Source organism: Lepidochelys kempii, chromosome 1, assembly GCF_965140265.1.
Source record: "Lepidochelys kempii isolate rLepKem1 chromosome 1, rLepKem1.hap2, whole genome shotgun sequence".
NCBI classification, from domain to species: Eukaryota; Metazoa; Chordata; order Testudines; family Cheloniidae; genus Lepidochelys; species Lepidochelys kempii.
The window spans coordinates 233,666,997-233,779,075 of NC_133256.1; the positions used below are offsets into that span (position 1 = coordinate 233,666,997).

The 112,079-nt window shown below is 40.6% G+C and overlaps 3 protein-coding genes and 1 long non-coding RNA gene across 9 annotated transcripts; 2 read left to right on the forward strand and 2 right to left on the reverse strand.

Annotated features, from left to right (window-relative positions):
• Positions 1-860: 860 nt before the first annotated feature.
• GOLT1B (golgi transport 1B) lies at positions 861-15,735 on the reverse strand. The gene is made up of 5 exons (XM_073318483.1): positions 15,553-15,735; positions 11,050-11,141; positions 8,400-8,578; positions 5,231-5,312; positions 861-3,546 (listed from the first exon to the last, which is right to left on the reverse strand). The coding sequence occupies exons 1-5, from the start codon at positions 15,575-15,577 to the stop codon at positions 3,508-3,510; spliced, it is 417 nt and encodes a 138-aa protein (XP_073174584.1). The 5' UTR covers positions 15,578-15,735; the 3' UTR covers positions 861-3,507.
• RECQL (RecQ like helicase) lies at positions 15,074-51,787 on the forward strand. 2 transcript variants are annotated; one of them, XM_073318422.1, is made up of 15 exons: positions 15,074-15,237; positions 19,620-19,698; positions 21,150-21,347; positions 22,430-22,609; positions 23,387-23,493; positions 24,465-24,663; positions 25,670-25,836; positions 27,208-27,289; positions 30,315-30,463; positions 30,557-30,674; positions 35,491-35,629; positions 36,407-36,501; positions 40,186-40,405; positions 41,883-42,012; positions 43,391-51,787. In XM_073318422.1, exons 2-15 carry the CDS (start codon positions 19,680-19,682, stop codon positions 43,559-43,561), a joined length of 1,974 nt encoding a protein of 657 aa, XP_073174523.1. In that variant the 5' UTR covers positions 15,074-15,237; positions 19,620-19,679; the 3' UTR covers positions 43,562-51,787. The 2 variants fall into 2 exon arrangements, with proteins under 2 accessions (XP_073174523.1, XP_073174513.1); XM_073318412.1 differs by lacking the exon at positions 15,074-15,237 and adding an exon at positions 15,941-16,008.
• PYROXD1 (pyridine nucleotide-disulphide oxidoreductase domain 1) lies at positions 50,135-83,787 on the reverse strand. 5 transcript variants are annotated; one of them, XM_073318446.1, is made up of 13 exons: positions 83,615-83,699; positions 76,318-79,918; positions 74,022-74,102; positions 71,857-71,976; positions 69,142-69,270; positions 67,871-67,944; positions 65,997-66,157; positions 64,951-65,051; positions 60,283-60,421; positions 56,620-56,732; positions 52,589-52,711; positions 52,184-52,321; positions 50,135-51,208 (listed from the first exon to the last, which is right to left on the reverse strand). In XM_073318446.1, exons 2-13 carry the CDS (start codon positions 76,387-76,389, stop codon positions 50,960-50,962), a joined length of 1,500 nt encoding a protein of 499 aa, XP_073174547.1. In that variant the 5' UTR covers positions 76,390-79,918; positions 83,615-83,699; the 3' UTR covers positions 50,135-50,959. The 5 variants fall into 5 exon arrangements, with proteins under 5 accessions (XP_073174547.1, XP_073174538.1, XP_073174571.1 ...); XM_073318437.1 differs by lacking the exon at positions 76,318-79,918 and having other exon boundaries at positions 83,615-83,787; XM_073318470.1 differs by lacking the exon at positions 76,318-79,918 and having other exon boundaries at positions 74,022-74,092; positions 83,615-83,695.
• On the forward strand, positions 83,510-89,241 carry LOC140900747 (uncharacterized). Its single transcript, XR_012155714.1, has 3 exons — positions 83,510-83,718; positions 85,028-85,160; positions 88,687-89,241. It is a non-coding gene; the product is annotated as an uncharacterized lncRNA (long non-coding RNA).
• The last annotated feature ends 22,838 nt before the right edge of the window (positions 89,242-112,079 follow it).

The window sequence follows — 112,079 nt, forward strand, 5'->3', positions numbered from 1 at the left end:
TACAAGCTCAGAAATTGTCAGTTCTTGGGCAGGAACTAACGGTATGTTTACACAGCAACAAAAAACTTATGTCTGGCTCTTGCCAGCCAACTCAGGCCTACGGAACTCAGGCCTTGCAGGGTGGGAGGGTCCCAGAGTTGGGCTCCAGCCCAAGCCTGAAAGTCTACTCAGCAATGACATAGGCCCCTGCAGCCCAAGCCGGCTGGCATGGGCCACCCAGGGGTTTTTCTTTGCTGTGTAAACATACCCTAAACAGACAAGGCTGGAAGAGAAAACAAAGATGGGAAGTGAGATGTCTAGGGCTACCCAGTAGGTCAGTGACAGAGCAAGGAATGGAATATAGGCCTCGAGTCTCAGTTGAGTACCTTAACCCCTGGACCACACTGCTTCTTTGATTGCTGCTTATAAAAATTGTGTAAATAATTTATAATTTTATAAAAATTATAAAAATTAGGTTAAATACTAAGATGATATTTACAGTAGCAATGGGGATGCCTACCTAATAAATGCTTGTCTGACAGATTTAATACAAAAAAAAAGAGACAAGGTGGGTGAAGTAATATCTTTCCAGTCACACAGAGCTTTGTGTAGCTCAAAAGCTTGTCTCTTTCACCAACAGATGTTGGTCCAATAAAAGATATTGCCTCGCCCATATTGTCTCTCCAATATCCTGGGACCAACACGGGCTACAACAATGTTCCAAAGATCCAATACAAGCCACTCATACCAGACTCCATATGCTCCACTATGCAATCCAACATCACAGATAATAACTGCACTGTCTCTCTTCCTGCAAGCAAAATGGTATAGAATATTTTCTTCCAAGATGTGGCGGTTAAAAAATAAGACTACATGAACAATTAATAGAAAAAAGTACTCATTTATTCAAGGTATGACAAGTGTATTTACAGTATTCATCTGCTCAGGACAGATCTGTTAGTGAGCCTTAACGCAGCAATTATAAATTACATTTAAAAGAGGAAATGCTCCAAATATGTTTCTGTTACAGAAGATACATTTTTGCAATGACAGAAACACTTAAGGCTAAGGAGTAGTTTTGACTTCTTCCCCACCACTTACAGGTACTTGGCAAAACTGATGTTTGTCTTTGAGACTATGTTACCTTGAGGGATACAGACTGCAAAATGCTACACACAATGTTGTCCCCTCTCAGTTGAGTAGTACATTTGTCAATCTCATTCCTGACAAAAAATGAGCACCACTTATGCTGACACTTGACGTAAAACAGTGAATTCAAGTAGAAGTGAGGTGAATTGCAGACCTCTGTATTTCACCGAAGGGCTGAGAGATCATGGAACAGCAAGACATTGTCACATCTTAAAGATTCTGTCCCAAAGTTCTTGTGGAAGAAGGTACTTGGCATAAATTTATCAAGCAATTTGCTTCCAAAAAGGGCTACAAAACACAGTCATGTGGTACAATCCAGCGTTTGCACTTTAGATTACCTATTAGAAAACAAGAGTAAAGACCGCAGCATTTTCCCACATCTATTGTAAATGAAGTACATTGTCTGATTTTAAAAAAAATGTTTTTGATACCCATGATGCAGACTAGTATTTCAAGCCCATTTGGTTGTTCAGAAAGTAAATTATTTAACTAGTGTTAGAAAGCTGTTGCTTGAAACAGAACAGATAACAGGGGCAATTAAAATTGATTCTTCTCTTGAGGTAGGAGCCACAAGTCATATTTAGTCCTGTTTAAAACCCAACCCACAACCAGGTTCTTTCATTATTAAAATTAAAAAGCCATAATACGCACTGACTAAACTTAAAAGATGTACTGGGCTACCAGGTTATCGCCCTATTCATTTTGTTCCCAAAGTGTTTTGCATTTTACCTTCCACCATCTTGTTCCCCAGAAGAAAACAAAGTAAATGGGGAAATTTAGAAAATAGTCCATGGTGATTTATACGTCTGCAACTGGAAAACCCACCACATATACAAAGATGTTTTTAAACTACTTCCAAAAATGTATACTTTGTATGTGATGGCTTGTCCCACCTTAAAAACATTATAAAAAATTAGTTTGGTATTTTCTAACTTTGCAAAAGAATCACTTATTAGATTGATGAGACTATAGCTACTTGAGTCAAAAAATTCTGAGAAACTGCTAAAGTCAATGTTTGGACAGATACAAGTTACTTGCTGATGACTTTCAGTGAAAAATACTATGAATCTAGATTTATTGGAATGCATGTTATACATCCCAACAAAATTAGAAAAATCACTACTCGCACTTTAAATGCAATCTTCATTTACCTCAATTCAAGCCAAAGAAAATTATAGTCCAGATCAGATACATGCTCTATAGTTGCCTAATTGCTTTCCTGATTGATGGGATAAATAATTTAAAAATGATGGAAATCAAGCAGCAACTAAGTCATATAGACAGACACTCGGACTGGCATTTGTTTTTCAGTTAATTTGTTAAATTCAATTTTCCAGAAACTCTCACACACAGAGTTTAAAGTTTTCATTTTATTACTGTAAAAATATGATTTGTAACTTGTAGTCCTATGGCAAAAAGAAGCCTGGGCTTCCAACTATTTGAAAACATGTTTCATATTTAAATAGGGTATATTTCACAGGGTTTGTGTGAAACCAAATGCATTATTTCATGAACTAAACAGGATATGCAAAAGTTTATTCAATAATAAAGAGCTACATCCTCATCTTGATGTGCACACAACATGAGTCAAGGAGGAAAAAAAATCCAAAGGCGTGTAAGTCAGTTTCAAGAGTTCCCAGCTAAACTGTACAACTTCTGAACCAATTGCAACTTTTAGACCGAAGTTAGTAAAGATTGACCTTTTGCATATTCCAAAACTGAAGGCAAATCCAATCAACTTACATTTGGCTATGAAACACGAAGAGGACAATGAAGTTTTATTTTAGCCACATATTTACAAAAATGTTTACAGTAGAAGTGTAGAGGGGTTTCCTTTGTTGTTACAGATACTTAAAAATGACTGTCCATCTTAACTTTTATGCAAGAAAGACATCTTTTGTTAAACAGGTAATATTTTTTGCCTGCTCCCCCACCCTTTTTTTTTTTGGGATGTGGCAGGTGGTGGGTTGGGTAGGTAGAAGAAGAACACCTTAAAAATAAAGACCTGTTTACTTTACCAAACCTTCAAAATAAGGAGGTAAAGTACAGGCACCATTAGTTCCATGAGGGTTCATTATGTTTAGAATATTTTCCAAAAGCATCAAAAACAGTCTTGAACAGTTGTGGCATGGGTTATCCCATGACTTTCACCTCTTCGGTTTACTTCCCAAATTCTTGGAGTAGCTTGTCTCAGAAGCATGCTTGCTGAGCTTCTTGTCTAATGATGTATTTTGTAGACTATACATTTTAAATTAAACTTTTATGTAAAGAACATTACAAGCTTTTCCTTTGTACACAATTTAATCTTTGTGCTGATATTCTTCAAAAGCTTTATAAATAATACAATAAATTTAGAACCAGCCTTCTGCCCACTTGTCATTATACCATGTTGTTGCTTTCTCCAGCTTTATCTACAAGCTGTGGGAGAGAAGAGACAAAAAAATCATTCTTTAAGTTACCTGCACATGTTTATGCATGTACATTCAAAGTGCTCTCTCAGAACTATAAATTAGTACTTGTGCGCATTTAGTAGGTGACTGAAAATGATTATAGTCAAATAGTACTCACCAAGGTCTCATGAGAGATTTATAAATTTGTAGACATTAAAAATATCTTACAGTGCAATTTGTGTTTCTGCATGATATGTTTTTCATGGATATTAACAGTGCAACATGAAGATGCAACAGAATGAAAACATAAATTAGAAAAATGCAGGTAACACTGCTAGCTTAATGGCCAAAATAAAATAACAATTAACTAAAAGAAAGAAATATCAGCCACTCATGCATTAACAGACCAAATAAGATATTTCAACTGACCATTACTGTGGATTCTCTTCTGAGCCTACGTAGGCTTTGAATAAAACATTAACAATTATCTTTTTAAACAGGATTTAATCCAATTAAGATCAATTTATATATATAGGTAAGATCAATTGCTGAGTGGAACATTCAATTGATCATGGATTACAAGCCAGACCTTGGCCTGGAACTGTTAGACTACAACATTCAAACAGATGAATTTGAACTTTAAAATGAATCAATCTTTGCAAACTGGACTTTGTATGTCTTAGTTGTACAGCTTCTGAATTTTACAATGTATGTATTAAACAGTAGCTTTCAAGACTAAGGTTAAAACACTTACAATTACAAATTTCCAAATATAAAGAGACGTATGCACAGTACAAATCCTAGGTTACCCTCTCTCGCGTGCTATTTGCCTCTCTTCTATTCCCTGGCTATTTCGTTAAAAGAATGACAAATGACATTTGAAAAAAAACAATCTTAGTAAATGGCAAAACTTATCCCAAGCATAGTGGACCTGAATAAGTATTAATTAAATGATTATGTATCACATGAAAGTTTATGGATCCAACAACGTTTTCACTTTACCATATAGTAAAAAATAATATATCTAGTCTATTTCCTTATTATACATGCATTAGCATAGACAAGGCTCTACTTCCAGCCATCAACATGCTACATCACGATTGTTCTTCTGGCATTATGAATTAACCCAATGAATTATACCCACAGATCTCATTCAAAAAATTCATTTACTAATATGGTACCAAAGGACGTACACAAAGGATGCTGGTGCCTAGAGACAGCAACTAGGCATATTTATGACCCATCTTGAAGGTCTATGCTAGACTGAAAGAGAGCAATTTGAAATTACTCTGAGGCTTTTTTATGTTTAACTTACGCAAAATAAAGTAGATCAAACAAAAACCTAAGTCAGAATTAACACCGCCCCAACGTTATTTTTGACCCACTGGTGTACCCGAATAACGGAGTCTCAGATCATTGGCATTTGTAACATGCATATGTAATTCAAAACTTGAGTATAATGATGCAGGGATAATCAGCTATAAGTCTCTTTACTTTTGAGGCTTCAGTGGAAATTCATTTTATTTTAATCTCTTCTTTAGGATTGAATATGACTTGTATGGTGCAAGAACTGTACAAAAAGCATACACAGTAACCATTTATTGGTCTACGACTACATGCATAGTATTTCTGCATTATTATTTGCTAAATGTTCAACCACCATGGATTGAACAAAAAGATTCAAACTTAATGTTAAGTAGATGAATACTTACCGAGCTTATACCAGGTAAATTCAAGAGATATCCAAGGACTGGCACTCTTCTAATAAAACCAACCACCACAGGAAAGAAACCCCTTTAAACAAAAAGATTCTGAAGTTACATAGGTTCAACATGATGTGATATTATTCTCACATATTAGATTGGACGAAAAAATGAGTTATTTGAAATGAGATTGCATTAAAAAAATTACTTGTAGCTTGTTAGTAGAAAATATGGGATCTCCTAATTCAGGAGGGGAGGGAGAGAAAGTAGTGGCAGGAAAAAATACAATATTCAAAAGCCCCTCCCCCTTAAACGTTTTGAAAATCTCACCCAATAGAGGTAGGATTTTATAAAGTACCTAAGTGAGTTAGGAGCATGTTGAGGTCACTAGGGCCTGCAATCCTAACAATGGGAGTACTTTTGAAAATCCCACCAATATTTAGTACATTTCACCAGTTACTTTTATGCCCAAATATAGGATTAAATTATTTCAGAAGCTGACACTATGGTACATTATGACAGATGCATGGGCTGATTCGATGTTTTAATGGAAAAGAAATTCTCTCACAATGTTTAAAGTTTTGAGAAACTTACCGACTAACCTGGGACTCATTGCAGATTACCAAATTTAACAAGCAAATAATTACAAAAACAAAGGCTGTACCATTAAAATACCATCTGTTCACTTATTTTGACAAACGTGTTTAACCTGTTTGATAGTTTATAGTATATCATTAATGTAGTGCAAATGCATTTTATAAAGTAATGAAGGCCTCAGTACAGCAGCTATTTATTAGACATTTTCTGAGAAGTAGGAGTACAGCTGTTTGAATAAATTATGCGATATACAGATTAGCTATGTGAGAACTTGTGAGATTCTACTGTAATTCCAAGGGGGACTACTAAAGCAAATTTGAAAAAGAAAGTTTACGTAAAAAGCTATGCATTTGACCAGTTATTTCCTGTGTTTCTTTTGCCATTTCAGACTGATGCGTGGGAGAGAGCTTATTCTTCCTATTTGATTCTGCAGCAGACACACCTATTTTTTGATACGGTACCCTGTTACGGAAGTCAGAGTGATATAACAAATGCAGCACCATAGTGGAGATGGGGTAAGAAATAGCACCATTTGTTTTAGAACAAATTTTAGATTTACCAAGTGTCAAGAAAAGAGTTAAATTAAAGTTTAGTGCCTTTACGCTCCAAAGTCTTTTAGGTTTGAAAGTAAGACTATGAGAGCTATTTAATGTCCCCTAGTTAATAAATAATCTAATTGTTCTCCTTTAAAAGATTGTGGTAGGACTCTGTGTAGCATTAATTTTAGCCACTTCATTATTTTGGAGATTGTTCTTTCATATATATTAAACTACTGTCGCACAGCAAGCACTGTTGAGACATGATGTACCACCACAGACAACATTTCAGATTTTTTTTTTTTTACAATGTCCTTTGCTGCTTTTAAAGCTTTCAAATGTTACCAAAGCAATTTTTCTAGCTTCAAAGTGGCTGATCAGAGATGCAAATAGCACATTAAAATAAACCATTTTAATACACTCAGTGAAATAATTCATATTATGATTAAGGCTACGATTTAGTCATGGTATTTTTAGTAAAACTCAAGGACAGGTCATGGGCAATAAACTGCCGAGGGCTGCGGCTGCTCCAGCCGGGGACTGCTGCCACTCCGGCCGGCTGGTTGGGAAGCGCTGCTGGGGCCAGCAGACCATGGCTGCACCGGCCAGCCAGGGACCACTGCCAGGGCCACAGAATCTGTGACAGACATGGTACCCTAATTATGATTCCCTAAAGATGCGATGAGGTACATATGCTTTTACAACTTTAAAACAAAATTTAAGAGTCAATTTACAAGTGACTAAAGCAAAACTGCCTCTTTGTTAACGTACTAATTACTGAAGGAAGTCTTAGACCAATGCATAACCATTTGCAAAACATGTAATACTTCGCAAGTTAAGGATGAAATAACTTGGGCCAACAAAAATGGGGAAGATCTAAGGATGGGACTTTTTAAAAGCATTCTGCTTTTGGCATAGCTCTCCTCCCACTGAAGTCAACAATAAAAATTCTATTGATTTTAGGAGGAGCAAAGGCAGGTCAATGTTGAGTGCTTTTGAAATTCCCAACCTAAGTGTTTAAATATAGGACTATAAATCCAACTTTAGTGAGTTAAAGATATTATGAGCCAAGTCACATTTCCTTTGACTTCCACAGCAACTGCATTAATTTTCACCTGCCACTGCAGCACCATAGTAAAAGCTTTAGTGACTACTATACTGCAATCATGAGACACATGACAATTTCAGTTAAATAGTTTTGATTTAATCAGAAGTTCAGGGTTAAATTCAAAAGGTCTATAGTGTCATCTATATGACATTTTCCTCTTTCCCTCCAAAAGATGGGGATTTCAGCAAGTCAGAAGTGATATGAAGAAAAATGATGAATGGCTTCTTATGGGAACGCTAGGCACAAGTACGAAACTTACTATAATTACATAATGATTTTTCAGATTTATATAACTCACTTTTGTTAACCATATAACAAAATGCTGCTCCATTTTAGTGATTATGCTAGGCATAAGCAGTATGAGACATAAGGTGACTGGGTAATGAAAACAAGTCTGTTTTAGTTTCTGTTTCTCATACACTAGCACAATACCAAGGTTGCAAACACTAGAAGGAAACGTTTAAATAAAATAAGTGCCCCCCCTAAAAAAAAAGAATATTGTGGTTTCTTTGGATTTAAACTCAGTTTTTACTGGGGGTGATGTTTAAATTAGACAAAGTCCACATTGTAGGCCCAAAGGATACTCCTTTAAAAAAAAAAATCCTTGCTTGGTGGAGGGGGCGGGGGGAAGAAGAGAGGGAGAGAGAAGAGTGTGAAATTGCCATGCGCAATTTTTCACACAAAAGAAACAGTGTAACAAATATCAAACAGATTTAGGCAATGTTGATTTTAAAGGTATCAAACTAGTACACATCCAGTTCCAGGTTGTTACAAATACAAATTAAGAATTTGTACAAATTATAAAAAGTGTCTTTAAAGATGAAATTGCAGTTTAGCAACTGTTGTGGAATCAGCAAATGCCGCCAAATTAGGAAAAACATTTCCTCCTAATAACAAAAAGATACCAATGAAGAACCCCATTTTAAAAAAGTCTTACCTGAATAAAAGGAAAAATCCATAAATTTCAAGGATCATTCCTATCAAGGGCCAACCAATGAGAACTATAAGCACGCCACCCAGGAAAAAGCCTGTTGCTTTCATTTTATGTTTTTGGAAGAAGAATCTAAATGTTCTTTCTAAACCAATAACAAAAGCCAAGCCAGCCACAAATAAAACCTGAAAGAGACAAGAGACAAATCCAACAATGAATGAGAGAATATATTCCAAATGGATTTAGGGTTTTATAAATATTTCAGAACCATTCTACAAAGCAGGAAATGTTATGATGTGGAAGTATTTACTTCAATCCCATTTCCTTCACCGTTTGTAAATTTGATACACAAAGCATCTACATTACAAATACAACCATGTCAGGAGTCTCTATGACAACAGTTATCTCCAAAAATTAAGGCATGTATTTTGTAATGTAGACGTGACCCTAATCATGTCCCTGACCAATGCTGAAGCCTTGGACTGTCTAGCACTTTTAGTGTACACAAGCCTTAGTAAGTGGCAGATCATATTTTGCTCTACTAACCTTGGCAGTGTTTCTTTAAGTCACTGACTCACCTTCCATAACTTGTATTTAGCTGTTGTGGGTCAACATAATGCATATGCATGATGTTTATAGATATTTAAGCACATTCATTATAATATAATGGGAAGAACTGAAGATAAAGTATCAGCCTTGATGCTCGTTGTTTTTCACTACAATCTCAGCTTTGATATTAGTTTATCAATCTATCACTATTATAGAATAAATGCTACTCACCTTGTTTGACCAAGCAGTTCCATTGACAATAGTTGACACTCAGCTATCAGTGTCTAATTATCTTTCTCTAATCACAACTGCCACCTGCCAGTCTGAGAACTAACCCTACTAGCTAGAGTGAAACCTACTTGTGCTGCAAAACTCTCAAAGCCACACCAGCTACATTTTAAAGGAATAACACACATGTACTATGGCACTTTTACTCTTCTCATATTGCTCTCTTGTTGCATCTTTTTCTCTTCCCGGTATCACTCATAATATCCTTACAGGAAAGGAAAAAATTGATCTTTTCTTGTGTTGTCTTCAGTACTGTTTGCTCTTTACTTTCTCTCTCTCTCTCTCTCTCTCTCCCACTTTATATCACTTTCCCTACACTGAGTTATTTACCTCCTACCCTATATTTTTGGTTTTTCCTTTTGTATTCCAAATATTTATTTTATGTATGTTTTGCAATATACAAATTCTCTTTCTTGATACCGTAGGGGTAGGGGCTTCTGCGATTATACCCACCTCCAAGTATATATTTTGGGACTTTCATTCAGTGAACAGCTTCCACATTTGCCCTGCTGTTGCTAGCTTCCACAAGCAGTAGCAACAGAGTGAAGAATTGTTCTGAATAGCAACAATTGAAAAACGACAATTCTCTAGTTAGTTTTCATCTCCTGCAGATGGACAAAGCTGTGAACAGCAGAAGCACTGGAAGTGTCATATTTAGAAAGGCAACATCACATCAGTTTATATTCAGTTAATGTGGGAAAGTTATCTACTGCAGAAGCAAGACATTTAATTTTTTAAGTGAAAAATAAAAACTGCAGAATATGAAGGCACTGACTAGTAAAAGTTCCTACTCACCACAGACAAGAGGTGAGTTTTTCAATTTATTATTAGCAATTTTCACTTAATTATACTTCTCTATCTCCAAAAAGTGTTAAGAGGCTAAATTTGTTAGTGTTTACAGAATATTAGGGTTCTTAGATGGAAATAAATATGCAAATTCTATTAAGTTATCTTACATACAGGACCGTAAAAAAGGTGTCAGAGGGTACATCTACACAGCATAGAAAATCCTGTGGCTGACCTGTGTCAGCAGACTCAGGCTCACAGGGCTCAGGATGCAGGGCTGTTTCATTGCTGTGTAGACTTCCTGGCTCGGGCTGCAGCCTGAGCTCTGGGACCCTCCCACCTCACAAGGTCCTATATATGCTCCAGTCCCAGCCTGGAAACCTACACAGCAATGAAACAGCCCCACAGGCCAGCCACGGGTTTTCTTTGCTGTGTAGACCTACACATGACAGTCAATCCGAGTAATCTAATCTATAGAATCTGTGAAACAAGCGGCAGCATGAGTCAGTCACAGTGAAGAAACTTAAGTCTGACTCAGTGGTACCATCTTTAGAGTGATGGGGGGATTGGTTTAACTTTCAGTGTCAGTGGAAGTTGAGCACTTAAGGCATTGAACATAATCTCTCTCTTATACCAGATTCTGCTTTAGTATAGCAGATTTAGATTATATCTCAGGGAAAAAAATTTTAACTGTAAGAACAGTAGGACAATAGAACAGACTCCCTTGGGAGGTCATGGAAGCTCCTTCAAAGGTTTTCAAAGGGAGGTTTTCAAAAGGAGGCTGGATAGCCATTTGTCTTGGATGATTTAGACACAACAAATTCTGCATCTTGGCAGGGATTAGACGAGATGACCCTTGCCCCTTCTAAACCTAGGGTTCTATGAGTCTATTTTCCAAGGCTCAGTTTCCATTTGATTAAAAAAAAATCTCAAAGGGGAACATTTAATACAAATGCATCATGTACTTAAAATACTCTATCCTTCCATGTCGAAACTATGTGTATAAACTAAAATGTGAACAGCAAACACTTACATTTCCAATAGCCAAAAGTGCTTTGTCAAAAAAGAGAATCATTCCAAAGAAAAGGAAAAACACACCAAAGCCCGTTAATCCCATTCCAATCTCTGCAATACAAAAAAATATTTAAAAAAGGTTAGTAAAAGAATATCACCGATGCATACAAATAAGAAAATTTATTTCACAAATTAAGAGTTGACATGAATAGGTTGCAAAAATTAATGTAAAATGTGGAAATATTTAGTTCCTCTTGATGTGGGGGGAAGTTAGGTAGAATTCGTTATGGCCATATTTAAATTGTTACAAGCATGGAAAATAAAGTAGGTCCTGCTTCAAGAAGTTTTCAGATAACAATTCATTTTAAAGCTTCCAATTTGTCATAAATATTGTGATTTTAACTAAGACTTCTTTGATGATGTGATTTATAAGAAGTGTATGAAGTGTACTGTATATTGTGCAATACGTCACTAAATTTGAAGTTACATATTGAAATAAAGTTCAGCATATACACACAATTGTGCATGTGTATATCGGAATTCTGTAGATGAAAACAAACACAGCTTTATCATTGATTTTGAGTGACCTGTTAGTAAATCAAAGTTTTTAAAATTATAGTTCTTTAGACATATGTTAGATTACACTGCAAGGTAAGTTTCAGTAGGGATGCCTGAAGATCAAACCTACAAGATTCTTCTCTGCATCAGTGATCAAGATCAAAACACAAATGGCTGCAAGTTTAGGCCTTTGGCCTCATTTAGATTGAGGTTTCTGTGAAGTTCTCCTACAGCTGCTTGAATAGCAGCAAAGCTCAACAGTCCGAGCACTAGTGTAAACTGGGTGACAATGTTTTAATCACAATTAGACACCTGCAGCTGGCCTGTGCCAGCTGACTCATTTGGGCTAAGGGGCTGTTTAATTGCAGCTTATATATTCTAGCACTTCCACTTACTAGCAATAGTAGAAGATTTCACAATGCCTCTGTGTAGCTATATCTACTCTGATAGCTTTTAACTTCCTTTCTTTTGTGAGCTCGTCTCTCAATATTGTTTAACACCATTTGATATCCAAATTATATTCTGTGGACTGACTTGTAACAGCACATATTTTTAAAATTTGCTTCAATTTTCATTTTGATTACGAACAGATTTCAGATCTACCAGTAATTAAATTTGCACTACTATTACAAGGACAAAATTATTACTTTAGATGTTCTGTTAAAAGATACTGTAAAAATCTACACCCTAATCTGATGTTCAAAATATATACACCCATATTTCACTATAAACTTAAACATATCAAAATCAATTAATGACTGAGGACTGTAATTGGAATCTGCCCTCTTCCCCAACTCCAGTCACACTAGCAAAGAGAAACATCATGGATGTCCTTATCAATTTGAATTCTGTAAAAGAGATGAAGCATGAACCGCTACCAGGAAGCAGGTCTTGAAAGATGTACCAGACACCTGCTAGACATCGGCCTGTGACTAGTATATTTAGACCTATGAGAGATGAATTCCTGAACATACTGCACAAGATGCAGTGACAATACCTTGGTGAGAGGACCAGACCAACCCGCAACGGCCATTGCAATTACTATCATTTTTTGTTTTTTAAGTAGATCAGAAGCAGGAAGTCTTCCTAACAATCAGTGGGACTACTGGACGATCTCGGTGCTAAAGGAGCAGTCAAGGAAGACAAGGCCCTTGTGGTGAAGTTAAATGAATTCTTTGCATCCGTTTTCACTGCAAAGGATGTGAGGAAGTATTCTCACACCTGAGCTATTCTTTTTAGGTGACAAATCTGAGGAACTGTCCCAAATTGAGGTTATCAACAAAGTTGGTTTTTGAACAAATTGATAAATTAAACCGTAATAATTTGCCAGGATGAGATGATATTCACCCAAGAGTTGTGCAATTTCATATCTGAGCGCCTTCAGAACTACTAACTACATAGTTAGTACTATGTAGTTAGTAGTTAGAACTACTATGTAACCTATGGCTTAAATCAACCTCTGTGCCAAATGACTAGAGGACAGCCGGAAGGCCAATTTAAAAAAAGTCTCCAGAGGCAATCCAGGCAATTACAGGCCAGTAAGACTGTTATTTTAATATCGGGCAAATTGTTTGAAACTACAGCAAAGAACAGAATTATCAGATACATAGGTGAACGTGATATGTTCGGGAAGAGTCAACACAGTTTTTGTAAAGGAAAATGAGGCCTCAGCAATTTTTGAAGATGTTAAAAATCATGTGAACAAGGGTGATCGAGAAGATATAGTGTCAAAGGCTTTCTGAAAGTCCAAGTCCAAGGTCCCTCACCAAAGGCTCTTAACCAAAGTAGACAGTCATGGGATAAGAGGGGAAGCCTTGTCATGGATCAATAACTGGTTAAAAGATAGGAAATAAAGGGTAGGAATAAATGGTAAATTTTCACAGTGGAGATCGGTAAATGGCAGGTTCCCCAAGGATCTGTACTGGGACCAGTGCTATTCAACATATTCATAAATGATCTGGAAAAAGGAATAAGCATTGAGGTGGCAAAGTTTACAGATGAGACAAAATTAGTTATGATAGTTAAGTCCAAAGCAAAGAGTTACAAAGGGATCTCACAAAACTGGGTGACTGGGTAACAAAATGGCAGAAGAAATTCAGTGTTGATAAGTGAAAAGTAATGCACATTGGAAAAGGTAATCCCAACGATACATACAAAATGATGGGGTCTGCATTAGCTTCCTTGAGTCATAGTAGATCTTGGAATCATTGTGAATAGTTCTGTGAAAACATCTGCTCAGTGTGTAGCAGCAGTCAAAAAAGATAATGCTAGGAACCATTAGGAAAGGGATAGATAATAAAATTGAAAATATCATAATGTGCCTATATAAATCCATAGTACGCCCACAACTTGAATACTGAGTGCAGTTCTGGTTGCCCCATCTCTAAAAAGATATATTAGAACTGGAAAAAGTACAGAGGGCAACAGAAATTATTAGGGGTATGAAAGAGCTTCCATATGAGAAGAGATTGAAAAGATTGGGACTGTTCAGCTTTGAAAAAAAATGACTATGGTGGATATGTCAGAGGTCTATAAAATCATGAATGATGTAGAGAGTGTGAATAAAGAAGTGTTATTTACCCCTTCGCATAACACAAGAACCAGGGGTCACTCAATGAAATTAATAGGCAGCAGATTTAAACAAACTTAAGGATGTACTTCTTCACACAATGCTTAGTCAACATGTGGAACTCGTTGCGAGAGGATATCGTGAAGGAAAAAACTAACTGGGCTAAAAAAAGAATAAGAAATTCATGGAAAATTTAATTAGCAGTAATTTAGTAATCAGCAGTTATTAGCAGCAATGGTCAGGGATGCAATCTCATGCTCTGGGTACCCCAAGCCTCTGAGTGCCAGATGTTGGGACTGGACAGAGGATGGATCACTTGATGACTGCCTTGTTCTGTTCATTCCCATTGAAGCATCTGTCATCGGCCACAGTTAGATTACAGGATACTGGGCTAGATGGGCCATTGATCTGACCCACTATGGCCGTTTTTATGTTCTTATGCAAATGTACGTTGTGCTTTACACTCACTTTAAAGGCTTTTTACGTTGCCAAAGCAGTGTAAAGAGCCTTAATGTAAAGAAAATCTGGCCCTCTGACTTCTGGTCTTAATAGATTCTGGTTTTGTTACCAAGATTGCTTCATGACATGCAGTTTGTTGGCTGATCAGATGTGTGCTACTTGTATAATTTTACTTGGGATGTTTGCAGCTCACTTCAGAAGTCGGAACCCCGTGCAATTTTTATTTCATTGCTTATAAACCTACCAGTTTTATTAAAGGATGTACCAGCAATTAGATACACTGCCTCAAAATTCAATCCTCCAAATTAACTGGGAATGGCTCCCACGTTTCATCACATGCAGGGTGGGGGAGTATGGCTGAGGCAACTTTTCCTTTTCGAACGAGAGGGGAACTAAGGCAGGGCTGGCTCGTCGAAAGGAGACGTTTGAAAACACACTGTAAACAGTGACACACAGAGCTCCCTGGACCCCTCGCTCCCAGGGCTGCTCGGACTTCAGTCCGTGTTTGGCGCATGAAGCTCGCCCAAGGGATCCCGGGTTTTGGAGAGGCCTCCCGGCGCACGTGTCCAGCGGGAGGGGAGGGTGACCAGACGAAGACGAACGGAAACGACCCTGGAGCCGGTAAGGCCCTTCCCCCCTCCCCCATCATCTCTTCAACTGCGCGCAGGAAGCGGCACGGGAGCGCGGCACAGACCCCGGCCCCAGGAACAAAGGAGCAGCGGCCAAGCGCGCTCGGTCTCGCCCCCGAACGCGACGCCACCGCCCGGGCAAGCGGCGTCCAGATCGTGCCGCTCAACAGCCGCCCCCCCCCACCCCGGGAGCTCCCTGCCAGAGTCCCCCTCCCCCCCCCCCGACGCCAGCACCCCCCAGCAACCAACCGCCCCTCAGGAGCCCCCGCGCGGAGCCCCGCAGCCGCCGGGCCGGGCCGACGCTTACTCTGGGTGTCGGTGAGGGAGATCATGGTGGCGGCGAGGCCGGCGGCGGCGGCAGCAGCAGGGAACGGAGCGGGGGGAGGTGGCTGGAAGCAGCGGCAGAAGCGGCCGCCACGTCTTCCGGAAACACGCAGCCCCCCGCACCGCTCTTACCCGGCACCGCCCATTGGCGGAAGGCGGGCCAATCCACGCCCGCTTTATTCGCTTCCCGCCCACCACCCGTCGCAAGTACGGCGGCTCAGCCGGACCAATCCTAGCGGAGCGCGCTCTGTGATTGGTCGGGAGGGGCCGGAGCCGGCTGCGGAAGTTGCGGCGGGCTGGGAAAGGGAGGGAAAGAGCGCGCGCGCGGGAAACGGAGGCGCCGCTGGTGAGAGCGAGAGGCGAGTGCGGCGGCGGCGGCGGCGGCAGGAGCGGGGTGGGGGCTTAGGACGGGCGGGCTGAGCCTGGCGCGTGGGAAGAGGTGAGTTCACGTCGGGCTGGGCTGGGCTGGGCTGGGCTGGGAGGGGCAGGGGCATCACCATCACCCTTCCCCCCCTTCCTGTCCCTTCCCACGTGCATCCCGCCGGGAGGGAGCAGGGTAAAGGGAGGGGTAGAGATGGAGGGGTATCCCGAGGGGAAGGGACAGGGGGAGCCCACGTGGAGAGGGGCCGCGGTGTAGGGGGAGAGAAGGGGCAGGGCGAGGTATCCAGTGTGGGGCAAGAGCTCTTCAGTGACTGACTAAAACAGAAGCTGAGGAAATTCCCTCTCCGCGCCCCCTCCCCAAGCGCAGAGGTGTAGGGCTAGGAGGAATCATTGTGCTCCTCTAGTCTGACCTGATTAACACAGGCCCTGACTTTCAGCTTTCCCCAGGGGTTTTCCAACCCTGCTCCGCCCAGAGGCCCTGCCCCCACTTCCCCAAGGCTCCACCCCACCCTGCTTCTTCCTGCCTCCACCCCACCCCCGAGGCCCCCCCCCGCTCTCCCCCCCCCCCCCCCCGTCAGTGCCTCCTGACCATTGGCAGACAGCTGATCGTGGGAGGTGCTGGCGGGGCGGGGGGGGGGGGGGAGTGGAGAAGAGGAGCTGATCCGTGGGGCCTGCGAAACAGCTAATTGGTGGGTGGGTGCTACTATTTTTTTTTTCACTGTGGGTGCTCCAGCCTTTCGGTGCCTCTACTGTGTAACACAGGACCATAGGACTTCCCTGGATTAATACCTGTTTTCTGTGGTGTTCTTTAAAGTGGTGTGAATGTCCCATATGCAAAAACACCCCCACCACTTCATTGCTAAATAACAATTCACTACCTCCAGCTTCAGTAAATTCTCTGCTGGGTTGGATAGGCATTGTCCACCTCGTCCTCACCTTCCCCTTTTTGTGGCTTGGCGTATGCTCTGTCTGCTGTTGGCTTTAGCCGTCCCTCTCCTAAGGAAATTCACCAATGAATCACTACATGATCATTCTGGTACAGTTTGCCAGATGCACTTTTTTCCATATAAACATCTTGTACTCAGCTGAATCATCTTCTGCCTGTACTTAGCCTATTTGAGATGTTCAGCTGCCTCTCTCTATGGGATGGAGCATGTGCTTGAGCACTTTCCTTCTCTTTTAAAAAAAAAATCTTTATGCTTGGACATGGTAATTAAATCTCTTGACATGATGATATTCCTGCACTTGCCGTATTCCTCTTATTTGCTGTTGACTGATACTTATATTGGGTTACTTGTAAGTACAGTAGAACCTCAGAGTTATGAATACCTCAGGAATGGAGAAAGAAAAGGAGTACTTGTGGCACCTTAGAGACTAACCAATTTATTTGAGCGTAAGCTCAATAAATTGGTTAGGCTTCTACACTTTCCACAGTATGCTTCCGATGAAGTGATCTGTAGCTCACGAAAGTTTATGCTCAAATAAATTGGTTAGCCTCTAAGGTGCCACAAGTACTCCTTTTCTTTTTCCGAATACAGGCTAACACGGCTGTTACTCTGAAACCTGTCAGGAATGGAGGTTGTTCGTAACTCTGAAATGTTCACAGCTCTAAGCAAAATGTCATAGCTGTTCTTTTAAAAGTTTACAACTGAACAGTGACTTAATACAGCTTTGAAACTTTATTAGAAAAAAAATGCTACTTTCCTTTTATTTTAGTAGTTTACTTTTAACACTGTACTGTATTGGCTTCTCTTTTTGTCTCTGCTGCCGCCTGATTATGTACTTCCAGTTCCAAATGAGGTGTATGGTTGACTGGTCAGTTCATAACTCTGGTGTTTGTAACTCTGATGTTCTTCTGTATGCTTTTTAACTTTGGCAAGCTTGAGATTTTTTTGTTGTGTGTTTTAATGAGATCCTGAACATCTCATCTCCCTTTTTTGTTGTTGAATTATCTAACACAGTTTGATAAGCCAGAGCTTGCTTGTGAAGCTAACACTGCTTTAGTTTATCTAATTTTAAGCTTTTTGCAGTGTTTTACTAACATCATGGTTCTTTTTAAAGTTTGACTCTTCTGAGGTTTTATTTTGGAAACTGATTGACAAGTGAGATGCAGAGCTTGTCACCTGTAGGCTGCTAGCTTGAATCCATGCATGGTTGGTAAGTGAAACAGGCCACCGACCAATCTTCAGAAAGTGACTGATGTGAAATGAGTCAGTAGCCTTTGTTCAGTTCCTTAGTGTCTGCATTAGAGAAAAAGCAACTACTAATCGGTGCACATTTTGGCAGTGTCAGCAGAGAGAGGCCAAGGACTGAATCATTATAAGCACTGAACTTTCTCTCATAGAGGGGATTCTCAGTTTAACATTGGCAGAGCATTTGTAGGGATGCTTGCATTGCCACTGCTCATTCTATTCCTGTACTTTGGATAAATTGGGTACTACAGTCTACATTGCTGCCAATCTGGCTAAATTCACTTGCATAAAAAATTAAGGGAGGTTATCCCATTGATGATGTCAATTTCAGATTCAGGATCAGATATAGTGGATTCTGAACAGTGCCACTGTCCTATGTAGTAGATAGCTGAATCTTGCCAAATACTTTCTGAAATGAGTAATCTACGCAATAATCTGATTCTGTCCAAGGCAGAGCTCCTTTCAGTTATTCTGACTCCATCTTCTGACAAAACAAAGTATTTTAGCTGAATCTATTATTTGTTCCATGCATTGGTCATGTTTTTATCTTATGATCAGTTTTTAGGAAGCGACAATAGAAGTTGGCTGGGGGATTTTTCCTTTTTCTCTTCCCAAATAAGTGTTCCTGCTGAGGTAACAGGGGATGTCTTATTTTTATGTTTTGTTTAATTTTGTATTACTTTCTTACTGTAATACAGTGAAGATCATACTGTAATAGAAAGAATATCATTTGCAAATATTTATTAACTTAATATATTGAAGAGTTTTTTTGCTGCTGTTCTAACTCTTATGGGATTTTGTTTGTTATTCTATAAGTCCCATTATGGTGGTTCAGTGCTGTTTAGCAGGTCACTGTAATTAATTCTGATATTTTTATAGTTGCATTTATGAAAAGTCATCTCTCTGTTTTGTTGCACTAAAGCATGTGGACTGTTTTTATAGCATGCTCCAATTCCTATTAATGGGGATAACAGACTTCCACTGACTTCTGTAGGACTTGTTTCAGGACCCAGATTGGCAGAATACTTACCTTGAAAGTCTGGCAGTGTGCTAGCGATCATTGTCATTGACTTCTCCCTGTGAATTAATTTATTCAGTTAACATCAGTGTGTTTTTGTTGAAGGAAATGTGTGATGCCCTCTAGCGGGGATTGTGAATATTGACAAGATCTGAGGAATTACTACAAAACTGAATTGATATTTAGCAAACAGAGTGGAATTACAGGCAAATAATTTGATGTAATATATTATGTCCAGTTAATGAGCTTGACTGTTTTGTTCATAATACCATGGAGATTATGGACGGTCTCTTGGTCGTTTCCCTGCCAGAGGAGGATTGCTCTATATGATGTATTTGTATAATGCTTTGTCCTGTGTAGCTTGAAGATATATCAGCTGATGGAATTTCCCCCATTTCTTTACTACTGTCTAATGGATTTATAGAGATTTTTAAATAAAATATTTTAATTTTTTTCTAGAGAGAAGTGCTTGCTTAAGCAACATTTATTAATAAAGGACGGGTCCTTTCAACTTTGAAGATGACGACAACTGTTTCAGGTAAACCAAAATTAGGATGGTAACTATTCATTCCACCACTGTTTAACTAGTTTCATCAGAGTTGTTAGAAAACTCTGTTTTCATTGCTTGTTACTTCAACTGTATGTGTTTTCTTCAGGTTGAAAATTATTTTAATTGCTATAATTTTTTAAATCACGTTTTCCTTCATATTTCATTTTGGACATTTTTTCATTTCTGTAGCTATACACACAAGTTTGTAAAAACTTTCCTGGTTTCTAACAATTTCAAAGTGGTTTTAATTTTTTTTTTTTTTTAAAGGCATCTTTCACAGGCCACTAGTCTGTAACATGGACTCGTTCCTTTGGGTATTTTGAAAGGAAAACTTCCATGTTTTGTTCTGTTTGCAGAAAATCTGCAACAAGGATTTTTGGCACACAGACTTGCTGTAGCTGCAGTGCATGAGAACTATTGTGGTTGCTGTTTTTGGATCAAAGCATAACGTTTTTGGAAAAATATGTTTGTCTAGTTTTATCTGATGGGACTGTAAACTGTCTCAGAAACATTGCTACATTCATCTAAATAATGCATGATCTAATTTTACTCCATTAAATGGCAAATGCAATGAAGCCACATACTGAAACACTTGACTTCAATTCACTCTAGTGTGCTTAGACACAGAGAAGCAAATTTATATATTAGGCTGTACTCCTGAAAAGCTATAACTTCTGTGCTGTGCTCGCAAACCTACATAGAATTCATGCTCTGCAGATCTTCTGCTTCTAGACCTAAGGAGGGACATATCAGGACACAGGGTAGGGTTGGGAGCGCGGTTTATACCTTTTAGCATGTCCCCTATCTTCCCCGCTTCCATCCTCAGTTCACCCTCCTCTGTTGGAATTAATGTTGTTTCTGATATGAAGACTTTTCACTGTGCAGCTGGACAGAGCTTGTGCACCCAATTTAGAGCCAGCTGGAATATTTGTGGTACCATTCATCCCTGTGTACTAAAAGTGGTCAAGGCCAAATTTGACTATAGGATCACAAGATGAAAAAGATCTTATTATATCACACTGGTCCCGTCAGTCCTTGGAATATATGAATCAGAGTCCATTCCTGTGCCAGGGTGAATATAATCTCTCAGAAGTTACACTATGGCATGATTTTTCTGCAACAAACAAGGTAATCATCCATCATGACAGTGTGGCAGACTTCTCCTAAGCTGCAGAAAAGAAGAGTACAGTTGTGGTTTATTAATATATTTATATGGCATTTTACATCTTCAGAGTGCCTTATGAATATTAAATATTTTAAGCTCAGCAACAGGCCTGTCAGGTAGCTAAGAGAGTACTCTGTCCATTTTTCCAGACACTCTTGATTGTAGATTGGATTGCTGTCAACCACTGGATGCAAAATATCTAATGTGATTTGAAGTTGTAATTAGCAAAATATACAAGTTAGAATGTTATATTTTTCTACCTCTCTCACTTCAGTGCTAAAGGAGGAGCTGGTTTCCACTGATAGTGAGCTGCAGGCAGTAGAGATCCAGATTCAGGAACTTCTGGAAAGACAACAGGAGCTTATTCATAAGAAGACGGTGTTAAAGAATAAAATAAAACAATTTTCAGAAGATTCAGAGGCTGGCGAAAGTGAAGAAACAGAAACCTCAGCTGAGGCATGGAACAAACAAGGTTTACAAAATCAAATTCAATTCTTATCGTCTTTACCATTTAATGTGAAGAAAGTACCAAGACTTATCAATGTCGATGAGATAATGAAAGTTAGAATTTGGTATTTTGGCCCTTCTGTGTTTCACGGAGTTGCTTTTTTGATTTCCATGTGGATAATTTTATTATTTCCTTTTGCCAAGAAGTTTTTGTTGTTGTCTTGGTTGGTTGGTTTGCCTTACATTTTAATTAAATAGAGTGAAGCTTATATTTGCTTGCTCAGATATTCCTGCATATTGAAGTGGGCTCTGCTGGGCAGATTCTTCTAATAACTGATTATCATCAGTTTTCTCTTTTGCTTATTATGAATCATAATTTGGGAACTTGAAGTTACTAAATAGAATCGAAAGTTAGAAATTTTTTTGTGGGGCAGGGGTATCTGTTAAGTATACTGGGACAAATTCTGCCCCTAGGTTTACCACATAATCCACTGTAATGTTTGAGTTTGTATGGTATAATTGGGGCAATTTTGGTCAGGTAAATAGACTCTGGCTCTGTTGGCCGTAAAAGGAAAAAAAATATTCCTCATTGTATATTTTCCCTGGATTTGCTTGTTTCTCTGCCTTCTACTTTGAGGAACACTGGTTTAAGAGCACCCTGAAAAATAACTAAAGGATCAAGTACAGTTGTAGGGTCTAATCCTGTAAACACTGAGTACCAGGCATAATGCTTTTTTCCATTTATGTTCATTGGACTAATATTATGAATTAAGGATTAGCATTTTAGAGTACTTTGTGGTGTACCTGCTTTCTCTGAGCATTAATACACATTACAGGGTGACTAAATCCCTTGGTGACATATTGTGTTTATATTTTCAAAGGATCTGCAACATGTTTTCATGCAAGTCATAGACTTATGCACGCTATTCCTCAGTTTATATGTGCAGAACTTATGGGTACTGTTTTTCGTCTTGTGAAAATTTGGCCTGATGTGACACCACATTACTTTCAGTAAAAATTGCTTCTATATTTTAATTGGCTCTCCTTTTTATGTTTTAGATGTTCTAGCTTATAAAACATATTTTTACTGCTTGCTCCCTTTTACAGACTTCCCGTGGTATGAGAAGATCAAAACTACATTTCGTAATAGCTTTAAACTGCAGAAGTTTAGGTCTCTGCAGCTTGAAACAATAAATGCTACAATGGCAGGAAAGGATATATTTCTTGTCATGCCTACTGGAGGTGGAAAGAGTTTGTGCTATCAGTTACCTGCAGTATGTTCTGAAGGTATATGAGAATAAATGTCATGTACCAGTAAATGGATTTATCTTTTTTGTATGGTTGATTGTAGAGATGTAATGCTATATTTACTGTAAATAAAATTGTCTAATGCTAAGTATCCTTTGGAATAAGGAACATAACTCCCAATAATGGGAAGAAAGAGCAACAATTTTGAGACAAAAACTTATCTTAAAAATACATTTCTGTTTGTTTTCTGTATTTCACTTTAAAGGGACGCTGTTGGCTTAAAAACATAGGCACAGATCTTGCAAACACTTGTTCTAAAAAAATTTCTTTGTCTAGGTTCCTAACAACATCTTTAGCTAATTAAAAGTGAGATTTTAAAAATCCAATTTTTTTCTCATTAAAATTGATCTTTTACTTCTTGAATTTCAATTTGTACAATGTAAATCATTGAAGCCAGTTTAGCTTTTGTTTTTAAGTCAGTTTCACTTTCTTAGTGCTAAAGTGCTTTGATTTCAGATGTTGCAGAGGATTGTGTTTTAACAACTGCTTTATTGGGATATTTATTTATTTTTTTTAATTGTGAAACCATTTTTATTGGCCTTGGATTTTAAAAAAAGCTAATTTTTACAAAAGGAGCCAACTTGTTGCTTAGCATTTAGTCCCCTTTACGTGGCTACTGTATACCCGACCTGCTTTGGTTAGATATATTAGTTCTTATGTGGTGCTTTTGTTTGTTGCAATTGAGTTATTTGTTTCAGTTCAGTCCCCAATGAGAAATCATATGAGATAAGTAAGATGAATGATGATTTGTTTCAGGTTTCACACTTGTGATCTGTCCTTTGATCTCACTTATGGAAGATCAGCTAATGGTTTTAGAACAGCTGAGAATTTCTGCAACTTTATTAAATGCTTCAAGCAGTAAGGTATGTTTAACTGTCATGTGACATAGTTACCTTTATTCACATTATTTATGAACATGTATGGATATTCTTATTGACTAGCTCAGCTTTGCATGATTGTAATGAAAATTTATAAGCCAAGGGACATCTTCCTGTCAATCCTTACCATGATATTAATCTAAATCGAATATATTGCATTCCTGTTTAAAACCAATAAAACAAGCAAAAACCTTGCGTGAAGTGAATAGAATTTTGTGGGACTGCATTAGTGACACAAAAATATTTTGCAGTTATGCACATTTTTTTATGCTAAAGTGATTTTCTTTGGCCATACCTCTCAAATTTCTCGATCTTTTTAAAAGAAGATGGCCATTACTATGTTACTTAGTAATATGTTTAGTAATGCAGACTCATATACATGGAATCAAATCTCTTGTTTCTGGGTTTGAGCTGACTGCCACAAAGAGCAGAAAGGATTCCTTTGACAAGCTGCATTTTGTGTGTGGGTGTGTAGTTTTTGCTAACTACCATTAGATAGTAGCCACTTTTAGAGGCAGGGTACTGGACCTAATGGATTAATACCTTGATGTGGCCTAACACATTTCAAAAATGGATGTCTCCAAAAATCCAGTAATAAAGTTTACAGTCTGGGATATTTGTTTTTCTTAAGGAATTTTTTCTCAAAACATAGCAGCAGAGATGTGGTTGACACCTGATATTTTACAAAGAAAATAAAACCCCTAAATAATACAGTACAAATATTCAGAGTATATTTGCTTCCTTTTTCTAAAATAATGCTAATATTTATTTGTTTTTAAAATATAATCACTTTGTATGTAACTACATAGATATAGATAGATCACCTGCACGGTCTTTTATGCTAGGTGTAGCAGTGTGTTTAGTGCATTGAATCACCGTTTATTCTAGAACTAAGGAACAGGAGCATGATGATCTGATTTGTCCATTTCCAACTTCCTTCTTTGTTTTTTTAACAGGAGCATGTAAAGTGGGTTCACACCGAAATGCTGGATAAGAATTCGCAGCTAAAACTCATTTATGTTACTCCAGAGAAGATTGCAAAAAGCAAAATGTTTATGTCAAAACTGGAGAAAGCTTATCAAGCAGGGAGACTCGCTCATATTGCTGTGGACGAGGTTCATTGTTGTAGTCAATGGGGACATGACTTCAGACCTGGTATGCCCATCCAGAAATATATATTCAAAGTTATTCAAGCATAAATAAATGATGAGTTAGGCCTGAAATGAGGGGAAATGTTTTCCTTTTGATAGTGAAGTGTATGCACAATACACAACACAGAAAATACTTGTACGTTGGCTCAAAGATTTTTAACCTCATTCGTTCGGTACCATTCATAAATAATTTATGACCTTGTCTAAAGGCCCAAGTTCATTTAAGTCAGGGAAATCTAACTGTGGGTTACATTGGCAATTTTCCAAGGGACTGAGAGTTGCACCTCATTTGTATAAAGTGGAACGGATTGTGTCTGTCATCTCTAATATGGATGTGCTGCCTGTGGAAAATACAAGTCTGTGCAACTCTCTTCATGGTGCTTAATACCTCCATATTGAAGGTGAAAATACCATTGCTACATGGTGGAATTCCGTGGAATGCACTTTAGTCACCTCTAGTGTAATTTACAAGAAGAAAAATTGGGCAGCATTTTGGTCTCCTGTCTGGTCAGCTGCATAAAACTAGTATTTATCAGGTGCTGTTTCTCCACGTATGAAAGAACTTGTGATTCAGGGTACAGATGACTACAGTATCATCTACTAAACTTCTTCCTGATTTTTCTTTTAAATTTCTTACTAAAGAAAGTATTGCTTACAAATGAGACATAATGGCCTTGTTATCTCTTTTTGCTAATGACCGCAATTGTTTGTTAGAATTGACACAAATCAAAATATAAATTATGTATGTGTTAGGGTTTTTTAATGTTAGTTTTGTTTTCTAATTCTCTTAACTTAGATACATTTGAATTAACAGTACATTCTGAATTTAGGTAAAAATCTGTTACAAGGCAAATCATTCCACTAGGTCAATATGGCATTGCCTGCTGATCACTTCATTTGGATTTGTAAATTAGTTCTGTCATTACTTGTTAACTTGCTGCAGATTTGATGTATTAATATATCACGGGTGGTGTAAGAAACAAAATCTTTTTTCCGTTATTCTTATTTAGACTACAAGTCACTTGGTATCTTAAAACGACAATTTCCCAATGCTCCATTGATTGGGTTGACTGCAACTGCAACAAGTCATGTTCTGAAGGATGCTCAGAAAATTTTGTGTGTTCAGAAATGCATTACCTTTACGGCATCTTTCAACCGGCCCAATCTTTACTATGAGGTATTTATTGATTTGATTTGTAGTAGTGCCTATGAGCCCCTGTTATGGACCACGACACCATTGTGCTAGGTGCTGGACAAACACAGAACAATCAGTATGTTACGCCTTCTGGAAGACCAAATTTCATTCTATAATTCTAGGGCAGAGTGAGGGCATCAGAGACAGTTATATGACTTTCAGTCAGAGTCTGGCCCCTAACTGCCCTGGGTGCCTTTGAGAATATTTTGCTCTCTGAGGTGGTGGTTTATTTGCCGGAAGATAGTGTTCTAATAGTTAGTTTATCTTGAGGAAAAATAATAGCTAATTTTGTTCTGGGTCTTTTGGAAATGTTTAATTCCCACAGGATTCTTCCAAACTAAATCTTTGGCCGATTCATTTCTCTTGAATATTTTTCTGTCTGAGGAAATGAGGACAAAGAAATGAAAGGCAAAGAAGTGGAGGTGGAGGTGGGGCGGGTGAAAACCCAACAAAACAGGAGAGAATTCAGGAGTATGACAAAAATAACCCTAAATACTAAGTTTCAGAGTAGCAGCCGTGTTAGTCTGTATTCGCAAAAAGAAAAGGAGTACTTGTGGCACCTTAGAGACTAACAAATTTGTTAGTCTCTAAGGTGCCACAAGTACTCCTTTTCTTTTTGCGAATACAGACTAAGAGATTATTTAAACAATGAGATTAGATTGTTTTTTGTTTGTTTGTTTTCCCCCTGTTATCCAAGTATTTGTGTTCTTGGTCTGTTTTGCTTATGACTTAGATGGTCTTTTTTTTTTTTTTTTTTTTTTTTAAAGTTTACTTCAAACTAATTTTTGCCAACTTGGTTCTAAACAGTAGCTGGGAACCAGGAGCTGTGTACTGGTACTGAACTCAAGGCTTTTGTGATTAATAATATTGGAGGCTATCCTTTCCTATTTTAATGAGCTAGCTTCTGAGCTGGCCTTGGTGCTTCACCATGACATCTTGTTAACAAAATTTGTATCTTCCTGCCTTTAGTAGAATTTGGGCTGCTCCATACATTGTGAGAGTGGGGTTTGGCAGACTAGAATGTTCATAGTTGAATGGCAGGTGGCAAGCACTGGCTGCTACAGCCAGTATCTTAGTTTAGAAAACTGGTGCAATTGTCTGGAAAAGTTGGGAACTTCTGTGGTTCTTTTCACATTCTTCACTGGGAAGCTTCTGAGTGAGCTTTTTAGTTGTAATGGATCTTTAAACTGTAGAATAAATTTAAATTAGTCAAAGGGAGGAATAGATGAGTTTACTGTATTAGGAGGAGTACAATAATAGGAGTATAACAAATTGGCTGAGTGGCCATTTAAGAGTTCTTTGGTAATATATGCAATGTGGTGGGGGTGTGTTATGTTTTTTTTTTTTTTCCAGGTTCGTCAAAAACCTTCAAACAGTGAGGACTTCATTGAGGACATTGTTAAGATCATCAATGGAAGATACAAAGGGCTCTCAGGTAAACAATATAAAAACTAATGCTTTTAAACTTTTTATTTAAGGCAAAGTTACAATAAAACTAACCTAATAAATGGTATATCACTTGTTCAGGATCAGGTTAATATTCAAAGAACCTGGCTAAAGGTTGCTGCCTGGGAACCCTCCTCCTCTGAATAGGCTAAACACGGTGACCAAATTTCTAAATCGCTGTCCTCCTCTTGGTGCATTTCTTGTGTACGTATTTGGTGAGAAAGCTTTCCCAGTACAAAGACAAGGCATATTTCACTAAGCCACAGTTCTTGGGGGCGGGAGGGAGAATCCTACACATTTTCAATAATGTGCAATACATAGTCTAGCTGCTAACAGTCAAAAATGAATTAATCTGTCATTCTGTGTAAAACGTAGATCCTTTACTGGAGCATTAAATAAGTTAGGTCGGGATCTCTTGGAAGCTGGCATTTTTTCATAAGATGATTCTCTTTAAGAATTTCCTGTGAAAACAATCTAATTCCTGGACACATCCACCATGTGTGCAAGTATGTTCCGATTTTCCCTTCAACCTCTCCAACAGAGCACCTCAAAAAATATGATGGATGTTAATTGGAGTGAAATGCCATCTATACAGTAATTTTTATAAATTGAAGATGTATATCCCCTTCCCCATATAGAAACCCACTCCTACAGATCAATTTCTTTGTCCAAATCCCTCTCCCATCTTTTCATTGGCTGTATTTTTTTAATCAACATCTTTTGAATCAAAAATGTATATATTTTAGAAATTAAACATTTCATTCCTCGGTCAACTTCTCAAATTTGGTTAAAGGTCTCGATAAAGCCACCTTGTATTCAGATTTCACAATAAAATGTTTGACTTGTAAATTTTGAAAATATGGGATTTTTATATTTAATGTATTAAATACCTCTCTCGGTATAATTTCAAATCAGGACCCAGGAGCAGCTGTCTAAATTGAGTAATTTCAGCTCTTACCCACAACTAATAATCACTCTGATATTTCCTAGGGATAAATTCCTGATTATATTAAAAAAAAAAAAAAAAAAAAAGTGTAGCTAGGAGAGAGGGCCCCGGCAATAGGAATTTAGAAAATTTGTCCAAAGCTGCTAAAATGGTCTGGATAAATGGATGACTTTCCATTTATGGTAACCTGAATTTCTCTTTAGTCCAACAATTAGTATACAGTCCAATGAAACCTGTACAAGAGATCTTTTTAGGCAACCTTCTATTTTATGGAACTGCTCCAAAGTATCCCTGAAATGTATTGAGAACTCATCACAATCAGAAGACCCCGTTCCATTAAGCATCCAATTTTAAAAGCAAAACAAAAGTAACAAGATATGTACTTCCAACATTGTATTGTCCCTTACTATTTGTCTTGTCTATTTAGATTGTAATCTCTTTGGAATAGGGCCTGTGCCTTCCTGTGTGTGTTCAGTGCCTAACACAGTGGGGCCTTGATCCTGATTAGGTCTTTGGGCACTGCTCCAATACATATAATAATAAAACTTTTGAAGTTCCCTTGAGTGGTAGCTTAAAATACATTGAGCTGTATTATGAAAGCAATTTAAAGGTGCTGCGAAATACCCTGTTAGAACTAAAACGCTTTGGAAAATGGAGAGACAAGGTGGGTGCAGTAATATTTCTTACTGGATCAACTTCTTATGGTTGGTGAGAGAGGCAAGCTTTCGAGTTTACACAGAGCTCTTCTTCAGGTCTGGGAAAGGTACTAAGAATGTCACAGCTAAATACAAGATTGAATAAATAGTTTAGCGTAAGCACATATTCCAAGAGACCATTCAAGGTGAAATGGCCCGTTAACACATCCGTAGTCATAGGACAAAAAAAGGGTTTGGGGATTACAGATTATTGTAATAAATCCAGTGTCTTTAGATAGAGCATGAAGGCCAGAGGAGGGGCTTCAGGAAAGATTTCTTTCAGGATGGGGATCCTGAACCCCTTCTTTGCCTTCATATGACACACCAGCCTCTCCAAGCTACTCAGAGGCAAGCTCCCCACAGACCAGGATACACAGTCTCAAAGTGGCACCAGACTCTGCCAGAACAACAGATGCAAACCTGTAGACCTATCTTCACTGCTACAATGATCAACACACCTTTCAAGATCCAAGGGCCTTACAACATGTGGTGTAGCTCATGCAGGGCACTAAATGCCCCAATAACAACTATGTGGGCGAAACCAGACAATTGTTACACACTCGAATGAACTCGCACAGTAAAATGATAGGATGTTTTTATCACCTGTGGGTGGATACTTTTCACAAAGTGATCACTGTACATCTGGCCATCAGTCCTCAGCCTCAAAAGAAACCTGCACAAGGCTTTCAAAAGATGAGCAGGGGAGCTTAAATTCATAACTTCGCTAGCCACTAAAAACCATAAAGACAGACACTGGATTTATGGCTTATTACAACAATCTGTAAGCCACTAACCCCCCTTTTTGTCCTGTGACTACAGAGGAGTTAACAGTCACTTCACCTTGAATGGCCCCTTAGAGTATGTGCTAAATACTTTTGCTAGACAATCTGTTCGATCTTGTATTTAGCTGTGATGCTCTTCCCTGGATTGCTAAGTAATGCTGGGCAGTTAATTCCCCTCTCTGTGCCTTAGTTTCTCTATTTGTAAAATGGGCTAATGACACTGTCCTTGTTTGTAAAACACCTTGCGGTCTACTGATAAAGTGCTATATAAGACCATGGTGGTATTGTAATGTTGTTTGTTATTATAAATACCATTACTATTTAAGCAGAGAGTCCAAAATTGGAATTGATGCGGAGACTGAACTGCTTTTTCTGCTTTTGCATGACCAAGCATATTAGTGAGTCAGTGGTTGGGAAATTTTGCACTCTTTCCTCATGTCTTATCAGTCATTTGGACAGACAGGGGATGTTATCTTCAAGCCTATTAATCCTGCACCTTGCACGAACATGAAGCACATATTCCACTTACATTTTTTTTAAACAGTTCATTGCCATAAAAAAAGTGGGGTTTTTGTTTTTTCTTTGGTACAGGAATTATCTACTGTTTTTCACAGAAGGACTCAGAGCAAGTTACCATTAGTTTGCGGAAACTGGGAATTAAGGCAGATGCTTACCATGCAAATCTGGAGCCCAAAGATAAGACCAAAGTTCACAAGGGATGGGCAGCCAATGAAATCCAGGTTAGGTATACAATTACTTCTATAGAATTATCAGACTTAAATAACTATATAAATCTGTATCCTGATGGTTTAATGGTTGTACTCCTGTTTCAGGTGGTAGTGGCAACAGTTGCATTTGGCATGGGAATTGATAAGCCAGATGTGAGGTTTGTAATTCATCATTCAATGAGCAAATCCATGGAGAACTACTATCAAGAGAGTGGACGTGCAGGTATTGTGAACAAGTTGGCTCCTACTGATAAAGGGAATAGACTTCCATAAACCAGTAATATTGTGTTTGTTGTTTTCCTATTGTAATAGAGTTCACAGAGGGCCAGGTGGCCCAGTGGTTAATGCACCCGGTTTCTAGTCCCGTGGTTCCCAGTGGGAAAGGCATTCAATCCGGTTCCTAACCCTTGTATGTAGCTTATCTTAACATCCTTACGCTCTCCTTTCTAGAGTGTTTAGGGAATAGACCCTCCTTGTACACTGGAAAGGGCTGGGGTGGAAATGAAGCTTATGCCCCTCCTGCAACAAGGGCAGTTGTTAGGGGAGGCCAGGTCCTCCCCCAGCATCTCCAAGTCTAATATAAGTAAAAGAAAAGACAACTAAACCTTCAGCCCCAACGGGTCTCAGCAGGCAGTCTTCTTCCTCACATGGAGGCTTCTTCGGCATCCTTATTCAGGAGCCTGCAGAGTAAGTCTGTCTTCCTCCCCATTCTGAGCTGAGTTGCTCCCTTTTAAGCTTCCTTTCCAGTTAAAGTGTGCTTTGTAGGTCTGGAGAGGTGGGGCTACCTGAGTGCAGTATTGTCCCTTCACCCCTTCAGGCTCAGCGTGGGGTTTGTACATCCCATCACAGATTTGTCATTGCAGTATGTTGACACAGAGCATTAAACAGTAATAAGTCACCAGGACCAGATGGTATTTACCCAAGAGTTCTGAAGGAACTCAAATATAAAATTGCAGAACTAACAGCTGTGGTATGTAACCTACTACTTAAATTAGCTGATGTACTAGATGACTGGGGGATAGCTAATGTGACAACAATTTAAAAAAAAAAAAAGGCTCCAGAGGCCGTCCCAGTAAGCCTAATTTCAGTACCAGGTAAATTGGTTGAAACTGTAGTGGAGCACAGAATTATCAGACATATAAATGAACGTGATTATTGGGAACGAGTCAACATGGCTTTTGTAAAAGAAAATCATGCTTCACCAATCTACTAGAATTCTTTTGGGGGGGGGTCAACAAAAGGGTGATCCAGTGGATATAGTATACTTGGACTTTCAGAAAGCCTTTGACAAGTCTCTCACCAAAAGCTATTAAGCAGAGTAAACAGCCCTGGGGCAAGAGAGAAGGTCCCCTCCTGGTTCAGTAACTGGTTAAAAGACAGGAAACAAGGAATAAATGTTCAGTTTTCAGAATGGAGAGAGCTAAATATGGGGTCCTACCAGGACCTGTACTGCGACCAGTGCTGTTCAGCATATTCATAAATTATCTGGGAAAGGGGATAAACAGTGGGGTGGCAAAGTTTGCAGAAGATGCAAAATTACACAAGGTAGTTAAGTCCAAAGCTGACTGCAAAGAGTTACAAAGGGATCTCACAAAACTGCGTGAATGGGCAACAAAATGGCCGATGAAATTCATTGTTGATAAATGCTCATTGGAGAAAACAATCCCAACTAAATGTACAAAATGATCGGGTCCAAATTAGTTGTTACCACTCAAGAAAGAGATCGTAAAGTTATCATGGCTAGTTCTCTGAAGACACCTGGTCAGTGTGCAGCAGCAGTCAAAAAAGGTAACAATGTTAGGAACCATTAGGAAAAGAATAAATAATAAAAGAGAAAATATCATAATGCCACTATTTAAATCCATGGGATGCCCACAGTTCTGGTCACCCTATCTGGAAAAAAAAAGATATATAATAGAAATGGAAAAAGTACAGAGAAGGGCAACAAAAATGATGAGGGGTATGGAACAGCTTCCCTATGAGGAGAGATTAAAAAGACTGGAACTATTCATCTTGGAAAGAGGTGACTAAGGGGTGGGGGTATGATAGAGGTCTATAAAATCATGAATGGTGGGGAGAAAGTGAATAGGGCAGTGTTATTTACCCCTTTATATAATACAAGAACCAGGAGTCACCCAATGAAATTAATATGCAGCAGGTTTAAAACAAACAAAAGGAAGTACTACTTCACACACTGTGTGGAACTCATTTCCAGGAGATGTCATGAAGGCAAAAATTATAACTGAGTTAAAAAAAGAATTAGATAAATTCATGGAGGGTGGGTCTATCCGTGACTATTAGTCAAGATGGTCAGGGATGCAACCCCATGCTCCAGGTGTCCCTAAGCCGCTGAGCGCCAGTTGCTGGGACTGGTGGACAGTGGATGAATCACTTGATTGCCTTGTTCTGCTCATTCCATTTGAAGCGCTTGGCCTTGGAAGACAGGATATTGGGCTAGGTGGAGCATTGGCCTCACCCAGTATGACCATTCGTATGCTAATATATGTTGTGCTTTAGGCCTGGCTCTCATTTACACTTAAGGCCCCTTTACACCATTCTGGCAATTAAAGAGGTCTTAAAGTGGGCATAAATTACATTTACACTCACTGTAAGGGCTATTTACACTGCCAGAGTGGTGTAAAAGAGCCTTAATATAAATGAAAATCTGGCCTTCTGCCTTTTGTTTTTTAGCAGATTCTTGTTTTGTGACACCCATTGTTACCAAAATTACTTCATGACATGCAAATTGTTGGCTGATCAGATGTGTGCTATTTGTATAACTACTTGGGATGTTTGACACATGACTGTATCGTGCTTTTCATCCCAAACTCTCTCTCAAGTGATCTCTGAGCTCTATACGAGATTCATTTCTTTCACCATGAAAATGCAGCCACCTATTGGGTATAGAGCATCAGCTATTGACCAGTGCACACCAACACTACACATCTGAGGGCTAAAAGGGAGTAATACCATCCTAGCTAATTGAAATTAGAGGGAGAATTTTGATTGGTTCAAATTTGGTCAGTACACTAGAGTTAAAAGAATGTTTACATGACCATAAATAATGAAGACCTCTGTTTTGTTTCATCTGAAAAATGACATCTTCCACAGAAATACCCCTTAGCACCTGCTGTAGTGTTGGTTAGATATTGATTCAGAGGGAATAGTGACATAGAAGAGGGAGAATGCAACAGCATAAACTGAGGAAAAACTCAGTGATACTCAATAATTGGAAGGCTGGACAGTTGCTGATTTTCCTTTGGCTCGGTAGTAACACACAAACTCAGGGACAGGATTTGAAGTTACGTGGAAGGCTTCTGAAGACCTCATGAAGCAATTGACTGAGATTTGAACACTGCCTTTTCTTCATATGTATGTTAGGTATCAGCTTCAGTACTGGCATAAAAAAGGCACAACTTCTACTGAAATCAATGGGAGTTTGCATCTGCTTATACTAGTACCGAACTGTTCGCAGGTCATGTCAGGGATGATGGCGTGAATGAATTAAAGCTGATGAGGTAGGGACCACCAGTTAATGGCTCTAACTGCTGCCCCTGGATGTTTAGTGTAAACTCCCATTACACTGGTGCTGCTTACACCTACTTAAACTTTGTTTTATGAAAGTTTATGCCATTGCTTATGTAACTACTGTCAAAGTTTGACTCAGACTCACAATTTATCAGACCACTCTGTTTTATTAGCAAAGCTGCTCTGCTAATACATTCAGAAGTGAGCCCACCGAGTGGGGCTTGTGTCTCTTAATTTATAAGGTTTTTGGAGAACAAGTTACAGAGAAGTTACAGACAAAAGAAGAAAAAAGATTTTAGTCACCACCCTTCGAGATCCCTGAGACCAGTCACGTATCTTCAATTACCTGCCACCCTTAACAATCTCCTTTAACAGCTTCCAGTTAACTTGACTAATTGCCCTTCACACCTTCCATTCTGATGCCTGCTTCTTAGACATGCTGGCTCTATCTTAATTGCTTCTCCATTCAAAAGCTAACTGTCCCTACATGTGCTCCCTCAGATACTTTGTAACATGTTTTGGCATGCCCTCTCATATACAATGTATCCAGCATGTCCCCTTATACAACGCTATACTTATACAATGTTATACTTCCACACTACTGATTTGACTCGCTCTTCCATGTGGGGTGTATTTACTCCATCTGCATATGGCTGAGGTTTTGGCCTATAGTCTTTGAACATGAAACCTTCCTCTTTTTCCCTGCATCCAAATGAAATGATTCTTTATGCCTAACTGTGATAAAATTTCATAAGTGTTCAGGCTTTGCCAAGGTTATGGGAATGGGAGACCAGTGCATGCGAACACCCAACAGTACGTAGTCCTACCAAAATCAAAAGGAAAAATTGTCACTCATCCTAGCTAGATAAAGCAGTATTGTTGTTAAATAGAATGCTTCGTTAGAGTATTTCCACAATGTGATAGCAGCACTTGAGGGTTTGATCCTCGATAGATCAGGAGGTGTAGTGGCCGTTAAAAAGCTGCCTTTGTACTAAATTATTTTTTGTTGGCCCTCTTGGAGGCCTATTAAAATGGCTGAAATTGTGTAGCCAACAAATATTTGATATAAAAATTCATTTGAATTGGATTAATGTCAATGCATGTTTTTCAGGAGGGATTTTTCATAAGCACCAGTGCTTGCCTATCTCTGCTTCCATTGACTTCTGATGTATACATTAAGACTGTACTGGAGACTAATTCCTTGTTACAGACTTTGAGAGCATACTTTTCAGGGTGTGTATATATACATAACTCCTTACATAGTATCTGCGTACATTTCACAATGATGATGATGACCAGTGTGACACTGGCTTTCATTTTGAGATCTCACTGTACATCCTTTGAACCAGAATATACATACAGAATCCAGAGATTCCTGTAAATCCTCTGCACTCCCTTGCCAGTTGGCATGAAGTGGTTCTTGGGTCACATTTTGCATATTCATAAAACATTTCTTCTTTGTTCCTAAACTTGTGAAAAGTCTAAATGGTGTTGTTTCAAATGCATTGTAGGTCGAGATGACCAGAAAGCTGACTGCATTTTATATTATGGTTTTGGAGATATATTCAGAATCAGCAGCATGGTAGTGATGGAGACTGTGGGGCAACAGAAACTATATGATATGGTATCCTATTGCCACAACATGAACAAGTAAGTTATTCTGGCTTTCTGATGTTTTTTTATTTTTTAAATAACTTTTCTTCCATGTTTATAGATATTAATAGGGAACAGTCACATATGCCAGGATTTGTGTATCTGAAGCTCATCACATTTGATATAGCATATGAAATAAGAGTGTTTAACTTACCACTCACTCTCTCTCGCTGTTTTAAAAATGTGCATGGTAGAAGTAGTTTGTATTACAGCTGTAAAAGAAATCAGCCAAAAGCATGTAGGTTTCAAGCCCCTTTCAGTGTATGTGCTGGAATATTTTGCTTTGAGATATCAGTACATAATAGTCGGATTGGATCAGAGTCCTGTTTAATCTGATATGCTTCAGAAGAAGGTGGAACTCCTGCCCTTGACAATGTTCTTGCCAGTTTAGTGAATACTGTACAACAGGGGTAGGGGAAAATCTTGGCCTAATCTCACAATCCAATTGATATTCTGAAGCATTAGTATCAATAGTCCTTGTCATTTTCATCCTACTTACTGGAATTGCAGATGCTGTTGATTATCATGTAACTAATCTTTTCTATTTAAATAAGCTGTTCACTCAACAATAGTCGTAGCAGTGAATGCCACAGTAAAACAGTATTTCCTTCTTGAGTGACCGCTTTTTCTTTTTTTGAGACAAGATAGGATCACTTAAGTGGCTTTCTCTGCACCATTCATTTGATGTAATATATATATGCACCTGTATTTTACAATCTTACTTTTGCCTCATCTCTAAAATAAATATATATATGTATATCTCTATACTCTCAGGTGTCGCCGCGTATTGATTGCTCAGCATTTTGATGAAGTGTGGGATTCTGCAAACTGCAACAAAATGTGTGATAACTGCTGTAGAGAGAAGCTTTGTAAGTAAACTGATGTTTAATTTGAAAGCAGACAGTAGGGTTACTATATGCTTCAAAGAAATGTCCAGTCTAGACAAGATGTTTAAAGCCTTCTAAAAGGGAATTCAACTAATCGGTCAATCATGTAGGCAGGGTAGTAGCCGTGCCTATTTTTTAAGGTTGCTCAACATTTCCCGTTGCAAGACCCTGTTTTCATTTGCTTATAAATTTGCATAACTTTAACCATTGGGCTGAAATTTTCTATGCTGCTGGGTATCTTCCTTGGGCTGAATTCTTAAATTTCAGCCAAAACAGTCCAGCTGTTTTCAAGAACTAGACTAAGGGAAAACATGTTGTTTTGCCCAGGTTAAAAATATATTCTGATGTCCTTTTCTTTGAGAAGCTCTAGTGCCCTAATGCTTTGCAACAGGCACTTGAAATTTGGCCAGGGTGGCTTTTGTGTCAGATGTGCCTTTTTGCTGTCCCTGTGCAAATCTGCCCAAATTTGCCTATCTCTTTGGAAAAAAATTATGTTCACACATGCTCAGTAGAGACTATTTAGAATTCAGCAGCTAAAATCTCTAAAGAAGATTCCATTCACACTAGGCATGCTCCAGCCCCCATGTGTGATCAAACTGCACATGTGCCATCACCAGAGAGCAGCGAGCATGCTCTGGACTGGGGTTAAGCCTGGGTTGTGGATGATCAGAAAAACTTTCCCTGTAATTGCTGCTCTGGACTGGGGTTAGGGCAGGCTCTGGAACAGAGAGCAGGGAGGCTGTGAGCTGTGCTCTTAATGATTCTCTGCTGGTGCCCAGGCTGTATGGAGGAGAAATGTGCCTGATTTAAATGCAGAGGGGACTAGATGGAGATTGGGGGTGAGGAGGAGGTGTTGATTGGGACATGGAGCCTGGTGGGGATGGGGGAAGAGAGAAACTGGGAGTTGAGATGTTTGGGACTGACTGGGAAAGGAGACAGAGCTGGGATGGTGGGGAGGCAAGTCTAAGGAGTGCAGCCTGGGACTGTGGTGGGCAAGGAGAATGGGATTAGAATGAAGAGCCAGGGATGGGAAAGAAACAGGACTGGGATAGGGATGGTTTGGAGGGGACAGGACAAGAAAGAGGAATAGGCAGAAGGGCCTGTGCCCACTAGAGCACGCTATTTTTCAGAGCCTGAAATGGAACCAAACATTCCAGTATCTCACCATTCCTCTGCTGTCAACAATTAAACACTGGCAAAGTGTGTGTGTTATTCCCCCCTCTAGTGCTGGTCCACACAGAGGATGACAGCCTACAATTGCTCTGTTACTTTTGCACTGAATGAGGCAGGGGTCCTGTGGGAAAAGTAGTGTGTGATCATGTTTTTAAAGACTGATCACATAAGGGCTACAGGCTTGTCATGGTGATGTAAAAACTAATGGATACTGTGGTTTCTCTGACTAACCTGTGGAAAGGTTCTTGGTGGGTCATCTCACTGGCCTGGTCTTGGGAGAGGAGAGGGGTTGGAGAGCAAGCCCACCTTGCACTCACCCTGCAGTGGCAGTTCTTATCCTATGGGGCTGGGCGTTGTTGCCTGGCACACAGGATTGCAGCGCCACTCATGTTTGGTTCTGTCGCCCCTCTGTCATGAGTGGGGGTGGGATGGCCGAGCCAAATCTGAGTGAGTGGTGTTACAACCAGGTGCACAGGGTTGCAGCACCATTCACTCGAATTTGACCCAGTCACGACAGAGGGCCGGCCAAACCTGAGCAGTGCTGTGATCTCAAGTGCCAGGTCACGACACCCGGGGTAGTGAGCTGAACCGAGCCCTGCAAGACACAGGAGCTGCTGCTACCTGTGCTGGAGGTGAGTGTGGGGCAGGCTCAAGACCCACTTCCTAGGATCCCCCTCTGACGAGCCCAGGATTAGCATTGCAGTGCCAGAATAGAGGGTGCTGCTGCAAGCAGTTGGTGCCCCTTTGGTGGGGTGAGGGGGCAATGGAGGAGGAGGACACTGGGATGCTATAATTTTGAAGCGGGATAGTTGAGTTTAATTTGTCAGGGCATTTTTTTAATCAAAAATCACGGAGCAGTCACTAAATCTGTGACTTTTATGAAAGTAACTGTGACAACTCTGATCTGTGATTTTTAAAAAAGTGCCAGGACAAATCTGCAGCCCTAATCCATCATACATGTACACAAGGGGGCAGAACAAAGGTTACAGGCAACCTTAATTCTGGCATTTTGTAACTTTTGAGTGCTTTTTCTTTGCACTCAAAGAAATATTATATTAAGAATAGAAAAAGTACTCAAGAAGGAGGGAATGTAAACACAGCAGTCCTACCATTTACATAGCACCTGTCGTCCAAAGATTTCAGAGCGATCCAAACATCTCAATAGCCCTGTGTAGTGTCAGCTTGGAGTAAATCCTGATTCTCCAGTCCCCAGCTCTGATCACTAGATTACATTCCTTCCCTGTGCGCTCGTGTGCGCCGCTCTCTTTTATTTTTCTTCAAATGATAGGCTGGGAGAGACACGTATGAAGATGTTGGAATGACTTTTTTGGCATAAAATTTTTGGAATTTGCTTGTATACAATACTTTTTATTTTTGTAAGGAAGTATTTGATAATAATTAGAGATGAGGCTTGAACAGTGAAGTTCAGATCTGGAACTGAACGTAAGCCTAGTTTGGATATTCAGATCCTGGGTTTTTGTTTGGACCTGTATCTAATAAGAACTGGTCAGTGAAAAATATTTGAAGGATGACCTGTCTGATTGCTATTTTATTCTCAATCTCCTGTCATAGTCATGTCTGTGGGGAACCTTACCTTAGTAGCATTAGGTCGGGGTCTAGGCAACTTTCTGTGAAAGACACTCCTTTCAGTGACCCACACTGGATGCTGTTACAGTCTGTCTCATAGCCATTTCTATCCTTTTTTCCATTGGAATAAATTAGTTTGAGGCTTGTCTGTTTTTTAAAAAAAATGCGTATTCTGTCTCTAGTCTGTAAACTCCTAAGACATTTCTTGCCTCAATTTATATGCAGTAAAGCTCTGTGTAACTTTACTTTGCTCTGCTCTGTAAATGTTTCAGAAAAAATACCACCGGGGAGAGAGAGAACCCAGTTGCAAATAATATATTACCTAGTTTGTGAGTCAGCAAAACGCCACAATTAACAAAAACACTGAAGTCACATCACATGTCCAAATGAGATTTAAATTGCTTCCTACCTAAATTAGGAGACTTATTCATGACAAGCTACTATGAAATCCATTTTAAAAAAACTAGCTGGATGCATCAGCTTTATTATTTGAAATGTCAGCGTTGTTCCTATTCCCATTAGAAGGTAGCTGGGAAAGGTCTAGAATTCTAGGTAGAATTTGAATTCTAAAAGCTGCAGTAGTAGATCAGCATTTCAGATGACTGACAAAATAACCAGCCTGAGCCTGCAAAGACTTGAACACATGCGTAACTTTATGCTGGGAGTAGTGCCACTGAAATGGACTATTCAGTGTGTAAAGTTCAGCATGTATGAAAGTCTTTGCAGGATTGGAGATTAAATTATTAAGTACAAGCATAATGTGACTTGAACAATACCTGATAATCACAAACATCCGAGTTCACAATATTCCAGCCGTATAGAATTGATTTATATTTTATTGAAAAGAAACATCTCTGGCACAGTAGGCTTTGTTCTGAAGTAATAAACCTCTTCTTTCCCTTGTAGCATTTGAGAGAATGGATGTAACGGGATACTGCAGGGATCTAATCAAAATACTAGAGCAAGCGGATAACATGAGTGAAAAACTCACTCCACTGAAATTAATTGATGCCTGGCTGGGCAAAGGTGTGTCAAAGTTAAGAGTGGCTGATGTTGTTCCTCCAACGCTCCCTCGTGATGAACTGGAGAGGATTATTGCCCATTTCATTCTGCAGCAGTATCTGAAGTATGTGTGACCATTCATTCTTTCCTTTGAAATCTTCTAATTACAGTAAAAGTTGTGTTATCCGGCACTTTACCAACCAGAAAGCTCTAGAAACCAGCATTTTTGATATCTCCCAATACAAATCCTCAGTAGGGTTGCCAGGTGTCCAGTTGTCCCGCTGCTTCATGCGCTGCCCCCTCCCCAAGTGCTGGCTCTGCAGCTCCCATTGGCTGGGAACCGCGGCCAATGGGAGCTCTGGGGGAGGTGCCTGCGGGCAGAGGCAGTGTGCAGAGCTGCCTGGCTGCACCCCCACCTAAGATCTGAGGGACATGTTGCTATTTGTGGGGAGCTACCCAAGGTGAGCACTGCCCAGATCTGGCACCCTGAAATCCCTCCTGCACCCGAACCCCCTGCCTGACCACCCCGTCCCACACCCAAACTCTCTCCCTCCATTGGTAAGTATAACTCTTAGTTAACTTGAATTTTTGACTAACCAGCTCCCCCATGCCTCCAGCATGCTGGATACCAAAGCTTTTACTGACCTGTTTTCTCTGCAACAGTGCTGTTTTGGTATAATATCACAAAAGTGGATGTTTTAGCAATTCCTTCATTTCAGAAGCTTCTAACCTGACTATAAAAAGTTTGCACAGAATATTATTTTTCTGTTTACTCTGTTTTCTGTTTAAGACAGAAAAGTTGAAAACTTAAAAAAAGACATTTGTGGCTTAAAGTAATACTTTTGCTTTTGTAGTTTGAAAAAGCTGCTGCTGCTGCTTTTTTGGGGGGTGGGGGTGGGGGGTAAATGCTAAATTTGTTAATGATAGTCCCCAATCCTGGAACAAGTGCCACTGAGGCAAACTAACTGTTGCACTTGTGCAGCACCACATTGACTGCATTGAGATGAGATGGGCAAAGAAGATTGCTTGTGTAGAACCTATTGCACCATTAGGGGTTTACTGTGGCATGTGAGACTTAAGAAAACACAACGAAAATGACACCGATTTCATTTTGTAACCTGTGATTCCATGGATGTGTGCTGCTTTCTTTTCAACATCAGGACCTCTGAATATATGGGACTCTGACATCCCGTGATCCTAACTTTCCATCATGAACAAAAAATGACAAAGGATTTACACACTTGACCTTTTATGAGCCTGATAGGACAGGAAGGTTGACTGAGTCAAAATGTTGTTGTTTTTTTTCCCCTCGCTTAGTGTCCAGATGTCATATTATTTGTACTCCACTAGACCAATGAGAAGTGCCAAAAAGTCAGCAAAATAAAGTTGGCACTTTATACCTTAATTCAAGAGACAATCCTGCCAACTGCCATTTTAATTCAGTGATTATTTGCTTGCATAGGTGCAACAGGATCAAGGAATTAGTGGGGCATCTATTCATAACAGTTCCTAAATGTCTCCACATTTCCCCCTCATATCTATTCTGCTCACACTACTCCTGTTCCCAGTTTTTTCCTCTGACTGTGGCTTAACTTTTGCAGGGAAGACTTCAGTTTCACAGCATTTGCTACAATATCCTACTTGAAAATTGGACCCAAAGCTGATCTGCTAAAAAATGAGGCATATGTTATCACCATGCCCGGGAGATCAAACAAAAAAAGCGTTGACAAGGTATTTGTGTGTGTGCGTGTAATATATATACTGACTACTTATATGATTATTTTTCCATTAGTATTTACCACAGCTGGTTAGTGCCTGTTTACTATGTGTAAAATTAAGAATGTTTTTTCCTCAGTGTATTTCCCCCCTACCTCATTAAATATGTTTCTTTTGATCCTTTTTGCAATAGTGTCTTTCCAATTCTACATTTTAAGATGCAAAATGTAGGAGGGTGAGGAGGAGGGGGGAAAGTTCAGTACTGATTTTAAAAAAAAAGTTCAGAAGTGTTGTGTTCTCTTTACATTTCACCTGAACGGATTTGCTCATTCTCACTGTGTGTAATACAATGGAATTAACATGAGTGATGAATGCATTTAGAATCATATTTCAGCAAGAATAGAATTCCAGGTAATATAAATATTAAACCACAAGACTTACAATTGTCATTGTGAACCGTCTTACAGCTCTCATAAGTTTACAGATTCCACATTTAGGCATTATAGCGATGTTGATTTATATTTGAAACCCTTTTGACAATAAGTTGAAAGCTGTGTAGCTATAGCAACATATTCTTTCCAGTTATACCTATGCAAATCATTAGCAATGCTATCAATTTTAGTTGAGGTAATAGGAATTAACATCTTGTTATGTAACAAGAATGTGGACCAGTGTTTAGACTTATTTAAAATAATTGTTGCTGTAGTCACTATTAAATATGACTGAATCAGTCTGTAAATGTTATTTCAACTTGCCTCTCTATCCCCAATTAAAATATAGATTAACAAGAATGGCACTTACATAGAATTAGGGACCACTTACATTCTATAGCTATTTGGACATAAAGTTAAAATAGGTACAGATCCTGCCACATTTTGCTCATGTAAGAACTGTGCCACGTGAGCAAGAGTTTACAGAATCAGACCCTTGATCAGCTCTAATGAGGGTGCAATTGGTTGCTCAACAGCCATGTTGGCTTTATCGTTAGCAGGAACTGATCATTTGAATGGATGAAATAACTCTGACTAGACTGAAAATCTCAAGTATCTTACATACAGCAGCTTAATATGATGTAGCAACAACATATTCTATGTATTTACTGCCTTTAAAGGGGTATTTCAGGTTCAGCTGAATCATTCTTCTGAATGTAGCAGGTACTGTGGGCATAATACACTGTTAATGCTGCCCTGTGCACGTTATCTTTTGAAGAAATTTGGACATGCCACAGGAACATCTCACAGATGCTGTTGTAAAAGAGTAGAACAATGGCCACAAAAAGAACTCCTCTCTGCATCACCCTTAATAAAGCTTGATCGTTATAGTACGTCCTCAGTATGTACTGAGGAAGGAGAAAGAGAGTCTGTCTTAATTGAGCTGTGTTTATGATCCACAGGTCAAATCTCCTCAGTCTTCTAATTCTGGAGGGACTGGTGGAAACGTACGAGAAGACATTTCTGAGACTATCCAGAACTCTGCTGCAAAGAAGACAAAAGCACAGAAACGGCGCCATTGTGAGAACAACCCTAAAACAAAGAAGCTTAAGCTTGAGGATGATGATGACTAGCTGGTAGTCCTGGACTGAATTTTACAATGAAAAGTATATCTAGGATCCTACCATTTCCGCTTCTCTGTGAGAACTCGGTGCAGAAGTATAATTTGTATTTTATTAATTGCTTCTTTTAAATGCAAAGGATTTGTGTGTTCCTCAGAAAGGTTGGGCAAAAAACAAATATATGCAATTTCTGAACATACAAGCAGGCAAAAATCTGGCGTTAAGTAGACCATGGATAAACAAAGGGTTATCAAAATAATCAGCCCATATCTGATGATATGGGTCTGATGTCTCATGCAGATCATTTCAATATATATTGCTTTTTTCAAACCCTCTTTATTTTACAAAGCATACAATGTCATAGTAAAATATACTGTAGTAATGCACTTAAACTCATATAAACGTAAAGCATCCTCATTATACCCTCTAGCTACACTGCTCCTAATGATAGGAAAAGCAAATTAAACCGTATATATTCACATATGCAAAACAACAAATATATTTATCACATTATCTCTTAAATTTCTCCTGCTTGTTGTTCAGATGGAAAAATTACCCTTTCAAGATCTGTTTAAATGTTAGAAAAGGGTATGTTGGCTTAACAGTTGTATTTTCTAAAGCATGTGAAAAAATTAGGTGCCCAACTCCTACTGAAAGTCAATGGGAGTTGGGCACCTAATTCCCTTGTGGGCTTTTCAAAAGCACCTTATTTAAAACAAAATTAAAACCCCACTTCCTTGCCCTTGAGCAGGTTTCTTTCGTTTAGTTCATGTTGTATTATTCGGTGAATGTACAAACAACAATTTCACTAATGCATTTGACCAAGAAAATAACAAGTCATTACCTTTAAACACAAATTATAGAACTAGTTCAACATACCTCAGCTTGGACCTCATCCTGCTCCCATTGAAGTCAATGGGAAACTTGCCATTCACTGATGAATAATTAGGCCTAAAGTCTCACAGGAACACACATACTTCTGCTCCAATCTGTGCGGTGTTAGGATGTGGGCAGTATTCTCTGATGATCTGTTGACGCATCAGTACTTCATGGAGTAGATATGGAAATGTGTTTTCCGGTACTCACACTGTTAAAGTGTTTTAGGCCTAGAATATGGCCTACCTTAAATTTATCTACTGCAGCATCGCCTCTCAACCCTAATTTTTTAGCTTAACCACTTTGTCTCTGAGAAACATACATATATATTCATTTATGCACACCTGTTATTTTTGTAGATGGCAAAGAGAGCACAAGCCACGGAACAATCCCTATTGTAAAATGCTGCTGCTACTTACTTACAACAGCTTAGATAATGATAGCAAACAAGGCAGCTTTTGTTGGCTCATGTGTCAGAAATTAGGAAGTAAATCAATGTTTTTAGCAGACAGAAAAGAACAAAATTTACTAACAAAGACCTTGGATAAGATCCTCAGGTGGGGCAAGTTGGCATAGTCCCACATGTCAAGGGAATAATCAGTGCGGATTTACACTAGCTGAGGATCTGGTCCCTCAAATTCAAGTTTCTACAGGAGAACATAAAATCACTTTTGAACTGATTGGAAACGTTATTTTAGGAGAAGTTTGAGATGGCACACTGTAGCTGAACGTTATCATTTTTGTTTGCAGTGACACCCTGGGAGCTTGAAACTGACATGTTCCTTTGACTAACTTTATTTTATCTTTAAATATGCATCCAAAGGGTTGATGATGTAAGGTTACCAACAACCCTACAATAACAATCGGGATTATCAGGCAAGCTGTGTGCATTAGTCAATCTGAGAAAGGATTGTTACACATTAAGACCATTCTATCTGTCATTCCTAAATCCTGAATATACAGTGGCCTTGTTTATATTCAGTAGCACTGTGCAAGTAAAAGCATGTTGTTTGATGGCAGGATGCCATGTGGCCACTGCAGGTTTTGTAAAGTGGCTTGTTGGGGTTCATCCTTGCCCATACTCCCTAAGGCAAAATGCATGCATGTGCTTTAAAGTGTATATATCTTTTACATATGTATATTAGAGGTAGACCCAAGCCCCTAGAACTTCGGTGAAGTTCTGATCTGGATCTGAAATTTGACACAAGCCCATGCCTAAAATTTTTCTTATCCCATATAAACAAATTTACATTTTACTAGCTGAATTTTGTCCTGGTGGGCAATCTGCATATCAGCTACTTAAAATGATGCTGTTGACATGAAAAAAGGCAGATCACTGAAATTTAGTAGACAAAACTTGCACAAATAGATTAATCCCTTTAATGGGGTGGTGTAAGGAAACCTCAGGACTGCATTGTTGTGCTGGCTTACGTTTCTGGGATTGGTTGTCCATAGCAGGTTCATCTTAATGTGCTAATTGTTCTTTGTGGCGCCGAACTAGTTAATCAAAACTGTAATAATTACTGAGACAAAGAAATGATGCTGAAAAATGATCTGTTAGATCATAGGGAATGTTGGTGGTAGGACAACTGGTCTTGATAAATATTCTGAAAGCGCAGAGAATTTAGCACATACAGCTAAAGTTTGTAGCTTTGGTATTAGCTTTTGACTATGATGCCATGTACACTGGCCCTGGAATAGAATTTGGAATGTGAGTTTAAATATTGTTCCAAACAAAACTAATTTTGAATAGTCTTTGGCCTGTTTTGCTGGAAATGCATTCAAAAACAGTTTCCAAATTCTGTTCCCAGTTAAGCATTGACAGGGCCTGAGGCTGAAGGGGTGGGAGATTTCATCGTAGAAGGGAATATGAGTAGAAAACTGAGTTTGAGAGAGACCCATTTACCATTACTCTTGCTTTTTGCTATAAATCCATCCTGGTGTTTTTTTCCCACATATAAGCTTGCAGAAAGTCTAGTGTTGAATTTTTTTAGTATTGTACATTAACAAATCACAGTGGATCAGAATTCAAGTAACTATGGAGTAGGTGCCCAATTCTACATCGCATATGGCTTAAGACCTAATAGCAGTACTCGTCCACCTTTCTTTTGTTATAACTGCAGGATGACAACTGCCAGGCTTTTATGCTGGCAAGCTCAAATGTCAAACAATTTTTAATTTCAAAGATACGAATACAAATGTTATGGTTTTTATTAAATGTAGACAAATGTATGTAAGTGGCCTGTAGGCACCTGGTTGCACACTGACATTCTTACCTGCACATGTGCACTTACACCGGAAATATTTTCATAGAAGTGATTGTACTGACTTTTTGCACTGTGTTACAGAACTGGGCATTGTATTTCTATGGAAGCTCACTATTTTGCTTCAAAATGTTGTATCTTGAAACAATTGCTGTACTTTGTTTTATTTTGTGTTTCTGGATAGTGTATTTTAACTATATGTGCTTGATATAGAAAAACCACGGCTATGATAGTGGAAAACGAGAGTAAATCTGAGTTCTGGCAACAGAAAGCTCTAGACCTTCTTCAATTTTAGATGAGTCTTGTTCCCTTCCCCTCTCCCCGGCATCTGCCTCATTCTGTTTAACATGTAGGAGTCTCACAAAATGCTTTCTTTAAATTGGCTAAGCAGGAAACTACCATTCCCATCAGTTCCCTTCCCCCTGACCATCTATGATGAATGTCATCCCATTCCCCTGGTCCATAGTGGGAGGAAGCAGCAACTCTATGGAAGAACCTGACCCAGCAAATCTTGCTTTGGAGGAGTGGTGGCTGCATGGTAAATTTGGAGTAGCAGGCAAGTTGAATGCAGGGGAGTCATAGGTAGAGCTCATACTGTGCATGAACAGGTTGTGAGTAGTAGATGTTGCAACCTGTGGGCAAGCACCAGAGACTGGGCAGGAAGCAACTGCAGAGGAGCCTCAAGAATACTAACCTATCCTGGCCTTAAAACCTGAAGGCTCCTATTTGCCTCTAGCTGAGATTGGATTGGAGAGGCACCCAGATACCAGACTTGAGGAACCCTAGCACCCACAGCCCTCCCCTCACCAAGCCCAACTAGGAACCACTATTGTTCCACCTTAAAATGCAACTGTCTAAGCCACTGTTGCTAGAGTATTTCCCCTTTTGGCCAGCCCTAGTAAAATGTCCCTTCCTTTAGCCATGTGTATGAAGAGTAGCTGGGACCCATTTGGTCTAAGTGCCTAGAATTTGAAGTGCCTTCAGTGCTTGCCACAGGTGTGGTACACATGGTGTGCTACTAGGTACCTTAGAAGTTTGGTGTACCACAGCATGAGCAGCTGTCATAGTTATGCTATTTCAGATGCTATGTCAGATATCCTGGCGTGCAGCTACTTTTTAAACACACCAACTGTTAGTTTGGCCTGGATGGCTTTAAAAATGGATATTGAGCTGTTGAGAAATTTTGGTACATTTTGTAAAATTTATCAAATTAGTATTTAGCAAAGTCTTTTGGCCAACTTCATGAAAATTAATTTCATCAGCAAAATCTCAAAGAAATCGTTTAGCCATTTTTTATCCTAGGGGAAAAAAAACAGCTAATATTGTTAGTGTTTGGCTAAATTCTGCAAGTTTTACTAGGGGAAAATTCTGGACATTAATGCATTTTGCCAGGTGAGGTTGGTAGGATTGGGCCTGTGCTGGAATATCAGACCCTCTTTCATGCTACAGCATTGTTCTCCACACGCTTCCACTTGTAAGATTCTGTGGTACGGTTAGTGAGAAGTACATTTTGGTCACTTTTTCAAAGCTAGCTGTTGCAGTGATGTCTGTTCGTAGAACCTGAAATGATAGCTCAGAGGTGTGACCTGCCTCATTTTAATGGATGCTAATCACATGCTTAATGATAATACTTTAAATGTTTACATTTAACTGTGAAGATCTTTATAATATAGTTTTTCCTCTTACCACTGAATGATCAATCGATTGGGAACAGCAGCTTTAGCCATACTAAATGAGTGGGTGGGAGAGAGTACCACCACTTTCTTCCCCAAAGGTGAAGAGCTCTAGCAGGTCTGAACTCCCAAAGAACCTAGCAGGTCCCACAAACCTCAACCAGGGGAAGCGAACCCTGCGAAGCCCAAGAGAACTGATGGACTTGGTATATTCAACCCCCACAAAAGGACTTAACTATATTCTGAACTGCTGTTAATGGTACTTGTGTAGGCAGAGCTTAGAATATCACTACCTTCTCCTGCCATACATACTTTTACCCCTGGGCCTCATCCTTCAAACACTGAAGTCACTGCTTTTTGGTCATGGACTTCTTTGAAGTGTGGCGTTCACATTTTTTAAAATAATTGCTGCACCGAAACAGCAGGCATGTAACACATCATACCAGAATGCTGGAGCAGGGTTTGGGGCATTACATGATGACTATGAAAAAAGGCTGCTTTCCAAAGTGTGGCTTTGATCACCTTAACTCTCCTTTGCTCCCTTACCAAACCTTCATATAGATCTATATTAACAGTCCATACCAACAAAGAAAATCTTCTCTTTTCTTCTGCAGTACAACCTCCCCTCCCCTTCACCAAAGAAATTTTTTTTATAGCTGAATTTAATAAGCAAGTGCCTGCACATCCTTAAATGTAGATGTAATAGGTGCAGACATGATGCTCTGGTAAATCACCTACATAAATATGCATTTGTCAAGATTTTCAAAAAACCCAGGTACCTACAATAAAGCTATATTTAGGCACCTGTTAAGTTAGTTCTCAAGTTTTCAAAATTCTTACATGCTGTGTTTATCTAACAGCTTTTCCAGGTGGCTAAAACATTTATCTGCTGCTGATTTGGCTGGGGCCAGGGCAGGTGGTCACACCTGATATGTTTGTAGGCTAGTGCTTCATGATAAATAAACCAAGTTCCTCACAGAAAAGGTAAAGTTTCATCCTTATCTCTTACAGTCATACTTCCCTGCCCCCCTTCTCTGAACAGCAGGTGTCAGTGATGGAGCATCTGTAAAAATGCTGAACTTCCTTGTTTCAATATTTTTGGCTCTGCGCCCTAGTATAGTTTTGACAATAAATGGAAAATTAGACTGTTACATGTAAGACACTTTTTTTCAGCAATATCCACAGCTACCAAAATAGTTTTGTAGTGCATAAAAACTACTTGTTTTGATTCATCTTTATTGTTTCTTGTAGTAATTTCAATGTGTGTTAAGACTAAAGCTTAAAATTTCATACAGGATTAAACACCATTTACTGAAAGCTTCCCTTTAAGTGGAATTAATTCACTCCTGCTTATTTATGAACAGCAATGAATACTACATAATTAGGCTAAAAGGATTTTCTGGAAGAAGTTTCAATGAAAATGGCCAGCCTGATTACTGTTAGTGTAATTTTAAAAAGAAAAAATATTGCTTTGGAAATTAATACTGGGCTCTTTTATGTTAAAATATCCCATTGCTGTAGCTTGCACTGTAGAATACAGAGAAGATATTTAGGAATGGCTTTAAAGTTCTTGGCTCCTTTGAGCACTTATTTTCAAGGGTTAACAGATCCTGAAAGCTAGCTGCAGGAAATGCTTGAGATTTGAATTGGTTTGTACTGTCACCATTTATAACATGCCACTTGTATAACTTCCACTATACTAGGTGCTTAGATTATTATTGTAAATTTATTTTAGTGGCAGAAATAAAAGCGTAATTATTTTGCAGCTCAAAATTAAATATTCAATGGGCACTTGCCACAATACAAGTTTTAGGCTTTAATACCTCCACAAACTCCTCCCTGGAAACAGAGTTCAAATAAGTCTGAGGGAGCAAAAAAGTCTTAGCAAAAACAAGCCCGTTTTAAAAGTGTCTTTTAAAGTGTATGCATTTGGACACAAGGGGCCACAAAGAACTTAGTGCATGCCCTGGACTTCCCCTTTGGGAATGGGCTGATGAAAATCTGTATAATGCCCAAACTGACATGATGTGGCAGTTTCCAAGAGTAAGGCTCCTCCAGGGGATCCTGTTAATGCAAGTCTTCCTGCAGGTGATACTGAAAATGCAGTGTGACTGCTACCCCTTTCTTTAAGTGCCTTTGTGCTCTACCAGCCCCAAATTGCTAGGCAGCACTTCTAGGACAAGCCAGTGCAGTACTCCCAACATGCTCGGTTAAGAATGACAAGGAAAGACAAGCCAGTTGTCAAACAATATAGAATTCTAATCTGGTTGCCACAGTTCAAGGTTTTCAAGTACTATATTACTAAAATGTGAAAAATTCCTGTTTTAAAAAAGGAACAATAACTCCCAATCTGATTTATCGTAGACTTATGTACACTTCATCCTGATATGCTGAAGAATTTTTTTTTTGTGCTGCTCCATTTCAGCATGTATCTCCCATCACCCAACTGCCTGGCAGCACCAGCACTATATCTTCACTCCAGAATTGTAATTACAGCTGGTTACTTGATTTCTGTAAACTCTGAGTAAACTGTTATATAAACCACAGCACTGAAAGTTCAAACTCTAAATAAAATCATGGAAAGCAATGTTTTTGTTTCAGTCAAAATAATCCTCTATGTCAACATTTGGATTTAGGAGATCTTCCCCATATGCTGAAAGATCCATCTGATTTAAAATCAAGTTTTCAAAGGTTTCTTCTAAATCAGTTTCACCAATCAATACAGCTCCCATCATTCGTCCATTCTGCATCACCACTTTGATGTATTCTTGCCCTTTGGTACACCTCAACATTAGTTCACAATCTAAATCCAAACCCTGAGCATTGTACTTTCCCAAAAGCACCACCTAGAGATGGGGAGAAAAATTAAGATATTACAAGAGGAACACAATGATTCAGAATCTTCTCTTTGCTGCAAACTTCAAAAGAGTTTATGTTAATGGGAAATTCTACTCTCAGATGTGTGCAAACTCCTCTCACTGGCTTACAGACAGCAAGATCTGGAGCAGAGAAATGGGTGTCAAGAGACCTGGGTTCTATTCCTCACTCTGACACCACATCACTATATCACCTTGGGGCAGTCTGCTATCGCCCTGTGATTTAATTTCCTTCTCCATAAGAGCAATAAATTACTTAACTTTAAAAAGCACTTTAAGATTTGACCACAGTGGGAACTGCAGTGTGTATATTTTATAGTAGAATGATTTCACAGAAGTTACAAAATGGGGGATTATGAACCAGATGACAAAATAAGATATATTTAATCATCTTTGGAAAACTGAATTTGCATCTCTTTTCGATCTCAGATTAAACAAGTTTGGTGATCTAAATCTCATCTCCGTGGATATTTTTCCACAACACACAGACTATCGTTTTGACACATAGCGACAATCTACTTTAAAAAGTTGCCATTGGAACACAACTGATTTCAAGAGTTGGGGTTAGGCGTAATCATCCATTGAGATGCAAAGCATTTAATGAACCAACCACCATGTTGAGTGGGCAGTGAATATAACCACAGAATGCACTATAAGGATATAGCTAGAAATGTGTGTCAAAGATGGAGGATAAGTTCACTGACATAAGCTGAGTTGTGTTTGTAGGCCCTCTATTCAGTTCTAGTGTTTAGCCTTCAAGGTTAGCATCAATACAAAAACAATGAATGAAACATTAACAGAATGTTTTATGCAGTATACAATCAGTGTCTGTGAATATTAGCCAACTAAGAAATCGTTTGAGTGGCAAGATGGTTTGATCAAGTCAACAGATGCCAATACCAACTAATCAGTGCTTTTAAACTGTGTCAGAATTAGTTTACTTACCTTATAATTGAAAAATTTTGTAACATGAGCAAAGAGTTCAAAACTGAAGTCCATGTCAATAGATTCCCCCAAAGAATCTGCTACCATGCACTTTGCTGCATACCATCCCATCTGCCTAGCTTGGGTCCAAAGCCTCATCTAAAAAAAACCACAAGGTTAATAGACATGCTATGTGTAATGAACATATCAGTTCACATATTGTATATACTCAGTAGCCCCACCCATCTAGAGATGAGGAGTGACTTGGTGTTCAGAAATAAACTATAGGTGCGTTGATACCAGGTAGAATCATCACACTCTATTGAGATTTACTACTTGAATTAGCCTCATAGGTACATACATTAGATGTACAAAAAGTACTGTGCTATTTAGCCTTTGGATTAGAGCGCATATAAATTTATTCACCTGCTGCCACACTGGACTAGGTTCCCACGATGCAGTGCAGATATCCCCTGCTGCATAGATATCTGCTACTGAAGAGTGCATATGTTTATCCACTTTCAGACCGCCATCTTCACCTAGAGCAAACTAAGTATTTGTATGGATCAGTACTGAAGAAAAACTACCTATCAAAAGCCATTTAATTGGAATGCCCCAGGAGATTTAAATTCATCCTGGTTAAGTGCCCATCTTATTTACATAGTATTTGTCTTAAAGCTGTCCATCATTTCACACGTCTCTGCCACATTAAGCAACTCCATTCAACCAAAACGTGCAATTTTAAAACCACATTGGCATCTCTTATCCAACAGGGCAGTTCCCTGGCTACTATTGGGCAATATAGGCTAACGTTATTAGTAGGGCTGTCAAGCGATTAAAAAAAAATTAATCACGATTAATCGTACAATTAATAGCGCTGTTAAACAATAGAATACCATTTGAAATATTTTTGGATGTTTACATTTTCAAATATATTAATTTCAATTACAACACAGAATACAAAGTGTACAGTGCTCACGTTATATTTATTTTTGATTACAAATATTTGCATTGTAAAAAACAAAAAAATGTATTTTTCAATTCACCTCATACAAGTACTGTAATGCAATCTCTATCATGAAAGTTGAACTTACAAATGTAGAATTATGTAAAAAAACTGCACTCAAAAATAAAACAAATGTAAAACTTTAGCACCTACAAGTCCACTCAGTCCTACTTCTTGATCAGCCAATTACTCACACAAACAAGATTGGTTACAATTTGCAGGAGATAATGCTGCCCGCTTCTTGCTTACAATGTCACCTGAAAATGAGAACAGGCGTTCGCATTGCACAGTTGTAGCTGGCGTTGCAAGATATTTACGTGCCAGATGTGCTAAAGATTCATATGTCCCTTCATGCACCATTCCAGAGGACATGCTTCCATGCTGATGACGGGTTCTGCTTGATAACGATCCAAAGCAGTGTGGACTGACGCATGTTCATTTTCATCATCTGAGTCAGATGTCACCAGCAGAACGCTGATTTTCTTTTTTGGTGGTTTGGGTTCTGTAGTTTCCGCATCCGAGTGTTGCTCTTTTAAGACTTCTAAAAGCATGCTCCACACCTCGTCCCTCTCAAATTTTGGATAGCACTTCATAGTCTTAAATTTTGGGTGGAGTGCTGTAGCTATTTTTAGAAATCTCACATTTAACAAAATGCAAAGAAGGTACCAATCTGCTGTGAAAGTGTTCTTAAAATGAACTTGTGCTGGGTCATCATCTGAGACTGCTATAACATGAAATATATGCAGAATGCGGGTAAAACAGAGCAGGAGACATACAATTCTCTCCCCCCCACACCCCCACGGAGTACAGTCACAAATTTAATTGATGTATTATTTTTTTAACGAGCATCATCAGCATGGAAGCATGTCTTCTGGAATGGTGGTCGAAGCATGAAGATCCATATGAATGTTTAGCATATATGGCAGGTAAATACCTTGCAACGCCGGCTACAAAAGTGCCATGCAAATGCCTGTTCTCACTTTCAGGTGACATTGGAAATAAGAACCAGGCAGCAATATCTCCCATCAATGTAAACAAACTGGTTTGTCCGCGATTGGCAGAATAAGAAGTAGGACTGAATGGACTTGTAGGCTCTAAAGTTTTACACTGTTTTGTTTTTGAGTGCAGTTATGTAACCAAAAAAATCTGCATTTGTAAGTTAAACTTTCACGATAAAGAGATTGCACTTCAGTACCTGTATGAGGTCATTTAAAAATACTATTTCTTTTATCATTTTTACAGTGCAAATACTTGTAACCAAAAATAATAATATAAAGTGAGCACTGTGCACTTTGTATTCTGTGTTGTAATTGAAATCAATATTGAAAATATAGAAAAACATCCACAAATATTTAATATATTTCAATTGGTATTCTGTTATAAGTGCGATTAATTGTGATTAAATTTTTTAATCGTGATTAATTTTTCTGAGTTAATCACGTGTTAATGCAATTAATTGACAGCCAACTAGTCAGATTTGTGACCTTTAGCCCTGCTTCTAATAGGACTCCTTATAATTGTCAGGAGAAGAAACCATCATCACAAAGCAGCTTGTAAATTGAAACGGTCTTGTTAAAACAGAAAACACATTCATTTTAGTTGAATAAAATAGGTTCCCGGAGGCAGGCCACATTAAAGCAGCTTTTCCAACAATGTATGTCCTGGTTAAACATCTTTGGCTGAGCTAATAAAACACTTCTCCATATTATATTCAAGAGCTAAATGTAATTTCTCAATACCACTCAATTTTATCATTCAAACATAAAGAGACACTCAAAACGGCAAAAATAAATTAGTTAAAACATGTGGTGTGACTTCTTTTAGAGGCTGCTTATTCTTTCCCTACCCTGTACTGTAAGTCAGCCTTCATTCCTGAATAAGTCCACACTATTCTGCTGCAATCTCATTTATTTTATTTAGTTTATGTACAGCAGCATCCCATTTGGATATAATGGACTAAATTAATCCCTTCTGTAAATTTACCAACTAAATTAATTTAATCTGGCCCAATATCAAAACCTGATGCTATTGGCTATGGCAGCTCCCTTTTCTGTGGCTTCACCAAGATCAAACATGTTCAGCATGCTGCTTCCCACTTTTCTACACATACAAAGAAGGGCTATCACACCACCCCCATCCTCAAACTACTTCTGTGGCTCTGCATTCATTTCAGAATCCAGTTCAAATTGTTGACTATGCTTTTTAAAAGCCTTATGTAGTCTTGTTCCAGCCTTCCTCATGCTCTTTTCTTTCCACTTCCCTGCTACCTCCTTTTGCTTGATCATCAGCAGACATCTTGTCCCTTTTCCCAAAATCACCCAATGGCAGTTTCTCACAGAGAAAGGCTCCATATTATTTAGGGATTTATACCTATAGGACAAAATCCAACACCTCAAATTCAATCCAAAACAGGCAATCAGTATAGACTACAGATGTAATGTGCTCTGTTGGAATATCTGTTTAATAAGCAGCTGGGCATATTCAATATAAACTGAATTTTCACAGTAGTTTTAAATTGTAGTCCCACAGAGAGCACATTAATATGTGCTGTTCATATTCACATAAAAACTATTAGAACACAGTTTAAAATGGAGATCAGTGCTGTGATTTACAAGTGATCTGCACATATTTTTCTTTTAAAGTGAGCTAACTCCAAAATCCATATGTAGCATTGATAAGACGGTCACTGGGACTTCTGTGATTCTAAACTTATTTTAACTTAAGATTGCCTGAAGTGGAAGTCAGCCAGATTACACTCCATTGTAACACATCAGCATATATTAATTCCTTGGTGTTACAGATAGCATAGAACCCCAAGGAAGCATGAAGTGTTGTTTTTAGTACATGGCGTATCTGTGCAAGGGTTTTCTTTTTTTTTTTTTTAATTTATTGATATCCCGTAGGGATGTAACAAAGGAGTATGAGTGACTTCACAAGCGAGTCAACATGTAGCAATAATTCACAATTTACATTTCATACCTCAATACCGAACACTAGGTAAGAAACAAAGATGTTTTTGTAATATCAGCTGTATGTTTTCCTCAGGGACTGGTGTTTTACCAATACCGTAAAGTACGAAAAAACAAAAAACACTCTTAACATAGATATAAGTATGGGAAGCAGCATGATGATCTCATGGTCTCAACATGCGACTGTGACCTAGAAATTCTCAAATTTTAATACCAGCTTTGATATTGATTTGGTCTAATTATAAGAGCCCATAACTCTACAGAAATTCATCTTTTACTATATTAGGAATTTCTAGTGTAGTCAGCATTTACCTCATTTTAAATTTGTTTGCAACACGCAAAATCCTTACCTTTCAACATTTTATCTTAGGAAATGTAACATAAAATAGCTACCAAAGTATATTTTCTTTTGTTTTGAAGTTAAAACCAACTTTAATTTAAAAAGAAGAAAGTCAGTAGTTATATTTAATAATGACCCTTACATTATTACCATCAAGAAATGGCTTAACATTTGGCACAACTCCAGTTGCACTGACAATGAAATCACAGCCATATATCTTCCCATTGGTTAATTCCATATATACAGGCCACAGCTCTGAAAAAGTGAAAATTCTAACCTGAGAACACAACCAATGCATGTTATTATTTTAATAAGACATGAAATACACACGGAATTAGTTGCAAACAACCTACCTTATTATTATTTGAGGCAAAAATAATTCTCACAATTTGCCCACCACTTTTCTTATTTTAATCATAGGCCTAGGAGCCTAGACACCAAAGATCAAATCCTTGTTCTGACATTAACTCCTTTTTGGATTTACCCTGCCTCAGTTTCCCCATTTGTAAAATAGAAATACTACTACTTGCCACTGCTCCCACCTCACTGGGGTATTCTGTGGATTATATTATGTTTGTAATGTACTATGAAGATATAAAGTCTTATATAAATGCTAAGTATTATTAAATCTATACATGTAATACCCAGAAAATGCTTTACTGAATTAATGCACTAACATTTTAAGATTACTACATTTTAAGAGACCAGCAGGTGTAGAGGAGCACAAGATTCGGACAGAGATATCCCTTAGGGAGAAATTCCATGCTTGAATAGTAAGAGTTTTGCACTAGGAATATACGACTGACCACCTGACCAGTATGGTGAAAGTCACTGTGAAATGCTCAGGGAGATTAGATGGGCTACAAGAACAGAAAACCCAATGATGGAGGATTTCAACTCTCCCCAGATTGACTGGGAACATGTCACCTCAGGACAGGGTACAGAGATAACATTTTTAGACACCATTAATGATTGTTTCTTGGAGCAGCTAGAACCCACAAGGGAAGAGGCAATACTTGACTCGGTCCTAAGAGGAGCACTGGTCCAAAAGGTGAATATAGCTGAACCACTTGTTGTTAACAACCTTAATGTAATTAAATTTAACATCCTCTCAGAGGGGAAAATATCCAAAGAAATCCACCACAATAGCATTTAACTTCACAGAGGGGAACTACCCAAAAATGAGGAAGTTAGCTGAATGGAAATTAGAAGGAACAGTCACAAGAGCGAAAGACCTGCAAACTGAACTGAAACAATTTAAAAATACCGTAATAGAGGCTCAAAATAAATGTCAAATTTTAAAAAAAAAAAAAAGAGGGAAAAAAAATGCTACCATGGCTAAACAACAGAGTAAAAGAGATGGTTAGAGGCAAAAAGGCATCCTTTATAAACTGAAGTCAAATCCTACTGAGGAAAACAGAAAGGAGCATAAACTCTGGCAAGTAAAGTGTACAATTATAATTAGGCGCCCAAAAATAATTTGAAGAGCAACTTGCAAAGGACACAAAAATTAACAGCAATTTTTTAAAAGTATATCAAAACAATCAGTGGGCTCTATAGACGATTAAGGAAGACAAGGCAATTGCAGAGAAGCTAAATTAATTCTTTGCATTGGTCTTCACTGCAGAGGATATGAGGGAGAGTCTCACATCTGAGCCATTCTTTTTAGGTGACAAATCTGAGGAACTGTCCCAGACTGAGAGGTTTCAACAGAGGAGATTTTGGAACAAATTAATAAATTAAACAGTAACAAGTCAGGAGTAGATGGTATTCACCCAAGAGTTCTGAAGGAACTCAAACGTGAAATTCCAGAACTACTAACTGTCACCTACAGCTTAAATCAGCCTCTGTACCAGATAAGTGGAGGATAGTTAATGGAATGCCAGACAAATTGTTTGAAACTATAGCAAAGAACAGAATTATCAGACACATAGATTAACATATGTTGGGGAAGAGTCAATATGGCTAAAGGAAAATCATGCCTCATCAATCTATGAGAATTCTTTGAAGATGTCAAGAAATGTGGACAAGGGTAATCCAACTGATATGGTGTTCTTGGACCTTCAGAAAGCTTTTGACCAAATCTGACACCAAAGCCTGTTAAGCAAACTAAGCATTCATGGGATAAAAAGAGAAGGTGCTCTCGTGGATCAGTAACTGGTTGAAAGATAGGAAACAAAGGGTAGGAACAACTGATCATTTTTCATATTGGGACCCTGCTATTTACCACTTTCCAAAGGGATCTGTATTGAAACCTGTGCTGTTCTACATATTCATAAATGATATAGAAAGCGGGGTAAACAGTGTGGTAGCAAGGTTTGCTGATGATACAAAATTACTCAAGATAATTAAGTCCAAAGCTGACTGTGAAGAGTTACGAAGCAATCTCACAAAACTGGGTGACTGGGAAACAAAATGGCAGATGTAATTCAAAGTCGATAAGTGCAAAGTAATGCACATTGGAAAACACAATCCCAATTATATATACAAAATGGTGGGTTTTAACTTAGCTATTACTCTCAAGAAAGAGCTCTTGCAGTCATCATGGATATCTCTCTGAAAACATCCACTTAATGTGCCACAACAGTCAAAAAAGGTTAACAGAATGTTAAGAACCATTAGGAAAGGGGCAGATAGTAAGGCAGCAAATATCATAATGCCACTATATAAATCTATGGTATGCCCACATACTGAATACTGCATACACTTCTGGTCACTCCATCTCAAAAAAGATATAGAACAATTAGAAAAGGTACAGAGAAGGGCAACAAAAATGACTGAAAATGTATGAAACAGCTTCCACATAAGGATATATTAAAAAGACTGGGACTGTTCAGCTCAGAAAAGAGAAGGCTAAGGGGGGATATGATAGAGGTCTATGAAATCATGACTGGTGTGGAGAAAGTGAAAAAGGAAGTGTTATTTACTCCTTTGCATAACACAAGAACCAGGGGTCTCCCAATGAAATTAATAGGCAGCAGTTTTAAAAGAAACGTAAGCAAGTACTTCTTCACACATCAGACCCCCTCAATCTGTGGTACCCATTGCCAGGGATGTTGTGAAGGCCAAAAGTATAATTGGATTAAAAAATAATTAGGTAAATTCATGGAGGATAGGTCCATCAATAGCTATTAGCCAAAATGGTCAGGGACGCAACCCCATGCTCTGGGTGTCCCTAAACCACTGATTACCAGAAGCTGGTACTGGATGTCAGGATGGATCACTCCCTAATTGCCCTGTTCTGTTCACTCCCTCTGAAGCATCTAACCACTGTCAGAAGATAGGATGCTGGGCTAGATGGACCATTGATTTAATTTAGTATGACTATTCTTACATTCTTATGAAATTCTAATAGGAATCGTCTGTATAGGATCAAAAGTTGAAGCTGGAAACAAGGTGGTCTTAGTCAATTCCCCTACCATCTCAGGATTATCCCTTTCATATTCTCACAGGCATTCAAATAAAGAACTTTCCCCCCCCTATTTTTACTGTGGTAAGAGGTATGTGCCTTTATCGGACTATCCCCATTATTAGCACAGTGTCCTGGTGATTCCAGCGGGCTTAAATCTGGGCAACTTTATTTGTTGGTTTGGAGCCCATAGGTTAGATCCTCAGCTGGTATAAGTTTTCATAGCTTCACTGACTTAACGGAGCTATGGTAACTTACGGAAACAGATGATCTGCCCCCACCTATTTTATTTGCTTTGAAACAAATAATACAAATATATTGTACTTCTGCTATGCTTGCACCCTCAAGGAGGGTTTCAAATCAGTATCTGTATATTGTTTCTTCTATGATACTGACCTTCCTCCAGGTGTGCATTCTGGTTATCTGAATTATCTTTAGGAAAAGACAAAGAGGTCTTCTGCAGCTGCTTGAATTCTTGCTGAAGGTATATTTTCTTTATTTCACACAGGGTTTCAATGTGAACTTTGTGAGAAAACTAAGTAAGAAAACTGACAGTTACAAGATATACAACAATTAGCAATAACAATACTATTATACAGGATAGAAAACTTTCCCCTGAATTAAATATTAGTAAGATGAAAACGAGTGTCCCAAATGTTGAAATCTGACACATTAGTTGAGTCCCTTTTGTTACTGCCCTTCATTATCAGTACTTACCTGCTTTCTCATCACCTCCTCTGTCACAGAGTTTTAACTAAAACAATCTTAATGTGCTAAAGACATTCTCAACTGACACTGAGTTGTCTAGAGAAGAGTGCAGATTTTTAAAAAATTGATAAATCTGAATTCAACTATCCTCTCTTTCAGGATTTCAATTCCACGATTTTTCACCATTTTGATTAAATGAACTGTGACTACCTCTTATGACAACATACATAGATTTGGATTTGTTGAGTTCCTTCCTTCTCTCTTATGTTTCATCCGCCACATTTCAACTTATTCCAGTTCTGAGCTCAATCTATGACTAACATTTGGGATCAGTCATGTTAGTCATGCAGATGTGCCATAGTTTTTCTGAATCATTTTATGATTCAATCCTTGCGCAATTCTCATTCTTTGATATTGATTACAGCAAACCAAATGTCCACAGACTGCACAGTACTATCACCACTCTCCAATTTGTCAAGTCTCTGAAACTTCCTTCAATTGCTTTTGTAAGTTTAGTGCCTCCCTGCATGTTATGTTTTGATCATACTCTTCCTCATGCTCAGTACAAATTTCAACAAATCACAGCTACATTTTGTTGACAACAGTGGTATCAAAGTGGAGGAAGTGTTGCCTTATATATCAAAAGTGTATACATTTGGACTGAGATTGAGATGGAAATAGGAGACAGACTTGTTGAAAATATCTAGATAAGGATAAAAGGGCTAAAAAACCAAGGGTGATGTCATGGTAGGGGTCTACTACAGACCACCTAACCAGGAAGAAGAGGTGGATGAGGCTTTTTATAAACAACTAACAAAATCATCCAAGGCACAGGACTTGGTGGTCACGGGGGCCTTCAACTACCGAGACATCTGTTGGGAAAATAAGACAGCAGGGTATGGATTAGCCAACAGGTTATTCGAATGTATTGGAGACAATTTTTTAATTCAGAAGATGGAGAAAGTTACTAGGGAAGAGGCTGCTCTAGATTTGATTTTGACAAATAGGGAGGAACTGGTTGAGAATTTGAAAGTGGAAGGGAGCTTGGATGAAAGTGATCATGAAATGATAGAATTCATGATTCTAAGGAATGGTAAGAGGGAAAACGGCACATTATAGATAATGGATTTCAAGAAGGCAGACGTTAGCAAACTCAGGGCGTTGGTAGGTAAGATCCCATGCGAAGCAAGTCTAAGGAGAAAAACAGTTCAAGTTAGTTGGCAGTTTTTCAAAAAGACGTTATTAGGGCACAAGAGCAAACTATCCCACTGCGCAGGAAAGACAGGAAGTATGACAAGAGACCACCCTGGCTTAACTAGGAGATCTTCAATAATCTGAAACTCAAAAAAAGAATCCTATAAAAAGTGGAAACTAGGTAAATTACAAAGGATGAATATAAACAAACACTAGCATGTAGGACAATATTAAGAAAGACCAAGGCACAAAACGAGATTAAACTACCTAGAGACATAAATGATAACAAGAAAACATTTTACAAATATATTAGAACAGCAGTTCTCAACCAGGGCTCCGCGGGCCCCTAGGGGGCCACGAGCAGGTTTGACGGGGTCCGCCAAAATAAACCAGAGAGCAGGGCCAGCGTTAGACTCCCTGGGGCCCAGGGCAGAAAGCCGAATCCTGAGCCCCGCTGCTCTGGACTGAAGCCAAAGCCTGAGCAACTTAGCTTCGAGGGGCACCCTATGGCATGAGGTCCTGGGAACTGATCTGCTTGTTACCCCTAACACTAGCCCTGGCTATTAATCTACTGAAAAACCGTTTCAGTGGCACAACATAGCATATTGGGTGGGAGCACTCAGAAGGAAAAAGGTTGAGAATCCCTGCATTACAAGCAAGAGGAAGACCAAGGACAGGAAAGGCCGTTTACTCAATGAGGGGGGAAAAACAATAACAAAAATTGTGGAAATGGCAGAAGTACTAAATGATTTTTTGTTTCAGTTTTCACCAAAAAGTTTAGTAGCAACTGGACATCTAACATTGAACGCCAGTGAAAATGAGATAGGATCAGAGACTAAATAGGGAAAGAACAAGTTAAAAATTACTTAGACACATTAGATGTCTTCAAGTCACCAGGGTCTGATGAAATACATCCTAGAATACTCAAAGAGCTGACTGAGGAGATATCTGAGCCATTAGCGATTATCTTTGAAAAGTCATGGAAGGCGAATGAGATTCCAGAGGACTGGAAAAGGGCAAATAATGTGCCAATTTATAAAAAAAGGGAATAAGAACAACCTGGGGAATTCTAGACCAGACAGCTAAACTTCAGTACCCGAAAAGACAGCGGTGCAAATATTAAGCAATCAATTTGCAAATATCTAGATGATAATAAGGTGGTAATTTACAGTCAGCATGAATTTGTCAAGAACAAATCATGTCAAACCAAGCTAATAGCTTTCTTTGACAAGGTACAAGCCTTGTGGATGAGGAGAAGCAGTAGATGTGGCATTCTTGACTTTAGTAAGGCTTTTGATACTGTCTTGCACGACCCTCTCATAAACAAACTAGGGAAATACAACCTACATGGAGCTACTATAAGGTGGGTGCATAACTGGTTGGAAAACTGTTCCCAGAGAGAGAGTAATTATCAGTGGTTCATCATCAAGCTGGATGGGCATATCAAATGGAGTCCCACAGGGATCTGTTCTGAGTCCTGTTCTGTTCAATAGCTTCATCAGTGATTTAGATAATGGCAGAGAGAGTAAATTTATGACGTTTGCGGCCGATACCAAGCTGGGAGGGGTTTCAACTGTTTTGGAGGGTAGGATTAAAATTCAAAATGATCTGGACAAACTAGAAGTCTGAAGTAAACAGGATGAAATTCAATAAAGACAAATGCAAAGTATTCCACTTAGGAAGGAACAATCAGTTGCACGCATACAAAATGGAAAATGACTGTCTAAGAAGGAGTACTGTGGGAAGGGATCTGGGGATCATAGTGGATCACAAGCTAAATATGAGTCAACAGTGAAACACTTATTGAGAAAATAGCAAACATAATTCTGGGATGTATTAGCAGGAGTGTTGTAAGCAAGACACAAGAAGTAATTCTTCCGCTCTTCTCCATACTGATTAGGCCTCATCTGGACTATCATGTCCAGTTCTAGGCACCACATTTCAGGAAACGTGCACAAACTGGAAAAAGTCCAGAGAAAAGCAACAAAAAATGACTAAAGGTCTAGAAAACATGACTTATGAAGGAAGATTGAAAAAACTAGGTCTGTTTAGTCTGGAGAAAAGATGACTGAGGGGGGACATGGTAACAGTTGTCAAGTACATAAAAACTTGTTATAAGGAAATGTGTTCTCATTAACCTCTGAGGACAGGACAAGAACTAATGGCCTTAAATTGCAGCAACGGCAGTTCAGGTTGGACATTAGGAAAAACTTCCTAACTGTCAGGGTGGTTAAACACTGGAATAAATTGCCTAGGGAGGTTGTGGAATCTCCATCATTGGAGATTTTTAAGAGCAGGTTAGACAAACACCTGTCAGGGATAGTCTAGATAATACTTAGTCCTGCCTTGGGTGCAGGAGAGTGGACTAGAAGACCTCTTGAGGTCCCTTCCAGTCCTACGATTCTATGATTATTTTGAGAGGTACCACAACAACTTTGATATGCCCATTCCTTTCTTTCTAATGTTTTAGAATAGTTAAAAATGTAACTCAAAATTGAAATTTGAGGCTAATATTTCTCATATAAAAATCTTTCAAATATATGTTATATTCAAATAAATACTTCAGAGTGACCAAAAAGTTCAAAAAATGAAAATCTGATAAAAACATAGAAATGTCCACTCAGCTGATTTTTGTTTGAAAAAAACAAATAAAAAAGGTCCTCACAACCCTGCTTCCAGGGGCTTTAAAAATTTATTCATATTATTTCATTAGAAAAAGAAACATCAATACCTGTAGTGATAAGTGACTGTTGTGCACTGTACCTTTGGGTGAGTTTCATTATCCTCTCTCTCTGAGATTAAAAACTTTATTTGAAGCAGCTGAAGTTAGAGAGTATGCAAATAGCTTTTGTTGCCCTTTATTAAAACTACAATCAGGCCCAATCCCACAGAAATGTGGAAACAAACATTTGAGCTTATATCTGAAGATGAAGGAGCAAAAGCACAGCAGTAGATCCAATTCTCCTCACATCAGTGAAAGTCAGAAGGAACTCTACTGAAGTTACTGGATTTACAAATGTAAATTTGGTGTAGGAGGAGAATCAGTTCATGTGCATTCTGGTTTTATTCCTAGAAACACTGTGTGGCACTGTACTGCCAGTGCATTCCCACATACTTAAACTAGCATCTAAACAAATATAGTTAGGATGAGGTCAGCCTTACCTCTTTAGTTCCTTTAAGATGTAGGCCCTCATGCCAATCAGGGCCTAAGGCACTGCCAAGTTTGTCAGCTGCTGCCACACTTCCCTCTTCCTTCTCGTTTCCTGAAGTCAAGGATGTGGAGAATGTCAGACTCAACATGTACACAATGTAAAGACCTTATACACTATTATACAATCCTCACAACTCCAAAGGATTCTGAACTAAGAGAGTAGTGCGACCTTGTGGTGGGAAAGGAGGATAACAATGTGCTGGAGTCAAAACACTTCACTACTTCTAGAACACATCATACTTCAGGATTGTAATCTTATTATTTGATATTCTTAAGAACACCTTTCACCCCTTAGCCACCACTCACATGCAACCAGATATAGAGTAAAAAGTAACTGTGGTGTGAAAGCACACAGCTACAGTACAACAGATTAAAGGAGCTGTTCCAGCAGACCCTTACTCACATGAATCAATGGGGCTACTCATGTGAACAGAGAACTGCAGCCCCTCACTGTAACACAGAAAAAATATTAATATCTAAATTAAAACAGATGGGGGAATTTTAAAAAGCATCTAGCGTAATGAGATCTTTAATGACCACAATCAGCTGGAAATCTTAGTTTTGTGCCTTATCCAAAAGAAATTGTATCGAGCAGTAGCATCTCCTAGCACTCTGCAGGGGCATTAGTTCAGTACTGACTAAGAGGGTAGAGTGCTTCCAATTACCAGTATTACTTCCTGCAGCACTTGGCCAATTATATAATATGCAACATCATCAGATAGAGACAGAGATACATGCCTACATACCAGTATATAAATTAAATAATCTTTAGAGAACAATATTACACAAACATTTTAGCAGTATAATAATTAAAATCCTTCTTATGTTTGTTTTTGTAAAGAGGGAATGCTATTTTGAACAGTGAAGCTTTTCTGAACATTGCTAATTCAGCTGATCTCAGGTTTACGTATGATTTTGGATGTTGCTTTAAATTCAAATGCCAACTAATATGCTAGTACACTAAAGCAAGGAGTGTATTTTACTGTTTGCACAATACCGTCTGTCGTATATTTGGTTCTTTTACATGCAATTGCAGTCTCTAATTTCTCAGCAGTTAGCTTTGGAATAAGGAATTCAGCTGCTCCCGCATCAAAGAAAGTATTCCCAATGGCTTTGTCTTTGATGGCCCAAATTACTTCACATCCTTCAATTTCATACCTGGAAAGCACATTTCAACAATGGATAAAATTATGGGTTGCCACAGAGGAAATCTTTATGAGTGATCTAGATCAGCGGTTCTCAAACTTTAGCAACCGGAGGCCCCCCATTTCGATTTAAAAATTTTTGGGGACCCCCTTTGCCCTGCCCCTTCACCGAGGCCCCACCTCTTCTCCAAGCCCCTGCCCTCCACTCGCTCCATCCCCCCTTCCTCTGTTGCTTGCTCTCCCCCACCCTCACTCGCTTTCACCAGGCCATGGCAGGGAGTTGGGATGCGGAAAGGTGGTGAGAGCTCTGGCTGGGGGTGCAGGCCTTGGGGTGGGGCTGGGGATAAGGGGTTTGGAGTGCGGGAGAAGACTCCGGGCTGAGGGCTCCGAGAGGGAGTTTGGGTCCAGGAGGGGACTCTGGGCTGGGGCAGAGGTGGCGGGGGGGGGGGGGGGGGTGGGAGGGGTGCGGGGTCCCGGTAGCGTTTACTGTGGCTCCCAGGAAGCAGCCACCAGGTTCCTATGGCCCCTAGGCGGATGCGTGGCCAGTAAGGCTCTGTGCGTTGCCCTCAGACCTGCAGACGCCACCCCCACAGCTGCCATTGGTCACAGTTCCTGGCCAATGGAAGCTGTGGAGCCGGCACTCAGACGGGGGCAGTGCACAGAGCCTCTCTGGCTGCCCCTGTGCCTCGGGTCAACAGGGAACTGGCGGCCACTTCCGGGAGCTGCACAGAACAAGGGCAGGTAGGGAGCCTGACTATGAGGGAGGGAGGGAGGGAGGGAGGGAAGGGGAGGAGTTGAGCAGCGGGACCCGCGGATCCCCTGGGTTGGAGTCTGCAGACCCCAGTTTGAGAAACGCTGATCTAGATTAAAGAAGGGCAGGGGCTTTCATTCCTAAACATGGAAACAAAGTTAATGCCTCCCCGGTGAAAGAAGAAGTTCTGTGCATCCTATTTTCATGTCCTTTAGTACTGGTTATGGAGATTACATGTTATCCCCCTTTTTATGAGGCAAATCTACATATACGTATACAGTACTAAACGTCACTAATGGATCCAAGAACCTAGAGCATCATGACAAGACCCCCCCCTCTCCCACAACCCGGTCAATCCACTACAGTACCTAAAGAAAGTCTTTGCCTGATGAGAGAAAAACCATAAGCAAGACTATCCTGGATCCTCCAATTTGGTGATCCCTGCAGCATCCCCAACCACTTCAGCCTCAATTCAGAGTAGGGGGCAAGAATCCCTCCAGCACATTATCCTCATTCCAACACCAATCCTGGTATTAAAAGGACTTCAGAGGAAGGTGTAAGAACCACACAGTTGGCAGATCTGCTCCATACTCCCACATTAGGTCTCATTCTAATCTCTAGTAGTTAGAGAATAGCTTAAACCCTAAAGCACAAGCTTTAACATCCCTTTCAATTATTTTTACATTAGTTTAACTCCGGATGTTATCCATATAAATGTCCAATCCCTTTTTGAATCTTGCTGAATTTTTGGCCTCAATGATTTTCTGTGATAATGAGTTCCACAGTCCAATTATATGTTGTGTGAAAGTATTTCCTTTTATCAATACCCTTACTAAATATAAACAAACACTAATTATAACTTTATTATAAAGCTTTTTTAAAAAAATCTTAAGATAACACACACTTGGATAGCCCAGTTGTTCTAGTCTTTATTTGCACACATTTCTCAATAACTTAAGAAAATAATTTACTTACACTAATTCGAGTGCAATGCCACCATTTCCCACAACTGCTATTCTTTTAGCTTTAGCCAAATGATTCTGAAAGACCTATATTGAGAAAAAAGGACAGCTTACAGTCTTTTAGTCACTCAAACTTGATCAATTTACATAATTTAATATTTCTCAAATTCTCAAATGTATAATTTTAATAATTATTATATTAATGATTATGAATGATATACATCTAATTATGTTAAGGCATTTTATTGAAGTTAATTAAGACACTATAGCTCTGTTGGGATGTCACAGTGTGCCTTTACTATATTGCTTTAATAGATAAATAAACTGAGGAGGGGAAAGGTAAATGATTTAGTTAAGACTAAATGGCAGAGCTTGTAATGGAATCCAGGAGTCTCTCCCTTGTCCTAACCACTAAAGCACATTTCTTCCCATATTTTAAAATGTATTTAAAAGCCAACATTGAAATCATGTTCTGTTTGAGACCAATTTTATTTCTCTCAATATCTTGTAAAAAGTCAAAATGGACCAGGATAAGGAGACTGTTTTGCATTTATAACATTGATTTAACAGTAAGGTTCTTAGATTTGCCACAGACAGTTTTGTTTGCCTGGAAAAGATTTTGAAAAAGAAAATTTAATTAAGTCCTTGAATTACATAACTTATAATGAACAAGAGATGCTGCTATTCAGAAAACAAAAAATACAAGACAGTATTTTGTAACATATCATCCCCACTTGGGACACTATATTTTAAACAAAAATCTGCATCCACTGGGACTGAATAGCTCATTGCACAGAAAGCCATTACATTTTAAACTGTTTATTTGAATCTGGTCCAGATCAGCGGTGACCAAGAGTCATGACAATCTGGCTAAAAAATGTATGGTGTAGCCATATCTATACTGTAGTAAGCAAGAAAATATGGGGAAGCTTGCTCCCTATTTTCAATCTGGCACCTGTCACCAGCACAAAATAAACTACTATTTTGCTTATTCTGAAGGTTCTCATGATGGGAACCCTCTCTATCCATTCATGAGCTGTTTTTGAAAATAAAGATCTTATTTTTTAAATAAGATAAATAAATTTTTAAATGGCATTTCAGAGCTGCTACTTTGCTTCTAAAAATGTATAACAATGGTTTCTATTATTTATTTCTGATCTTAGAATAACATCTTGTTTATCCATTTCATTCCACAATAATTTTTACGCTATACTGTGACTAACCACATGTGCGTGGTTAGGATGCAAAATGTTAACATGTTTATGAACCATGAAAATATGTTACCTGAGCACTGTCAGTATCCCGGATTCCTAATACATATGGGTTTTCTTCAAAAATTAACTTAGGTTTTGCTCCTGCACATAGGCAAAGTTTTTCATATATACACTGTTTGCCATCTTCTGTGAAAATTTTCTGTTAAAAGATTAAAAAGGAAAACCATCTATATAGGTCAACTAAGAAAACCCAGGGTACACCTTAAAATCAGAGTATTTTGCTGGTATCAAAATCTGTAACCGGCTATGGGAAAAAGTAAAAAAAAACTAAGCAAGTCCTCTCTCTCTCTAACTGATTAAATATCTAGCAGTTTATACTACGCTCACGACAGTGCTATGTGAGTTCTTAAATCAGTAAAATGGAAACTGCATATAGTAAACTCAATAAGATTACAAGACAAAATATAAAGCTTGCCTCTTGGTGGCATGCTGTATTTTCTTATGCTGTTGAGGGAAGAGTTTGTTTTGCACAGTGGACTGTTTTTTACTAGCTTGTATATCATGGCAAAACCTACACTGCTTTCCTTGTCCAAGAGCTATTTTTTATATTGGAGATTTCTTCTGTATTTTATAGAATGGAAGTCTGTGACTAATTTACTTGTATGTACACAGAATTCTGTTGGGGGAGCCTGAGGTATAAATAGTTGCTTTTGCGGGTCTGTGTTCAAAATAATGTTTTTTTCCCCAGGTCTTTCAAAGAATATAAGTGCCATGGATGCAACTCTACATATTGCCACATCTGGTCAACCAAATGTCTGACACAAAGTTCATTAAAGTCAATGGAAAGGGTACCACTGACTTCAACAGACACTGGATCAAATTCTAAAAGAGCAACATTGTTAGGTTCTGGAAGAAGCCACGACAAGCTGCAGCATAGAACATTTAAAATGCAACATTTTCTGAGCTTATTTGCTGTTCTCCACCTCAGAGACTGCTATATTACAATGGTTCTGTACATCTTGTAGAAAGCGTTGGGGTCCTTTGAGATGAAAGATGATGTACACATGCAATATGGCTGAGACTTTTGGGGGATTACCCAGACCTTAAAAGGATCCGTCACCACCTGCCTTGTAATCTTGAGTGCCTAAATGCTAAAATATATGGGCTCAGAGCCCTGACACTAATAGCCAGCCCACAAGCATAAAAGTCTCACCCTGGCTTCCATCTGCCTTATTACTCCTTGAAGGGTGACTATCAGCCCTTCCAATTCTCAGTTTCCACAAATCCGCCCACCCCAAGTTCTTAACTACCAGACACTCAGATATTTTCCCTCTAGTTCATCACCCCTGAAGGTGCAAAAACAGCCCCCATCCCCCCATTATCAGTTCATTTTAGCATATACACTCCAAACAATTTGCATACCAGAGAACTGGTTCTTGTAAAAATAAACAAAAAGTGTATATAATAGAAAAATCATAGATTCAAAGATGAAATAGTAAGGAAAAGCAAACACATACAAGTTACACAGAAAATAAACAAAAATACAACTTCTGGCTTTGCACTTCCATATTAGACAAACTCCTTTTTCTAATAAAAATTACCTATTGCTTTTAAACAGTTTCTCACAGTGCTCCCTAACCCAAGCAGGAGGATCCAGCATTCACAGATAGATCCCTGTCTTTGACACTGTGCAAAGTCAAACGATCTGATAGTTAAGAACTCAGGAAGGATGGATTTGGGGAGACTCAGGACCAGAAGGGCTGTTGGGGTCACCCTATAAGGAGTAACTAGGCTGGTGAAAGCGACGGTGAGACCTTTATGCCTGTGGTCTGGCTACTGGTGTCAGGGCTCTGAGCTATAGCAGCAAATCACAAAGGCCAACCAAGGTTACAGGGCAGGGGTTACCGAACCCATTACTGGCCTGAATGGTCCCCAAAATGTCACAATGGCCATCCCAGGGGACATCCCTAAAACAAAACCCACAACATCTTAATAAACCGCACACACAACAGTCTTAATAATGTATTATACCTGAGAACATACATCAGCCTAACAGATATAGAATACGAGTATACACCTTACCCTAAGTACAGTGAATTAATTACTGGTATACCAGTTACATATAATAGAAGCAAAAACACAGACTTGACGCCAGTGTGGGTAAACAAATAATACTGAGGTGAAAAACAAAGCCTTCCAACTTTACTCTGTAAATAAGACACTGAACAAGAATTAGAGAGACTGTGTGTACTATATTTTTGCTGTAGAACGGAGAAAAAAGTGTAGGGGTTTATTTATTTTGTTCTCCTGAGAATTAAAAGTAGGTATTTATTATAAATTTATAAAGTCAATACTATTTTTGGTTTCTCTTTGGCAACAAACCAAGTTACAGTTCACAGAGAGTGCCGATTAATGATTTAAGAATTTTTCAGGAATCTTAGTTCTACTATATCTGGCTTCATGATCAATCTCTTTGTTACGCTGCTCTAAAGATCCATGCAATATATTAGAGGAATCAGGAGTCTTGATCTAACCATCCTAACAACTGAATTTTTCTAATGAATTATGACCTATGATTGCTTTTTACCCCATTGCCTACATTTCTTCTAAAAGTGCACTATAAGTGAACTGTGACATTTCTTTTCTGTTCTAAATCTTGGTAAATTAATTTAAATCATTAGAAATTCCATTTTAATAACATATTTCATGTGAAAAATGGATCCCCTCTTAAACCCATTCAATTTCAGGATCCCTAGAAAATTAGGCAAAACAAAAATTCTCTTACATGCTCCTGACTTTTCAACTCTTTCACTCCAGACTCTATAACTTTAATGTTGGGATACCGTTTTTCTAACATAGTGCTTGGTTGTTCTTCAACATCAAACTCCTCTAGTGTTTTGGAGACCTATAGTTTAAAGAGTGAGAGAGAGAGAGAGAGAAATCATTTATGTTTTAATTGTTTTTCTTCTTTTATTAAGTTTTCAATTTAGATTGGAAAATAGATGATGTTCATTCCCAGTTTGTAAACTTAAAGCATCAAACCCACAGCAAATTCTTTCAACCAAGTTAGAAAGTTGCTGTTAAAATTAAGCAATTAGGTACATAATCTGTTAATAAATATTCCTGAGAAAGGCTCTCAGTAGTACGTTACTACTCAAAATGGAACTTGGACTTCTAAATCCCTATCTTGAGAAATTTAAATTTACACTAGATGAAGCACCTGAGACTATATTTGCCCCTTGGAGGATTAACTAGACCAGTGGTTCTCAGCACAGTACCTGTGGGAACCATGGCGCCTGCCGGGGCCTTTTTGTGTGCCTGCAGAACACCCTGTTGCCGAAATGCTGCTGCCAAGCGCGCCCACCGGAGAACCGCCCACCAAAATGCCACTGAGAAGCATTGCTGTTTCTCGGTGGCATTTCAGCAGCAACGCTTCTTGCCGCTGCTGCTTCTCGGCGGCATTTCGGCAGCAGAGTGTGCGGCGCCCGCCACAGTCTTCTGGGAATAGCAATATGCTATTCCCACAAGAAAGGCTGGGGAACCATTGGACTAGACAATCAAACAGGTCTTTCCCATATCTAAGTTCTATTATTATAAGTGGGGCTGGTAGAACCGTCTATTATTAAGGTAGCCTTACGCTTTCCATTTAAGAGGTTTCCCCCTCCCCCCCTCTCCTGCTGGTAATAGCTCATCTTAAGTGATCACTCTCGTAATAGTGTGTATGGTAACACCCATTGTTTCATGTTCTCTGTGTATATAAATCTCCCCACTGTATTTTCCACTGAATGCATCCGATGAAGTGAGCTCACGAAAGCTTATGCTCAAATAAATCTGTTAGTCTCTAAGGTGCCACAAGTACTCCTGTTCTTTTTGCTAATACAGACTAACACGGCCGCTACTATGAAACCTGTCATTTTAAGACTGTTTCCAGTTACTTATAACTTTGCAAAACTAAATTCATTTGGGCTGCAACAATCCATGCAGGGCCTTAGCCTAAATTTATTTGGAAAATTTTTAGACAGTTCAGTTGTTTTTAAGAACAAGGCTAGAAAAAAAATATGCTGTTCTGCCCACATTAAAAAATTCTGGTGACCTTCTTTTTGAACAGATCTATGACCCCTATGCTGTGAGCAGGGACTTGAAATTCGGCAGGGGGTGGCCTTTGTGTCAGGGATATGCATTTTGCTGTGAAAACATGCCCAAATTTGGCCAAGTGATAAAAGTGAATGAAAAATCCCAGTTCATACATGTATTCAGGAGAGACTTCTTAGAGATCCACAGCTAAAATCTCTGAAGATTCCATCTTCACTGAGCATGCTTGAGTCTTTCACAGCTCCTAGCGCAGACTGGTCTAACATTCATGCCATCTCCACACAGCAACTGAGCATAATCCATTCTCTCATAGCTCCTACCTGTGACCAAACTCTGCATAATCTATTCCCACAAAGCAACTGAGTATGCTCCAGCCCAGGGCTAGGGGGGGAAGTCAGACTTTCCCTGTAATGACTGCTCCGAGCTGGGGTGCGCGGTCTCCTCTGTTAGCTTCTTCCTCCACGCTGCCCTGGTGCCATCTGATTCAAATGCAGAGGAGGCAAAAGCCAGACCAGGGGGTGGGAAAGTAGTAGATTGGGAAAGGAGTCTGGTGAGACTGTGCCTAGAAGAGCACAGGGGAGAGAAACTGAGACTGGCTGGGCACAGAGATGGTGACACGGAGCCAGGATGGGGGAATGGAGTCTGAGATTGGGAGCTCGAGAGCTTGAGAAGGAAGCTGGAATAGGTCGGACAAGCAGACTGGGACTGGGAGCCAGGGAGAGAGGGGGAAAAAGGGCAAGAGACTGAAACCATATGCATAAGCATTTGCAGAGTCAGGCCCTAAATTATCTCCACTGAGTAAATGCTTTAGTAACTTTTATAGACGCCTACACACAACAAAAATTACGACTCTCTTACCTGTCTGAAATTTGTTACTGCTTTTATAACTGGAGAAGCAGTTACTAAGACAATATCTTCTGATGGAAATTCTGTAGCCAGCTTGGAAAGAAAGAGAGAGCATGATGAGTGAACACAGCTGTCAGTGGAATCTGACTTTAAATAAGACAATAACAGTACAAAAAAACCCAAAAGTTATCATATTAAGGATTTTAGTCTTGTAAAACCCAGAGACGTAGGCAAATATTACCTCCATTTTACAGAAGGGTAAACTTAGCTTGGGTGATATAATGGAAGTGAACCTGACTCCCAGGTCCAGGGTTTTATTTATTTACAGACATTTCCATAAGACTCACATCATGGCATGAATGCCTAACCACAAGGCGATCCTTCATACCATCACACTAGCCAAATTGGGAGGTGTAAAATTGGGAGGTGTCACACAAACTGAGATCTGAAGAGCCCGTATGCATGGAGTCCAATTATTAGTGGGCAGTGGTAACTCAGTTAAACACTTTTGACAGTAGAAAGAACGGTGAATATCTGGAATCTGAGTGAGTTTTATGAAAAATGGATTAATCTTTGGCTAATTATGGATTTTTTGATGTACTGGTTATATAATTAAGCTGTTTAAAAATTCATGTTTTGGTTATTTTTGCCAGGGAGAGCCTCACTGCCTTCTGTAGTCCCTCTAGCAGAAAGATACAATCACAGATCTGGTTTAAATTTCCATACATCATTGTTTCCGTAACACAGGGTCCAAGAATATGATCTTTGGGTAAGTGAAATGGCAAGTTTTTAAATTAAAGTACTTTAAAGTGGTAACAGCAAGTTTGTGCGTTCATCTGAAACACAGATTTTTAATTTGATGACAAAGCCTGTGCCGCAGCAAGAATGTGGCCTGTTACAAAGAGAGGGAGAGGCACATGGGCTTGCTTACGTTGGGGACAGTTCCCTTAGCAAGGAACCCCGATGTTCAGATCTCACCTCTTCTAAGTGCAGTATAAATTCTCATGCAATTCACTACATTTATTATTGACTAAGGGCAGGTAGGGTTGAAAGGGATAATTTTAAATTGTTGGACGCTAAGTAATTTTATTTTAAAGATTACTACAATTATTTAGTTTCAAGAAATAAAAAATGGTGGGCCAACTCTTATTATTTGTTTCTCTTACTGTCAACTTAGCGGTGTGGCTCCCACTATTTAGTCACAGGTACGTTAAGGGCTCCATGAGCAAGACTAAGCAAAATAATCACGGTTATTAACCAGCGATATTTTAATATTAAAAAAAAGGAAATATTAAACACCACAAATGACCAAACACAAATGATAAACCGGTTACTTCCATTACAACTTCTTCTGTATGTCTCTTTGTAGAGAGCTTTTGACAGGAATCACACTTTTAAGAGTAAACAGCCTCTGGTGGATACTTTTGTCTTGGTAAGATACGACTCAAGTATTTGGTTTCCCAAAATTATTGTGCATCCACTGTTTAGATACCTACGAACGTTTTATAATTTAGTCTCATGGAAGGTGGACTTGCTGGGTATTAATAAACAAACAACCAGTTTATAGTTCGCAAAGCAGGCAATCCTAACCACATCCTATGAAATAAGAAAAATTAAATCAATCAGAAAAAGCCAGTTAAGGAGCTGTCTTGAGACAGGCCAATTAACCAACATTAAGAATATTAAATCACACTATTTCTTGGGCCTTGTCTACACTACACAGTTTTGTTGACAAAAGTCAGATTTCATAGACAAAACACTGGCGGTATACATACTGAAATGCTCCTCCCGTGGATGCAACTCCCCTGCTATGCTGACCTAATAAAACCATCTCAACAAGCAACATAGAGCTTTTTTGCGATGTAGTTAGAGCAACACAGCGGCAGTGTAGACAACTTACTTTGTTATGTCACCCTAATCGGCCTCCAGAAAGTGTCCCACAATACCCATCATGACTGCTCTGGTCAGCAGTTTGAACTCTGCTGCCCTGAAGATACATAGATATGCACCCCTTCCCCATTTAAAGGCCCAGGAAATTTTGAAATTCCTCTTCCTGTTTGCTCGGCATGCACAGTTCAAACAGCTGACCATGCCAGCTTTACGCAACAGATGCGCACCCATGTGGAACACACTGGAGCTGTTGGATCTGCTGAATATATGGGGAGAGGAAGCTGTGCAGTCACAGCTTTGCACCAACTGTAGGAATTTCAATACCTACAGGCTGATTGCTATTGGCATGCAGGAGAAGGGGCACACAAGGGACACGCAGCAGCGTCATGCTAAAATCAAGGAGCTGAGACAGTCGTACCAGAAGGCAAGGGAGGCCAACCGTCGCTCTGGTGGAGGGCCAAAGATATGCTGCTTCTGTAAGGAGCTGCATGCCATCCTCAGCGGCGACCCCATCTCCACCGCCAAGAGCCCCATGGATACTTCGGGGGCACAGAGGCAGCGGCCAGCAGACTCAACTTCAGGGAGGAAGTGGGGGAGGACGATGTGGAGCACAAGGCAGGGTCATCAAGTGGCACAGTGAGTCAGCACCTCTTTTCCACTCTGGAAGGGTTTAGCTAATCCGAGCACTCTGGCTTTGGCGAGGATGCAGGAGAGGGGAGCTCTGGTAAGTACTCATTTTGCTTTCATACTGCATGGTGACAGGAGATTGATCTCTCATGTAGTTTGTTATATGGTAGAGGTGGGATAAGGAACAGAAATTAACAACAGAGCCTGTCCATCTACATAGTGGGGCCACAGCAGAAAAGTTTTTTCATGTACATGGGGATGTCTCTGGAATCCTCCATAGCGATCTCTAGAAAACTTTCCTGCAAGTACTCTGCAAGGTTCCTTGCCAGTGCTCCTTCGTTTCTACCCCCACTCTAGGAAACTTTGCAGCGCCACCCAACAACTATTTCTGCAGGAACCAGAGTGGCACACAGGCAAGCAGCATACAGAGCCGGTCTGAAACCACATGCATGCAGGAGATGCTCCCTTGCATCCTGAATTACCACGAGGAGTTAGATATCGGGTTCAATTACCCTTGCCTGTGCAAAAGGGTACCAGTATTCGGAATAGGCTCACTAGCCGCTAATAGTAACCCCTTCGAAAAGCATCCTTTGTATTTTCTTGTCCTTTCCTCCCCTCCCACCGCGAACTCACCATAATTGGGACTCGCGGCCACCTGCGTGCTATACAAAGGACAGTGAGAAAGAGGTGTGTGTAACTTTTGTGATTCACGTCTGTGAGCGCACTCACAATGCTGTCTCTGTTCATTGTTTCTTTGCCTTCTGCACATGTGCCCTTAAGAACACACTCCTCCACACTGGCAGAGCACCTCCATCAGATAAGGCAACCCAGGAGGATTAAGGAGGATATGTTTCAAGAAGTGCTGCAATCAACAGATGTAGCACATAGTGAAACAATTAATGAAAGACTGAGGCTGGATAGCCAGGAAGGGACACAGGCAGGAGCAGATGATAAACCTCCTGGAGGACCAGACAGAGATGTTGAAGTCCCTCAGAGCAATCAGAGCAAAATCTGAGCAAATCCATGCCTGACTCCCCATCCAGCCTCTACAGAACTCTGGTCCTTGCCCTCCCGCAACTCCCCTACCACAGTTATTGCGTGTTTCCGGTCTCTCACAGTAACCTGTGCAAGCCATGCTTGGGGAATGGTTTTCCAATGAAAACTGGAATTACACCCAGCTATGAGAGCCCTAACCGCAAGACTGTTTTGATTTTTATGTTCCCTGTTTGTCCAAAAGTTTGTGTTTTATCCCGTTATTAAACTTGAGTCTTAATAAGATGAGTCTTTGTGACATATATACATCACTCAGTGCTAACACTGAAACCACAGAGGCTATAGGTAGGAATATTTGCTCCTTGCAGTAAATGCTCCAGAAGCAAGCACTACCGGGAAAAGTAAACATTGCCTGGCTGCATGCATCACAGACAGACACATTACTAACAATCATTGTCAAAAGCTCCTTTAATACCTCCCTGATTTGAATAGCCTCCCGTTGCACCCTTCTGATTGCCCTTCTATCTGGCTGTTCAAAATCAGCAGCCAGTTGATCAGCCTCAGTGGCCCACCCCGGGGAAACTTTTTTCCCTTCAATTCACAATTATGGAGAGTACAGCAGGCCGCAATGACCATCAGAATATTTTCCTCATTCAGGTGTAACTGGAAAAAAGACAGCACCAGTGACCTTTTAATTGGCCAAAGGCACATGCAATGGTCATTCAGCACCTGCTAAGCCTATTGTTGAATTGCTCCTTGCTGCTGTCTAGGTTTTTGGTGTAAGGCTTCATGAGCCACGGGAGCAAGGGGTATGCAGGATGTCCAAGGATCACTATGGGCATTTGCATATTCCCCACTGGAACCTTCTGGTCTGGAAAGAAAGTCCCAGCATGCAGCTTTCTATATACTCCAGTGTTCTGAAAGATGCATACATCATGCACTTTCCCTGACCACCCCGCACTGATGTCAGTGAAATGGCTCCGGTGATCCACCAGCACCACCAAAACCATGGAGAAGTAGCCCTTTTGGTGGATGTACTCTGTTGCAAGATGATGGGGGATATGTGTTCTATCGCCTCGCCGCAGTTAGGGAATCCCATTACCTCAAAGCCACCAATTATTTCCTGGACATTATCAAAAGTCACAGTCCTTCGTAGCAGGAGGCGATTAATGGCCCTGCACACTTGCATCAGTGCAGCCCCCACGGTGGACTTTCCAACTCCAAACTGATTTGCAGCTGATTGGTAGCAGTCTGGAGTTGCCAACTTCCAAACAGCAATCGCACTTGCTTTTCTGCAGTCAGAGCAACTCTCATTCTGGTGTTCTTGAGCTGTAGTGCTGGGGCGAGCTCCGCACACAGTTCCAGAAAGGTGACTTTGCGCATCCGAAAGTTCTGCGGCCACTGCTCGTCATCCCATATGTGCATCACAATGTGATCCTGCCTCTCGGTGCTTGTTTCCCAATCTGAATATCGATGGTCCACTGTGGCAAGCTGGTCTGTGAATGCCAGCAGCAATCTTGAATTATTTATTTCCATGGCAGACAGCAGGGCAAGCATCACCAGCTCACTCTGTTTCGCAGCTCATGAAATACTGCAGGACTAGCCGCATTGTGTTCATAATGCTCATCACTAGAATGATCAGCAGCTCAGGATCCATGCTGTCAGGCACAGATGGCAAGCACACAGTTTACAAGGGCTGTTGAAAAATGGCACAAAATGAAGTAGGAAGTCCATGGAATGATGGGATGGAAAGAAATGCATCACAGGACGGCGAGCACATCACCATGATGCACAGTGATCCGTTCCCAGAGCTCCCAGCAGCAGAGGGTGACAAAGGATGGTGAGTTGCACAGTGGGATAGCTACCCACAATGCAAAGCTTTCTCTGTTGATGCAAGAGCAATGACTGAGCCATCACAAGGAGAGCGTTGTGTGGACATGCTCCACCGATGTTATTAAAGCATCTTACGATTGTAGACAAAACTTAAGTCAACTTAACTCTGCAGTGTAGATATGGCCTTGGTTTACCAATGTTTAGCCCCATCTTTTCTCCATTAATACATGGTCCAACCATTTTGTATTTATCAGGAGAAACTGTTAGTATTTTAAATAAATAACAGCATTTCAATCTTCCAACAAAATCATTACAAGAATTGTGAATCTAATCCTTTGGCAAAGTTGTAGTTAACTTTGTCTAGTGAATTCATGCTGAAGTTTTGGGAAGGTTTTCCTTGGGTTGGTAGGTTTCTTCTTGAGTCTTCTCTATTTTTCTTGTTTGCATGTGGCACCTTGCTTGTGGAGATGGACAGGATGAGCTGTGGAATGATTGCTGTCTAACCAGACTAGCGGATGGAAGCATCTGAGGTGCTCACTTCAGAGTCTTTTATACCATTCACCTTCCTATTTTCAAGAAATTATAGGAAAACACATCTATTTCAGGCTCATTTAGACTCAACTTGCTTGCCATCACTCTTATTAGCTTTGTGAATTCAGAGCTGGCTTAAGTGGCATTTTCAGCTCCTGAATATGCACTGCTTAATAAATACATGACGTTTATTTAATTACAGGTTTCAGAGTAACAGCCGCGTTAGTCTGTATTCGCAAAAAGAAAAGGAGTACTTGTGGCACCTTAGAGACTAAGGTTAGTCTCTAAGGTGCCACAAGTACTCCTTTTCTTTTTATTTAATTGCCTTTGTTTTTCTTGTGGCAGGAAAGATCCAGATAACTTTTAAAGTTAAAACTAACTCCTGCTTTTTATTCAACCCATTTTCTGAGATATTCTTTCAATTTTATTAGAGTTTCACAGGAAATGAAATTCTGTTTTCAAAAAGTCCAAACACTCCTGTTCTTTATACAAAAGTTTTTAGTTCTTAAAACAGTCTTTTACAATTAAATAACTCTTACAAATTCTTTTGCTTCAATAATTAAAAGATGTTGACTCTACATGACAATTTTTGGAGCAATGATTTTCTTGTCTTCTTGAGCGGGATGAGATTTTGCATGTACATTGCCAGGAATTAATTAATTCCCCATTAATATAAATATTTTATATGTAAATGGCCTCTTACATTAAAAGAGAAAGAATAAGTTAAGAATTACTTAGACAAGTTAGATGATTTCAAATCAGCAGATGATTTCAAATCTGACGAAATACATCTTAGAATACTTAAGAAACTATCTGAAGAGATCTCTGAGCCGTTAATGATTATGTCTGAGAACAGGACAGGAGAGATCCTAGAGGACTGGAAAAGGGCAAATATAGTACCTACCTATAAAAAGAGGAATAAGGACAACCCAGAGAATTACAGACCAGTCAGTTTAACTTTGGTACTCAGAAAGTTAATGAAGCAAATAATCAAAACAAACAATCAGTTTGAAAGCAACTAGAAGCTAATAAAAACATAAAAATGGTCATTCTGGATCAGACCAATGGACTATCTAGACCAGTATCCTGTCTTCTGACAGTGGTCACTGCCAGGTGCTTCAGAGGGAATGAAGCGAACAAGGCAATTGGCAAGTCTCATCCTGTCCCAGATTCTGGAAGTCAGAGACTTAGGGTCACCCAGAGAATGGGGCTGCATCCCTGATCATCTTCCTAACAGCCATGGATGGACCTATCCTCCATGAACTCATCTATTTCTTTTTTGAACCCACCTACACTTTTGGCCTTCACATCTCCTGGCAACGAGTTCCACATACTGACTGTGTGTTGTATGCAAAAGTACTTCCTTGTGTTAGTTTTAAACCTGCTGCCTATTAATTTCATTGGGTGATGCCTTGTTCTTGTGTTATATGAAGCGTTAAATAACACTTCCTTTTTCACTTTCTCCACACCATTTGTGATTTTACATATCTATCTTATCTCCCTTAGTCATCTCTTTTCTAAGCTGAACAGTGCCAACCTTTCTACTCTCTCCCTATATGGAAGCTGTTCCATACCCCTGATCATTTTTATTGTCTTTCTCTGAACTTTTTCCAATTCTAATATCTTTCTGAGATGGGGAGATCAGAACTGCACACAGTATTCAAGGTGTGGCTGTACCATGGATTTATATGGTGGCATTATGATATTTTCTGTCTTATTTTCTAACCCTTTCCTCAGGATAACTTTTTTTTTTTTTTTAAACTGCTGCTGCACAATGAGCAGATGTTTTCAGAGAGGTGATAAGTAACAGTCAACCTGGATTTGTCAATAACAAATCATATCAAACCAACCTACTATCCTTTTTTGAGAAGGTAACAAGCCTTGCATATGGGAGAAAGCTGTAGATGTTTATATCTGAACTTTAGTAAGGCTTTTGATACTGTCTCACGTGATGTTCTGATAAACAAAGTAGGGAAATATAGCCTAGATAAACTTATAATAAGGTGGGTGCAGAACTGGTTGGAAAACCATACTCGGAAAGTAATAGTCAATGGTTCAGAGTCAAGCTGGAGGGGCATATAGAGTGGGGTCCTGTAGGGCCCTGTCCTAGATCCCACACTATTCAATATATTCATAAAATGATTTGGATAACGGCATAAGAGGGTACACTTATAAAGTTTGTGTACGATACCAAGCTGGGAGGAGCTGCAAGTGCTTTTGAGGACAGGATTAGAATTTAAAATCATTTTGACAAACTGGAAAAAATTATCTGAAATAAACAGGATGAAATTTAGGAAGGTCAAATTCAAAGTACTACACTTAGACAGGAATAATCAACTGCACAAGTACAAAATAGGAAATGACTGGTAAGAGTACTGCAGAAAAGGATCTGGGGGCTACAGTAGATCATAAAATTAATATGAGTCAACAATAAAAAACACTGTAGCAAAAAAAGCAAAATCATTTTGGGACACAAGTGTGGGGGCAGTATGAACAGCTGTGGGGGTGCACAGGCGAGGGAGACCGTGTGCACAGCTGTGTAGAGGGTGCACAGATGGGTGGGAGGGTATGGATAACAGTGGGGGTTGCACAGATGCAGGAGGGCTGTATGCACATCTGTGGGTTTGCTCAGATGGGGTCTGTACACTAGTGACGGAGGATGTGTGCACGGCCGAGGCGGGTGCCCAGAGGAGAGAGGGGCCTGTACAGGTGAGAGGGACTGTGTGCGCAGCCGAGGCAGGTGCCCAGGGGAAGGGGGGTGTAGAGCTGAGAGGGGCCGCGTGCACGGCCAAGGAGGGTGCCCAGGGGAAGGGGGGGTGTAGAGGTGAGAGGGGCCGTGTGCACGGCTGAGGGGGTGCCCGGAGGAAGAGGGATGTAGAGGTGAGAGGGGCCGCGTGCACAGTCGAGGGGGGTGCCCAGAGGAAGGGGCCTGTACAGGTGAGAGGGACTGTGTGCGCAGCCGAGGCGGGTGCCCAGGGGAAGGGGGGTGTAGAGCTGAGAGGGGCCGCGTGCACGGCCAAGGAGGGTGCCCAGAGGAAGGGGGGGTGTAAAGGTGAGAGGTGCTGGGTGCACGGCCGAGGGGGGTGCCCAGGGGAAGGGGGGTGTAAAGGTGAGAGGGGTCGCGTGCACGGCCGAGAGGGGTGCCCAGAGGAAGGGGCGTGCACAAGTGAGAGGAGCTGTGTGTGCGGCTGAGGGGGTGCCCGGAAGAAAGGGGTGTAGAGGTGAGGGAGACCGTGTGCACGGCTGAGGGGGGTTCCCAGGGGAAGGGGGCGTAGAGGTGAGAGGGGCTGCGTGCACAGCCGAGGGGGTTGCACAAAGGAAGGCGGGTGCAGTGGGGAGAGGGGTTGCGTGCACGGCCGAGAGGGGTGCCCAGAGGAAGAGGCGTGTACAAGTGAGAGGAGCTGTGTGCACGGCTGAGGGGTTCCCAGGGGAAGGGGGGTGTAGAATTGAGAGGGGCCGCGTGCGCGGCTGAGGCGGGTGCCAGGGGGAGGGGGGTGTAGAATTGAGAGGGGCCGCGTGCGCGGCTGAGGCGGGTGCCAGGGGGAGGGGGGTGTAGAATTGAGAGGGGCCGCGTGCGCGGCTGAGGCGGGTGCCAGGGGGAGGGGGGTGTAGAATTGAGAGGGGCCGCGTGCACGGCTGAGGGGGGTGGAAGGGTGTCGCGCGCGCCGCACTGACTGGCCGGTTGGGGGCCCGGGGAAAGGGTTGGGTGTCGCTCGCGGAGCGGTACCTACCCGCTCGGCGCAGGTGACTCCTGCAATCCCCCCTCCCACCACCACAAACCGGCCCCGCACGGGGACGGGAGCCGCCATCTCGACGCCTGGATCTAACAATAACGGTAGGAAGGGGAAGCTCTAGGTACAGTGCGCGGCGGAGCTCAAACTTTGTCCCTTCGCGTTTACGGTGCCGCCCGCCCACGTGACGTTGACGGCAGTTTGGAGGCGGAGCCCGCTGCGGGGGGCAGGGTCAGGCGTGAGCGAGGGCCGGGGTTCGAGGCTGGAGTCTGCTGAATCCTGCCCCGGAACGGCGTCAGAGGCAACGCTCCCCCGTTGTTTGCAGCGCGGGCAGGGTCACAGTAGTTTCAACCCCGGGAGTTAAAAAATGCCCATGAGTCACCCCACTCCCAAAATAATCCTGAGAGGTAAAAAACCCCCAGTCACCCCATGTATCTAATGTGGGGCTTTTGCCTTCTGGTTTTCAACCCATTGAAGCTCCCTTGTCCACCTCCACAGCCTTGAGCACCAGAAAGAAAGAAAAGCGGAGGGAGAGAGGTATGCACCCACAGGACCCCAGGGGTATTCAAGAAAGAAAAGTGGGGCTGCTCAGGAAAATATCAACTGTCATGAGACTAGTGATCAAACCACAAGAAACAGCAACCCCGCACCACTCCGGCTGGGTTGCCTGTAACACGCCTGACAAAGTAGCAGGCCCCTCTTGTATCTCCAGATTGAGTGAAAATGTTGATGTGATACAAAAGCACTGCTTAAAAAGCATCACTGCTGCCCCATACTGGGGAAAACCAGGCCTCTGTTATTGACATTTTTGGTCTCTACAGGAAACTAACTGATACCCTCCTAATTGTGTTTATCAACTTGATACTACTGGATAGGCTTGACAAAGCCCTGGCTGGGATGATTTAGTTGGGGATTGGTCCTGCTTTGAGCAGGGGGTTGGACTAGATGACCCCCTGAGGTCCCTTCCAACCCTGATATTCTATGACTCAGCTTCCTTGTCAGTCAGCAAAATCCAGCCAAGCTATATACCAATTGTGCTATGTGTAGAAGAGATACTGAATTAATCATGTTTGCCCCATTTTGTCAAGAGAGCCTTAAAAGGCCCTGTAATAAATAAGGCTGAAGTTGATTACATCTTAATAGCTCATCAAAAAATTAATCATCTGATCTGGGCCCAGCCCAGGAATAAGGCTGCTGCAATATGCCTGAGGCCAGTATGTCTATAGGCTCTGCTGGAGGGATAAATCAGAGCACCTGAGTGAGCAACCCTGGTCTGACTGTGGGTTTGCCTCACCTAGTGCTACTAAATATACAATTTAGTTCTTTATGTACTTCTAAGAAGAAATGGCCATAAATAGCCAGAGAGTGATCTTGTGTTTTCAAGAGAACATATTTTGTCTTTATCTACATTAGGCAAGCACCTTCCAAATGGTAATAGAGGAGGTCTTTGTTCTAAGGAAACTCTTGTTTGATTATTTAAAACTGGAGGAAGACATTCTGTTTACATCCCTCTCAGGCCTGGATTCCACTGCATACATCCGATGAAGTGAGTTTTAGCCCACGAAAGCTTATGCCCAAATAAATTTGTTAGTCTCTAAAGGTACCACAAATACTCCTTGGTTTTTTTACTTAAAAATTAGATACAGTGCTCAGGGCTGTGAAAAATGTTGTGCTCTGAGCATGATTCATAGGTCAACTTAACCCCCACTTTCGATGCAGATAGGTTGATAGAAGAATAATTTCATCAATCTAGCTACTGCTTCTCAGAAGGGGGGATTAACTACATTGACAAAAAAAACCTCTTCCATCGATATAGGAAGTGTCTGCCCTACAGTGGCGAATATGCAGCACATTAGCTGGGCTGCTGTAGTGCTTGTAGTGTAGATATGCAGTGGGGTTTGTCTTCACTAGAAAATTAGCTTGTGTTGGACCATGACTTTGAAATGTCATGTTAATGAACATGACATTAAATATGACTTTGTATTCAATGTAGATGGGGCAAGACATGACACTATGCCAGCTGCTCATGACTTGTCCTACTGGAACCAGAGGTTTAATTACAAACAGCTGTTAGGATACAGTTTGTCCCTGTCTACACTGACAGCAAGTTTTGTTTAACATCACGTTAGTTGCTGTGACTCTTTAAGATTTGTCATGTTCTAACACCAGCCCTTCCTTAGGATCTGTCTAGACTAGGAAAAATGGTGTTGGTTTGTTTTTTTAAAAATCAAGTTAGCTAATACAAGTTAACTAATATTATTTGACACTCCACTTAGCACCTACTGTAAATACAGTTTAACACCTTTAAAATCATGTTAGCTGTTGTACACATCTGAAATTACATGTCATGCAAGTGGTTCCACATAGGTATAAGTGTCTGTTCACTGCATCACACTGCAGGATTGGAATTTACATTTGTAAAGTGCTTTGGGATCTTAGCAGATACAATGTACTATATAAATGTTTGATATAAAATACTTATTACTACTCTTTAGTGATTAGACCAGCTGGCTCTGACAGTTACTTGGTCTTTCCTAGACTAGAATAAAAAGTATATTATTAGAACGTGAATGTGTTTTAACGTGTTTGAAAAGTCTAGTATAGACAAGGCACATTAACTTTAACATGTGATTAAATGGTTGAATTAAAGCCTGGAGGGAAGCCTTATTTTTAATTCGACCAGCTCAACATGTATTGAAATATGCACGGCCTTGTCTACACTAGACTTTTCAAATGTTAGTTCATGCATAGGCAACGACTCGGTGGGTGCTCCAGGGCTGAAGCACCCCTGGGGAAAAAATGGTGTGTGCTGAGCACCCACTGGCAGCCATCTCCCCTCTCCCAGCACCTCCCAGCCACCGGCACCCCTCCAAACAGCGCCTCCCCCTCCCTCCCAGCGCCTCCCACCTGCCAAGGATCAGCTGTTCCACGGCATGCAGGAGGCACTGGGGAGTCAGGGGGAGCAGCAAGGACCGGTCACACTCGGGGGAGGGGGCAGAACGAGGATGGGAAGAGGGGGGGCAGGGGTGGGGGCATAGGGGAAGAGTTGGAATGGGGGCGGGGCCCTGAGCAGATCCGGTGGAGTTGAGCACCCCCCGGCACATTAGAAAGTCAGCACCTCTGAGTTCATTTAATAACTAACATGTTCTAGCATCTACCTTTAAATGCTAGTCTATACTAGGCTCCTTCCCAAACAGATTTCCTGTGAGTAGGGTGACCAGACAGCAAGTGTGAAAAATCGGGACGGGGGTAGAGGGTAATAGGAGCCGATATAAGAAAAAGACCCAAAAATTGGGACTGTCCCTATAAAATCGGGACATCTGGTCACCCTACCTGTGAGAGATACCAGTGACATGCATTTCATCACCCAGATACTGAAACTATCTAGCGACTGATGCATTTTCAGACGTCAGGAAATTAGTCTTGGTCTTGGAAGCAGTGACTACCTGCTGATTGTTAGTAATAAATATTTTTTTGTTTTGACTTTGTCGTTTTTAAGAAGTAACATTTTTTTCCAGTGCTGTAGGTAATTTCGCAATCCAGACAATTGCTGGCCATTTTGGTCATAAACTAAATGCTGTCTTCCATACACAGTCTGTCCTACAGTAATTACCTGAATAAATGACCTAACCTAAATAATGCAATAAATTGGATAGGCTTGTGTCATCAGATATAAATACACTTCCCACATTTTTATCACTGGCATATGACAGCAAGATGAAAAGAAATTTTCTTTTCTCTTTTAACTTGGTGTATTTGCTCATGCATGTTAACTGTTTCATTACTGTCACCATTTACAAAATTGGTTGAATAAAGACTTTACTAAACTATCTGGACCAAAATCAGACCTGGTGAAAATGGGTTCAACACCATGGGCATCAATGGAATTGCACACACTCACACAATAACTGAATCTGGCCCCTAATCGACAGCAACCATGAAAGATTAATGTAGCTCGATGAGCATATTTCCATATTAATAATGTTTTTATAAAAGTATTTAAAAACAATTCTTTAAACAATTTCATGAGTTTCGCGTCAGTCTCAGCATTGATTGTAAACAAACAGAAATTCACTGTACCACCCCACCCAGGCACATGGGATGGAGAGGGTGTGGTGCCAGAAGAGTAAACAGCATCCAGTAAAGAGGTGCAGCAGCAGATGAATTCTCCACATGCCCTGGGGAGCTCTGGAAGGCACTCTGCCTTACAGTACTCCCTGGGGTAGTGTGTCAGTGCACCATCTTCAGTGAAGGGCTTTGCCTAATAGTCATGATCTAACCATAAGAGTGAAATGTAATAGCCCTATTCAGAGAGGGCCAAATCCTGGCTCTAGTGAACAGGTTAATTGGGAGGTGAACTGGGAAGATCTACAAGGGAAATGGGAAGAAATCCACCTCAACACACCACAGAGTGGCTGCAAAGCCCCTACAGGTTTTGTGCCCTTAGTTTGTGGGAAGGAATGACTAGCAGATACATATAGACACAGATGATCCACTAGCCCTGCTCCAATTCTGTACCATCTACTAAAACGCCTCTACAGTGAACCTCTGGAGAACACAGCTACATGATACAAGGTAGTCCATATCCCTTGCATGGGGTTCTGCAATCTTGGATCCCTTCCCCATACTTGCTGTAGTGGTAGCAAGGCACTTCATCTGAGTCAGGGCCCTCCATGGCTGAAGAGGAGACAGCAACATTCATCCAGGAATATGAGTAATGCACCACTCATGAATCTATAAAGTAAGGTTCCAGGATTGTCACTCTGTCTGTGTGTCACTCTGAAGCCTAGAATGTCTGTTGAGTCAGTGTGAAGTGATGGACACACCTACAAGCATGGTTGAGAGCTCTTTTTGTCTAGAATATCACTAGGTTCAATCATCATTGTGATTTATGGTCTGTTACGATCCAATTTTTAAGTTCTCAGCCATTTTCAGCTTTTTTACACTTTGCAAATTAGCCCTGTGTAACATCACATGCTTTCAGCTAATAATGAATTAATCTCCAGCTCATGACAATAAAACTGCTATAGCACCATACATTATCATAAATTTCTCTCTCTTCCCTTCCTCAGGCAGGTAGAAAGATTGTTCAGAGAGAAAAAGCAGTGGTAAAAAAGGATCTTCCACCCATTGCGGCGTGATGAAGAGGAACTGAAAATTATTTTGTATTTGAGGACCCTTTGGAAGAGGGCCAGAGAAGTGATAATGGCATTAAAACAGCATAAAATGTTACATATGCTGAGATTCCAAGAAGAAATTCCTTGTCAGTTAACACTTGGATCACTTAAAGGACAGAGGATGTAATATTTTCAAGCTGGCTAACATGAATGACTTTTAAAAATATGATCTTGCTTCTGGCTATTTATTAGTCTGCCTGGAATTTAAAATAGACTAGTTTGCTGTACTGTAATTTCAATGCTCTGTTAAACACTTTAATTGTTTTAGCTTGTTTTGATATGTCCTGAAACATAATAACCAGTGATTGTTTGATTCTTTGTTTTCAAGAAGATTACCCCTCTGAGTTTTTTTGCTAGGAAATATCTGTCTGATGGATATTATAATTTTGCTTGACACATTAGACTTGCAAAGAAATTAACAGATAGATCATTAAACACCAGCCAAACAAATGTTTCATCTTGTCATAATAATTTCATTAGTTACAAGTAAAGCAGTTAGCAAACAAGATTCCATGATTGATGGGTGAAAACAACTTGCCAGCATTCTGATCTCATTTACATAGGTGTAAATATAGATTTCTTTCAGAGAAGACAATGGAGTTACCCTTGGTTTGCCCTAGTGACGCTGTAATTCGTCCTTTAACCTCAATTTTATTTTATTTTAAGTAAGAAGACTGAAAAATGTAAGCCTCAATTCTGTTAAACAGAATCTTTCTCCATGAGTACATTCATTGAAAGAGGCAAAATGTATTCATCAGTCAGTAAGGGATTGTTTGTGCTCTTTAGGCACAACTCTGCTTTGGGGGTGGTACAGAGCTTCACTGCCTTAGAGGAAGCACCCAGGAGACTTTTTGCCATAGGGAGCTATCATTCCTCCTGCAGCTTCCCCGTTGAGCAGGAGAAGCCTGTGTGACAGCAATCATCTTGGAGATACACTGGGGATTGAAACAGGGACATCCCAGGGCTAAAACTGTGAGCCACTTTAGCTTGAATTAAAAAGCCAAGGCTCTCTAAGTGGAGCTGTAACAGAGCCATATCTTCTGCAGCTTGGGCACAGAGGGGGACCTATAAGTAACACACACTCACTAGTAGTTTAGACATGCACATTACTACTACCCCTTTGTGAGGTGCAACATGCTCCCCTCATCTGGGTGGCTGGTAGCTCTGTTGGCTTGCATCTGAGGGTGGAGTCATGACTTTGCCTACTCAATATCCCATTGTCATACACCTCTGGAGCAGTTGTGAGAACAGGAGAAACTCCTTACACCCTATAATGTTCACCTGTGTAAAGGTCAGGCAGAATCTGGCCATTAGTATTTTAATCATGCCTCACAAGCCAATCCTTCTGGATCCTTAGGTATTTTTGCTGCTCACCAAGTTGTCAACATCTACCCAGAACCAAATGCAGAGTTCTTGTATCAACAGGTGGGGGAACTTGATGGGGCTGGTGGTGAAAGGGGGACAGTCCCAGCATCAATGGAGGGAGACACTTGCAAAGGGACAATAGGTAGCTTTTCCCCCTCGGAGTCTCGGGCACCCATTGGCCAGGTGGTGTAGAGAGGTACTGATTGGCCAGCATTCCCCAGCTCCCCAGATTTAACCTGGGGGCTAAAAGGCTCCTCTTTTGGCTCCATTCCCCACCCTGCAGCACCCTCTGTCCCTCTCATAGGGGGAAGAGTGGTAGGAGTCAAAGAGAACTGAGTCCTGGGGGGCAGGCTAAGGAGAGTTTACCCCATGGTATGGGTTATCTGGAAAGGAGCCTTGTAACTCTGGTGCTAGTTATGGGTTATATGGCAACTCCCGCACTGGAACCAATTAAATGCCTGGCATAGGAGAGTGTGGGTGATGGGTGAGTAGCACCCCTCCCCTGTGTTAAAGTTTAATTAAAGTTGTGGCCTGTGGCTTAATTCCATGCATGTGTCTGTCCTCATTTTGCCGCTGTGTCTACATCAAGTTGAATCGGGCAATCTAAGCTATTTTTCCATTCTTGGAGTTGGATGTAATACTCTCCTGTCATTCTCACTCCATGATTTGTGTGGTTAAGCTTTCCTTTCATCTGAAACGTTCTGAAGTGGAGATGACATCATTTATCATTGCACAGAGAAGCACCCTGACAGTTCTATTTTGTTACCTCATCATCAGACCACAGTGGTGTCACTTCATGTTAATTGTGCCTGTCCATGACAGTCCAAATTAGTCCTGCTGGTAAAATTTACAGTATCGGGGGTTCTGACATTGTTCTGTTTGCCAGCCATTGTCTTCTATTTGACACTCTTTCTATACGTGGATGGAGTGTGATTGCTGTGCAGCAGCAAGGCCTGAACCACGTCAAGCAAGGGGCCATCTAAGCAAATTGACTGGCTTGTAATTCAGCCAGGGAAAGTGATTTGCTTTCAGGAAACAACATTTTTATTTCTTTTCATTTTATATAGCTTTGGTTTCTATGTGAATTTCCTCCCCTCATCATCATCTAGATTGTAAGTGGCATCCCTCCTGATGCCTTCCTATTGAACTGGGCACTTAGAAGTCATGCTTTCAGAACAAATAGTCTGTCTGAACTAGTTTCCTAAAATTCTGTTCTCTTTAAAGCATGTAGAAATACTTTAGTTTGAAGATGGATAAATTATAAACAATTGAACAAGCCCTTCTTGTGGGCCCAATCCTGCTCATTGGAAGTGGAGAGCATGCCGCATTTCACCTTTGGAGATGAAGTTGATTTTTTAAGAAAATGTTTTGTTTAATTGTATTGCTCCTGAGAGGTGCTAAATTGAATGTCATGGAAAATAAAAATGTCTATTCACAGAACAGGTAAGGCATGGGTAGCAGCAGCATATGCTTCATCACAATAACCTGCCAATGTGCCTTACCTCCGACCTAGAATAACCGCCTCTTTAGTCTTCATAATCATTTAGTAGAGCTATGCAAAAATCAGAATTTCCATCCCACAGGAAATTCCAATAGTTCAACATTTGTTTTTGCCCCAAATTGTGAAGAAAAGTTGAAATATCAAAAAATGTTCATGTAGCAAAAAGTTCTGAAAATTTTCAATTTGGAGGTGTCAAAATGATTTGTTTCAACATTTTCCATTGAAATGAAACATTCCAACATTCACTAAATTAAAACATTTCATTTGGGTGTGTTGAACCAAATAAAATTTTTTAATTTCCAGGCAGTTAGATATTAAGCTGTATGTTCCTCAGTGCCACATGGGAGTTGTTGTTCAAGTGCTTCATTCCCTCATTCTTCCCTATAAGCCAGGCTTCCTGGCAGAATTACATTTTGAATGTTGCACTGCAGAGTGTTTTACTTCCAGGATGCACCATGTGGCTTGGTCAGAGGGGAGGCTGTAATGCATCATGGGAGATGTAGGCAGGCCAAAGAGCCTGGTTCATAGGAAGGAATACAGGCATGAAGGCACCTGAACTACAACTTCCCATGAGGCACTGCATCACTTTAGGCAGATACAGCTTAACGTCAGACTGACTGGAAATTAAAAAAAAAAATATTTGGTTCAACACACCAAAGTGAAATGTTTTGATTAGATTTTCCTAATGGAAAATCTAAGTAAATAAATATTTTATTTCAAAAATCAGTAAAATCAAAACTGTGATGCAGAAAATGTCAGTTTTTCAGAAACTGCATTTTCCATAAAGAAGTCATATTGACAGAAAATTCCCAACTAGCTCTACCATTCAGTTCTTGGCTTCTCTGTTGAGATCATGAACAAAGATACCAGTTGTCCACCTACCTTTGGACTGAGACTCTTAATTAATTTTATAATGACAGACTCACTAATGATCTGGAGGAGGAAATAAATGCCATATTGTTTAATTTTGCAGATGATGCTAAATTGGGAGGAGCTGCAAACATCAGATTTCTATAATTCAGTCACAGCTAACTTTCCTAATGACACTCTATGACCTCATGTGGGTATGGTCAGCCAGCTTTGGGGCATGATCACATCCATAAAATGGACAGGCTGTAAACTGTTCATCAGAGATTTGAACCTACAAGTATAATTATCCCTCCCCCCCATTATATATAAAATCAAGATTTACCTTTGCATTTGTTGGTTTGGTTTTCTTCTAGAAGTATCTCATCAAGGCAGATATGGTAAGAAAAAGTTTTCTCAGACTTTTATGTCTGTTAACTGCATTTTTTACAAGTTATAGTTTAAAAAGCAACCAGCCTTTTGATTCTCTCTCTCCAAGCCTGTCATGTTGCCAGTGGCTCTGACAATAATAAGTTTTGATTTTTTTAAACAAATAACGTTTGGTCACATCTATCGCTTAATAGTTTTGTCATGGAGCTAAATTCATCTGTTGACAAATGAAACCATCAGAGTAGAGACAGAAACTTCCTTTGTAACCTCCTCCATTTTACTATCATTTTCCCAAAGCCTCATGATGAACAACTGTAATGTCCAACACAGATATTGATGTTTGTCAGTATGGATTTGTTTCCTTTTCTGGTTTTCACAGATGACTTGCTGTTGCCATTACAGTATGTACAGGCTATCTATTTTTAAATATCGTATGTTCTTAAATCTGTTATATTAAATTACATGACTCAATATACATATAACTCAATGCTATTTGACATATGCTGTAGCTAGCTAGCTAGATATTCAACTGTACTTTTTATGTGAATTAAGTACATTTTTAATTAATGCAGTGAAAATAAAAATAATATTTCACACTTGTATATTGTAGCAGCTTCCATATGAGGAATTCAAAATGCTTTATAAACATTAGTTGATTTTCCCCACAGCACCCCAGTAAAATAGGGAAATATTTTATTCCCATTTTACAGATGGGTAAACTGTGGCACAGAATGGTTCCATGATTTGCTGTTGTAGACATGGGACTAGAACCAGCTCCTCCTCGGTTAGGCTTTAGGCCAGGGCCTGGTAAAGAGACAACACTTAGGGTATGTCTGCACGGCAATGTAAGCCCAGGGTTAGTAGAACTTGAGTTTGAGATCCCAGAGAGTGAGTATCTACGCTGGTTGTCAACTCTTGGTTAAGAATTTTTTAACTCAGGTGTGAGCCCTGTGATTCTGGTGGCCACACTGTAGTACACAGACCTGAGTCCAACCACTCATATCCCAGACTTCCTGGCACCCTCCCAAAATGTGGCCACTCTAGCCCTTTATTCATGGTGTGGAAAACCTTGACTGTCTACCCTGCATATTACGGGACGTTTGAACAGCCTGCCAACACATCCTGCCACGCTGTCATTTTGGTCTGCGTGTTCCCAGCAGCTGGAGCCAGCAATGTGCGGAAGTCACCATTTCAAGACCTTCTTTTGCTTGGGTTTCACTCCTGCTTCAGGACATGGGCAGAGCTTCCATGAGATGCTGATGAACAGTTCAGCAGCATTGTCTGACCCACCAAAGCACCTGACAGAGCTAATGACAGCGTAGTAGTAGTAGGAGGACACAGATATAGCAGAATGAAACTGGCTGATGCTGTTCGTGACACTCCATATAGCTGCTGATGCCCTATATAGACAGGCACTGCTGGAGGAGGGCAACAAGCATGGACTGGTGGGACCACATCATCATGCAGACATGGGATGACCCACAGAGGATCCAGACCTTTCACACCAAGAAAGCTAGGTCTCTGGAGCTTTGTGAGCAATTTGCCCCTACCCTCCAGCATAAAGACATATGCAAGAGGGTGGTAATGCCAGTCCAGAAGCAGGTTGCCATAACCATCTGGAAACTGATTATCCCAAACTGTTACAGGTTCACTGCCAGCCAGTTTTGTGTTGGAAAGTCAACTGTGGATAAAGTGGTGGCTGACCTTTCTGAGGCAATCAGGTGTGTGGTTTATCCCAAAATGGCCGGCATAAAATATATTCTTGAAGACTGCACTGGGGCCACTGATGGGACTTGTGCCCATAGTTTGCCCTCCTGAAGGAGCACATGGGTACATAAACCACAAAGAGTAATATTCCATAATTTTGGAGGCCCTCTTGGACCACAAAGGCTGATTTATGAATGTCAGAGTTGGCAGTATTGGAAAAGTTCATGATGCCGGATTTTGCAACAATTGGGGGGTCTACATTCATGGACAGGCTGGGACTCTATTCACACTACATGACATTGTCATACAGAGTTACTGTCCCCAATGTTTTTCTGGGCAACACCATGTAGCCCCTTGTGCCTTTGCTTATGAAAATGCACCCTGATCTCAGAGGTCCTGACAAAGGAAGGTTTAACTGTACTCTCCGCAGGTGTAGCATGGTGACTGAATGTACATTTGGCAGATTTAAATCCCATTGGAGGTGTCTACAGACCAGTTTGCGTCCTCAGTGCTGTGTTCATTACTGTGTCTTGCTGTCCTCTTCACAATCTTTGTGAAGCCAAAGGGAGAGCATTGATTGCTTGGAGGAGGTTGATTACCTGCATAATAATTTGAATGACGTGACCACTTATGAAATGGGGAGAGGGGACAACAGTATGGATTGATGTAAATAACTGATGTACGGATTGATGTATATAGCTGTACTGAGACAATGGTTTTGTGTACAACCTCTCAGTTGTCCCTGATCATGAGTTTACCTTTATTATTTGAAATACACATTATATGATCTATAGCAGGGATGGCAATAAAATTTCTTTATAAAATAAAAACCTTTATTTTTACACATGTATTGGAAAAGTACAATATTACACCATTGCTTGGCAGGCCAGCTGACATTAGAACAGCAAAACAAAAAGCTTTAGAAGTAACCAAGAACAAATTGCATAAACAATTTGGTTTAAGTAACTGTTGGACGCCAATCGCTGAGGTTTGGAACATCAGAATGTGCTCCAGTGGAGACTGATCATTAGGCAAGGTGCAGGCGAAGGAGACAAAGGTGATTGTAAAATGCAATTTATCACATGGTTCCGTAACAATCATCATAGTGTACTACATTTTAGTTTGTGAGAATATGATGTAGTTGTTTCCTCTGCATCCACATCAGTGAAAAGCCAGCAAGGGGTACTCAAAGAAAGCTGCTGTGATCCCTGGGACCCAACCACTAACTGCACTACCACCCACCTTCACCCACTTTTTAATTTCTGCTCTAAGATTAGAGTTATGAATCATTTGTAGAGAGATTGACTGAGCTGCAATGGTTTGTCATTAGTCCCTTTGCAAGGTTCATCTGAATATAGGCTCCGTCAGTTGAATTCTATAGTGGTGCATGGTCTCAACTTGATCTCAAGCTTTTGGGACATTTGTTAAAACTTTTTCAATAGCATCAAGCTATCAGAAGTGGTTTCTCCTCCACAGTGTAATTCTTCTGAAAAGGTCAGCATGACTCTACCTTCTGGGCAGAATATGTAAAATTCTACAAATATGTTAATCGAAGTATAAAATCAAAATTTGCTTTGGCAGGATGACAGTGTCCTTAGCAATACCTTTTTACTGCGATCTGAAAAATGCAGCCTTATGAAAGATAAAAAGGACATTATCTTCCAAGTTCTTGATTTAAATCACCATGCTTCAAGTAATGCCTATCTTAGTGTGTTTGTTTTTAACATTTTTTGAAGAATATGTTCAGTACATATCACATCCCGGTGACTTTAACAATTTGGGGGTGGAGTGGAGAGGCGGGAGGGAGGATTGGGCCAGACCCTTAGCTTGTGTAAATCAGCATTGATCCATTGACTTCAATGGCAATACATCAGCTTAAATCATCTGAAGATCTGGTCCATTAATATTCTGTAAATTTTCTTTATTGTCCTTCTGGATTCTATTTAAGAACTAAATCAGTCCTCATCTGGGGACAGATTCTGAAAGCATTACTCACCCTGAGTAAGAGTTTACTTTACAAGTAGTTCCATTTAACCATGAGGTTATTCAGATTGAGTAAGGCTATCAGAATCTGGCCCTTGACCTTTTTCTTGCTCATACACAATGATGAATAATCCTTTCCCGCCAAGGAATTTTTTGGTAAATAAGTTTAACATTTGAGATAAAAGGCAAGACTTTACTATCTGACATTAACGCTCCACTGATACATTCAACAAACAATACATTCTCCCAATGTGCATCTCTATGTCCATGGGAGTGTGGAGAAGGAAAGGTGAATCTACAGCCTTGTGCAAAGCCCACTAAGTCAACAGGAAGACTAAAGTTGACTGCACTAAGGCATATATTACAGAGACAAATCCTTTTGAGGAGGAAATAATCAAACTTTGGATAGTGATATCCCAGGTTATCCAAACATTTTCATGCTGGGAGAACAAGAATAACTGACTTACAAATATCACTGGCTAAGATAAGTGTGTTTGTGTTTGTTAAAAAAAGAAAAGGAGTACTTGTGGCACCTTAGAGACTAACCAATTTATTTGAGCATAAGCTTTCGTGAGCTACAGCTCACTTCATCAGATGCATACTGTGGAAAGTATAGAAGATCTTTTTATACACACAAAGCATGAAAAAATGGGTGTTTACCACTTCAAAAGGTTTTCTCTCCCCCCACCTCACTCTCCTGCTGGTAATAGCTTATCTAAAGTGATCACTCTCCTTACAATGTGTATGATAATCAAGGTGGGTCATTTCCAGCATAAATCCAGGGTTTAACAAGTTTCAGAGTAACAGCCGAGTTAGTCTGTATTCGCAAAAAGAAAAGGAGTACTTGTGGCACTTGGTTAGAGTCTTGGTTAGAGACTAATCAATTTATTTGAGCATAAGTTTTTGTGAGCTATAGCTCACTTCATCGGATGCATACTGTGGAAAGTATAGAAGATCTTTTTATACATACAAAGCATGAAAAAATGGGTGTTTACCACTACAAAAGGTTTTCTCTCCCCCCACCCCACTCTCCTGCTGGTAATAGCTTATCTAAAGTGATCACTCTCCTTACACTGTGTATGATAATCAAGGCGGGCCATTTCCAGCACAAATCCAGGGTTTAACAAGAATGTCTGGGGGGCGGGGAGAGGAAGGAATAAACAAGGGGAAATAGGTTACCTTGCACAATGACTTAGCTACTCCAGTCTCTATTCAAGCCTAAATTAATTGTATCCAATTTGCAAATGAATTCCAATTCAACAGTCTCTCCCTAGAGTCTGGTTTTGAAGTTTTTTTGTTGTAATATCGCAACTTTCATGTCTGTAATCACGTGACCAGAGAGATTGAAGTGTTCTCCGACTGGTTTATGAATGTTATAATTCTTGACATCTGATTTGTGTCTATTTATTCTTTTACGTAGAGACTGTCCAGTCTGACCAATGAACATGGCAGAGGGGCATTGCTGGCACATGATGGCATATATCACATTGGTAGATGTGCAGGTGAACGAGCCTCTGATAGTGTGGCTGATGTGATTAGGCCCTGTGATGGTGTCCCCTGAATAGATATGTGGGCACAGTTGGCAACAGGCTTTGTTGCAAGGATAGGTTCCTGGGTTAGTGGTTCTGTTGTGTGGTATGTAGTTGCTGGTGAGTATTTGCTTCAGGTTGGAGGGCTGTCTGTAGGCAAGGGTAAAACACAGGCTGTGACCTGAGGGAGACATGCAGTGGGAGACTGGAGGTCCGACCATCAGGAATTACAGGAGTGCAGCCTTATCTTCACAGTCCCCCATACTGGGGTGTGCTTGGGTCAAGTGAGAGCTTAAAACGGCAAGGAAAGGCTAAGGCCTTGTCTACACTACAAAGTTTTGTCGGCAAAGGCTACCTTTTGCCAGCAAAATAGGGGAGGTGTCCACACTGCAAAGCTACTTTTGGTAGCAAAACTCTGCTGTTTTGCCGACAAAATAAAACCACCTCAATGAGAGGCATCAAGCCTCTTGCCAGAAAGTTAAAGAGACACAGTGTCAGTGTAGACACTGGTGTTTGTTTTGTCCACAGAACTGGCTTCTGCCAGTATCCCACAATGCCTGTCGTGACCGCTCTGCTCATTGTTTTGATCTCTGCTGCCCTGCAGGCATGCGTCCCTCCCCTTTCAAAGCTCCGGGAAGCATCTGATAGCTGAGCATGCTGCTCCCTTTTTTTCAACAGTTATACCTTAAGTTTTATCTTTCCTTCTGCCCATTCCATTTGTTTTCATCAGTCTAGCTGTCTGTTCCATTTTTTTAAAATTGTTTTTATATATTTATACTGTATAATATCCCACAGACATATGCTGGGTACTATAGAAATCAAATTCGTAAAATAAATATAGAAATCATTTTATAAATGGAAGTCTCAGGGTGGGTAGCAGGAGGGTGGGTGATGTGGTTAAATATTGCAGAAGGGGCTGGGCATGAGGGATTTGGGGTGTAGGAGGGGGCTCAGGGCTGGGGTAGGGGGTTGGAGTGTGGGAAGAGGTGTGGATTCCAGGAGTGGGCTGTGGACTGGGGCAGGGGGTTGGGGTGCAGTAGGGGTTGCAGTGTGTGGGCTCTGGGAGGGAGTTTGGATACGGGAGGGGGTTCTGACCTGGGGCAGGAGTTTGGGGTGCAGGTTGGAGTGTGGGGTCGGGAGGGAGTTAGGGTGCGGGAACGGGTTCTGACCTGGAATGGGAGGGTTGGGTGCAGGAGGAGGTTCGGGATGCGTGCTCCGGCTGCGCGGCGCTTACCTCAGGCGGCTCCCGGTCGGCAGTACAGCGGGGCGAAGGTAGGCTTCCTGCCTGCCCTGGCTCCATGCTGCTCCTGGAAGCAGCCTAGGCAGAGGCACAGCCAGGTGGCTCTGAGTGGTGTGTGCTGTCCGTGCCCGCGGGCATCGCCCCTTCAGCTCCCATTGGCCATGGTTCCCGGCCAATGGGAGCTGTGGAGCCAGTGCTGGGGGCGGGAAAGCATGTGGAGCTTCCCTTATCGCCCCTGCGCCTATGGGCCACAGGGACATGCCGGCCTCTTCTGGGGAGCTGTGCAGAGCCAGGGTAGGCAGGGGGCCTGCCTTAGCCCCACTGCACTGCTGACTGGACTTTTAACAGCCCTGTCAGCAGTGCTGACTGGAGCCACCAGGGTCCCTTTCTGACCAGGTGTTCCAGGTAGATGGAAAAAAACCCAACAAGCAATGCAGGAGCAGATGGGAGTGGGAATTGCGGGGCAGGATGGGAGTGGGATTAAAAAAATAGTCCCATTCAGGGCTCTAGCAGAGGGCGCAAATATGATTGCTCACCCCAGGCACTAAAATGTTTAGTTACAGCACTGGGGACCAGCTGGGAGAGAAGTTGACAGAATATTTTCAGTACATATCAAATCACCGTGACTTTATCAATTTGGGGGTGGAGTGGGGAGGCGGGAGGATGGATTGTAATGTAATCCTGAAATGTAAACCAGCTCCAGAAAGAGAGTTTTGGACTCCTCATCTGGTAAGCATGAGATAACTCAGCTCCAGGAGGAGCGCTGAGAACTCCTGATTTAAAAACACCCTGATAGGAAATTCCTTCAGCCCTAAGAAGGAGGGCTAGGAAGTCCCCTGAACCTAAAGGTGGAGCTCTGAACTGATTGGACTAAGTAAATTGGATTCCAAGAGAGGGGGAATACTATTTTTAAAGACTGGAGGGAGCTGAGGGCTGTGTACCTGCAGAGCCACAAGGAGGTGTGCTCAAGGGTCATGCCCCATTTCCATCAGATTCAGGGTTGCCCAGTATCATCTGTTTCACACTTGGCAGTCACTCATGTGGGAGCCATATCTGCATTCCTGCACCTCAGCCACAATCTCCTGGTTTTCCTGAGCTGTGGGAAGGCCACAGGCTTTTGTCTGCAGTTCTACCGTTTGGTCACCAGAGCTGCTGTGGCACTGTTGAGCAGGCAGGAAGGTGCCTCTTCTTTTGCTGCTGCAGCTGCTGGATCCCTCCATTCCCAGCTCAGAAGGAGCACTCAGGTGTTGGTGATAGCAGCAACAGCACAAGGTGAGATTCTAACGGTAGCCTCAGGTTCCCCTCCCTCAAGTACACTAGGCTCCCCCCAGACACTACACCTCCAGCCGCCCCAGCACTTACCAACATCCAGCTGTAGATGTTCAGTGACCCCATGCCCCACCCTAGCACCCTTTATCCCAAAACACCTTCGTATTAGTAGACTTGGTACCCCAGATGTCCCAGGAGCCTCTTACCCCCTGCATCCTATGAGCTCCAGCAACCTCACCCCTCCCAGGAGCTTCCTGTTCCAGCACCCAGCAGCCACTTACCCACCTGCCCCCAGATTACCCCCACAAGCTCCCATCTACCCAGTCACCATTCTGTTTAGCTCTGTCCTACCTCCACCTGTGCTTGGGGCAGGGTGTGTTTGACCATAAGAGTAAGTTTATAGTTATATGCAAATCATATTTAAATATACCAGCTAGCTCACTGAATAACTTGCATGAAACGCCACGCAGAGTGGTGCCCAACTTGGCCTCTGTACCGGTCTGTTCCTTACGGTACTTTGCAATTGTTAGCAACTCTGTTATTGTGAAATTTTATCAGGAGTCTCATGATATTTGGTGTTTTTCTTAAAGCCCTACCTGCTGCAACAAAGAGACTTTATGAATCTTAGCTTTACTTAAAGAATAAATAAATCTAAGTTCCTAGACCCTGTGGTTGTAGAGAAAAGCTCACTTATGTAAAGTGAGTTTTCTCCTAAACACTCAAACCAGAAAGCAAAGAAAAGAACCCCCTCTGACCCATTTTTTAAAAAAAATCTCCTGTTTTGGGAACCATAGGTCATGATTTTGAATGCTTGAAGTTGGCAATACTGTAATAATGACAGTTAGGGTCAAACATTTAGGGTGTGTGTAATGCAGTGTGGCCACAGGGAGGCTTCCTGCTGTGAGGCTTGCATTTTGAAGGTAGAGGAATGGTAAAAATGAAACTTAGAAGAGCCCAAGTGCCTAATATATTCCTAGTAACGGATTGGCTAGCAGACTCTGAGTTGCAATTCCTTGGGTGGAGCTGCTCTGATGTCTCAACAAGCCTTTGTCTAGCATTTTTTTAATCCAAAAATCCCTGTGCACTCAACCAACTCTACAAAGTGATTGTAGGTGTGGGTGAGCTCTCTCTTTCTCTCTGTGTCCAGGAATCACTTCCTCCATCACCTAAAAGTAGCCACTTCTGGGAGAAAAGTAACCTTTAGATAGCTTGCAGCAATGTTACTTAACAGAAGGAAGCATGGGAGTTGAGAAGCGTGTGGTCACTGCAAAAAATTGTGCTTTGACATTGATCATTGGGAATGGTCGACGGGGGATGGATCACTTAATGATTACCTGTTCTGTTCATTCCCTCTGCGGCACCTGGCATTGGCCACCGTTGGAAGACAGGATACTGGGCTATACCTTTGGTCTGACCCAGTGTGGCCATTCTTATGTTCTTATCTGTATGCAAACCACACCTTCAACATGAATCTTTTTATTTATTTTCTGATAATAGTCATGTTAAGTGACTCTTTGTTTGCAAATATGTTCGTGGAAAGTCAAATGCTTGGCAATAGTCGCATAAGTACGCATTCATTCTGTCCTCTCGAAGTCTGTTTTCCCTCCTCCTGCTTTTAAAAGTTTGTCTCCTGAATAGGGAGCGGAAGCAATGCCATGAGATATAGATGACCGTTATTCAAATGGTGAATAGCTGAGGATCTATTCCAAGTTAATCACTTGTAAATATCTGATAGGCAGAAATATATTTGTACAAAATGTTCATGAAAAAATTAAAACAACAAATTGAATTTGGTTCTGTGAAAATAATTCACAAAGGATAAAAAGGCTAAATTTGTTGAATAAATCACTTGTTATTAATAGTTTACCCATATTTACACAAGATATCAAGGCTCTTTACCCAGCTTTGCCAAAGACTTGCTATGTAATCTAGGGCAAGTCACTGGCTAATGCTTTCAAGTGCCTGAAGTTACGTATCGAAATCCATATTTAGATTTATTCAGCAAGGCATTTAAGCACGTTTAATTTAAGCATATGCGTTAGTCATTCTTAGTCAGCAAAGCACTTTAGTATGACTTTGACTTCAATGATATTTAAGAACATGGTTAAAGATAAATTAGTCAAGTCCTTTGCTGAATAGGGTGGGATTACTCATGTGCTTAAATGCTTTGCTTATTTAGGTGCCTAAGGCCAGTGGCACCCACAGCACCTGCTCCAAATGCTTGCAGCAACCTACATCTTCAGAGGTACCCAAACTTTTAGAGATCAGTTTGTCCTTGCAGCAGGAAGTAACATCAGTTAGACTTCTTCATTGCTTGCTCATTCTTATTGTTTACCCTAGTAAAAATGCTGTGAACACTCACGTTCTAAGGTCATATAGTTAACACTTGTGTCAGGTAATTAAACTACAGTGTCCCAGTATCTATAGGAGGAGGAAAAGGGGGAGTGTCACCTGTGATTATTGGTCACAGTGACCATAGTCCCATTATTATCAGTGACAAGACCTAGTATGTTGTCCATTTAAAAGGAATCAGCCTCAGTAGCTGAATGGAATAAAAGACCAACATGTACTAGGGATGTGTGAAGTATATACGCAGATGAAGAACCTAAAATGCATTAAGTCTTGAAATAAACAGTCTCAAAAAGATTCATTAGTTAGTACATAAGAACGGCCATACTGGGTCAGACCAAAGGTCCATCTAGCTCAGTAGGCTGTCTTTTGACAGTGGCCAATGCCAGGTGGCCCAGAGGGAATGAACAGAACAGGTAATCAACAAGTGATCCATCGCCTGTCATCCATTCCCAGCTTCTGGCAAACCAGAGGCTAGGGACACCATCCCTGTCCATCCTGGCTAATGGCCATGGACCTATTCTCCAGGAACTTATCTAGTTCTTTTTTGAACCCTGTTATAGTCTTGGCCTTCACAACATCCTCTGGCAAGGAGTTTCACAGGTGGACTGTGTGTTGTTTACATCTCTCGAGCACCCCTTCCTCCAGCTCAGCACTCCACCATCTCTGTGCATCTAAGAACAGAGAGAATCCATATGCACCAGCAGCAGACACAATTTTCTACACTCTGGGTCCTAGTGGCGCCCCTCCCCCCCACAGTCTGGCACCTGAGGCGGCCGCCTCAGTTCGCCTCATGGTGAGGCCAGCCCTACTAGTCAGTATGGGGATAGTTGAAATCCCCCATTATTATTGAGTTTTTTATTTTAATAACCTCTCTAATCTCCCTGGTGACAGGTTTCAAAGTGGTAGTCGTGTTAGTCTGTATCAACGAAAACAACGAGGAGTCCTTGTGGCACCTTAGAGACTAACAAATTTATTTGGACATAAACTTTCGTGGGCTAAAACCGACTTCATCAGATGCATGGAGTGGAAAATACAGTAGCAGGTATATATACACAGTACATGAAAAGATGGGAGTTGCCTTGCCAAGTGAGGGGGTCAGTGCTAACGAGACAATTCAATTAAAGTGGAAATAGGCTATTCTCAACAGTAGAATACCAAGGGAGGAAAAATCACTTTTGTAGTGGTAATGAGGGTGGCCCATTTCAAACAGTTGACAAGAAGGTGTGAGTAACAGTAAGGGGAAATTAGTATGGGAAAATTAAGTTTTGTAATGACCCATCCACTCCCAGTCTTTATTCAGGCCTAATTTGATGGTGAGAGAGCAAGGAGTGCACCATGACATGAAGGCTGCCGACTACAGGCTGATTTGGATGGAGGGAGGTGGCCTGCACTGGCATCATGGTTTTCCCCTCTGCAGTGTCTAACCTGTGACTGAAGAAGTTGCAGTCTACCAGATATTATGGTAATTCATTTGGGTGGCAATGATCTGGCCCTTAGTCCTGGTGTATGAAAGCAGATTTGGACTGCCTCAGATTTGTGTCAGTGATAGCTTTCTCTGATTTGGCTGACTGTCCGAATAATTGGTTTACTGACAATAATCAAGCTATTAAGTGTTGGAGGGTTCCTGGCTGACCAGAAAATGTGTACTGTGAAGCATAGAAACATTACATGCTCTAACACCTCATTGTTTCTTGGAGATGAGGTACCTTTGTTGGACAGGGCCAGAAGGTCTTTCTCAACATAAAGTTGTCAGTATTTTGGAACAGAAACCCTGTCTGATTTCTCTCACCTGCCCTGACACATACTGCACACTCGAACCATTCCGAAACATGACCGGGAACACCATTCCATTGTAACATAGCTGTCATTCACTCAAGGCATTGCACGTGAGTTGGGTTGTGGGGTGGGACCGTAGTAATGCAAAAGAAACTTTTGTACTCCAGGGGGTGAGGACTTAGTGGAGAAGTGTTCTCTGCTTGTGTCTGGGGGGCCTAGGTACAGTAGTGAGGAGGGGCCCAGGCTGAAAGGGGGAACACAGTGAATGGCTCAGAGGCGTGGTTGGGGAGATGTGCTGAAGCAGGGCTGGAGGGTCCTATCTGGTGTGGAGTGGGTGGGACAGGACTGCCTGGCTTGGTATGCAAAATGAGGACATAATATGTACAACTACCTAAATAACAACTAACTCCTACAACAAACGTATCTTTCTTCTTCTGTTCAAAAAAACTAGGAAATTCAATGGTAAAAAATGACAACACAGTTAAGGTTGCTTGGTGGTATGTCGGCCCAACTTCTTCTTCTCCCATTTATTGTAGGTACACCTAAAACACTGGCTGCACTGGGAGTGTATCCAAATAATTCCTATTGGCTACTGCCAACTCCAGGGGAACAGAGGGAAGGTGGTGTGGGCAACTTTTTAATTTTTCTCTTTAGTGTTGCATGGAATCCGATGGGTGAGAATAAATGGATTGTGAAAGGATTTGAAGAGATTGTGCATTTTAGTATTTAGGAAGTATTAAGTGGGGCTGGCAGAGTACACGTTTGTGTGTTAAGAGGGCATATTGGGACATTGCTGAAAGAGGGCAGAGTTAAGGTTACATTGGCAAACTTAACTGCATTTCCTGGTTTTCAGAAGTTTGAGTTTTGCCAGTTCATTGTTCTGGCAGGGGACAACACACCACCAAGCAACCTTAACTCTATGTTAACATACTTATTATGCCATTTAGTTTAAATAAATTCATTCCTAAATAAATTGTCATCTTAGACTTTAATCAGACTTTATAGAAATAGTTGAAATTAGTGGATGTAATTTATCCTGAATGCTCACTAAGTTCACTGAAGACAATAGACTTTGGCCCACAGGACATATTCATCTACTTATATTTTGATATCATAAGAAGGATTTAACTGAAGAAGTTATTACTTTTATTCAAATTGAAGTGCATGTCTGCATTGGGGTGGGGGGAGTTTAGCCACTTTTCAAACTTCAGTTCACTGTGGGAGAAGGTTTTTTTTAATGTCAGGATTAAACAGTTGGAAGAAGTAATGTGTAGTAACATTGTGCTTTCTTTTAAAGGTAGATGTGGCCCTATAGATTCATTCTACTGAACTGCATATTTGTGACCCTCAGTCTCTGAACAAAGTAAGTTCAGACAGTAATGGGAACTTGTTCTGTCAAATGGAACCATATATATGTTCAGAAAGATTGAGCTTTATATAATATTTATATGAAGAAAAAAGTCATTTGAATTCAAGACATTCCTGGCAGAGGCTATTTGCAAGCGATATTAATATAAAGGACAGGCTGCTTGGTACTCAGAAATAGGGAATGTTAGCAAAAGAGTGGCCTATGAACAATAGTTTTGTATTCCAGGAAGACTCTCATACTCAGACTCTCTTATTTGTTTATTGATAATCATCCCATTGTGAATTTTTTCTGAACTATGATTTATTTATTCATTTAGGTCCCAATTCAGTAAAGCTTTTGGTAATCATAGAATCATAGAAGATTAAGGTTGGAAGAGACCTCAGGAGGTCATCTAGTCCACCCCCCTGCTCAAAGCAGGACCAACACAAACTAAATCATCCCAGTGATGAAGCACTTTACAAAGGAGGTCTGTATCATTCTCATGCTTAATTTAAACACATACTTAAACCTCATGCTTAACCATGTCCTTAAATTCCATTGATGTCAGTGATATTTAAGGGTATGTTAGAGCATGTGCATATGTGTGAATTTTTTAAATAAAAACAGTCTTAAGTATGTGCTGAAGTAGTTTCCTCAGTTGAGGCCTAATTTATTTATTTTGCATAGGACAGTTTGCTTCTTAAAAAACAAGATAAGAGAGAAACCAAATTTATCATTGTTCTACATGGACCAACTTTTAATACACAGAAAACTGAACTTTAACTTTTAATCTCCTCACCTTTTTCTGGCCATGAATCAGCAAAGCACTTAAGTGCATGCTGAACTTGACTTCATTTGGATTTAAGCCTATGCTTAAAATTCAGCTTCTATCCCTCCCCCCGCCCCCCCCCGACCTGGGACCCTAAAGTGCAAATCTGCTCTGAAAAGTGACTCTGGACAAATGTCATAATGGGGTTCCATGTTTATTGGCTCTCAGTGACTTAACATGCTCTATTTACAAAGTTAGGGAGTTTTCTCCTTCTGCCTGCCAGCATTACAAATTCCCCTCGATAACTGAAAAGTCAGACTGTTCTTTGTGGCACTCACATCCTTGCCAGTAACCCTAACCAAGTGAGGTGTCTTATTTTTTTTCTAACATAACTGCTGCCTGTAATAAAAAGTAATACTTTTTCAAGCTCTACCAACAATCTGAGCTTCTTCTGTTTGTGACACCAAACTGCAGATTGTGCAGATCATAATATGATTTTCCCTTGTTCTTGCGTGCTTGTATAAGCAGTGAAATAGTTAACAATGTTCACATTTGAGCTACAATCATTAGGGGTCAGGGTTAACAGCCTTAGCGATAAATGAGGGCCGTTCACACTTCTCTCAGGACTGTGGTTTCAGTCAATTTCCAGACTCAGGCAGATTTTACTTCTTCAGTGGGGTCTTTTCACAATCATAAAGATTAGAGATTTACTATTATAGTTATAAAATGAAAGCTGAGATTCTGGAGCTCAAGCTGGCACTAATCATACAAAAGTAACAGGACAAAACCCTATGCAGCCCACCTGTGCAACTTTTGATGTCAAGTGAAGTGTAGACAAGATGCAACTGTGGAAACCTTATAGGTTATTTATTTTTTTTGTATGATGCATGAGCCAAAAGGGAGTCCAGGTTGCTCACTCTGATCTGTGTTGGCTCTGCAGAGTTAACAAAGGGGTGTGTGTATGCGTGTGTGTGTGTGTTTAAAAATACTACAAGGTTATTCTTGTCAATAAATAGATACAGGGAGCAGATATGTGGACTGAGACGGGTGTAGGTTTTTGATTAGAACTGCACTTGAAATTATTAGAAAGTGATGGATGCATTTGGATGAGGAGGGGGAGGTTCACAGTTAGTTTTTGATTTCTTCTGTGTGAAGTTTACAACCTTAGCATTAGTCAGATGTACCCAATCTTCCTGTTCCTTTGATGCCATATAAATAACTGTAATGAAAGTGCTACATATATATATGGAATGTAGCATGCGAGCATCAAAACTGATGGGCATTGTTTGACCTAGCTGGAGTCTCCTGCTTATGTTTATGAATATGTTACAGAAAATGATTCCATCCAAAATATAAAATTCTCATTCTTCCCTGTGAATATGAAGTATAGTATCAGTGGGCCAAATCCTGCACTCCTTACTCAGCCAAAATTCCCACTGGGAGTAAGGATTTAGTAAGGACTGCAAAATTTGGTTCTGAAGGATGTAATTCACCCTTGTGCAGGGGACCCATGAAAGGCTTATATTCAGTTTAAACCCTATGTTGAGGACTGAAGTGGTAAATAGGTCTTGTGCTTGGTGAGTTCGGAGGGATGAATTTCACCATTAGTCAATGTAAAAAGGTGCAAATATCTCTGTTATTGATGCTACCCGCAATACCCCTTCTGTTTTTCTTCTACTCATGCCTTCCTCCCTGCTGCCCTTAAGTGTGGAACACCATGTCTGTCCCATCATACCATCCTCTTTCTCATTTAAATCTCATTTTGCCCAGAAGGCCAACAAATAGAAGTATTAGTAATTTCATTAGTATTATTTATTAACTGCTTCCTCTAAGGCTACATCTACACTGCCCTACAGTTCAGACTATGGGGTGGGACTGGGGGGTGAAAAGCAGTGCACACCAAAGTGCTGTACTGTAAGTTCCCTGTGTAGAAGCTGTGGGCGTGGTAAGGTAAGTCTGTTTGAAGAGGATTGCTTTAATGTGAACTCAGAACCTTTCAGTCCATACCTGCTGTGTCCACAGGGGAGTAATGGAGCAGCAGTTTAGTGTGCACTGCTAGTCACACCTCCGTAGTCTGAACTGTGGGCCAGTGTAGAGAAGCCCTTAATCTGCCAGTGCATTCAGGGTATATCTACATTGCAAGTGGCAGCTCATGGTATAGGGTTGCCAGGTGTCCGGTTTTCAACCTAAACGCCTGGTCAAAAAGCATTGCTGACAGGGCCATTAAAAGTCCAGTCGGCGGCGCAGCAGGGCTAAGGCAGGCTCCCTTCCTGCCCTGGCTCCACGCAGCTCCCGGAAGCAATTGGCATGTTTCTACAGCCCCTAGGCGCAGGTGTGATTAGGGAAGCTCTGCGCACTGCCCCACCCTGAGTGCCACCTGGCCAATGGGAGCCGCGGGGGTGGCACATGTAAGCACGGGCAGCATGCACCGCGCAGAGATGCCTGGCTGTGCTTCTGCCTAGGGGCTGCAGGGACATGCCGGACGCTTCTGGGAGCAGTGCAGAGCCAGGGCAAACAGGGAGCCTGCCGTAGCCCTGCTGAGCCGCGAACTGGGAGCTGCCTGAGGTAAGCGTCGCTCAGCCAGAGCCCACACCCCAACCCCCCTGCCCCAGGTCGGAAACCCCTCCTTGCACCCTAACTCCCTCCCAGAGCCTGCACACCACACCCCCCCCACACCCCAACCCTCTGCCCCATGTCGGAACCTCCTCTTGCACCCAAACACCCTCCTGCATCCTGCATCCTGCACCCCCTCCGGCACCCCAACCCCCTGCCTGAGCCCTGAGCCCGCTCCTGGAGCACGCACCTCACACCTCCTCCCACACCCCAACCCTCTGTCCCAGCCCGGAGCCCCGTCCTGCCCCTGAACCCCTCATTTCTGGCCCCATCCTGGAGCCCACACCCTCAGCTGGAGCCCTCACCCCCTCCTGTATCCCAATCCCATACCCCAGCCCAGTGAAAATGAGTGAGGGTGGGGAGAGTGAGCAATGGAGGGAGGGGGGCTGGAATGAGTGGGGGCTGCGGCCTCAGAGAAGGGGAAGGACAGGGGCGGGGAAGGGGGTGGGGAAAGGGTGTTTAGTTTTGTGCAACTAGAATGTTGGCAACCCTAACATGGCAGCAAGTCTCAGAGCTCGGGTCTACAGACTTGAGCTTGCAGGGCTCATGCTAAAGTGCTGAAATGGCTATGTAGATTCAGGCTTGGGCTCTGAAGCTTAGGGAGTGGGGTGGGCTTCAGGGCCCGATCTCCAGACTGAGCAGCAATGTCTACACTGCTGTTTTCATTGTGAACCTGAGTCAGTAGACCCGGGATCTGAAACTCACTGTTGTGGGCTGCTGCTTTGGAGTGTAGACATACCCTCATCCTTAATTGGCTTGTTGATTACAAATTCTCTAGGGTGTGGGCTGTCTCCGTATATGTGTCTCTTTGCCACTTAATATATCAATCAATTTACTACTACTATTCGACATTGGTGAGGCCTCATCTGGAGTACTGTGTCCAGTTTTGGGCCCCACACTACAAGAAGGATGTGGATAAATTGGAGAGAGTCCAGCGAAGGGCAACAAAAATGATTAGGGGACTGGAACACATGACTTATGAGGAGAGGCTGAGGGAGCTGGGATTGTTTAGCCTGCAGAAGAGAAGAATGAGGGGGGATTTGATAGCTGCTTTCAACTACCTGAAAGGGGGTTCCAAAGAGGATGGCTCTAGACTGTTCTCAATGGTAGCAGATGACAGAACGAGGAGTAATGGTCTCAAGTTGCAGTGGGGGAGGTTTAGATTGGATATTAGGAAAAACTTTTTCACTAAGAGGGTGGTGAAACACTGGAATGCGTTACCTAGGGAGGTGGTAGAATCTCCTTCCTTAGAGGTTTTTAAGGTCGGGCTTGACAAAGCCCTGGCTGGGATGATTTAACTGGGAATTGGTCCTGCTTCGAGCAGGGGGTTGGACTAGATGACCTTCTGGGGTCCCTTCCAACCCTGATATTCTATGATTCTATGATTCTACTACTACTAATAAATAATACATGATGAATGGATTAATCCACTGAAATGAAATGGAATCCTGGAAACTTAAAGCAAAACATAAAGGGTGTTAACCCACATCACTCAAAACTATTAACCAAAGCTGCTGAATTTTTCCCAGAAATTATTCAGGCTGCAAGGTTCACCTCTGATTTGCTTCAGATTTTACATGATGATTCAGGTCTGTTCCTATGAGAGAGGTACCTGATTCAAACACCATTTAAACTTTGTGGAAGTTCAAAAGTTGAGTCTAAACTTTTTGATTTAGAGTCATCTCTAGTTCTTATTCTAGCCAATTTTTTTTCACCCCAAAGTTACAGGAACTCTCATCTGAGTGATTATTGACCTGAAAAGAAAATTCACACCAGAAGTGAGTTATGTGCTCTTAGGTCCCTAACTATACAACAGAAATAATGAACACTGGACAAAGACAGTTTACAAACAACCCATAGTCTAAAAATTATTTAGCCCAACTGGTCAGGGCCAGATTTGTGACCCCCCCTCACTGAATACTTTAAACACTGGGTAGACTCTGATACCCTTGCTCATGCTGAATAGCATCTAGGGTTGCCAACTCTGACTGACGCTTTTCTGGGAGATTTTTTCTCCAACATGACATAATGTCATTTTCTTAAAATATCCTATTAAAAGCTGTTGGATTGCTTTCAACAGTCACCGGGAGATGCAGGCCAATTCCGGGAGACTCCAGGTCAATCCTGGAGGGTTGGCAACCTAGTAGCACCCTTGTTCCACAAGTGGTCTCAGTGACTTCAATATACTCATGCAATAAGGTACTATTCTATGTGAGTAAGGGTATAAGAATCTGCCCCCAATGAAATTATTTGGAAACAAAACAAACAGTAACCAGAAATGATTCGCTAAGCAAAATATGGGGCTAAATTCATATGCCCAAATTCTGATACCTTTACTCTGACAAATTAGTACTTTGCAATAAATTCATTGAAGATAATGGGATTACTTGCACAGTAAGATACTTTTTAATGTAAGGATCTTAGGATCTGAACTATACCTAAGAAATACTTCTAGCGCTGAACCTAAAAGAGTCTCATTAACACAGAAGCAAAAATATTACCAGAATGTAGAAGAATGATCTCTAATTTGAATAATTAAACAATCTGGAGTTGTATGGCATTCTCTGAAGAAATAAGTAGTGACTTTATGGCAAAATCGT

Excerpts from the sequence above, each read along its gene's own strand:
- PYROXD1 (XM_073318437.1), bottom strand. The coding sequence starts at position 83,692 with ATGGCGGCTCCCGTCCCCGTGCGGGGCCGGTTTGTGGTGGTGGGAGGG. Across the intron at positions 65,052-65,996 it reads AACCAAATATACGACAGACG|GAAACGAGAAGGAAGAGGGA; the intron begins GTATTGTGCAAA and ends CCTTGACTTCAG. Across the intron at positions 56,733-60,282 it reads GAATGCACACCTGGAGGAAG|AGCTGTGGCCTGTATATATG; the intron begins GTCAGTATCATA and ends TCACTTTTTCAG.
- RECQL (XM_073318422.1), top strand. Across the intron at positions 21,348-22,429 it reads TGAGGCATGGAACAAACAAG|ACTTCCCGTGGTATGAGAAG; the intron begins GTTTACAAAATC and ends TCCCTTTTACAG. Across the intron at positions 40,406-41,882 it reads ATTCTGCAGCAGTATCTGAA|GGAAGACTTCAGTTTCACAG; the intron begins GTATGTGTGACC and ends TAACTTTTGCAG.
- GOLT1B (XM_073318483.1), bottom strand. The coding sequence starts at position 15,577 with ATGATCTCCCTCACCGACACCCAGA. Across the intron at positions 11,142-15,552 it reads CTCCCTCACCGACACCCAGA|AGATTGGAATGGGATTAACG; the intron begins GTAAGCGTCGGC and ends TTTGTATTGCAG. Across the intron at positions 8,579-11,049 it reads CACTTTTGGCTATTGGAAAT|GTTTTATTTGTGGCTGGCTT; the intron begins GTAAGTGTTTGC and ends TGTCTCTTTCAG.